Source organism: Phaethon aethereus, assembly GCF_964289735.1.
Source record: "Phaethon aethereus genome assembly, chromosome: 21".
Lineage (NCBI taxonomy): Eukaryota > Metazoa > Chordata > Aves > Phaethontiformes > Phaethontidae > Phaethon > Phaethon aethereus.
The window spans coordinates 7,531,319-7,675,497 of NC_138597.1; the positions used below are offsets into that span (position 1 = coordinate 7,531,319).

The 144,179-nt window shown below is 41.6% G+C and overlaps 1 protein-coding gene across 2 annotated transcripts; it reads left to right on the forward strand.

The window, feature by feature from the left end:
* Positions 1-4,290: 4,290 nt before the first annotated feature.
* On the forward strand, positions 4,291-121,290 carry SKI (SKI proto-oncogene; the record flags this gene model as incomplete). 2 transcript variants are annotated; one of them, XM_082009373.1, is made up of 8 exons in its annotated part: positions 4,291-5,230; positions 35,433-35,536; positions 110,639-110,764; positions 111,270-111,385; positions 113,124-113,398; positions 114,421-114,722; positions 117,311-117,541; positions 121,102-121,290. In XM_082009373.1, the coding sequence occupies 8 exons, from the start codon at positions 4,291-4,293 to the stop codon at positions 121,288-121,290; spliced, it is 2,283 nt and encodes a 760-aa protein (XP_081865499.1). The 2 variants fall into 2 exon arrangements, with proteins under 2 accessions (XP_081865499.1, XP_081865500.1); XM_082009374.1 differs by lacking the exon at positions 35,433-35,536 and having other exon boundaries at positions 4,291-5,202.
* Positions 121,291-144,179: the final 22,889 nt, after the last annotated feature.

Consider the following 144,179-nt stretch of genomic DNA (forward strand, 5'->3'; position numbering starts at 1 on the left):
GTCTAAAACCAGAGAGGGACTGGGGTGAATTCGTGTAGAATATACTTTTCGTATGCCTATATAAATGTATGCATAAACATGATACCCTCCACTTGAGGAATGTGTAAAAGGTGGGATGAGATACTTGTGAGAGGCACCGAGTTCTGCAAATGAAGGCGATGGGGAGGGAAATGAATTGCCTGTTAAATATGGAAAATGGAGTCTGCTTTTTGTTCTGGGCCTTTGGAATCTGTGGGTGGATTGGAACTGGCAGGCAGGGAGCAAACACCCACCCACCATAGGGCTGTGTGGTTCAGAAGTTTACAAGAGTGTTTGTGTTCCAGGAGCTGTTGGCCTTGAAGCCAATGAAGAGGGGGAGGAGAAGAGGGAGAGAGTGAGAAAAACACTGTGGTGTTAGGGCCCTTCCTCGGAGATATTTTTCCCCTCTCCTTTCTCCAGCTTAGAGGGCTTTGGAACTGGAGCAAGACAAACAGTTACTGGAGGAAAGATTAATATGGTTTTAAGATGCACAGCACTCATGGTCCGTCATCGGGAGAGGCAGAGACTTCAAAACCACTGCCGCCCAAATGACAGCTCTCATCACTCCCCCTTCTCCTGCCCTGCTCCTGTTTAATTCTGCAGTCTGTGGGATATAAAGAACTGGAAGTTTTACTGTATTGTTACTGCAGGAGTTGAAAATTGGTTTCTGTCCCATCATGAATTTAGGTTCAGAAGCTGCCGCTCTAATTGGTCACCATCTGGATACTGCAGATACAGAAACTGAGGCACAGAGAGACTAACCTCGCCCAAGGCAACAGGAAGTCTGTGGGAGATCTGGGAATAGACCCCAGATGTCCTGAGTTTTCTGTCTTAACCACAAGACCATCCTTCCTGCCTTGTTGGTAGTCCCCTCTGCTTCAGGAATTCCGTTTATGAATTCCACCCATGAACAATCTGTTGCACGATCCAGTGATTTACTTGCATAAAAGAGTCATCTGAAAGGGAAAATGGCACCTCTCAAAATGAACTGCAGTTACCATTGTCCGCCCTTTCTAAGGGGTAAAGGAGAGGGAGTGCAAAAAAAAAAAAAGCTTCCAGGGCTAAGCAGGTTCTCCATTGCTATCCAGACTTCCTGCAAGCATTAATCTTGTCCTTTAAAAAGAATCAGGAACTCCATATGTGATGTTTGAGTATATCTGGCCTTTTGTATTTTAGTGAGTTAAGAAAAATAATGACTGAAACTGGACTAAATCCATCTAGGGAATTATTCTGCTGCTGTTCACCATTGTATCTGAGTACCTACCATGACAGTTGGTTTGATTGCCATATTCCTAATGGACTTGATTGTATATCTGGTACTTCTCCCTTGTCATTGTCAGAACTTTTCTAAGAGGAGGCTGAATGGTGGGAAGGATTTTCTTTCAAATAAAGCACACCCTTTGGTCTGGAAATGATGTAATAGCTGGAACATCATAGATGTCCTTCATGTTATGAAAAGGTGCCATACATAGTTTCTGAAGAATATTATTGAAAATTATTCTTAAGTAAAAACTTTTAGATACCCCTGTTACTCAGTGAAGAATATTCCTAGCCCTGCTTTCTCTTAATGTGGTAACCTCTTTACCATCAGGAATCGACAAGGACTGTATGGCCTAGATTGTTAAATCACATCCTCAGGCCTTGGTATTGTGGTAATATCTAAAAATTCCACTTGTGGACCAGTAAATCCATGTGTGATGCATTGTTTAAACAGAAACTTAAAGGGTACTTCTTGCCACCAGTGGCTTTCTATAATAAGGCAATTTGGTAAAGATTGTCCGGGTGTCTTCTCTCAGCACATGAAGACACAACTGGTGACTTGGACCAATGTATTTGGTTCTTGCCTTTCTCTGAACTCCCCTTTAATACTTTCAAGCTTGATGTCCAAGTGGGATGTGTGGAGTGGGTTCCTCTCTGGAGAAACACTGACTTAGTTGCAAGATCAAAGCTCTTATGCAACTCTGTGACACCTCTTTCCCTTACTTTGAATGGATTTCAGAGTATAAAAATACAAATACAGAGAGCTTGCTGTGTTCCCTGGCCCATTACATTGACTATGAGTAAATCACAACCTCTTTCTTTTCTGCTTGCTCTTTCAAAAAATGTTTGGATATTTGTTTATTTGTTCCTCCTCTTTTGTCCAGATCTACCTGTTTTTTTCTGGTGTTATACTGTGACGGTAAACTCCTTCAAAGGAGACTATCTAAATACTCAATTTCTGCATCACCCAGTGTAGCAAGATTCTATACTATGAATAGTGCTTTAAGTCGTTGTTACATTGCAAATAATATTTTAACAATTGTATTGGTGTGAAGCTGTTCCTCAGCCCTTTTTTTGGCACACACAGTTGACAGAGTTCAGAAATAACGGGTGTAACCTCTTAAGCCTATTTCTTTGGTTTGTCCGTAGCACATGCAGCCCACGGAAGAAAGGGAGATGACGAGTTTTTTGCTTTGAAATTTGGTATTAGTAGAGACTAGCGAGCGCCTCACTCCCGATCAGCATTAACAAATCAATAACGAGCTTCACTTGCAGCCCTTGCCAGCCGCTTGGGGTTGCGCGGGGCCGGGAACGGGCCGGAGCCGCGCAGGGGCGGCCTGGGCTGCGCGCCGCCCGGCAGAGGGCGCTCGTCCCTGGGCCTGCGATGGCGCCGGCCTTGGCGCTCCCCCGTCGCCTTGCGTTGCAGTAGAGGTCTCGGCTCGCCTGCTTTTGCGGCAGGCGTGCTTCTTCCTGCCTGCCTCCGCGGTGCTACTGAGTGAGGGCTTGGGTAGCTCGCCTGCCTTCTGCACGCCCGCGTTGCGGTTGGGCCTCGCGCTCCTTCCACGCGTTAAACGCGCACAGGCGTGGCACCTGAGCTGGGCGTGCGACGTGTGTGTCGAGAGCAGGGAACGCATGTGCACGTAGCGCTGGGTAACCTGGGCGCGCGGCTCGCCGCGCCGCGCAGCCGAGGATGTGCTGTCGGGGCGTGCTGGCTGCGGCCGTGAATTGTCTTCCCGCGCGTGCGATTTCTGCTCGGAGAGAGGGGCGTGTGCTCGAAGTTGAACTTAGGCGTTGCAAGCGGGCTTTGAGGCGGGCAGGTTTTTTGTGGTGCGCTTGCGAGCGTGAGGCACACGCGTTTTCGCTCGCTGCCTTCTTACCGCTGTCCAGAAAGCAAGCGGCAAGAGGAAAGCGCCGTCGCCCTACCGCCCCTCCTTCGCCGCGCGGCGATCCGTGAACCCAGCAGTTTACCCTCGCTCCCCGGCGCTGCCGCCCGGGGCCGCGCTGCGCGCCTGCCTGCGCAGGAGCTCGGCGCAGAGCGGAGGGGGGAGGCGGCCGCTGTTCCTGGAAGAGCCCGGCCTGGGGAGTTGGTCACATTCTTGGCTGGGATTCAATGACTGAGGCAGACACCAACAAACAGAGGGGGGGAGGAGGAGGAGGAGTGAGGGAGGCTGAGCCAGCCTGCATTAGCTCAGCTCTCAGGCACTCTCAGTCTCTGCTGGAAAGAGGAGCTGGGAGGATGTGCGCTCTGTTACCGCGGCTCCCCACGGCACGCCGAGAGCACCGAGAGAAATAAGGGAAGAAAGGCGAACCGAGAGACGAGGAGTCCTCCCCGATCAAGCTGAGGGACCACGTGGGGGAAGGGAGCCTGCTTATCGCCCGTCCGAAGCCCCCGCGCCGTTTTGGAAGTGCCAGAGATTTGGGCCTTTTCCTTTTCTTCTGCGTTCTTCCACAGACCAAGCCTTCTTCCTCCTTCTGCTTTTACTTTCCTCCCCTGCGCCCTCCTTTCGGTGGATATGGACAGAAGGGTGATTACTGCAGAGAAGCAGCAGCCGCCAGAACATATTTGAGCCCCTGGTGCTCGGAGCGTGGCACAGACTTTTTGTATTTCTGTGGGTGGCGTGTGCGTGCGTGTGTGAGTGAGTGAGTGTGTGGTGGAGGTGTGGGAGGCGGGATTGGTTTGCCTGGGGGGTTGGCTGAGGGGGTGAGTGCTCGGATGAAGACCTCTTTTTGCTGTGACTCTGTGCTCCATCGGGGCAGCTTGGAGACTTGGAGGTTTTGAAATTGTAACGAACCAAGAGAAAAGAAAGAAGAGAGAGACACGCATACAAAAGGATTTATTTCCTATTCGTTAGTGGATTGTTAAACCTGAGTGGGAAGGAGAAAGAAACAAGGGTGGGTTGTTTTATTTTGTTCATAATTTTTTTCTTTTAAAAAATCCCTTAAGTGGATTTGTACCAGGGTGGAAGATAACTGGGGATTTTTGTTGTTTGTTTTGGGAATAGAAACTAAAAAATGGAGACTGTCAGTAGAAGCAGCTTCCAGCCTCATCCAGGACTGCAGAAGACCTTGGAACAGTTTCATCTGAGCTCTATGAGCTCCCTGGGTGGTCCTGCTGCTTTCTCAGCACGATGGGCACAGGAGATGTACAAGAAAGACAATGGCAAAGACCCAGCAGAACCTGTACTGCATTTGCCCCCTATTCAGCCTCCTCCGGTAATGCCTGGTCCCTTCTTCATGCCCTCGGACAGATCCACAGAGAGGTGCGAGACCATCCTGGAAGGGGAAACCATCTCCTGCTTCGTGGTGGGTGGAGAAAAGCGGCTTTGCCTGCCCCAGATCCTGAACTCGGTGCTCAGGGACTTTTCCCTGCAGCAAATTAATTCGGTGTGTGATGAGCTACATATTTACTGCTCCAGATGCACTGCTGACCAGCTGGAAATCCTCAAAGTCATGGGCATTCTGCCCTTTTCTGCTCCTTCCTGTGGGCTCATCACTAAAACTGATGCTGAGAGGCTTTGTAACGCCTTGCTTTATGGTGGCACCTATCCTCCCCACTGCAAGAAGGAATTCTCTAGCACAATTGAGCTGGAGCTTACAGAGAAGAGCTTCAAGGTGTATCATGAGTGCTTTGGGAAGTGTAAGGGACTCTTGGTGCCAGAGCTTTACAGTAACCCCAGCGCAGCCTGCATCCAGTGCTTGGACTGCAGGCTTATGTACCCACCTCACAAATTTGTGGTCCACTCTCACAAATCTCTGGAAAACAGGACTTGCCACTGGGGCTTTGACTCTGCAAACTGGAGATCCTATATCCTCCTCAGCCAGGATTACACTGGAAAAGAGGAGAAAGCTAGACTGGGCCAGCTCTTAGATGAAATGAAAGAAAAATTTGACTATAACAACAAATACAAGAGGAAAGCCCCCAGGGTAAGTGATGCGCTTAATTTTAAAAGGGGTGGGGGGAGAAAGAGAAATGGAATTTTCTGTAATTTCGGTAACATCCATTGATATACCCAGTTTGTCACCAGCTGCTTTTCCTTTGAGTCATTTAGCAGTCTAATCGTGTTCTTAATTCTCACCACGTGTGTGTTAATGCGAGCAGTGTTTGAGATGGCACCTTTTTTCCTCCGGTTGTGTTCTGAACACAGTAGTTGGAGTTTGTTTAAATTATATGTGTGTGTTTACATATCGTACTGTACATGGAACTTCATCTTTGAAACCCATCACACTACCCCAGATTTTAGCAGGAAGTATGTGATTTCGGGTCTTAAGAGCTTCAGTTAGGGGTCAAGACAACGAAGAAGCCAGAAAAAAATAACAGTTACTGATCGCTCCAGATGCAAATATATACATTTTTCCGCTCAACTGTATGCCGCCAGGGATGGGGGTTAAATTGTCTAAGTGCTTGTATTGGAATAAAATGTGGCTGCTAAGAAAAAATCCTGACAGTAATGCAGGTTACTGGTGTTCAGATGAAGTGTGCAGAACATGAATGGAGAAGTCCTTGGTTTTAGAGTATCCCCGTGGAGTCTGAATCTCCTCACCAGAAAGGCTTTTCTATATTGGATTACGTATATATTCAGTAAGTGAATCTGTCTAGGGCCAGCTGCAGCAGTTTCTTAAGGTATGCCATGCCGTGCCGAGTCAGCCAGCTAAAGCACTTTTTTTTTGTGTGTGTGTCTTTTTCTTTCAGTCTGAGCTGCCTTTAGATCCCGGAGTCCCTGGTGTGTGTGTGGGAGGCTGCCTTGGCACCTGGCACCAGCCCTGATCAATGGGCAGCAGTGCCACAAGGCCTTGAGGACTTGCTTACAGACACCAGGATGTCTGGCTAGCTGGAAATGATGCAGTTGGCTGTGGGATGAGCAGTTCGCTCACTCCCCCCCCCCCCCCCCCCAATATAAGGTTAAAGCGAAATCTTGCCTACTGAGTTTTACACTGCAGGTTTGTTGTTTGGGTTCTGCCTCATCTGCCAGAGATTTCTGAACTTTTCTCTGGTTTTATGTGTCTGGAGTGGAAGGGCCATGAGGCAAGCCTCAAAAAAAGAGAAGCAACATTTAAAGTCCATTGAGAATGGTCAGTGAAATTCTTAATTAACTTACCAAATACCTGTTTAAAGGTCAGACGCATACTCAGACTTAAATAGAGCTTTTATTTATAAAAAACGGAACAAAAATACCCAAACAAAACCTAGTTTTTTTTAAATATTCTGTGTAAACAATGCAGTAATTGCTACAGCTAGCCTAAGAGGCCTAGTTAACTTGATTGGCCTCCGCGTTTTTTGATGAGGGAGTAGGGTCTCACTCGTTCAAGTTCCAGTTTCTTTCCTGATCTTGTGCTTAGCCCCCGTTTCAATCCTTGTCCTCACCCCTCCTTTTCCTCCCGCTTGAGTGTCAGAACCGCTGTGACAAAGCTAGGCTGTAATGAGCCACATTATCTCCGTGGTTGGAGGTGGATGTGTTTTTAATGGCTTGTCTATTCTCCGTCAGTCATGTGCTAAGATGGAATGGTGGGATAGATGTATATGAATGTCTGAGAGGAGAATAGGGCTCTGAAAGTGGAGGCATTTCTCATGTTGGGAAATGAATTTTCTAGGGCATGCTTCGTTTGGGAAGCAAAATTAAAAAACCTCCATGTTCTTGCTCCAGGAAGGTACTATGTCCCTAGCTTGGTCATTTCCAGAGTTTTAAACTGAATGTTACTGGAGGTGTGCTTTCCTTTTCTTACAAGGCTTTTATAGCATTCTGTTCATTTGTATGATTTATCCAACACCCCAGGGGAGATTGCAGGTGGAGAACAAGAAAAGACCACTACATCTCGGCTTTGCCAGGCTTTTTTGATGACCTTTTAATAGGTCCCAGTTCAGAACATGGCAAGCACTCTTCCCCCACCCTCCAAAACCTGCATGCAGTGCAGCACTTCTTGCAGAGTGCATTCAAGATACCCAATAGTGGACGCCAAAAATTATGTAAGGATATCATGGCCATCTATTTGTCAGAAAATTATGCCAAAATTCTCGTCATAACATGTTAAGTCTCCTGCATAAGTTCATTTGGGAGGTGGCAAGGAATTTGATGGGAAAGAAGAGAGTGGTAAGTGTGTGCTCAGACAATGTGGTAGAGAAAAAAAGAACGCTTTATCATGCATCCTATGCAGAACTGGGCTTAAGTTTCAAGGCGTTTGAGCTGTCTTCAGGGCTTTCCTCTTAATGTGGTGCAGTCTTGACGAGACCCTGCAGTGCTGGCAAAGTTTTGTATGCTTATCCTTCCTTTTTCTGAAGTCTTTTTCCATTGGGCTTAGCCAACGGATATCATATGCTAAGGTCATTTGTGTTGTAGCAGTGTGTGCAGATAATTACAGAGAGATTTAATCAGGCTCTAAGATTGGTAGACTGTGGCCAGGGGCGAGTAACATTGGAGTAAAGTTTAGATGCGTAGTAAGGAAATGAAAGGATGGTCCCATGTCTGTGTGTTTGTGTTAATTACTGTCAGTCTGTGGGTTTTGTGTGTCTGTTGGGCTCCCTGTCTGTCTGTCTCTGTGGATGAAAGGCATATGTGTCTTTGTGGTGGTCTTCCTTTTTGATGTAGATCTCTGCATTGCTTTGTTCTATTTTACACAGAGGTGCTTGTGTGTGTTCTGTGCCATAATCTGCTGTGTCAGATACTCGGTCTTCTACTTTCAAGAGTGGGCTTTTTATCAGTTTCCCAATTTACTTATTTACGCATGTGCGTGTACCCATTGCTTTGTGTGTTGTGTTTTCCCTGGGGCTTTGTTAGTAGGTTGGTAGCGTGGGATACATATGACCATTTTTATGGCTGTTTAAGCAGCAGTGAGTTTTTTGACCCTTTTGTGTGTCTTCATGAGGTTTATGTGATGAAGTATGTAGTTTTCTGCCAGCACAGCTCTACCTTTTAAGGGTCTGAGTTAAATGGAGGAGCTAGGTTGGCACAAGCCCCCATTGCAGATTCAGCATACTGGCAAAACTGTCTTTTTTTCTTGTCTCTTACCCCCGCTCCTTCCCTTTTTTCCTTTGTGTGGTTTTAAAGCATTGCTACAAGGCATAGCTTTACCTAGATACTTCATTCCCAACACATATTTCTATACGCATCAAGTATCCTTGTGCGTACCGAACTGTCTATATTGAGAGGTGGATACATATGTGCAGATATATTGTTTCTTAGTCAGCCTGGTTGGCTGAACAAGTTGCATGTTGCCTGGTTTTGCCATTCGCAGAAGAAGCTTTCGTCTAGATCTGTATAAGGGTCCTTATCAAAAACAGGAGGGAGTTGTGACAGTTGGAGCCCCAACTAGAGCAGGAACCATAGAGGCCTCATTCACTTTCCCTACCCTCTTCTAAAATTTTGCTTTTTATATCCTCCCTGGATGAGTGATTGACCCATAAGCTTTTTTACCTTCCTGCCGCTTTCCAAAGCTCGCTGTTTTCTTGAGCCATATGATAACTTCTCCATTTTCCTTTGTATCCTTCCCTGGGTTTTCCACCTTCTCACATGCTCATGCAGGGTTTTTATCTGCTTTGTTTTCTCTCTGGTTTTTCAGAGTCTCCATGCACCAACATGGCTTTTACTTGAGTGAGTGTCCTGTTTCCCTACCTGCCTCTCATTTCATCCACCATTACTGGCATAGAGTACGACTATTACATTCTGGGGTATTTCTAGAAATTTAAAATGTGAATAATCTGACAGGGTTGCAAAACAGGGTCCTAGAAATCTATCATTGGTGCCAAAGCCTTTTTCTTGAGCTCAGAAGCTGGTGCATGTTGAGTGTTCACTTGCTGGTATAGATATGGCCTTGGTGTGTCTCATGTGCTCTCTCCACTTCTGTGACAGACAGCGCTCTGCTTTCTTAACATCAGTATGCCCTCACTATGATTGAATTAGTTAAAAAATCAGGCCTGAAGGCTTGGTTGGTTGCTATTTCCAATAAAGGAGGGTGGGTTCGACCCTGTCTCTTTTGAACCCCTTTTTTTCCCCCTTTTTAAATATTGAACTGAGCAACGTTTGACAGTGCTTTTGTATTTCCTACCTGTGTGCCAGACATCCATCCTTTTAGCAAAACTGTATGTGATCAGACACTAAGAGAATAAGAGAGCTTTCCTTGCACACGTGTGAACACACCCACACATGCTAGCACTGCAGTGTTCCCACGGTTCAAGTCCCAGCAGCGCTTCTATGAAGTAGCTGGAAGCTAGAAGCAGCATTCTGGGTACTGACACACAAATGAGCACATAAGGCCTCCCACTTTATTTCACAATGCCTACCAACCCAGTGCTGCCACAACATGCAGCTTTCTCAGCTGGAGTAAGGTTTAGCCGGGTCAAGTGTGCAGCCAAATCAAAGAACAAAAATTGCTGAAAGTGAAATAGTGTAGAACTGACTGAGTTGAAGGGTAGCTGTGGACTTTTAGGTGCTGTGCTGTGCTTTATGGCTGCCTGAAATGCTGCAGTAGTAGAGCTAGAATGTGTATCTTTCTGTATGCTAAAGTCCTGCCTCCTTGGCAGTAGCAATCCTTATTTGTTAAATAGTATATATCCTATGGTAGGTATAGCAGAGAGATTCTGATTTTATTCACAGGCAGTGGTGTTCAGACTGCTGGATGGATTTATTCTTTTTGATACAAACTGACTTGATAAATACTGTTGGAAAATTTTGCCTAAGAACTGAGGGTTCAGTTGTTTTTCCAAGGAGCAGTGAAGTAATTTGTTCTCTTACCTGATGTTCAAGAATTATATTAGAGAGTCTCCAGTAAAAATTTTGAAGTCCCTAAAACAAAAATGTTGAAGTCTTGAGGCAGTAGTTCAGTTCAGAATCCTTTTGCAGCTTAAAAGTTGAGCTTCAGAAATGATACCATGCTTAAAACAAAATGCGGTGTACTTGAGATGTCAGTGTTTAAGCAGACATCAGCATTTTTTTCCCAAGCATGCAAACAGTTTTACAGGTGTTGTAGATCGAGAACAAAGAAGCAGGTACGTGCATGTGTGTTAGACAAAGAATATGCTGCAAATAATGATCTAATGATGTTGAGTCAACTGTGTCTCTCTGTTGCCCCAGAATAGTTCCCAAGTTCCTGAATTCAGTCGTCTTGAATTAGGGAGGGAATTACATGCAGTCTCTTCTTTTGAAAATCACTGCATAAAATATTTAAGCATTTGCCTCTCCCTTCATTGTCTGAGCTGTCTCACTTGCTTCTCTATTTCTGTGGTTTCAGGCTTGGGCGTATGTTCTGCCCAAACAGTAGCATGCTTTGAAGATGCACGTTTATTTTTTGGATGCGTTAGGAGCCGAACACCTGGTGTCTCTGCCAGGATATGAACATGGTTATCACTAGCTTGAGCTGAGTGACCAATGAGGCTGTGTTTTCACTTGCTGAGAGGTGCGTTTAGATCAGTGTTGTAAAAGCATCTGGAGGCGTCTGTGTGAGGCTGCTCAGAGCATGTCTAGACAACACAGCGGTTAAAATTCTGGCAGCTGCTTGTACCTTATCTACACCTTGCTTGATTTTCAATGCTGCTACAACAGGGGGAACTTTGGGGCTACACCTAGGTGGTTGAGCCCAAGCAAGAGTTGGCTATCTAAAGAGATGCATTGTACATTCCTATTGAAAATTCATGTTATTTTTATCTATTAGCAAAGTTGTTTTGCCAAAGTTAAGGGGTTTGAATGGTACTGACTACAGTAAAGGAGTGGGCTGGCTGGCTGTTACTGGTGATAACTGATGATTGGGACTCACATTGCTGGCTTAGCTGGCCAGACTGCTTTGCCATCACACAAAGACTTGTATCTCAATGTGTACAGAACTTAGACACAGAAAATTTTTTAATTCTTGCATTTTATTTATGTTTTTTTAAAGCGAACTTTGAACTTGACACTGTAACTCTTATTTAGAGGGAACTGTCATGAACAGTTAACGCTAAATCCAGCAGGGTTCTTGGAAAGAAATTAGAGCTTGGACAAAAGTAACTTGTATTGGTTGTAGAGAATTTATTGATAGAATACTGTCAATTACTAGGCTAATCTATTTTAGCTGAGTGGCCATAGAGCACTTAATTCCAATTGATCTTCACATACAGCAAGCATTACTTTAAAATGTAGCATTATAGTGTGTTTTTGTTTTAAATTTGTCAATTATAGTATGTGTGTTAATGATGTATTTTATTAGATAACATCTAATTTGTTTGTGTGTTTTCTGAATCTGGGTAATATACACTAATAAATCTGTACCACTTTTTTTAATGCTGTTCCACTCTCTGTCTCTAATACAGTCAGTATGTGTTCTTGGAAAATAATTACAGAGAAGCAAGTTTGCTCTGAAAAGATGTGCTCTGGTCCTCATTTACACTTTGTGCAGTCTTGTATGTCTTTTACATTTCATTGTCAGCGTAGAGATTCAAACTCAGCTTATTACTAAAATCACCCGTTCCCGTATCTTCTGGAACATACAAGGTTAATTTGAAGGTTTGGGGCTTTGGGGCTAGTTCTGCAGTTCTCACTCAAGCGATCAGCCAGCAGAGTAATTGGAACCAGTTCACCCACAAACCACAGCAGACTTGTATGTGTATCAGACTTCTTCCTGTGTGTTGACTGGCAGTACTTGCCGTCACAGAATAGAGGGACAGGTTCCAAACCAGAATATACCAGCGTTGAGACAAAGTAGCTTTACTAAGTTTGTGGCCTTAACCTGGCATTTACAGGACTGTGCCAAAGCTGAGAGCAGAACCTGTAGTTCTGCTACTGCAGTATTTTCCTTTGCTCATTAACGATGTTTTGGTTTCATAGATGTTTGATGGTGCTCTGATCCTGACAGATCTTACTGAATGGGGCAATAGTTTCTGCAACTGGGAGCTGGCTTCAGACTGCAAGGATTTTGTCTGCTGGTCACCACATGCAAGGTTGGGTTTTAAAGTTGCGGTAGATATCCAACATGGTGGGATTTTTTTGTTCCTGTATTTAGGATTTGTCGATTTTTTTTTTTTTTTTTTTAAATTTTTTACTGTTGAGGAAATGTATCTAAAACTGGGATAAGGGCCAGTCTTTTTTTCTGATGCAAATTCAAGGACCATAAACTTGGCCTCGAAATTGTGTCAGGTGCAGTTCTTTGAATGTGCCAGTTTTGTTGGTATTGGGTAAGCCTGCTTGGCTGATAGAGATTGGCCCCTCTGCACTGAGCTAAATTATTTTGCTTTAACTTTTGGTTGGATGAGGTAACAAAAACACTGACACAAATTCAAGCTCTGATCCTGCCAGTGTTTCATGGACGGAGCTCTTCTGGAAGCCAATGGGAATTCCCATGTGTGGAGCTCTTATCATTGGCTCCATCTATGGTTTGGTTGCTATCACATAAAATTGGTCTGGAGATAAACAGCAAAGGAGCTAATCAATAACTTGGTTTCTGGCTTTGTTTATTGATTTATGTACAGTTACCTTTGCACATGCTTTGTAGAAAATGTGACTTTTATGTTTGGTTTTCTGGTTTGTTTGTTTGGGTTTTTTTTGTTTTTAAATTGAAGTTGTTTCTGTTTTGGTATGAGAATCAGTTGCACTGGAAGCACGAGAATTTCTTAGGCTTTAAGAATTAAGACAGCAGCACCATGAACTAAATAAGAAACAGCCTAGTGCTTGTCTTTTCCTTTGGAAGATGTCAGTGATATATTCAGAGGACATGTACCCCTGTGCTTTGTTCTTCATCCTCTGTTCAGTCAGTGGTATCATTTTGTAGAATAAGGTCATTGACTTGGATTGCTTCTTGGTTTCTCAACCCTTTTCACCAGCCAGTTTGTGTAATGTCTGTCTGAAACATTGAGTAAGGGCATTGAAATAGCAGACAGGATATCAAGTGTTAGGAAGTCTGGGTTAAATATAACAGACAGTTCTGGCTGGTGAAAGGGGAGCAGCCCCTTGAGCTTGGTTACAGATCAGTCTCTGTGGAAACAGCAGACTCTGGTCTTAGCATCCCTGTTGCAGCTTTCCCCCTCTGTTCCTTCCACACCCATATAATTAATTGTGTGTGGGTGCACCTCTTTTCTAGAGATGTGTCTTCCTTGTTTCTTAGTGGCACAGAATTGTATGTAATAATGTCTCTTTCTAAGGATTACATAAGTTGAGGATGATTTCTCCACTGGGAGAATTATGCAAGTTTAAACTGAAATGTATTTAGAAAGCTTTTATGTGTTTTCTGACTCGAAATGCAGAGGGTGATTTATTTGCATCCTTAATTGGACAACATCTGTTAAGGTTGGAAGAAAAAACATTTCATATCTTTTCACTGTCATATCCTGCATTTTTATGAAGTCTCCTGCCCCCTCCGCTTCCTACATTACCTGTGTTTACAGGCTGTGATTCTTCATGCCCAAGTAGAATCATCCAGGCAGTCTAGCTGAACACTCTACTGGGGAGGTGTCTGCAGAATTTTTAATGCATATCTGCATTAGTGTTATGTGCCAGTGGTACTGTTAAAACTGGGAATAATACCGCCTGTTTTCTTTCAATCTTTAGATTCTCTCCTTTTGTAAGAAGTTGTTGCCTTTGTTAAACAGAAGATAATGATGGTGAGGCTTCCCAATTCTTTCAGTGAAGAGAGAGAGTCTAAATTATTTCTCTAATGCTCTCTTGGTAATGTTTGACCATTTAGTAAAAACTTTCCTGCTGCTTTTCAGCAAAATTAAGCTGGTTTGTGTCACTTAATGCAGGAGAAGAAAACTACAGCAGTCAAGTGCGTTTATTGAACTTGAAGAGGCCAAAGTAACTTCTGGCTTAGATGTGAACTTCTGCATGAGGCTGTCTGACTGTATCCTGCAGCCTGAAATCTGGCAGCTGACCTATGCACACAACCCTTATCAATTTCAGCGGGGGAGCTGCGCAGATCTGAAGAGCTGTCCATGCAGTTCAGATGGCAGAAATGGGATCATGATAGTAATTTTCTTTCTATTGTTATGTAATACTGGAGTGCTGCATATCTTGGACTGCATACATAATGCTTGGAAGTGCTGTTTTCAGGATCTAGCTAAGAAAATTAATTCTGCCGAGTATTAAAAAAATACAGGTTGCGTGGGGATGCTGCTGCTTACTGAAACAGATTGTAGTAGTACCAATTAGAAGCAGTGAATTACTTTAAATAATTAAAACAACCCTCTGTAAGTATTAAATTTTTCTAGGTCCTGTTTCTTTTTTTTACAAGTATCTTTAAAAACAAAAAGAAACAAAAAACTCTCAAGATTGTTCAGGTTTACATATTGATAGCAATAAAATAAGTTTTATAGCTTTTATACAGAGTAATGGGCTAGAAAGGCAGAAAATGGACAATATTAAGGCTACAATGTGGTCTGATTTCAGTAACCTTCGTTGATGTAATGGATTTCAGATTTACACCTTTGTTATTAAGAATTTCTCATGAAATTGTATGTTAAACATGCTTTTCTAAAATACCATCATCCCACAGTTGAAAAACTAACCTGATTTAAAAGGTAATGGAGTGTCATGCAAGGGGGAAAAAAAAAAAAGAATTCGCCATTCTTAACTCCCTACTAGCAGTTTCAGTTTATTCAGTGTGTGTGAATTATCTCACCCATGCTGGTATGATTTAGAGTTGTTCCTTTGAAAAAAGTGTATTTAGAGGGGTGAAGAGCTGCTATGAGAAGTAAGTCAGATTCAAAAGAGTACAGGCTGCAGCATTAGGTCCATTATTGTTTTTTCTTTGTTCCCATTCATTCACTAATAAGAAACATGCCATACAATAAATCCGTGCACTAATATATCCAAAGGTTTAGTTTTGTGTGGCTTTTTGCCTTTTTCTGCTACAACAGTGTAGTTTTTTGCAAAACCAGTGAAGCCAAATAATCTTTGGACCATATTCAGCAGTAGATAGTGACGTAAGTGATGAAGTGGTGTAAAGTGCTCTATTATACTACTCAGTGGATACGCAGAACTACTGTTCAAAGACCGTGGCCCTCACAGCGTAGCAAATTAGGAATTCCTTTTCTAAAAAACTTAATTTCTGGAAACATATTTATGTGAAAAACTTTTTTTGTAATGCATTCGTTGGTCCTTCTTTAGCCCTGTTGATTCTAGAGCAAAGTGTGTGTGTAGTATTACTAAATTCTGAAGGAAAAAATTTAATTTTATTTTTATTATTACATAATTTTAGATTCTAAGTTTTAGACTTTCAATTATTAAATATAAAATTGTGTGAATACAAAGAAAAGAAAAATTGGGGGGGGAAAGGGGTACAGGGAGTTGGCAGTGCTGTAACTACTATTTGCTTGTATTTACCATATGACTTTCATCATTATTTATAGCATTGTTTAACTTACTCATGTGTCTTTTAAGTAAAGTTGGTATTTTTGCAGATTTTTTTAACAATTAAAATAGCTGTGATGAGGCTTGAATGAATATCATCTGCACACCTGTTTAATATTAAAGATCAGGCATTCAGTGCTTTGTGGCTTTAGCTTGAAATTCAAGTTGCTTTGAGTCATCCCTTTCGTCTTTTGTTTGGGTGGAAAAAAGGAGTGGCAGTAAACGGCCTGCAGCTAAGAAATGAAAGAGTTGAATTAGGTTTTAGAAATGTTAGTCTTGGCATTTGGGACATTTGCATTTGTACAGATCGTCATGCTTCCCTTTATTTTGGGTTTAGCAGTTCAGTGCTCAGGATGAAAAATGTTACGTATCTTTTTTTCCCCAGTTATGCGACACATGCATCCTACACTGGAAGAGTAGGAAGGAGCTCGAGTGTGAGCTGTGGTTTCGCATTTCGAGCAGATTACTAGTAATAGCAGCCTATGGATTATTGCCCTACCTGTAGCTTCCATGCTGTGGTACACAACTGACTTTGGTTTTTTTCTGATGGCAGCTTCTAATTCTATGAACCAGAGGACAGTCCACTCTTTAAAAACCAAAATGAGTCAGAGACAGAAATTGCTGCGAAAGAATTGCAGTGTTCTCTTTGTTTTACTTGATTTTGGTTTAGTTTGTAGAGCTTCGTCAGTTCAAGTGTAGCCGTAGGAGAAGCTATACTAACACAAACGAGGGGACAGTATGTGGGGAAGTTAATGGCAGGAATATCTTCCCCTGGTATCGTTGCTGAGTATTGTGTAAACAACCATAGCTTGTGTTACATTAATGAATAGCTTTAGTGTGGAGAGTTATATTTATGTCTTTGTAGATGAGGTTTAACTTTCACCATTGTAGAAAAGTGATAATTTAGACTAGAAAAGTGATAATCTAGACTCTGTGGTCTAGACCATGATGGTCTTCAATAAGTTTGTTTTGCGTGGTATGCAGTAAGAATAATCCACCTGACATCAGTATAGTTGTGCTGTCATGCAAACCATGCCAGGAACTGATTCAAGTAAATAGAAGAAATAGTACCTTCTTTGAAAAAGACCCTGAAGTATAGTCATAGATGGACCTAAAATGCCTTGATTTAATTCAGGGAAGATTGTTGAGGTAACGTTTTGCTCTGTGGTTTGACTCCAGTGAAGTCAATTGACTTGGTCCAAGTTTATCAAAATGTATCAGAGTGGAAATCACTTGTCATAGCTTCTGAATGTAGCCAGTTTTTCCTCACTGGTTATAGTTTGAGGATCAAATTTTGCTGGGATTTTACAAGTGAAAATTTGAGTAGTTCATGGGATTTCAGCAGAGGTTATCTTTTCAGAAATTTATTTCTGCATTTAAAATCTCTTACAAGTTTACATGCCAATCTATTATTTAGGTTTCTAAAAATTTATCAGATTTGCCCTTGTTAGCAGGACTAATTTATTGGTGCAGTTTTCTCTTACTATAACTTGAATTGATTTCGGTAGATTCACACTAAACTTCATATATTTTTTTGATTCATTCATGTTCTCTCTTAAAGAGCAGCTGGATCCTGTCTTGACAGATGTGAAAACCCATACACTGAAGTTGCTGTATTTTTTGTTTCTTTTTTTCCTTGAAAAAAACTCTTTAATTAGAGCTCCCTCCCTTTTGAACTTTTTTACTTCCTCAGTCAAAATCATAATTCCCTGTGACATCAGAATTAATTGCTGTAGGCAGTTGAGATGTCACAAAGTGAGCATTAGGTCTCAGGGAAGAGAAATATGGAGACACACAGATCCTGTTTCAAGCAAATTTCTTAGCTAAGAAAAGGTTCCTTGTTTTTTGTTTTCATGTTAAAAATACAACCCAATTTTGCTTTAGATTATAATTGCAACGCAACAATTGATTTGCTCCAAATTCACCCCACTAAATCACCACTACCTCAGTAACCATGTAAAAGAGTCTCCAAACTGGCTTTCTGTAATTTCTGTTTTGGCAGTGGAGAATTGCAGTTCTGTGGGCTGTATTACTGTAGGGCCAAAACTGAATCGGTACCCTGGAAAAACTTTTTAAATGACTGGCATGGCAGATCCATGTCCTAAAGTAGTAGCTTGCAGAAGTAAATTCATAATTACCAGCTGAGTTGCTCCTCTTCCTGCTGTTTTGGACACACTGGTAGCTCTTTTTTTTTTGGAGGGGGGAGCAGGGTAGGTGGGGTGCTTTTGTTTTTTTTGGTTTGTTGGTTTGTTTTGTTTTTTTTTTCCCCAAGCTCTTTCTGTGGGCTTCTTGCCCGAGTGCATCTTGGGATTTCCCTTTTGCTGAATGAGCTGCTTGTTTGAGAGGGAGGAAGTAAGGTCCCTTCTGGATTAGGAGGGAATGGGGGTGGAGGGTGGGGAAATGTCCTGTTTCATATGCAAAGCACACTGAACTGAAAGAAAAAAAAAAAGCCCACATGAAAACCTTTTAACAAAACCATCCATGTCACAGACTGGCAGAGCAGCTGCTGGCTTTGTTGGGGAGAATATTAATGTTTCAAAGACTTACAGAACCTTTTAAAAATGAGATAAAGGATGGAATTTTTTTTTTAAAGCCACAAGCCAAGGTAAAAAAACCCAAAAACTCCTTATCAATATCTGTGAATGGAATGTGCTATCAGCTGATGTAATACCCACTTCCACAACAGAGCCATGAGCTCAGTGAGATATGTTGTTACGATCTACTCTCTTCTTTCGGAGATTTGAATGTAAAAATTGCCTTGATTCTTTAGTTGCTCACATCAGTATTAGCTGTGTGTAGTTTGATTGCAGTTAAGTTTCTCTTGCTTGCCTAATAAGTGATGTAGCAAAAGAAAGAAGTAGCTTCAGCTGGGAGCAGTAAAATCTGTGCAACAAATGAGGAGTCCAGTGTTGAAAATTTTCCTTTTTTTTGTTTGCATCAGTGATTGTTCATCAAGAATCAGATGGGAAGGTTTCCGAAACACTCAAAAAGTATGGAGAGCAACTATACTTTACTCAGTTGACTGCAGTCCTCATTCCCCTTCCTGGTGAGGTCAGCAGGAGATCAATTAAAAAAAAAGTAAGGTGAAAAAACAACCAACCAAAAAAAGCAAACCCTTGATTGTATCTGTCTTATTGAAGATACCATAATAGTGATCTGTGTTAAATCTCATTTAATGTATAGTGCAGCTGCAAGGGGCCTCAGCTCTTACCATTTTATCACTCAGTCTTATTTGTGAAAACAAATACTGATGCAGAGCATTATATGGGCTTAAGGCTGCAGTGTCTCTGTTGTAGTTGATGATAGCGTGCAAGTGGTATCGGCATCATCTGTGTTCTTAGCACAAACAATATGAGGCTGACCCCGTGGTCATTCCTGTTGCTGTTTTTAAGTTTGTACGTATTATAAGACGTGATTGTTTCAATTTCTGGAATAAATGGGGGCTGCTATTAAATTAAAAATTTTGTTCTTTGGTTACTGGCATAAGAAGTTTCACTTGAAAAAGCAGGTTATTGAACGGAACAACTCATAGAACTGACCTTTTTCCCCCAGGATATTTTACAAGTAGTAAACTTGATGGTGTTCTCACATAATCCTATCTTAGTAATGGTGCAACTCTAGGCATCAGAAGTGTTCTGATGTTTTTATCACTGTCTGTGTATGAAATCCTTTTGACTCCAGATAAATAAGGTAAATGTCTTTTGTATTGTTTTTATGTTTCTAATTTAGAAGATCAGAAATGATAGAAGTTGATAATGTAATAATAATAACACTTCTCAACCGTGGAAGTATTTCTGTCACACAGTACAACATTTGGAGATAGAAGGAAGTGCTCTACTGCAGGCCTATCAGATTTCTGGTTTGTATGCTGAACTCATTTTCTTGCATAACATTTTCAAATGCTATAGAATTTCATCTTTTAAAAAGGGAAATGTGTTAGCATCACTTCTGCAGTGGTAACCTTCCAAATGGGAGCAGGTATTAACTTTTACTGTAGTGTCTGTTAACCAGACTGAAACAATGACTCCATTTTATGTTGTGGGGAGGTTGTGTTTTTGACTCTGAATTCTTACCTGCTTCAATAAAAAAATCATAATCTGACATTCCTGGAGCAGGGCTTCTGACAGACTAGTTTCATCCTGCACACTTTGGGTTATTTATGAACAATGTAGCTGGCAGATAATTGCATGTTTTCCTTGACTCTAGTTGATCTTAGAGTCAAAGGGGTTTTTTTCCTGCTACAGGTCTGAAAGTTTTCTCAAACCTTTCTTTAAATTCCCACTAAGTTGAGTGGCAGAAGAGCGGGAGACATTGATGCTTTTTATCCTACAGTTATTGAAATGAAGGCATTTATTTTCTTAAGCAGAAATGGATTCTCTTGGACATAAACCCATTTTTGAGAGTAACGGGTGAGCAGACAGTGCTGACCACAAGTTAATGTAGGGGAATAGTTAGCATGGATATAAAACATTTGCTGTAGTTCTGAGTATCACTATTGGAATAGTAACTGATTGGAATCAGTTGCATTCTAATGTTCTTAGCAAAAAAAAAGTTGAAAATCTCAGTTGAAAATTTCTGTTTCATTCAGAAGCTGTCATTGCTGTTCCTTATTACCCTTAGCTTATTTTACTTAGCTGCCTTCTGCACGAGGAAGTGCTTGTGTAATGCCCAAGCCATTCCCATTCCTCACTGAATGATATGCAAATCTAGTCAATTAAGCAGGGGGGATTTAATTAGCAGTTTAAGTTCATGTGTGAAGCGTCTTGCCTTAATTACTTAACAGTTTTGTTGCAAATTTGCTAAGGTTTTTTTTTCCCACAGAACTGTCAAAACTGTGGATTTTTTTTTTTGTAACATTTTCAAATACTGAATATTGCCCAGTGCATTTGACCTTTGTACTGCTGCTGTGTGCGCCCCTCTATTTATAAAGCGCTTTTCAAAGCTGTGGGGATGAAGAAAAACTATGTTTATTATGTCAGATTAGAACAATACATTAAAAAAAATAATCAAATTTAAGGATTTTTGTACTTAAAATTTGGAGTGAAAGGCCATTTATTTGTTGTTCTTCGTAGCTAGATGACACCAATATAGTAGTATCTGTGTAACTGCCTAATATGGTTGTTATGCATTACATTAAATGGTTGCTTTTATTTCACATTCTGTCTGGACAAGTTGCTTTTCTACACCACTGCAAAATGTCAGTGTGTTGCTGCGTCAGTGGGATTGCAGTGGTGCAAATAACTCAATATTAATACAAACAAGAATGCTTTTGTGCTGGTGCAAAATGTGGTATGTTTTTATTTCAGATCTTCTCATTTGGAATATCTGAGCACCATTTCATTCTGTAATACTCAGAAGGCCATCCCTGTGTTCTGATTTATGTATCAGGATGGTGCTGTCTTGTGGCCCTGTGGTTGGTTTCTTAAAACATTAAGGGTGGGAAAATGTGCTATGGAATGATGTGGTATCACCCATTACTGTATTACTACTCATCTGACATATATACATCAAGACTGTAAGACAGATTATTGTTTGCTGTAGCTTCATATTTTATTTATTTATATTGATGGTTGTTTTGTATTCTTGAACTGATAACCAAAGCGAGAGGACTATTTCTGAGAAAATACTTTGTTCAAAAGGCCCAGTATGTGTTTGAGATTGGGAAATCACAAGAAAAATACTTTGAGTTCAAATGGATCTCTCCATAGTCTGACCCAGGACCATCTGATTTAAAACATCTAGACTGCAGCTAGATTTGTTCTTCTTTTCTTCCCTTTCTCTCCTTAATTCCCCCCTCTCCCTGCCCCCAATGTGACAATCTCTGGGAATGGTAGAATTAAGGCAAAAAAAGGTAGGAGACAAAGGAAACAAGGTTAACTTCTATAAATTGCTCCCTTAATAGCCCCAAATCACATTTGAATGTATGCCAGGACAGATACGAGTATGTGACCCTCCCTTCCTCTGGCTCAGCACAGCAGATGGTCTAGCTGACTAGGATTCCCAGCGTATTGTGATTTTTAGTATAACTGGGTGCAGTTCTGCTGTTTTGATACCCATTTTCGCCAACAGGTAGTATTTATCCCTATGATACCAGATATATCAAAGGCAGATATGACTTGCAAAGCAAAGTTTATAATCTGTTTTCATTCAGGCATACTGGCTCTAGAGAAGAGCCTGGCTAACTTTCATGCACTTGGCCTGTAGGCATTTCTCTCTTCCTCACTCCCCACCTCTCCTGAAGTTGCCAAATACCAGGATGCCACTATAAATGCACATGAACAAGTAGAAGTTATAACTCATGAAAGGTCTGTAGGGTATTCAGCCATGAAGCACCATGCTATAATGCAGCATTTGGTTTGGAAGCTGCTGGTTTGGTTCAAAGATCTTCCCCTGATTACCCAGCTGCATTATTTTAAATGTTGCAGTTTATGTTCAAGTTCACAGAAACAGCTGCTGCCTCTTGTCTTTAAAAGTATCTCTAGGCAGTAGTCAGGTGGTAAGTGAAGGGGTTTAAGAGTTTGGATAGTCTGCTTACATTGTATGCTGATGTTACATATGCAAATATGCCATTATTAAGGGGAAGCGAAGTTTGCTCCTCGGAGCAACTGTAGTGTGCAGTCAGTGATCCCGTGGCTCGTTAAAGGACCCCATTCTCATTACGGTCAACCACTGCTCATTTCTGCAATTTGAAAATGACACAATAGAAATACTCAGGAAGTCAGGGAAGAAGAGTGTTGGGTGGCAGGATGCTGAGCAGGGTTTGCCTAAATGAACACTCAGGAGTACATCTGGTGCTATATAGCTTCACTAATAGTTTCTTAGGATGATAAATAGTATGTCTTTCATGGTAGAAGGGTGCTTATTGCAGACTGACTCCGTTGCTGTAGGACTAAGCCATCGTGAACTCATTGAAGAGCCTTTCTGTGATGAACTGAAAGTGTCCATCTGTGTGTGACTCATAGCAATATGCTGATGGTGATTCCTTTTACTGCTTGTTGGCTACAGTTTTGGATCAGTGCACATACATGCGTGGTGGGTTGACCCTGGCTGGATGCCAAGTGCCCGCCAAAGCTGACCTATCACTCCCCTTCTCAGCTGGGCAGGGGAGAGAAAATATAACGAAAGGCTCGTGGGTTGAAATAAGGACAAGGCGAGATCATTCAGCAATTAACATAATGGGCGAAACAGACTCAACTTGGGGAAAATTAATTTAATTTATTACCAATCAAATCAGAGTAGGATAATGAGAAATAAACCCAAATCTTAAGGCACCTTCCCCCTACCCCTTCCTTCCTCCTGGGCTCAACTTTACTCCCAATTTTCTCTACTTCCTTCCCCCTGAGTGGCGCGGGGGGACGGGCAGTGGGGGTTGTGGTCAGTTCGTCACAAGTCTCTGCTGCTTCTTCCTCCTCAGGGGAAGGACTCCTCACACTCTTCCCCTGTTCCAGCATGGGGTCCCTCCCACAGGAGACAGTCCTCCATGAACTTCTCCAGCATGGGTCCTTCCCATGGGCTGCAGTTCTTCAGGAACTGCTCCAGCCTGGGTCCCTTCCGCAGGGTGCAGTCCTTCAGGAACAGGCTGCTCCAGCCTGGGTCCCCCATGGAATCACAAGTCCTGCCACCAAACTTGCTCCAGCCTGGGCTCCTCTCTCCATGGGTCCACAGGGCCTGCCAGGAGCCTGCTCTAGTGCAGGCCTCCCACGGGGTCACAGCCTCTTTTGGGCATCCCTCTGCTCTGGCATGGGGTCCTCCCCAGGCTGCAGGTGGAGATCTGCTCCAGTGTGGAGCTCCATGGACTGCAGGGGGACAGCCTGCCTCCCCATGGTCTTCACCAGGGGCTGCAAGGGAATCTCTGCTCTAGTGCCTGGAGCACCTCCTGCCCCTCCTTCTTCACTGACCTGGGTGTCTTCAGAGTTGTGTCTCTCCCATATTCTTCTCACTCCTCTCTCCAGCTGCAATTGCTGTGCCATTTTATTCCCTCTTCTTAAATATGTTATCCCAGAGGCGCTACCACCATCGTTGCTTGGCATGGTCTTTGCCAACGTTGGGTCCATCTTAGAGCCAATGCTGGCCAGGTCCATTGGACATAGTAGAAGCTTTTAGTGCCTTCTCACAGAAACCACCCCTCTAGCCCCCCCACTGCCAAAACCTTGCTGCGCAACCCCAGTACAACATGTGTGGAGGAAAGGTTGAGGAGGAACAACATTTTCACTTACAGTCCACTGCACCACAGATTTACAGGTATACCCAGTGATTGTTTTAAAGGATCGGTTCTTTAGAATCTGACATAACTTTCATTTTCCGTCAGTACAGTTAGAAATTTTGCTCATTTGTCTTCCACAACACACAAACTGCCTTTAACTTCACTGTATAGTTGATGGTGTAGTAGTGACATCCTCAGTTTAAAACTTTTAGACTTGAAAATTGGGTTTCTACCAACCGTGAGTTTAAGACACATGGATAAGAAAGTACTGCATTAGTTCTAGTGGCTAGTTCTCACATCTTGCATCTTGTAGAATATAGATTTTTAATAATTTAACACACGGATTACAGTCTGCAGTTACGGTGTTGTTAGAATCACTTTAGTCAGCAGACATCCAGTCTGGGCAAAAGCCTAGGATGCTCATGTTTCCTTCAGGTCCTTTGATTAAAGGATCCTGCTTAAAGATTTACTGTAGCACCGTATGATGGGAAATTCACCTTATTAACAATTCTTTTTATGAAAACAGAAGAAACCTTTCTAAACCTCATTTCATAAAACTGCTTTTTGTGAATTGCTTTTGTGAAACAAAGCTGTGTTAAAAAGAAAAAGAAAAACAAACCCTACACTTCTTACAGCAAGGACTGAAATCCTAAGTATATCTCCACCACTGCAACCCCCAATATTAGTGGAAATGTCAAAGGATACTGTAATACAAAATACTTCTCCCTTTCCATAGGGTTGCCGTACATTTTATATACTCCTGTTGAGGTCTTGCTTCCTAATCGCAGTGTAAGGGGATCAAAAAAGCAAAAGTTAACAAAAAACATGGAGTTAACTGACCTGTTTGTTTTCCAAATAGAAGTGTAAATGCTGTGATTCAGAATTTTGATTTTAGTTTTAAATATCATACCACTTCTAAAAATGTAATAATAAATAACATCCACCTTTCAATTGTATGTGTTCATTCTTTCATGTTTTCTGTGCTTTTCCAAGGTAGGTTCTGGAGGCACTTTCTTCAAATTTATTATTGTTGTTAATCTTACTAACATCCTGCATTGGTGCCAGGATATTTTTAAGTTGAATTTCTTTCCAGTTCAGCCAGGGCAACCCCTTTGTTGAACCTTCTTTCGGATAGTGTTCCCATGTGCTGCGAAGGTGCTGACACATGACCTCGTTACACATAGAAAATCCTAAATGTCCTGCCCCTTGCCAAATGTATCACAAAACTACCCATCACCCCCTTTTCAGGATCCCAGATGGTAAATAGCAGCAGGAGGTGAAAGGGGAGCTTTGTCTCCATTCTGAGTCCTGTTTTAAGTATTCTGTGTCTGTCTGTATCCCTCTGCTTTTCCCACTCTGCCCATAAATTAACAAGCCAGCTTTTCTGACAAGGGAAGACAAAATGTCCATAAGCTGCAGTAACATCACCTACTCAAGATAACGTTTTTGAGCAGTTTCATTTTATCCGATTGTGATCGCTCTTCATTTGGGTAGAACTTCTGCCTGGCCTGCTCACTACAGTATTTAGGGAAATGTGGCTTTTACCAAATATCAGGACACAATTTATAATTTCTGTGGTACCTTCAAAAAAGAAGGTATCTTCACATTGAAGATTATCTATACCCTGGGTGGTTGAGCTCTGATTATTACAAACAAAACCCCAACCCTCAAACAAAAAAACCCCACCCTAACCTACAAAGATCTGCTTGTCTTGTTCAACTGTTTTTGAGAAGCCAAAGTTGCAAGAGGAGCAGCAGTTTCTGCTAGATGGGGTGCAGCTGGCTTTATGAGTGTATAAAGGGATTTATCAGACGGTGAAAGGAGCAGGGATATGGTCAGTGGACACAGGGACACAGAGAGAGTTGCCATGCAAATCTGTGACCATTTTTAGAAGCTGTACTTTGCTCCTAGGATCCACCAAGCAGGATATTGTCTCTGCACACTCTTCCCATGGAGTTCCCCTAAGTGGCAACAATTTCCTCTCACTTTGTGCAGCAAAGACGATGGGGGCTTTTGTGCAGGGGGGGGAAGTTCTGTGCTATGAGCTGTGCTAGTGCTGCTTCTGGAATAGTCTTGGCAGTAGCTATTTGTATTGAGATGATAGCTAGGTATTTGTGATTGGTTTTGGGTGGTAGGTGTGAAGGACATGTGAAATTTGTACACTGATCATCTCTCAAAATGAGGTATCAAATGCAAGTATGCATACAGGAATAGGAAACTTGGTCATTTTTTTTGCCATGCTATTTACGGTTTTCATATTGTGTGGATCTAGTGGCTTCTATTAAGAAACACTGATTTATGCTAGCTGAGTATATGTCCTTGTTTGTTGGGGACAGGTTGGTTGGTTTTCCTTGATTAAGATACCGCATTCCCCTTAGCCCCTTACAATTCCAAAGCCACCCTGCATTCATCCTGAACCTGGCAGCTCTGTGAGTGTGACACTAGTCTTTCCTCTGACCTGGGCTGCAGCTGTAGCAATGACTTTTCCAGTTTCAACTGATTGGAAATCGGTGACTGGTGAACTGAAGTACTGAAGACTTAATGAATTCCCTGGATTCCCTGGTATTTTTTTGGTACATCTTTATTTTAAACAGTTGAATATTAATGAGGAAAGGGGAGTGGGAGTGCGCGGCCTGTTTACTGTCTAGCGCTGGAAAGGGGTATTCGTGTTTGTTTGTTTGTTTCATTTTGTGTTGCAAATATTGTTGTAGAAATCCTGTGTGGTTGCCAAATTCTTACCTAGCCTTTGGATGCCAAGTGATTGTCAGCTGGGAAGCTTCTGGGAGGGATTAAAGCAATAATGCCTCTCCTGCAAATGTCGTGGCTCGCAAACCTAACATGAATCCACCTTTGACCATTTATTAATGACCCCTCATTTCTAAGTGATGAGAAGGATTATGAGGAAGAGAGAGAGAAGAGCTCATGTGTCTTCTGCGCTGGGTTCTGGGTAAGAATACCCTGCTTTCCACACTGCGAGTTAATTAGCAAAGGTTTTTTTCCTCCTCTGGGATCTCCTGTGTTTCTCCTGACCTGTAATTCTATGTATAGTCATCAAGTAAAATAGATCTGATGGGCTCGGTTCTGACATGTTGTGTTTTGACAGCACATTTTGTTCATACTGAGTCAATAGTTTTGAAGCCGTAGTTGCTTGGCCACTTTAATTTGACATATACCTAGTTGCTGCCAAAACTCCTTTTGGCTTCTGCCCTAACACCAGCCTACTGTTCCTGTCACCTTCTTTGACTGTCACTAGTGCTTTTATGGCTGCACGATGTGCAACAACTCACCAGGGAGTCAGTCTGCCTGAAAATTAGTCATTATATAAGGGAGAGTCACAAAAATTAACTGAATGACTGTGCTGTTGAGTGGAAAGAAAAAGCAGTTTGGGGTTGGCTGGTTTGTTCACTGGCAGCATGTATTGTTATTTGAGATTGCCAAAGGTATGAAAGTTTCCGTTAAAAGTATGGTTCACATGTTGATGCTTTACCTTTTATCCTAAAAACAAACAGTATAAGGAACAGACTAGCAATGGTGGAAGTGTGAATTAGATAGAATCAAATAGTACTTCTTCAACCCTAGCTTCTGTAATTTGTTAAACTTTTGTGTAGTAGATGTGGCTGCTAAAGATTAGGTCAGTATCTCTTCTTTAACACCTTATTAGGCTGTTGCTCTAAACCATGAGCTTCTGGGAATGCATTTTTCATTTTTTTTTTAGAAAGGCTTTTGATAGATGAAGCTGTAAAATGAATAGAAATAGTGTCTCTCTCTTCCTTTTTCCTCCTACTCAACGCTCACACACAGTCAGCCCTGGGGTCTTTTCTTTCTGTGTGGTTGGCAGAACAGAGAAAAAGAGAGAGAGAGAAGGAGACTGTCTGGGCCCCTAGTGCTGTCATGAGAAGAATAGTGGTGCTGTTACTGCTAAATCTAAAGGGACAAGCTTGTATATGCATGCTGCAGCAGCCAGCGGGCTGAATTAGTGGCATTTAGGCACTGCTAAGAGGCTAATTGAGTCACTGGTACTTGCTGATTAAACCAGCAAATCCAATAATGTATGGATGTGCATGTTTGTGTTTGGTTCTGTGCTCTCTGAAAAATAAGCATGCTAGGTTTTCTTTAACTCTTTCAATTTTGGTCAAGTTACTCAGTAGTTTAAGGAATATCCAAGCATCTAAATAAGTGTTTTGGGGAGATCTGTCTTACTTTATTCCATTCTTTTCCTCCTGCTCTGTGCAGTGGGATTGGATGAGAAAGCATTAAAACAGTTCCATTACTGATTTCTGAACTCTACCAGTTTTAAAAATGCCATCTTAAGTGAGCCTTTGGTTTAATATGGGATAATCCAAATTATGAGGTGACAGAAGGTAAAGAACTGAAGCCATCCATGATGGATGATACATCCATGCCATGTAGGTATGACAAACGAAGTCTGTGTTGGAATTTTGGTTGGCATCCATCTTGAACCACTCCACCTGCCTCAGAATTGTGTTAGTAATGCACAGGTGGTGGTTGCACCACTGCTTCTGAATATCTAATCCAGTAAATGCATAAACAACTCAACTGTCATATATAATGATGAGGATTATAGTTTAGGTAATGAAAATTCTAGTTTTAAGTGGGTTGCAAGGGGCGTACATAGAGAATCTGGAAAGCTGACCTAAACTTTAATACACCCTTGCAATACATTTTTCTAATCCATTGTCACTCCTGAAATCTGCCCACAGGCAGGCTCCGCTTTGCTTTTGCTCAACAGTGGTTGTTGTAATGATTGTGGCTTGATTGACTTCAGTAGAATTTTTCCTAATTTACAGCACTCTAACTGGAGAGCAGAATTAGATTCTTGTGTTTTTCTTTGAAGTGTGCAGTGCTCTCAGGGAGGCTGTTATGCCGAGGGCATATTGCTTTTAGTGATTCTTTTTAATTTTGTTTTTAACGTTTAAGAAGAATAGACGCCTCTCAATCTAAACCAGAAGGACATGTATGAAAAAATAGTAAGACTCATAGAGGCGAATGGTGGGTTCAGAACCTTGTGAGTCATTGCAGAGAGATTGACAGTTTGGGAACATGAACGCGGAGGAGTGAGGATGGGATGCTCAGGGGCTGATGAGATAAGGGATTCTATAGAATGTCAGCAGAGGGGTCAGCAGCAGCGTGCATCTCATTCCAGAGTTAAACTCAGGCATTGGGAAATGGCATTCCTTGATGGCAAACACAATCTGACAGTTCTCAGCTAGCTACAGTATTCACCACCTCCCCCCCCCAACTGCATATCAGTGGATGCTTTAGAGATCATGTCTGTTCTTGCCTTCAAAGCAGCAACAAGAAAATATTTAAAGCCACAAGCACGCCTTGGAGGCTTTGCAGGGTAGGCCAGGTTAGCAACAAATTTATGTGCTTTAAAAATTGTATCCCTATTCAGGCAGCTCGGTTCTTGGGGCAGTCGATCTGTTTTATCTCTTATTGAGAGATTATGAAGCTTTACTCTGTATGTAGCACTTTACTTTTGTCTTTCTCCCTCCTTTTCTCCCTCCTTTTCTCCCTCCTTTTCTCCCTCCTTTTCTCCCTCCTTTTCTCCCTCCTTTTCTCCCTCCTTTTCTCCCTCCTTTTCTCCCTCCTTTTCTCCCTCCTTTTCTCCCTCCTTTTCTCCCTCCTTTTCTCCCTCCTTTTCTCCCTCCTTTTCTCCCTCCTTTTCTCCCTCCTTTTCTCCCTCCTTTTCTCCCTCCTTTTCTCCCTCCTTTTCTCCCTCCTTTTCTCCCTCCTTTTCTCCCTCCTTTTCTCCCTCATCAGCATGTGTATGTGAAAGAATTTCTTTCGGTTCGTGGGCAGGCCTGGACTGGATCAGCTCCTGGAATTAACTACATAGGAGTTCGTTCATTCCTCCTCTGAAATTACTTGGTGTTTGCTAGGTATAACTTGTTCATGGGTGGTGGGGAAGGAGCTGTCCTCCCCTTGTTATTACCAGAGGTGCAGGGAGGTAATACTGCTTTAGTGGGTAGGGCAGAGTATTGAGTCAAGAGAAGTTTTTTATGGTCCCAGCTCTTGACACCATTTAACTGGGTGACCTTGGGCAAGTTACTTCACTTCTCTGTGAAACAAGACTAACAGTGTTTACCTCCCTGCCCAACAGGGGTGTTAAGGAGATTTTGTGAAGCATTTTACATAAATACAGGATTGTGTTAATGCTGAGTATTGTTGTTTCTTTACGAATATGTATGAAAGGTGCTAAGATGTTACTTCACCTTGGCCTTCACACGCAACTCATTACAGGCTTGCAGTTGTTCGGAATTTAGCTAATGGAAGAGACAAGGTCCTGTCCTCAGAAGTTGTTGACTTCCTCGGAAGTGGCAAACCCATTTTCTAATTCGCTAATCAGCACTGTGTTAAAAGAAAAATATATTTATTCTGAGTATGCAGTCCTTTTGGTAGCATTTTGGGGATGGGGCCTAGGATGGCTCCTGTCAGATTAAGTATGTATTTTTTTTCTGTAGGCCTTTTGGTGAGATCCTACAATACAGCTCTTATTGCTGAGTGAGAAGGGGAGAAATAATGATGAAACATTGTGCTATAGTTTTAATTTTGAATCCTGACAACTGAGCTTTGACAGGGGAATCAACAGCACAGACACCCATGGGAAGGTTGCGCAAGCACTGTCTCCAGCGTGTCACTCTTGTGATGTCCCGGAAAACTTCCTCTTTGAATCAATACGCTGTGCTGCTTTGAAAGAGTGGTCATAGCTGGGAGCGTTTCCGGTTTGCAAAGGGAAGAAGGATGAGATCCTTATCTCATTTAATCTTATACACAGAGTGGAAAAAGGGCAGGAACATTGTAAAGGAGGCCATAACAGACCTGTGTTGTTAAGGGTGAATTTTCTTTGGCAGAAACCAAAAAATATGGCCATAAGGTTGCCTTATATGCTCTTCTTGCAAACTACAATGTACTGAGGATGGAAATGTGGCTCCGAGTGACTGGATATGGCCATGACCTTAGTTTGAGCTACTGCACTGATTTGTAGTGGTGCTGGTGTCCATACAGCCCACTACAAATAACACTGGTTATTTTATCATAGATACGTATTCCCAAATGTCATGTGAAGAATTAGTGAAACTTAAGGATTTCTAGATACTGCTCTTGACTCCGCCAGTATTTCATTCTGTCTGTTGTCCTGTTGTCCTGGTTTCAGCCAGGATAGAGCTGGTTTTCCTCACAGAAGCTAGTGTGAGACTGTGTTTTGGATTTGGGATGAGGAACTGTTGATAATGTACTTACCTGGCAGGGGAGACACCATGATCAGGCAGGTGGTTTTCCCAGGGCGAGGCTCATCCCCTGCACTCCGGGTGTGCTGACCCCTGCGATTTCCCCAAATGCGGGAAACTCGACTGCATAATTTGTGGTAGTGGGGGACTGCGTTCGCGCTCTCTCCCGGGGAGGCAGAGTGCTCTGAAGCAGGGCCATCACAAGCACGGAAGAGGGAAGAGAGCGAGTCATCGCTTGAAGAGGAGGAAGAGGGAGAACTTATAAAAGAGACGGTAACTACCCGATCTCTATCCCTGAGTGAATTGCGAGATATGCGAAAGGATTTCAGCCGTCGTCCAGGTGAGCACATTGTCACCTGGCTGCTCCGATGCTGGGATAATGGGGCCAGTAGCCTGGAATTAGAGGGTAGGGAAGCCAAGCAGCTGGGATCCCTTTCTAGGGAAGGGGGCATTGACAAAGCAATTGGAAAAGGTGCACAAGTCCTCAGCCTCTGGAGACGACTCCTGTCGGGTGTGAAGGAAAGGTATCCCTTCAAGGAAGATGTTCTATGTCACCCAGGCAAGTGGACCAGTGCGAAAGTCTAATGGAGAGTGGAGACTGACAGTAGACTGTCGTGGCCTGAATGAAGTCACGCCGCCACTGAGCGCTGCTGTGCCGGACATGCTAGAACTTCAATATGAACTGGAGTCAAAGGCAGCCAAGTGGTACGCCACCATTGATATTGCTAACGCGTTTTTCTCGATCCCTTTGGCAGCAGAGTGCAGGCCACAGTTTGCTTTCACTTGGAGAGGTGTCCAATACACCTGGAATCGACTTCGCCCGGCCAACTCCAGTTTATGTACTGGGCATGACGTCGTATGGTAGGGAATATCTCTTTGGCCAGTCTGGGTCAGCTGTCCCGGCTGTGTCCCCTCCCAGCTCCCCGTGCACCCCCAGCCTGCTCGCTGGCAGGCCAGCACAAGAAGCTGGACTGTCCTTGACGGCTCAGCAACAACCCAAAACATCAGCACATTATCAACAGTTCCTCATCCCAAATCCAAAACACAGTCTCACACTAGCTTCTGTGAGGAAAACCAGCTCTATCCTGGCTGAAACCAGGACACCTGTGTGTTTATTAAAGAAAAGAAAGGGGGGGAAGCGCCTTTTTGCATTGAGTTGTCATAGGACTTCATGTCGTGGGTTGAAGACAGATGTATGCGAGTACTAAGTGCTTTATAATAAAATTTCCAGCCTTGTAGTTCGTAGGTCTTCTCAGGTGATATGAGTCAATCGTATAATGACATCTATCAGATAACATCTTCTGTCCCTGCTCAGAGCCAGTAGTCTTAGATTTTAGTCTACTGTGTTGGCAAGACAAGTTTAGGTCAGATGGAAACCTGTCAAAAGCTCTGATCTGAATAAAAAACTGTGCTTCCTCCTATTCTGATGTCTTCTAGCTTGTGCCTTTTGGCCAAGGTGTTAACACTCATTTCCAAAATCTCATTGTATTCACTGCACACATTGTGGGTATAATGATTTAAAATGGAACTTGTGACATGAAGAAACATAAACTAGTGTAGAACCAAGTAAGCGTCACTGTTCTTACCAGTTTGTTAGAAATTTCTGGAGTGATATAGCCCTGTCTCTTCTGCAAGTCCTATGCACAGTTGAATGGTTCAGGGGATGTATTGGATTTTCACACATTTTAGGGGCGTTCTGTGATAAAATAATTGCGTTTAATTACACTAGTAAAACATTTTGGTGCTCACTCTTCCCCTCCAAAAAATCTTGAAACCCCTACATGAGTGGATTTCTATGCTAGCTGAAAATACTCAGGCATGCATGGCTACCCATCTCCCTGTCCCTTTTCTGGGACTCATTCTTGCAACTGTTTTTCATCTCAAACTCAACTAAGATTTTCTAGAGGATTTCTGTGCGCTCAAGGTTCTTTAGTCCAGACTTACGATAAGGGGGGTTGTTCAGTTTGGTTATGGAAACACTTTTGTTTTCAACTTAATCACAGAAGCTGCAAACTAGAAATGCTTCATACAATCAGATAGTGTCCAGTCTTCAAATTAATCCCCTGAAACATTCCTAGCTAGCATCTCTGTGCAATGATTGCCTCATCTGCAGGGCCATCCATTGTGCACCTTGTGTCTTACGTTTCTTGATTTCCTTAAACCATATTTGTCTCATAGAAATCTTTGAAAGAAACAATGGTATTTTTACTCTACTCATGTGACTTCTAAGCAGATACATACCTTTATTCACAGAAGCATACTTAAAGATTTCACGTGGGGTTTCTCAGTTTTGTGTGTGTTAACATTTTCAGCTGTGGAGCTTTTGTAAGTGCGTGTGTTCTTATAAATTTGTGTATTTGTGTGGCTTAAAATGAATATTCTTTACCTTCCTAGTATCAACGGTATGTGAATTATAAAAAGTTTTTTATGTAGCTCATTTACGGTTGTGTCCCCATATTCAGATTATTGTTTGGAGAAAGGAAAGTTCGTTTCAGTGGTGGAAGATGCAATAAAATTAAAATGTTTTGTTAATTGTTTTGAGGGAAACAAAACAACCTCTTTCTTGGGTACAGAACATACCTTTCCCAGATTGCAAGCAATGCGCTACATACAAAAGAGAAAAGTCTGGTTGATTTTCACTAGAGGCAGAAGTTGCTGGCTGAATTCTCTTCACTTTAAGGTTTGGGAGGTTTTTGTTGTTTGTCATGGCTCTGTGTGCTCTTTTACCCCTTATGCAACCCTGATCCTGTAAGGGTCGTGTGATCACAGTGGGGTGACCTGTACTAAACAGCCAGATGTTACATAGCTGGTGGTGACTGTTTAAAGGAGTAAGAAATTTTGTTTAACCTGTTCCTTTGTGCTCCCCGCAACCCCGCAACTTGTTCTCTGCTTTGTATTGTAAGGATCAGCTTGAAAAGTCTTTATGTATCTAATTAATCTTAAAATTGCATCATCACTAGGCTTCAGGTTAAGGATTTGTGTAAATCAGAACTTTCCACAATAGTAAAAAAATTTCTCATAAAGCAAATACTTTGTTTCCTTGTTTTAAACACAAGTGCGATTAGCACTTCCTCTCTGTATTTGTGGCTGACTTTCCACGTTGTCCTATTCGTACCTGCAGTGCGATATGTATGTCACTCAGCACCTGATTCTCCTATGCAAAGGTCTTGTCAGACAGCTTTCACCAAAAGTGTCTTTTGGGAAGTACAAAAGATGCTTTCCAATACGCTTATATGCATTCCACGGCACTTTTCCATTACCTTTCTACTCAAGTGACAAAGGGAGTTTAGTGTAAATGAGAAATAGTTTGTACATTTCTTACTAGGAGTAATGTTGCCTTGAAAGCACCACTCATAACAGTGCAGACGGTTACAGGAAAGGTCTCATTCCAGTTTGAGGTTGGAATTCATACCTTTGAAAGCAAGAGGGGGATTTAAATATGGGCAATTATTCAATATTAAATGTGCTTTCTTAATTTGTAAAGCACTTGAAGATACAATGGTGTGAATGGTGCTATAAAAGGGTACGTCTATGGCAATTAAAAAGGAATTTTGCAATTTCTGTTCTGTGAGAGGGCTGCTTCTAATGGAGTTGAATTGCTTAGTTGAAACTGTTCTTCTTCAAGAAAATTAGAAGGGCTTCATTCCTGTCATAACAGAATTGGGTCAGTGTCCTTTTTAACTGGGTCATAGGAGTTTCCAGCATGGGAGGCCTCTTGCCATGTTTGATGAGGGTGAAGTATTAGAACAGCCCAGTCTTGTTAACTCTTACTGCAAGGCATGACGCTTGAGGAATGAAGAAACTACCTGCCCTCATAAATGAAAGGTACTGCCTGTTACAAATGTTTTCTGGTAGTTTAACCGGGAGCCGGGTCCAGGTGATCTTTACTGGTACGCATCTGACCTGGGCTGGAGGTGTGGAGGTCAAGCCTTTCCAAGTTAGCCCTCTGTTTTGGCTTCTGTTGTGGCCACAGGCTGCTGTGTATTTCACTGGAGGAGAGGGAAGAACAAATATGTGGAAGTGTGCCTTGAGTGCTGTGAGCTCTTTCAGTTCACTTACCTATTTCGGTGAATCCTGCTTTAAAGATACTGCGTTACTGTAACACTGTGTGAGGGTGGCTCCCACCCTCCAACCCCAGTCTGCAAAGGCTTTAAGAGTTATGGGGTAAACCCCCTCTCATTAGGGAAAGAGAGAGAGTCTCCCCTGTTTGTCTGCTTTGTGTGAAAAGAGGCAGTGTCTAAAAACCAAAACAAAAACCCCCGTAGCACAACAACTGGCCTCCTTCCATGAACCAGCCCTATTTCCAGCCTGTCCGCCACGGTACCAGGGGCACAGGCTGTTATTGAGAGGCTGCTCTTGTATGTACATAAAGCCTTGTGATTTGTGTTGAGCGCTGAGAGTCTCCTAGAGTTCAGCTCTGCTGGAACAAAATGTTCAAGACAATACTGTGGGATCCAGCTGGAGGTTTAGCATTAATGCAGTGTCAGCCAGATGGAAATGAGGTGGAGAGGGCTGCAGAGGGGCGGGGGATGGGGAATCTCTTCTCTTTAGAGGGGAAAAGAAAACAATAGTAACTCTAAAACACATATGCACATGTATCTGTAGCATTAAATGCTAGCTGTGATAGGCATGTTCTCATTCAGTTTGTTACCACTAAGATGTCAGTTGTGCTTTGTGTGGGGTTGATAAAGTAAATAGGACAGGGACTGCTCAGTGAAAAGCCTGCATAACTCCGCTGATTTTGGATGTACACTGACATAACTAGAGCATAATTTGCTCATTGCCTGTGGTTTTTCAAAAGACCCTAGTGGGTTTGTGTATACATCTGGACATGCCTGGTATTGGCCTGCTTTTCAGAAAGTACAAACACATACATTCTAAAATTATCCATATTGAAAGATACAAGTAACTTTTTCAAAACTTCAGAATTTTTTCTAGGTGCAACATGCAGCTGGTAAGCAGTGATAGCCCAGATTTATCGTTTCTGACACCTTTTATTGCTGCTGATGTAAATGGACGTGCTTCTAGATAACTGAGCGCAGCGCAAGGTCCATCAAGTTTTTCAGCCTCTTCTTACAGGATCACTTTGTTCTTTGAAATGGCTGTGATGGGCTAAAGCATCATCTGTTTGAATAAGATGATAGTGAAATGAAGCTTCCAACTTCTATTTGTGCATGTCAATGCAGTTGAAGTTTTTGATGCCAAAATTTGATATGATGAAAGTAATTTCACATTAGTAGTTCTTTTAAACAAAAATCTGTTCTGTTTCATCTCTTGCTTGCCATACAAGACTGGAAATTGTAAACTCCACCAAGGCTCTAGAAAATCTGTAGCCATGTGACCCTGGAGAAACGGAGCATTAAGTTCATGTTTTCTGTAGTTGAGTCATGGTGGTTCTGTCCAGGAGTGTTGAAAGAAAAGGGGGCAGGGGAAGCCAGTTGGAGAAGACAAGCTAACTTTCTTCTGTTCCACGTTTCTCAGACATACAGCCCTCTGCTTGCTCTCCTGAGATAAAGCAAAATATTCAGCAACCTACTGTCCTTTATATCTTGTAAAGGAGCCAAAATCCATGGTGTTCATCTAAGGATATTTGAAGGATCTTATATAGGTGGCTCTTCTGTGGAGCCACAGAGGATGTTCATATTGTTTGTCTCTCTTTTTCTATTGGTTTCCCATTTGAACTGAGCAAAAGCAGAACTACCTGAATGCAGAGTCAAAGAACCAGTTCTGCTTTTGCAGAAAAAGGATTTAGCGAGAAAGAATCTCTCCTCCCCCTCTTTTTATTGGCGTATTTTGCTCTTTCCTCCTAAAGAGGAGAGGTCAGCAGGTTCTAGTGAAATCCGCTTGAAAAGATTGAGAAATACATCATGGTCCATTTCTGTAAGCGGTCTTGATTCATCAATAACTTTTAGAACATCTCTGGAAGTACGGTGATGTTCTAAACCATGTTTCAGGGCCCCTCTGAATAACATCAAGTATTCATTTAACATCATAGAGCCTGGATGGCTGCAGCTGGATGGGCAGTGGTACAGTTGCTTTCAGTCCTCAGAGGAACATCTTTGGGGACAGAACACTTCATGTAATAAAGGAAAAACTTTTAATGTAAGAAGAATGAGGAGAAACAGCACAGTGGTATCCTGCTTAGTGACCTTGTCTAGGAACAAGCAAGAGGAGATGTATTCTCTCTTCTGGAATATTCATAGGTCATTCTCCAAAGGACTGAAGACTTGCAGTATCAGAGTTGGCTGCGGTCATGTGTTGGATGCTGAACTGTTAATTAAATTTCCCACAGCACACATCCTTGGCTAAAGCCTTTAGAAGTGTTTAGCACTCTTTCATCTGTGCCCTAGTATCTTCTGGGAGCAGCTTGCAATTAAAGTCAGATACTGATGAAAACTGTTGAGGCTCTCAAACAGGGCAATACTATTAGTAGCAAAAAGCCAGCAAACTCAGTGATTTACTGGTGGCAGGTCAGTGCTGGGAAAGCCTGTGCCCCTTCTTTAAAAGTCCCTTCTAAAGTTCCCCGAAACATGCAGTTCCCAGGCTACCGTTCACTACCATTTAGAGAATGATTTTGCCTCTCTTCTCCTCTTATGTATGTTCCTGTGGTCTGTGTGATCATAAGTTGCATTGCTGTGCTCCATTTTCCACTGCCTGTGGCTTCTAGGCTTTTGTGAGGCTTCTTTAGAATTTCACAAGTACATCACAAGATGCTATTTTGGGTCGCTACAGGATAAAGAGCATTTAAGATCTTCAGAATGCCCTTTGCCACTTTCCATTAAGACTGTGGAGATACTCAGGAAAAAAAAAGAATAAACCAAAACTCTTGGTAAATCTTAGTCCAGCCTCTTCACTCATCTATATGAGTTCAAAAGGTATTACTTTTTTTTTTTCTCAGATTTTATTTTGATCCTGGCATACAGTTTTTTCCAGGTAGATAGTTCTTTTACTCCCTGAGTCAGGAGTATGTGCTTGCTTAATCAGCCACAGAACTTAAGCATGTATTGCAGTCCCTCAGACAACCTTTCTTAACCGCTGTACTTAGGCAAAGGAGCTGGGTCAAGCAGGATTAAACATGCTGTAGGTATTTATTTTTTTTTCTGTCTGGGGGGCTTCCCGATGACTGTGAATGAGGGATACTTCTGATGTGTCTGGACATCTAGTGGGCTATATTTTGTTATGGCATAACTTCTTAGGTATAATATACAGGAGAGGCTGTACTTTACTTCTCTGTGAAATGTGTCTCTTCTTACATTTGTGGTGCCACTTCTTTGGAGTAGGGTGGCCAGTTGATAATTAGTGTTGCTTTTAAAGGGCAGGCCCATTGCATCAGAGTGTGTTGGAGAAGTCCCTGCCTGTAATCAGCTAAAAGGAACCTGTTGGCACGAGAGCTTTCTTGTTCTGTCGTGCCGCATTCCTGTCGGTTCCCACTCCTGCATGAAGCTTATGTAACGTCTCTGAAGCAGACGAGGGGTCACTTCAGGTGGCTGTTTTGATCCGGTAGTGTCTCCTCTCCTCTCTAATGCTGTCTGGAAGGATTTGTTAGATCCTTTCTTCAAAAGGAGAGGCCAGGCGTGCATGTGCTTTTGCACACACACGCAGTGCTGCCACACTGGGATTTAAGGGCAAATGGAAGCCAGCACTGTGACAGGAGGTGTGATTAGGAATACAATCCTTTCACAGTGCTTTTGCATTTAAAGAAACTTCTGTGTGCTCAGCATTCAGATTTGCTGCCCCTGTGACATCACACGCCATCAGGACTGCAGCTACAGCAATACCACCAGCAGTGGTTTGCCTTTCCTGCTTAGTTTGCCTGATACTATTAGAATCATTTACGTATGTTAAACAGCCATTGTGTGACCCTGTGACAAAGAGTTTTATTTTATCTGCTCCTTCGAGGAGTAGACTGAGATAGAGAACGACCCGATGGCTTGTCTGTGGCCACACAAGAAGTTATCTGGTGGACCTGCAATCAGAATCCTAGAGTCCAGGCTCAGCTGTGTTCTGATGACTTGATAAGCTCTTCCTCCTGGCATGCAGCCTAGGACCAGCGAGTCTTCACCTCCAGTGTGGTGTTCTGACCTCCTATTGTATCTCCAGACCTGAGAATAAAAGCTGGCTGTCATGACTACCAGTCTCTTGTTTTAAGCAGCAAGCTGCAGTAACGAGTGCCCAAAGGAAACGATGTAGTCAATGAGGAAGTTGACCTGCCAGCTTCCATTGAACTAGTACAGCCTTAGATTAGCTGAGTGTAGGCTTGGTAGCTGCCCTGCGACTTGATTCCCTTCCTAGACACTGCTAGAACTTTTTGGATTGCTTTGATCAGTCCCGCTCTAGATAAGTACAGTACAGATATTCTCTCCCCCTTCCACCACCCCCTTCAATTTTTGGGTTTTCAGCTTTGGGATACTTCCTTGGGGTCTGATTTTCAGAAGATATATGCCCTGCACTGTGAAAATAGAGTCCTACTAAAATATCTCAAGGAGAATATCCAAACATAGAGGCTTCCAGAATCACTCATCATTTCAGGAAATCTGGATTCTCTCTGAATTTATTTTACAACCACCCCACTTAGGTTTTCCTATCAGGCAATTTTTATGTGCTCTTTGTGTGTGTAGAAAATTATCAAATATATAGCATGTTGGTGGTATTGCATGGTCTTAGCACCCGTATTGAACGTCCCAGATGAGCCTTGATGAAGTGTGATAGCTGACTTGAGAAAGACTGCATAGTGAGGGGAATATCATTAAGGGTATGGGTTAGGACAGTCACTTATACAGCAGTCGTCACTGTGGTTAGGGTGATGACGAGATGCTTAAAAGGGATGTGAGAAAGAAACTTAATACCAGGCTTATGTCAAAAAGCTTTTCCTTTAAACTAACATCCATGCTTTTGATGGTATTCTGTGTTGAAGGCAGTGTTACTTTCAACTCATCTTCGTGTCTCTGTGCTGGTACTTTTGATAACTATCTAAATAATTTAAAATTATATCTTAATTTCTCTATGCTAACTTTGTATGGATTCTACAATTTTGTTAGAAAATGAAATACCCAAACACTTAAGAAAACCTGAGGTAACTCATACTATTTACATTGTTTTAGATAAATATATGCTTTATTGATATTTACAAGACTGAAGAAGAAAAAAACAGATATTTTTAAGAGGTGGTTTTAGTAGTGCACAACTAGATGCAATTTATCTAATCTCTCTTTCATCTTTGTTTCTTCCTTTCTTCCTCTCAGTCACTTCCCAGGGATAAAAATAGGTGTTATGCCATTTAACTTTGGAGATCCCAATTAATGAGGATATAAAGAAAGCTTTGTGTCTGAGATCTCATCTGTTGGGATGTAGGTTCTCCTCTTAATGGGCCACAAATTTTAAGTTACTGCTCTTCCTTAAAAGGCTATTGGGACTGGTCAAAAGTTAGGATAAAATACCATGCATATGTAATTTCAGGTTATACATGAACAGTATAAGAACTCTGCTCTGAAAGCTCTTTTATGATTTCTTGACATATAAATTGGCACATCAAAGTCCAGCTGATGTCAGTTGGAGTTATAAGTCAACTTTTGTGGGTTTTTTTTATAGCTGATACTATTAATATAACTCCAGGAAGACTTAGGCCACAGTTTAGGAAAGTTTAATCTTCAGACATGTATTGTTCCATGTGCTCCCTTAGCATGCCTTTGCATTGACTGATATGCAGCTATAACCATTAAACTATTAACCAGATAGCAAAATTCTCAAGAAATCCAGAATTTCATGAATGTCATGAACAAAAAATGATGAAAGGTTAATGTGTATCTGGTCAGTTCCAGGCAACATGTAGCTCTGTTTTTGCGTGAAGCTATCATTTATCTCCCTCTGTGGCACATTTGATGTCTGGCCTCTGAGCCTGCTTCAGTTTTGCCAGTAAGTGCCTGACCTATGTGCTGCTCTTGGTGGTGGTTTGCTTGTTTGTTTTTCGTCTACCCATTTGAATGGATGAATATGGACTTTGGCAATGTTGTACTGGCTTTACAGGCGAGATGGCAAATGTAATGTTTGGAATTTTCCTTTCCTTAACACCTCAGCAGATAGCTGGAACAAGGGGTTACGGTCTGCTTGAATGGAGCTTTTAGTAGCAGAAGAAAGGTGTACCTTAAAGAAAATCCATTTGCTGCCTTTGGCCTGGTGAGATCTTGGAAAGACTTATTGTTGCCTTTTGTACACACAAAAAAGTCAAGCAGAATCCTCTTTGGTAACATGGTGCCTCTTTGAAGAAGTAGAAAACCCAGAAACAAACCTCAGTGTAGGAGAAGCAAGGTAAAAGTTTGGATGACTATCAAAATGCCCTGAGCTGCATTCAAAGTAGAGTTCCTTATGGGAGGGGACGCATTAAACAGCACTAGATTGACACATCATAATACTCTTCCCACATACAGTGTTTCTTTGTAAAAAATTGTGTTTAGCTCTGATTTTTTCCCCAAACCGTATTCCACATTTGTATGGGAGAGGTATCTATATGACATTGCATGCAATGAGAGCTTTCTGCAGAAACATGCTTTGCAAACTAGTACTTATTTGAATAGAAGATGCTTATGATATGTTACTTTATAGAGAAGATGCTGAAGGAGACACTTAACTGTGTACCTGAACCTCTTAATTATAGCAAGAATTGACTGTAAACAAACAGAAACTTTATGTATCTTGCTTTATAGTAAGCCTTGAATTCACGTTCCTTTCCTCTACTTCAGCTGTACATAGTTTGACTGGCTAGTGTTCATTCTAGGTTGAACTGGTTCCTGGATGATCTGTCACTTTGTTAAAGAAACATTACGGGTGTATGTGTAAATTCCTAATTTTTTTAAGACAGTGAGTCCAGTTGTGTTCAGGCGCCACTATAAAAGGAATCTACATTCCACATACCCCTTTCTCAAAATGTTTCCCAGCACAGTGTTAATTAATAAAAAAACCCTCGGTTTTTTCCCCCCTAGTGTTAACTTCTTTATAGGCGAAATGCATGATAAATTCAGTAAATAACTTCCTGCATTTTTATAAGTATTTTAAAAGTATCAGACTCTTTGGCAGTGTTGGAAGGATTCATGCGGTCTTTGTTTAGTGTTAGGATGTAAGCTACATGCATGTAGTAAATGAGAGGGATGTATCAGCCCTTCTGCTGACCAGATGTTAGATGAAAAGAAAAACAAAATACAAAATCCTAAACCAAAAATGGCAGAAAAAAGGTGTGCTAAGAATTTACTGTTCAACTCTATGTAGGTTTTACAATGAATAGCAAGAGAACTTAGTATGGCCAGAATAATGTATCCTTTGTCATAGGAGTGAATAAGGAGAACTCCATTATAGGAACAGAATTATAAACCCTTCCGTTTTTCTGAAAGTAAGGAGAGGGGAAGAGCCAACAAAGATGAAGCTGAATTTCACGAAGAACGTGAGGCGAAGAAATTTTCCCTACCAGAACAATGTATACCTCTAAGAGAAGAGATTAGCAAAGTGTATTCATCCCCAAGTAGAACAGTGGGGAAGACATGTTCATATTCAGTGGTGACTAGAACCAAAGAATATTGGACTACATTGACCATTAAAGTAATTTCTTTTTGGGACTTATTCATGAGTTACAACAGAATTAAAACTGTAAATATCAAACCTATAGAAATTTGCTTGAAGTTGTGTAATCTAACATACTATGCACCTGTATGTGTTGCTTTGGTTTGGTTTGGTTTTGTTCTATGAAGGACTCTGATGTGTTATCTTGAGGATGCCTGCTAACATTTGGGCTTGTATTTAGCAAGAATAAGATGAGGATCACAAGGAAAAGAGAAGTAATGAGTATTGTGAAATCTTCTGGAACTGTGTCTTGTGTAGAAAATTATATCAGACCAGGATGAGTCCATACAAGAAAAAGAAAACTTAAGTGATGATTGAACCGGAACAAATCTGCCTGTAAATAAGAAATTCTACCTAAACCAACCATAGGTACTCGTTTTGCATGTGTGACTGTGTGGCTTCCTGCTAGCATTGATGAATCTGTGCTACTGTGTTACAATCATGTACTGTACTGCCCAGAATAAAGAGAACACCTCAGGGAGAAGAGAGAACAATAAAATCCAACTGAAATATGTGAAAAGAGAATCAATCCTCTAATTAAATCTAGGTGGTAAAAATTAAGATACCTTCTGAGCTCCTGTCTGTGCATTTCCTAGTAAAGTTCATGAGAAGTTAAAGATGTGCGTAATTGAGAGAAGCATGTTGTTGAGGCTTTCTCTGGTTTTGAAAGACTGAATTCTTTTCTTTTTCATTTTCTTTCTTTTTCCCCCTTCTCTGCTCGTTAAAAAGGTGCTATTTGTGGTCATTAGGAGGCACCCAGAGCAATTAGGTCCAACTGACCTTCGTGATAGCTATTCAAGACAGAAGCTGAAGCAGGATTTTATTGTAAACAACAACAGAAAGGGGGTCACACTAAACTTTATGGCTTGTTGGTATGTCGGGGAGGCAAGGGGAGATTAGAGGATGATGCAGTCAGCATCCCTGTAAATCTTATTTATCACTGATGTGGGGGAGGGTACCATATCTGAGGGGAATCTTAGGACAGTGAGGTTGTGAACTTTGGGGTTTTATCAGTTAAAATGGCAAAGGGATTAATAGAAGAAGAAGGGAATGAAATAACAGAATAATGCCAAGTCACTCAGCGCTAAGTGTGAACTGCTTGTGGGCTGGAGTTAGAATGAAAAAAAAAAAAAGTAACTTTATTAATTGCAGCATGCAACAGTGACCATTCTGCACATCCATCTAACCCAGTATCCTGTCTCAGAAAGTGGACAATAGTAAATGATGAAGGAAAGCGAAGAGATTAGGCTAAGCATGCAGAGATACTTTCCCCAATGTATACTCCAATCATGTGTGGCTTCAGGGCTTCCTGAGTTGGAAGTTACGTCTTTGTGTTTAACAGCCTTAAGAGACTTTCCTTCCTTGAGTTTGTCAGTACTCCATTTTATCAATGTTGTTGTCTCCAGTGAAATGCTAATTCTGATTGAGTACTGGAAAAGTCAAGTTATACAGTCAGTCACTGGCATTTGAATTGCCATACCTCATCATCAGCTGAGCTATGATAAGCAAGCAGGTATACGTAGTCCTAGCCTGTTATAAGTGGATCTTAAACAAAACATATTTGCTTGTATCACCCTCATGGCATTTGCAATGGGAGAGTGGCATACCCACCCGCTTCAATGCAGATTAGCTAGTGATAGTAGTTCCTTGAATTTCATAATCCTGTCTAATTTCATAATCCTGTAGGAAGAGCCTTTGGTGTCCATGCTTTTTTAGCAATAAAGATCTATGCAGCTGCATTAATTGAAAGAAGCTGTGTTCAAAAAACGAGTGGATGTGGCGCTTCAAGACATGGTTTAGGGAACATGGTGGTGCTGGATTAATGGTTGGACTTCATGATCTTCAAGGTCCTTTCCTTAGTGATTCTGTGATTTACAACAGCCCTTGAAGTAAAAGCGGCATATGACACTGTTTAGGCAAGGAAATGTCCAGAGGAACGTGGTTAGGATATATCAATAACCACATTTGTTAAAATGGAGTTACGGATGGATCCACTGCCTCCCTAGTGCAATTCCTACTTCTTTGGAAAATGAGTCCATGAGATTCTTGGGGTTTTGGTGGAAGGTTTTGAAATTTCTTTGGTGTTTGCTCGGGAGAGATTAAAATGATCTTTGTAGTGTATTCATGAGTTGAATGGTTATGGCAATGGGTTAGAGCAAGAGGAAAAAAGGGTTCAGGGAAAAGAATCTGGACAGTTATGGCAAAACAAGATACGGGAGTTGTAGGCAACTGAAGTACAAATAGGAGTATCTTCCCTCCCTGCCCTAGGCTCTAAAGTATTGCTTAGTCTTGGCACAAGCAGGTGTGGTTGGAAGTCTGGAGCCTGTCCATGCAGGGAAACTGAGTGCAATGGAAAGAAAAGAGCGAGTCCTGTGTATCATCCGCAACAGCTCCTTGCCTGGGCTTTCTGTTCTAGAATAAAAATTACTGTATTCCAGAGCTCTGCTGTGGAAGCATAGTAGTCACTATGGCATAAAATGCCTTTTATTCTAGAGTACTGTATCCACATGGGAGCCATTCTGCAATTTTTTTGTGTTTCCACAAGCCACTGTCTTAAAATCGTGGTTTTGCTTCACCTGTGGTTATTGTGTTCACTCATTGAACGGCAATTAAGAAAAATAGTTGCAAGATGCTCCCTGAGACAGAGTGTCTCTAGCCCTTGTTTACACGGCAGTATCAAACTTTAAATCCACTTCTCGGGGCAAGGAGAAGCTCATCTCGTGTTTGCCTCATAAACATGTTATGTACTTTCAGTATAATGTAAATGTTTTATGAATGGCCAAACTGCTGCTGATTCTGAATCCAGGTGTGAATTCCTTGTGCAGAATTGAAAACACATTGGTACAAGTGGGATCACCTTCTTTAAGGTTTGAAGGTCTCTGCTTCCTCCCGTGGTGGGATGGGTAGAAAAAGGTTCGGCCCCTGCCGGTTTTATGTGGGGTCAGGCAGTCACTGTGGATGGAAGAAGGTTCTCAGTAGAGTCCACCATCTGGCAATCATAAAACAAGTAATCAACATTTTTTTGCGGAGGATGGTGAGGAAACAAGCTGCAGACGATTGTCGTGAGATCACGGCCCTGCACAGACACCTTTATGACTCTTCTCTGTTCTGGTTGGGTGTCTGCGCTACAGGTCAAAAGTTCAGGCTGTCCTCTCCCCTTTCTTTTTTTCTTCCAAAGATGGGAATTAGGCAGGGGACTGGAATGCCGAGAGACTGTAAAATGGCTTGTCCTCGCTAGCCCCTCCTACCCCTTTCTTTCTTTCTTTCTCCCGTATGTTGCTGCCTGTGTCGTGGGTGGAGGCTGGGCGGCGCAGGCTCGGGTTGCTGGAGCTCTTGGAGAAGAGAAATTAAACACAGCCTGAACTTTGTAAAATGCTGTAGTTAGATGAAGCAGCCAGGCAGCCTCCCAAACAATGAACTGGCAAGTTCAGGCTTTTTGGTTACTTTCCTTTTTTTTCCCCAAACACAATTAGTAGTTTATAAAAGGTTGTTACGCTTGCTGTACCAGACCTTGGAGGAAAACAAGCAGATGAAGATATCAGAGACTGCTGTTTAGAGTAGCACGCAAAATCTTTTCAAAAGGGATAATGTCAGTAGAGCACTTCTGGGCAGTACTATCGCGGAAGCTGATGACAGTAAAGTGGAAAACAGAAAACAGGTCGATGATTCAGCAGATCGGATCCTTCTTTGAATTATACCATAGGGAAGCAAATGTTGGAATAACTATATAAGGTTTTCTGTTCTGCTGACTTGCATGTTGTATATGATTATAGCTCCTCCCACTCAGCTACTTACCCAGTGATGTAGCCACTCTCACTTGAAGGGTGAAAATTCCATTTCAGCAGATGTGACAGGAGTAACATCTGACAGATACGCTTTCTGCATTAAACGAACGCCATAACCATTCGGCCTGATTCTCCTTCTCATAATGAAAATCGGGAGCATGAGTAACTGCATCAATGCATGCAGCTACACCCACCATCCTGCAGTGGGTGTAGCTGCATGAGGGCAGGCAGAATGAGGCTTAAGGTATTATAAAAACAACAAAATTCAGAGAGAAATGCCTGAAACCAGGAGCAAGTATAAATACGAGGGAGGTTAAACTGTACATATGGAATGTTTTTAAGGTGATAGATGAGCTTTTTCTAAAGAAGACAACTTCATTAATTTATTTTTCTGAATAATAAAGACCATTTTAAACCAGCTATACCTGGTTAATGTGAGTAATTCTGTAAACTGTGGGCCCCACCCCCCCCACCCCCCTCCAGATTAACAAATACGCTGGAATGCAGAATGCACATCTGGTCTGCATTACTGTGGACCCGGCTGTAATCACATGGAGAAAGCTACCTTGGGTTTTTATGTAGAAATGTTTGTATTATACAAAACCCCTGTTGCCAAGCAATTTTTATTAAAACGGCCAGTTTATGCTCAATATAGCGTCCTGCTGAGAAGCTCAGAATACCGTGAAAATCTGTGCACAGCTTCACTCCTGTTGTTAAAGTTCCAGGGGCTGAGAGTAACCAGCGTACTAGGTGATGGGTGAAGGCTATTTGTGTTTTTGTCTACACTAACACTTCTCTTTTTTGAGTATCCAGTTGTTGCTACCATCTTGACAGCCTTGCCGATCGTAGTCACAGTGGTTTGCTAAGGAAGCTGGAATTATAACCACCATTTTGCCTGAATGCTGCAGCAGATCTGAATGATGCGGAAATTAAAATATCACTACGTAGACTAAGCTAGTAGTCCTGGTGGACCTCTAGTCTAAATGTGGGGAGTTAAACCAAAATGTATAGTAGCCAAGGGGAGCATGGCAGGGGTTAGTTTTGAGGGCTGGAGGGTTTCTAATGATGCATGGAAGATTAGAAATGCTTACTTCGAAATCCCAATTCTCAGGACATAATTTTAGAAGTTGCTTAGGATAATTCTCTTAGGGACTTAGAATGATTAAGATTTACCATGTGCTTTAAAGATGCTTCACATTAGAATACTGATCTGACCTGAGTAGCGATGCTTTCCAGAACTTGAGTCTAAAAGTGTTACTGTAAATCCAGAAGTTTGGCTCCGTGAAATTTGGGTTAATAAATATCTGTGAAACTTCTCACACACAATGCATATTCATCTAGACATACTGCGGAGGTGTTTAGTAGTAGAAAGTTGCAAATAAATACTAGCAAAACTCTATACTACTTCTAGTACCATCCTGCAAGAGTTGGTACTCTTAGTAGACTAGGAAAACTTCCACAGCGTTTTTCAAGAACTAAGTCTCTTGAGTTAAGGATGTTATTTTGCATTTCCAACTAAAAGCATGCTTCATAAATTCTTACATACAGTAAACCTTACAAGTGGCACTAAAGGTCATAAGACAGGAAGGGGAAGAAGGAGGGCTGATTTCTTAGTGTTGTGTCAGTCACAACTGTCTACCGGAAAACCACAGAAACCTACCTTAATCTATGTAGACGTCCACTCACAACATACTCAGGCCAAGTGGTTTTTTCCTCTGCAGCAATTCTGCATGTCCTCATACAAAGTACTTTCTTCTCTCACCGAGTGTGTCCAGTGAGAGGTCTAGGAGCTGTTACAGAATGAGTGCAAGTTTATATCCTGCTCTGGCATAAATTGTCTGGTTTTAGTTTGTTTTAAAATGCTGTTACATAGAGAAGCAAAGACTCTGCTGGATAGAGAGGCTACAGGTAGTTCATGGTAGTTCATCTTCTCCCAGTGCTGTTCCCTTCATTTCACAAGTGGCACATTTGCCTGCAGGTGAGTTCCTGCCCAGACTGGCTAGAAGAAATTGAATGATCTTTTGCAAATAGATGTGACAGTCCTTGATGGTTTTTTATCACCGTTGTGACTTGCGTGACTGTTTCCTTCAGATTCGGCGCACAAAGGTTTGCCCTACCCTGGAAATGGGTTTGATCCTCAGGTGCTCTGTCTGCTCGCTTGCAGAGGTGTGCATAGGTGGTGAAGCGGCGCAGAGCATGCGAGCTGTTACTGCGCATCTAGAAGCGCATGACTCGTGTGCTGATCACTCGTCAAAAGTATCCGTGGTTGAACAGCACTGGAATATGACATGTAAAGTATCTGGAGGGCGGCACTCGAGTATTGTGCCCACATCTTCAGGAAAACAAGCTTACTCTACTGTTATTCAGTTGTGCCTTAGGGGAAAATGCTTGCAGCGCTGTCTATGGCAATTTAGTAAGTCAGAGTTCTGCTCTAAATATGGAAACGCGTGCTTTGATACAGAAGCCATTTCAAAATTGCTGTATTCTTCTTGTTTCAGCGATAATGACCTAAGAACTGGCTTAGTAAACTAGATCTAAGTCATCTAGAGTGCTTAGGTAGATGCACCAGGTACAGTTACTACAAAGGCAAACATCCCAGTATACCTTCCACAGATGCTACATGCAAGTCCATGACTTCCTGGTCCTTTTTATTATGTCTCGATGGATTTTTCTTTCACAAATTCCTCTGATTGCTTTTGGAGCTTTTACCAGCTTTTGGCATTCACCATATCTTGTGGCAATGAACTCCCTGGTTGAATTTGAGATACGAAAAACATCTCCTTTCATTTTTTTTTCCCCTTCTTCCCAGATGTGTCAGAGAATCTAGGGGTAAGGGAATTTCTGGCATCTTCACCTTATAAAAGAAAAGCTGTCTTTTACACTGTATTTTCTTCAAAAAGTAGCATTTACAGGCCCTTGCTTATTGTGCTTAGCTGCTCTGTGATTAAAAAAAAATAAATATATATTTATGTATAGTTATATAATAAAAGAAAAATAAAAGATAAAGAGTGGTGGTTGAAATATTTCAACTTATTAATTTTAATGCTTGTGTGGAGTATAAGAAGTGCAAGCAAGGAAAAGAAAGTATATTGTGTGCTGTTCAACGTAACAGCTTGTGATAACAAGAACTCTCGTGAAGCCTACCGTAAATAAAGGAAGGCTTCAGATTTTTTTCTTTTTTTTTTTTTTTTACCCAAGAGGAGAAAATACAATTGTTAGGCATCCCAACTGACACTGGAGCTCAAAGAGGGCTCTGGATATACATAAAGTGGTGAGCAGTTTGTAGAATCAGGTCTTAAGATTTTACATGTCTGGGATCCACAACATGCTGTGTCCACATGGAAAATCTGCGTAATATTTAACCTAATGGGTGAGTTTAAGCTCATACAGCCAAGTCAGGGTAGCTGTACTTGGTATGTCTGCAACCAGACCTGGTAAGAATGGTCTTTTTGTTTAGATTTGTCAGGAACATCTTAAAGTTAAGTATAACCAACACAAAATATGAATCCATTGCTGTTGACACCAGTTTAGTTTGAAACCAGTGCAGCTTTTCAGCGTAGAAATGATATTGGTGTTGCTTTCCTCATGCACAGTTTAACTGTTCTCCTTTAAAGAGGAAGTTTAAATCTCTAGCCGAGCGTATGCCAGACTCCTGACATGCATGACAATTGAACTGTGTCTTTTTCTGCCGGCTATTTAACACCATTATTGGCATATAAAAATCACTTAAACTGAATGACTTGGCCTAGCGGAAAGTGATGTTAGGAGCAAAGATAAAAATAAGATAATATGAAGTTGCCTTGTTAGCATAAAACTGAATTTTGCCCTGATACTCTTATTACAGTGATGATTTAAAAAAAAAAACAAACCAAAACCAGCCCTGTCCTGTAACAGTAGTTTGTACAGCTTATTAAATCCATATACATATTACAGTGATGATTTAAAAAAAAAAAATACCCCTGTCCTGTAACTAGTTTGTACAACTTATTAAATCCATATACATCCCGGCAGTGAGGTGCTGCTTTCCTTTTATTTTTACTGATCTTGCTCTTTATATTTAATTTTCTTTTTCTTATTGCAGGAGCCTTGCTAGAGCTTTAGATGTACCACCTTTTTTCCCGGCAGTGAGGTGCTGCTTTCCTTTTATTTTTACTGATCTTGCTCTTTATATTTAATTTTCTTTTTCTTATTGCAGGAGCCTTGCTAGAGCTTTAGATGTACCACCTTTTTTGAACATGTTTTCTTGGCACAACGTGGTGTGTTTTGTTGGTCTGTCACATCAGGCAATATCCTTGTCAGTGCCAACTAATTGCTATCAATCAACTGCTGAGCATGAAAGGCTGGTCTGAATGTTTATTAAAGCATGTTAAAAAGCACAGGACACATGATATCTTGTAAAATATGAGGCTAGAAGGGTGATTCTGTAGGAAATAAGCTGACACATCGACATTTTGCATTTAGGAACTGCCTTGCAGGTGGGTAGATGAAGCAGGCGTGAGTGATTTATGTCAGGATTTAGTGCCTGTCACTTGGGAGTGAGTGTGAAAGTGGTCAGGAAGAAACCATTCTTCCTTGATTGCTGTAGGGACCGTCAGGGACCATCTGCTTGCTTACAGGCTGATGGCATAGTAGTTACTGATAGGATAATAGTATAGGGCAGCAGAGGAATGCAGGTGATACTTCACATAATACAGCTAAAATAATCCACTAGCATCCTACTTAGATAATTTAGGGGATAATTGACTTGAGTCTGAATTTTTCCCTCTTGTTAATTCATTTGTTTGCAGGCTGTTCATTTTAGTGTATGCCTGCCTCTGTGATTGTCTTGGCATCCAACTTGACATTTAAATTGCATATAATTTATTAAGGTAACTAGTTTGTAGCCTAGGCAGCAGGCAGGTCAGGGGTGTTATCTCTTTCTTTATGACTCTTGGATGGTTTTTTTTTTTAGGACAAGTAGTCATTCTTTCTCTTTCTCACAATCTAATTTGAAAGTTTTAGAAATAACATTGGCTATTAATGTTTGAAACAAGTTTATTCTTTAAGAAAGCTGAGTGTGTACCTTAATTTTAAAACAAGACAAAAATTTCAAAACCCAAAGCAATTGCAAGATTTCACAGCTATGTAGAATAACAGCTGAAGTGTAGGAGAAATAGCAGGGTCGGAAACAGGGGAGAAACAGCTATGCATCATTTTTGCCTCTTTCTTCTAACAACAGGAATCCTTCCTTTACCCAGTGAAGAACTTGTATACTACTACTTACTGATGCTGATGCCCAGTACATTCATAAACCATTTCAAGGGCCCTCGGGACTTTTTTTCCCCCCCTTGAAAATGTGAAACTTAATTCTGGGAAATGTGAGTTGCTATGGCAAGAGGCACAAAGAAAATACACCTAAATTCTGATGAGCTATGAACAGCTTTGGGGAGAAAAAGCAAGAATCTCCCCCCACCCCACCCCGCCTTTTGTTGCTCTGTCTGTGCTGGACGGTGGAGTAGGTAAGTAATGCATATTTTGCATCTTGTATTTTAATTTTGATGTTAGCTTTGGAAGATTCATTCCAGATAAATGTCTTGCTTGCTGACTGGAAGAGGTGTTTTGACCTTACCGTTGCCTTCAAAGAGTGGAGCATATCTGCTGCGGTTTCACAGGGGATTCCCTGTGGGTTTGGGACTTTTATTTTGTAATAGAAGTAGTTTAGTTCTGCCCCTCCCAATTTATTTAAAACAGGCAAACAAACAGAATGTGAACAAACAATCATTAAAGCACTTGAACACCAGAGCTATGTATTACTCCTTCTTGTTAGAAGGCATCTGTCTTACCATTCCTTTGTATTGTAATAAAATTGTATTTTAATTTCCTTGTAAACAGTCTAGGAAAATATTTTCCAAATGGATTCTTCTAGGGCTTTGTTGGTAAGAGACAGTAACAGGACATTTTTCTGCAAAAGTATGGCAAAGCTGCTGTTCTCTATTACAGAATTTGTATGTATCTTTATAGAAATATCTAAGAGCACTGATTACCCAGGTGGACTGTTTGAGAAGTGCACGCTCCTCAATTGCATATTGGCTTTCATAATTCACTGGTATCTTTTCTAATCCATCACAGTCACCTTCTGAGACAACCCCTGAAAAGTTAGTAGAAGGAGACCTGGTCTTCTGCTGAGGTAGCCTAGCAAAATACACAATGGAAAATAGCCTAAATTTGAAACAGGTCTTCAAATTTCATATGCTGTTTTAAAAACAGGCTAATGTTTTGGAATAGTGTTTTTTCCTTAAAAATGAAAAAAATACAAGACCCAAAAATAAACATTTTTGAAAAAAATAAGGCTATGAATAGGCAGAAAAATGAAGTGTTTAATTAAGATAAAGATCTCCATAGGAAAAGCAGAGGGATTATACTGTAGTTCCAGTTTTAATTTTTGCTTTCTCTGCCCATACTTCTAGGGAAACCTCAGTAGTCTTGATGAGAAATGTGGGCTTTCTTTTTCAGTAAAGTTGTGCTTTGCAGATGGCATTGAAATAAAAGGTTTTGCTGAGATGCTGTTTAAAAAGCAGTGTCCAAGCGAGGAGAGAAGCACATACTTTATTAGTTCATACAATGTTAGCATTGCGGTATTTTGTTTTTTCCTTGTAACCCCTTTTCTTGAGGAACATGGCTTCAAGTTGGTTGACTTCAGGCCACAGGGCTTGTAATATGGGCTTTTCTGGGGTTTACCACTTCCAGATGAAGCTTTGTTTTCTGCATGCTTGAAGTTCATCCTTTTCAAGACACTAATTCAGAAGTATTTAAAATATGCTTCTCCCCCTGCACCACCCCACCCCACCCCCCCACCCCCCCCCCCCCCCGAAAATAAGGCCAACTTAAAGTTTGTCAGATCTTGACTTTCTTCCTTAAGTCTTCCTTTTGTTTGTAGGCTTGATAGCCTGTTGGCCCAGCGCTGAGCTAGATCTATCCTAGAACTTCCAAGCTGCTACTTGGTAGTGTTTTACTGGACTGAGTTGCTTTCTTTGCTTAGCAGTTCACAATCAAAGTTCAGCATCTTGGCTGCTATTGAACTTTCCCCTTTTTGTCACAGTGTTGAAAGTGAGGAAGTGATTATTTATTTTTGGTTGTCCAAACCAAAACCACCTCAAAAGGGCCCACTTTCTGGGAAGCAATGAGCACTTTTGTGGGTTTGTAGGTATGTCATCCAGTGTTCCACAAAATGTTATTCAGTCATTGCATGTATTTTTAGTCATAGATTATTTGTATTATGGTAGAAATTGGGAATACTAAAGACAGAATAGATGTTCCCACTCCTAAGAAGTTTAATACGTAAACCCAAAGAAAACTAACTGGATGCAGTAGATCGGTGGAGGAAGAAAACCTAACTGCCCAATATGCAGTGGTGTATGTGCCATAAAACCAACCAAAAATACTAGGCAGTTTCCATTTGCTTGATTATCAGGCTAGAGCAATTTGCCAACTGCAAAAAGCAGAAATGCCATTGTGAACACCCTGGCATTGTGTCCAAGGAAATAATGATATTGCAACATTCAGAGCACATCAAATCCGCCTGTCACTTGTTTGAATATGAAATAGCTGTGATTCCCAGCTGCACTTTCAGAGGAAATCTGAAAGAGGAAGGGACGCAGTGTTGGCTTCATAACTAGTTACAAGATTGCTTGCTTTTTTGCTGTATCCAGTGACAAGTGTCTGATCTCTATTTGTATATAACTTGAAGGCAGAATGATTTGCAGTAGATAGCATAGACACGAAAATGGACATATGGATTGTTTTGAAGAAAGTGAAAATTGTTTTGTTTCTGCAAACTGGTGCATTTAAAAATACATAGTAAAGAAATTCCAAACCTGCTTTTCCTTCAAACAGTTCTGTGAAAGCTTGTTTAGGGGTCAGTATTACAGGCTTGAGTGATTTGAAGTTGTAAGAACCCTTGGAATGTCTGAAGAGGGGAAGGATTCCATAGATAAGGCTGAACTCTGAACTCAAGGCACAATCCAGTTTATATGTTAATCTCCACCAATAAAAGCAGCATCAGCTGTCTGAGTCAGGACACTCCTCCTGTTTAAGTTGTTCAACTAAAGAAAGTAGGCTATTACACCTGAGAAGAGGGCAAAGAAGGTATTGCGTGTATTGTGTCGTTCTTGAGCTTTGAGGCACATACAGCAGTAGTGTTTTAAAAAAAAAAAAAAAGAGGAAGCATTCTTCTGAGGTTGCATTAAGTCTATTCAGTCTCATGAAAACTAGTCCTCTTGCAGGGGATTTGTTTTTTGTTTGGTTGTTTTTTTCAATTAGACTATTGCTCTGATACCACCCCACCAGCCCCTGCCCATTTCTGTTCCTGTATATATCAGCATCTGCAGTGTTGCAGATGGATGAACAGTTGTGTCAAAAATTGCATGAAGAGAATCAGGTACGCTCCCTGCCCTCCTTAATGCTTGTTCTTACTGTGACTGGGGAATGCATTTTACTCTAGTCAGCACTAGTTTGTCAAAGGCAGCAAAACAGACTTCTGAAATAGCTAATCAATGGAAGATGTCCACAGAAGCATTTCTGATGTCATTGGGAACTCTTATCAGTGACTATTGTGCAGCTATGGAAGCAACAAACTAGGGTCTACCTGCTTCTGTGCAAGCAAGGAAGAGGGAGAAAGAGAGACCTTGATTGCCCCTGTGCTTTCATTTGGAAATACTCAATTTCAAAATGGTAAAAAGCTGGCTCGGACATGACTCCAAGTCCAGTATTTTATCAGTAGAGGCCTATTATTTGCATGTTAATGTGCATTCCTTTTCATGCTGTTATGGTTACCTCCTCCTAACTTCACCCCTTGGTGAAGTTCTGAAGAAGTTGGCCTTGTAGGAAAACACTGGAATGAGTAGGTTTGTGTGAGTCTTATTTTCTCAGACACAAACTTTGACTCTTTAAACATATGAACAAGACTGATTGCTAGTCTTAAGTATTTTATATGAGGATAACCTCTTTGAGGAGGTTCTGGAACATAGAAAGAATGGTTTGTGATTGTAACACGGAAGTAGGATGCGACTCATTGGGTCATAGTTATAATGGTCATAAAGTGAACCTGGGGGTATTTGAAATTTTGAAGTACCAGATATTTGAAAATCTGCAAGAAAAAATGAAATTACATAAACTTTAAATCCAGGAATTTACATTCTTTGCCAAAAGTTGCTTGTGAATTTAAGTGGACTGCCCAAAACAGCCTGTGAGCCTTGATTTTTTTTTTTTTTTTTTTTTTAAAGACTGTAATGACTGGGCAGCTGTTGAAAATTAGATTTCTTTATCTTGATTTTAGGACCTGATTTTAGTTGAACTTCGCTCTTGTCCCCCAGAAATGAAGGGATATAAAATCATAATTTGGTCTCAAAATTTTAAACCAATGTTACAGGCAGAACAAAGAGTTAGTTCGTCATTCTACTTGGAGCAACATCACATGACCTTACTAAAATCAGGAGGATGCTATGTCACTCTAATTCTCATTTACTCCGCATCTTTCCTTTTTACGTCATTCCAGCTCATTTTCTGACCTAGGACATAATTTATTTTCTTAGAGTCAGAGTATATTGTGAATTTAAGAATTGGGCACGGGCATGAAGGTCAGAAAAATTGGTTTCTGTTTCTGTCTGTTGCTGAGTGATGGACTCAAAATCCTTGCCTCTGTTAACCTATCTGCAAAAATGGGGATAATGCTGCTTACAGACTTACATGAAGCACTTAGAGGGTTATCTTTTTTGATAGGCTGCTTGTTAGGGAAGGATAAAGTGGCTTGAGTGTTTGTGCCAAAACTAGACTGCACTGAACATTTGGAGAAATGTATTTTAATTTAAATTTTCAGTCTTGCTGTTAGTGAAAGCCAGAAGGGAAGAAGTACTTCAAAAAGCAAGTCTCACTAGCTTTTTTTCTTTTAGGGCTCATGGAAAGCAGGAAGTGTGGCAGTTCCCATGAAAGAGATACAACCCATGTTTTTAATGAATAAGGTTGGAGGATCACTTACAAGACTGCACTCTTATTTAAACTAAGTTTCAAACCCTACTACTAGTGTTGAAGGACACAGTCATATGAGGTGCAAAAAATACTCTATTCAGCTGTTCCTTTTCAAATAGGGACTGCTCAGCACCCTGCTAATTTGAGCTAAGGTTCTTGCTTAGAAGATTCCTAATGAAAGGACTGGACTTTGAAATGGAGACAAGACCAGAAAAAACAGCCTTAGGACTCTGAACGATACAGTGCCTGTCAAGTGTATAAGGCAGTGATGGCAAATCTTTTTGTTGTCAGATGGAAAATTTATTGTTAAGAGATCATTATTAGTAGTACCAGCTTCTTTTTAGTGCCAGACTTCGGTGGTTGATGTCAAGGGTTCCCTATTCCCACTGTCAACAAACTACGTATTTCAGAGAAGACTCCTGTGCCGCACCAGGATCGCTGTGCGTAGTTACTGTGTTACGGGGGTGTGGGTAAAAAGTCTGCTTTACAAGGGGCTGTGATGCCCCAGTGGCTGTTTGGCCCTGCCTGCTTCCTGCTTTGCCCTTCACAGCTCTTGCAGACAGTTGAGGGTTAGAAAGGGGTAGCAGTCGAGGTAAGGGAGTGTCTGCTTGGTTGCATAGAAACCTGTCCCTTATCACCTGCCACTGCTTCTTTGAAAGGTTGCTCAAGGTTTAAAGTTCTGGGTTTGAGTAATCAGTCCAGCGTTAAGACCTTACAAAGGGAAACAATGGCTGAATACAGTGTTGTAAATGCTGTCACTAAGGAAGTGGCTTGGTTTGTCTGAATTTACAACCTTCCTGAGACAATCCAAAATGCACTGCTTGGATTCTGCCCTTAAGAGAAAAAAGTGTTCTCTTGGCTATATTTTTCAGCCCAGTTTCTGCCTTCTCCCCCCACATATTCTTTTAAGCCACCATTTTCTGCCTGTGCTTGTTCTCGGGGGGGGGGGGGGGTTGTCATTATAGCATGTTTCTCAGTGGAGATGTCTTTTTTTTTTTTCCCCCCCCCCCTCCTTCAAAAAAAAAAAAGAAAAGCAGCTTCTTGTCAGAGGAATGTGCAAGCAGAGTACATTTAAGAGCCACATTCTGTGCTGCCATGGCAACCAGAGTTTTAAAAATTATACTGTCGGTGTTCCAAAATGATGCAACCTACAATGCACATCAGGAATAATTAAGAAAAGTAGCGTGTGCTCTATGCTCAGGAGAAGAAATGATAAGGGGACCATTTCTCTATTGATTCGGTCGTGTGTTGTGTCTGTGTGTCGTAGTCCCCCCTCAGCGGGGGATTATTTTTGCGCTGGTAATTCTCTCACAGTGGTCAAAGGCAGGTTTGTTAGAGACTTTAACATTTTGTTCCTAAGTGGTTTTATAAGGTGGCCTGCTGGTGATACCACTGGATCTACTTATTTATTTACTTACTTATTTTAATAATGTCAGTGCTACCTCTGCTAGGTAATAAGGTCTTGACCCAAGGGCCCAATGCTAGCCTTCTTCCAGGGCCTTCCAGTCACTGACAGTATCAATAGCAAGGTATTCTTGTCACAACAGACAAGCTCTGTCATGATATAAAGGCCATGCATTTAGTACCCTCCCTTTTTATGCTTCGTTTCCATTTTTCATTATACTACCAGTAATGGAGAGGGAGCAGTAAAAAATGGAGGTCCCAGGGGTAGATGATGGTGCATGGAGCAGTCAAGAGGGCTTGAAAATGGCAAAGGTCACAGGTTAAGACCCGTTACTGGGAAGAACAGAAGCACGCTGAACTTGTTAATGAAATGACTGGGATTTTTAGTGCTGGGTAGAGAAAGTGAGGAGATTGGGAAAGAATAGCAGTCTAAGCTTTCTGTGAAGTCTCATGAAGCTTAATTGTGAATATTGCTGCTAATTCAGTGAACTGGATACCTTCTCCTAGCTCATTTTTTTCCAAAACAGAAATTAACTTTTTTCCAGATAAACTGTTCATTCTCTTTAGGAGAATAAGATTAAGTCCCGCTGTTTCCCGGGCACCTAAGAAGAAACCATATCTGCTAATTAAAATACTAAAATTCAGATAGCCATGAAACTTCCAAACAGGATTGCTTACTCTAGGGAAAAATAGTATATTTCCAGTTTGAGGACAAACATTCCTTTGAGAATGGACAATGACTGCTCTTTTGCTGGTACATCAGATCTTCATTACCAGGCGAACGAAGTATCTTAAACATAGGTTCATGCGTGAAGGTAGTGCAAAACAACGAAATTGCCCCTGACTTCAACTTCCTGAAAAGCTGTTAAGTTTTTCTTTCCTTTTCCTGCTCTGCATGTGTTCTACTTTCTGTGCCATAGCAGCTCAAGCATAGAGACACCGTGAGAAACAGATTCTGTGTTCTTTCAAGGTTTTTTAATGATATATCTTAAATAACAACGCTAATAATAATAAAAAACCCCCAGCAGCCAGAAGGGAAGAGTACAAGGACAGCTCACTCCCATACGTTACAGAGTTAGTGAGATTACACATCTCAGCAGTGTAATTGCCACCCACAGCTGTACCTCCACACCCCCATGCTCCCTTCCCCCTCCTTCCAGCATCCCCACCCGGAAAGTAAGAAAAGAAGCATCTTTGTGGTAATGTGGAGTTTCTTGTTCTTAACTGTTGGAGGTAAACCTGTAAAAGAACACTGAGTTCATGCCCCAACCACGTCCCAAGAGTCTGGTATTATAAGAATCTGATTTCTTTTCTCTTTTGCTGACGAGACAGATTGAAAGTGTATTTTACGGGCACACCCTTTCAGGTTTCTCTATCTCCTAGCTTGCATTAATTTTTAATCACTTCCTCCAGTTGACATGCAACAACGCCTCTAAGGACTGGCTGAATTTATTCTCAGGCAAGCAGTACTCAGCCTTTATCAAAAAATCTAAGGTGACATGACCTTAAAAACTCCAGAAAATTGATTCTAATTTCAGATATGCTGGTATGCATTGGCTTCAGGGGAGCAATACGAGCCTCACTGAGATCGGAATCTGTCTACAAAAAAGGCTCCTTGCATTGTAGAGCAAATTCAGGCTTCTGGATTTTCTGGGCTATCATGTGTGTCTGTTAGAGGATTTGTTGTGCAATTACGGAATTGCTGCCCAATTTTCAGGCAAGAGAGAAGGTCCTGCTCGTTCATTAACCCTGTTGAAGTTTTAAACTCGTATTTCAGTAAGCAAAGTGAATACTCAGGAGCATGCAAATGTATGTATATGGATACATATTCAAAAGATATATGAAATATTCTGTAGATGATTAAAGATACCATTTCATTCCCCAGCTGATGTGCCAAACTGATTCCAATTAAACCATGTAACTAGAAAGCTAACATGGAGGAAGGGGGATTTGTAGTCTATTGAGTGTGAGTAACCTTTCCACGTTAAGCATATGTCCATGGTGTTTTGAAAAGTGGCAAGCACTACGTTTACGGGATCCAAACACTCTTTTTAAATATTCTGTGCCCAGGCACTATGGTGGCAGTTTTTAGTGCTAGAGCCTTGCTATTGATTGTCTAAGAGGCTTTGCCACTAGTTTGTAGACTGAGAATTTGGGTCAGAAATCTGACAGAAGCTCAAGGTAATGTTTAGGGTGGAGCATGTGGACACATGCACTTGCATACACAGAAATACAGAAAGCAGCAAGCTTCTTCTGTGCAAATGCTTCTTTAAACCACTGGTAGGGGGTTGCCTGTCCTGGAGGCATAAGAGGAAGTCATGCGGTGCTGGTGAATGGATTTGCCTTGGACATAGTCCCAGCCAGGGAAATTGTGTGACAATTTTAGGGCAAAGGTTCCCCTTGGGTGACATTCGACAGTATTTCAAATACAGTGTGTGCGTTACTGAGCCTGTGTGTGTTACTCCTCTGCCTTGAGACAAATAAGGCTTCAGAGAATTAATGATCTGTTCGCTGGGGATGACCCTGCTTGTCTCTGAATGACAAGGGAGTGGCTTATGTCTGCAGACTGGGTAAGTGCATGCCGTCAGCACAGGACTGTGCTCTCAGATGCACAGTCAGGTTTGCAGATTTCTAAGCAGGCTTGCTGTCAGAGATGGCATTTATTTAAACATGTCTACAGGTACGCATACACAGAGCAATATTTGTGTCAACTGCATGTAGCACAAATGCCTAGTAAAGGACATGCGACATGCATCTTGCATACTGGTATGTCATGACGGAAAACAGCGTATGGATTTACCAGGCCATCAAGGGAAAACAGCCTCTCTTTCCCGGGCCTCCCTGCTGCGGCTTCGAGAATGCCTGCGAAATGCGTCAGTCCTGGCGCGGCGACGGCGAGCCGGGCAGACGGGGCGTGCGCTCGTGGGACGGAACAGCCGCAGTCTGGGCTCCCAGCCTCCTGGCTAGACTGGAGAAACTTATAATTGAGTTCCTGAGCCTCCCCTCCCCTCCCTGCAGCTCGGCTGAAAACACCCTGGCTCCCAGCCATGCCCTTTCACAGTGACCTTGCCTGCAAATAGCGCGCAGGAATTTTTACAGGCACTGTGCACTTGGAAAAAGGGCCGGGGGGGTGTCAGTAGGGAGCTGGGAAGGGGGCATGCTGGTCCTTTTGGGTTAAAAATCTAATCTCATCAGCTTCCCTTGTCAACCTCACCCCCCACATGAAAACCACTGGGGCCATGAATTGCAAATTTCGTCTCATTGTGCTTGCTCTTTTTTACAGTGCTATAGATTAATTTTCTCTTCTGATGACAAATTATAAGTCTCTAAAGACTGATGTAACTGGTTGGTTTAAAGGAAATTGTTTAACACAGTGGCAGGGTAATACCATATATGTTTAGGTTCCTTGCACATACAGTTATTCTTTGGCGTGTATGTAAAAAATACATAGGTAAAATATAGGGAGAGTGAGTGTGTGTATGTTTGTGTGTATATGAGTATATAAAAATATTCATACATCCAGTTATGCGTGAATGCAATGTAAAATGATACTGGTAATGGCTGTCTACTTAGTGTATATACATAAAAAGCAGCAGCAGCCACTGGCTAAAAATAACCCCAAATTCTTCTCTCAGATTACATCAATTAAGCTTAGAAGATTTGATGTAAAAAGTTGGGCTGTTAAATTCTGTTTAAGAATTACTGGTTCTTCTGGGACACTGTGATGCAGACTATAGAAATCACTGAGCTAGGGACACAGGAGCCACATGTAATTTTGCATCTGACCAGCTGTTTGGCGTTGAACAAGCCGACTTGACTCCACCACCTTCTATCAGCAATATTAAATCAAATTACATGCTTTTCTGGGAGGGATGAATATGACCGATGTCAGCACAGGCATCTCCTGAACCCTTGCTGGGGCCTTTGGAAGTGCTGCTGTAGCAGTATTACCACTCACGTGTTTTCAGCTAGAGCTTTGAAGTAATACGGAAATATTCTTGCTGCTCCATCTTTTGGTATCATAAGAGATATTGTTGCTATAGCTGCATGTGCAGTCTTCTGGACTGGAAGGTGTTCAGCACTTCGCAGGATCACGCTTTGCACACGTTGCCACCTTGCTCTCAATCACTGAATCAGCTCCTGTAACGTGTCAGTTGTATCACTCTGCAGACATGTATTAGAACTTCATGATATACAAAAGGGAGAATTGATTATCTAGAAGTGGCTTTAATTAAAACTTGTTTTTCTTGTCTGCTCTCCTGTGTTTATGGCTGTGGCAGCCCACTGCCTGTAGTCAGCAAGCTGCTTTTCACTGCTTTCAAAAGTTCAGCTGTTGCAATCAAAGGTAATTTTGTTTGTACAAGATACTCATCTCCAAAGGAAGGGCCAAGAATAGGGGTGAACGAGAGGACAGTAGGCAGATGACTTGAGTGTTTCTATTAGGCCTTTCTGACAATCCCAATAATTCTTTAATGGCTTCCTAATAAAGTGTAATATCATTATGTCTGAGAGGTTTTTTGGACCGCTTTTCTACTTAGTCACGAAAGGGTGTGAAAAAGCAGCAGTCAAAATCAGAAGACCTCTGTATGTGTCTCAACGCTGTGTTGATATGATGCTACGATGGTGTCCGAGTTATTTTTACCTTTTATACAGAAAAGGAGTAATGGACTAAATGTCGTTACACACAAATTCAACTGTAAGATACATCAATACATATTATGCTCCTGGCACCTTTTGCATAAGCAACCCAGTCTCCCCGGAGGGTCTTGATACCTGAGGGATCAAGAAAAAGAAAAAGGGATTCTTCTGTTGCAAGATAGAATTTGCTTAGTGTGACTTTCTCCAAGACATATGGTGCAGCAGCACCTGTTTTGTAAGTATGATCTCAGTGCAGAGAGAGCAGATCCTCGAGAATAGAGGAAATTTCATATCTCCTTCCCATAGTTCCACCTGGCTGCCACCTGCTCCCACATTTAATTGGCCCTAGTCCCTTGGCTCCCCACACCAACCGCAGCGTAAGCAGGAGGAAGCGGAGACAGAGCGCAAGTATGCAAAGTGTTGTGGGGAAACAAAAGGGACTTCGAAAGAGCAGCTTAGATAGAAGCCAGGCTGGTTCATGGCAGAATTCTCAGTCGTCAGGGGGTGGTGACTGGCCAAAGGACCGGCCTGGTGACTGGGCTGTCACTTCGTGTGGAGACACGGTACAGCTTCTTGTCCACCTGGGCCCAGTAATCTCAAGAAACGGGTGTAAAATGTGTGGCAATTCACACTTGAAGAAAGATCCATTGCCATTTGATCCTGGACTAGCGCTTCTGAAGTTTCCATCCTTCCAGTTGTGTAGCACAAAATGACGGTGATAACAACTGGGAGTATCCAAGTGTAGCTGGCAGTGGTATCCACGCACCAGGGATAAACATCCTGGCAAAACTGAAGCGTTTATGTGCATGTGTGTGTCACTGATTGGCAAATTCCAACACATCTGGTTATCACCACTGAGATTGGCCAATAAAAAGGAGGGTGTTTTGCCTCATTTTTCCCAGAACAAAGCGAGCATGGCTGCTCATGTAAAGAAGGTTTGAGAAGCTGATACTTAACAGATTTCATTCCTCCTTGTCTGTGTTCCCCCCCACTTCTAGTTCAACCACCTTTTTTCACTTACTTAGTGTGACCACAAATATTTAACCACGGTTTCTTAACTTAATCTAACCACACTGGTAGCCATGGTGAAGACTAGCAACTTCGGAAGGAAAAAGCTGTAGTAGTACAATGAACCTGTGCGGATCTGTTTTGCGAGTTGACCACTTGTTTGAAACACTTAGCTACGCTCACGTTGGGGTATGTTATGAACACTGCCGGTGTGCTTCATTACTCAAAAGTGACTTTGTAGATTGAGGAATATCAGACTCTGAAACCAGTTCAAAAATTGTTTGTAATAATTTTAAAGCCTTATATACTGCACAGATCGGTGTTTTATAATGGCAGGTCACTATTATCCCTGTTCCTCCTCTGGGAAAACTGAGGCAGAGATGGGAACAGCTCAAGGTCATTCACTGAATTGACATTCGGGGAAAACCCCCTCACTCCTAGTGCAGTGTGTGTAGAACAATCTGTTCCAGCAGTTTTACCCTTAAAGATCATTTTCCTCTCTCTCTTTTACACGTGTACACTGGACAGCAAGTTGGAGTTAAAGGCTCAGAGCACTTGAAGTTACGACTATTTATGCAGATGGGCCCTGAGTTACAGGCATAGCTGGTACAGCTCACATTAATTTTTGGTAAAGTCAAGATTCACATCAGCATTGCACTGTAAAGTCATCAAGCTTTCCAGTTCTGAGTGATACCTACAGTTCCTTACTGTCCCACAGCATCTTTTTGAAGTGTTCTCCATCCATTTCTGCCACTGAAAACATGCAGGTCTAAACTATTCTGAGTTCTTGAAGACCAGAATTTCACTGACACATGTTAGGAGGTGCTTCTCAGTTAGCTTGGGGGAGCCTTTTTCTATTGTAATGTTTTTCATTTGCTCTGCAGTGGAGCTCTGGATTTCATTACAGCACCTGGTTGTTCATTAGTGGATGGACACCTTCCCCCTCTCGACATGCATGAAAAGGGAGAAGAACATCCAGAGGAAAAAAAGTTGTTTACGTGGTCTTGGCGTGGCTGAGGCTGTCTGCAAAGAGTTTGCTTGATAATACCGCGTGCTGGGGCCACAAGAGACACCAGACAGTGTGGTGTAGCTCTTGCTGATTTGCAGCCTTAATTTAAGCTTCTTTCTAAGCTGCTGCATTTTCACTTCCTTTTCTAGAAAAATAGCAAAATGTAGATAAATGCAGTTCTTATTGCCTGCATGCCCTGTATGCATGCTTTTAGAGATGGAGCTATGCTGTAGCAGTGGGGAGAATCTGTGGAAGGGGGAGATAAGAAAACCACCTCAGTTTAATGAGAATTAATTGCTTTTGCTTTGGTTCCAGAACATTCTTTTCCTATTTATAAGGCTCTGTTGGTTACTTTGATACGAGGAGCAATATATGAAATTGTCTTTTACTGTATGCTCTGGGAGTCTTCGACTTTTCTTTAATGCATGGCTACATGAGATGTCAGAAAAATGCAGGAAGCAGGCCTTAACTGAGCTTTCCTGTACTTTGTACTACTTATATGAAGGAATACGTGCACTGTTTTTCGGGTGCAGTGCCCAGTTGCCAGTGTTTGGGAAACTGTTGGATTTAGTGGAAGAAGGAAGAGTCCAAGATGACCCTTGTTTAGCTCTCCTTCAGTAATCTGGCTTGGAGCTTTTGCCTTTCACCTCTCAGTTCTGAATTTATTTTAAAATGTTGTAAGTAGTCAGAAGATGATGGATGTAAGGGCTCAGATGTCCACATATGTGGAGAAGCGGACATCCACAAGCACTATCCCTAGTAGTCATTCCAAGGTAAGCTGTCTGTCTTGCTGTTTCTGGGTACAGACATATCCTTGAAGGGTACAAACACAGTGCATTGTTACACCTGTGGTTGGGCTGAAGCAGAACTTTCACCATTACAGAAACCATTTGTATAAAATCTGTTCTTACAGGGTCTTTCTGTTTACTTTGAGGCTCCTTTATGCCGCTATAAAGAGGTTTTAGTGCAATTTAGAACACACTGCACAGTCCGTCACCAGCTTCCAAGCACACAAATGGGAAAATTAGCAGCTGTTTTCAAGTGCAGCTGATTTCCTGAGGACCACCTCTCCCCCACTCTAATGGAACAGAGAGATGATAGTGAAATGCAGTAGCAGAATAGAATGGCAGGAGCTGACCCTCTAAATCATCTTGAAGTCAAACAGCATTAAACAGTTCCTGATGCAGCCTGCCAAGCACATATTATCATTGTGTCTCTGCGTAGTGCAGCCATTTACAGATAAGAAAAGGTTAGTGCCCTCGGAGGAGTGGGATAGCGTTTACAGAGGTGTTGGTATCAGTTCAGCAAGTCAATACAGTATCTGTTTATTTGCCTTTTTTTCATATTTAAGGGACAATCCAGCTCCAAGTAGAACATCTCTTATTCTGAACAGAGGCAGGCAGCCAGGCAGTGTGTCTTGAGTGTTGTAGGTGGCCCGTACACGGTGCTTGTGTCGTGTGTCTCTTGCTGGTATCTAGATACAGTTTTCAATGTGGTGCATGTGATACTAGAGTACAGTGAAGAGTCTTGCAGTGGCTCCTGTGGAAGCTGGAACTAAGGATCTGTAAATTTAATTCCTTTGCCACATAAATCCTGCATAAGCATGATCCAAATCATGTTACTCCAGCTGTGTAAAAAGGGGCCTTTCTTTTCCTCTTCTTTGGATTGTAAACTCTTTGGGGCCGGCATTGCTTGTATTTGCGTGTGTTTGTAGCACTGTGCTCTTGTTTGAGATACATGAAAAGTTCTGCAATGTTCATACCAGAAGAATAGGGTCAATTAAGAGTTTTTAGAGAGAGCAAGGTCTTGTCAGTGAACTGAGAATTCTTCCCCTCTGCCAAGGAGGAAGCGAGGGCATAGATAGCCTAGTACTGTTATTTGCAGAACAAAGGAGGAAGTAATTAGGCCACACCCTTTATGTGTTCCCTTCCTCTGCACGGATGTGAATTTCGGACTGAGACTTAAAAGAACCCTAAAGGTAGGGGTGTGCTTGTTACCTAGAAAGAAATAGGCTAAATGGTGCCGAGTCCATGCAAGCTGTTGTGCACCATCCTAATCTGGTTTTGCTTCCAGCTGAAACAAGAAGTTACGTATGATTCTGTTTTTCTCCTTTCCATATTTCTTTTTTCCATTAGCTTTAGAGTCAGTTAATGTTTATACAGACTGAGTCACCCATCCCTACCCAGCCACCAAAGAATGCATTTAATTCACAGCTCAAGAAGCAAGCTGAATGTTTAAATTGACTCAACCTTTGTGGAGGCTTTGATCCATTCTGGAGAAGAGTGACTAAGTGAAACCAGGGGAAGTCAGCTTGCAATACCCCAGCTTACAGCTTTTGCTGTAGGATCATTTTCACAAAGAACACACTGAATGTTACAAGCAGTTTGGGAGTGGCATCATGAATTCTGGAGATGGGACAATGGCTGCTTTCTGCAGTGCAAAATGACTGGGCAGCAGCCAGTGTCACAAAACATTTGGGGTTCTTCAGACTGTTTTTAGAAGTGCCAACCCCTTTGCTTGGATTTGGATACCTTAGAGGGATTTCATTTTCACAAAGTGCTGAATATGCATGTTCTGAAGAACAGGATGCTGGAAACTTGTCATATGAAAAGCTGTGGTTGTTGCCCTTTTCAAAGTGTGTGCTCTTTGGTCAGTTTTTCAAATGTCAAACCAATGATATTGAAAAAGTTGACTGAATATGGTCAAAGACCATAGTATTAAAAGAAGCTTTTTCCTGTGTCCGTCCCCCACCTCCCCCCTTATTTGTTATACTTCTGGAGCACTGAAGATTTTTAATGCAGCTGGATTTAAGGTGTAAATAACTAAGCTGCGTGTGGCTGGTTATGGGAAGCATCGTTGATCTCTCCTCTGGGAACTCTGCAGTATCTGGAAAGTATCCTTTCCAGCATGTAGTGCCACGCTCATGTCTCTGACCACTCTTCCATACTGAACCAAGTGCTTCAACTTAGTTTCAGAGCCTTGGCGAAAGGGGGTAAATTGCGTCTTTTGAGTCGTGCAATTCCTGTTGTACGTTTTCTGGTGAGCAGCCAGAAATCCCTGCACACTGCCTCTCTTTTCTCCCTCTTATGCACACTCTGTCTCTCTAGCTTTTCCCTTGCCTTTTGTGCCAAGAATGTGGTGGGGGAAGGGGGAGCCGCACAGGAAATGCCTCTTCTTTTCTCTAACGACATTTCCAGCTGCATTTGGATGGGAGAATTCGAGGAGGGGGAAAGCATCAAATCAGTGGAAAGTTGTTCCGCTGCCAAGTCAAACTGGTACATTTTAGCTCTGGAGACAGTAGAGCCTTTTCTCCTGAATTTTGGCCCATTTTTAAAGTTCCGTTTTTGGAGAAGCAGGGGGAGAAGTTGTTAGTGACAGCAGTGCTCCTAGGTTTTATTTATATGCGTATTTTTTTCAGCAAAAGTGAAGGTAAATTGTAGCTTTACTTTTAAAGGTTGAAAGTGCAGTCAGTTTAGGAAAGCTTAAGAAGGGTGATGCCTTTTTCTTTCATAGCAAGGAGCGTCTGCCTGCCTATCCATCTTTTGTTTATATATCTATCCATCCACCCACCCATGTGCAGTGCCACAGCCTCCTGCGTACTGCCTTCCATCCTTCTGCTCAGCGTTATTATGTAGTAACTTGCCTGTCGCACCTGGGGCATACATTAAAGCAATACATTGTAATGCAGGATCAGCCCTTTTTCAAGTAGCTGTGGATTGATCAGTACAAGGATAGCCTTACAATTTATGAGGTGCCAAGGAAGCAGAGGGGTTGGTTGCAAAGTAAAGAAATGGGAGAGATGTAGATAGGACAGGAGATGAAAGGTGTTCTAGCTAGATAGCATGATTTCTTTTCCTCATCTCAGTCCAAGAAAGAGGAGTTCTCCCCACATTGTCTAAGTGTTGCAGGAGGAGATGGGCTTTGCCTGTGGCATGCTAAATTTGGAGTTTCTCTCTCTGGTTGCTCCAGTGCCCAGCATCCTGAGATCCTTTGTTCAATTCATGTTCAAATAGTATTCTTTTTGTGGTTTGTGAGAGTAACGTTTGTGGTGGACCTAATAGAAGTGGTGAGCAAGCACTAGAATCTTTCGATAGTGAATGCTACAGTCTTAACAGTTCGAGCGCTGTGTATTTTGCAATTGTTTGCTGTATAAACTGTGTTCCTTTTAGTAAGGTGCAGTGAGACATCAAAGCTCTGCAGTGGCTTTACCTTGTGGAAAAAAAAAATTAAAAAGGAGGAGGAGAGAAGGGGGTGGGGAGAAGCTTGTTATTAGCAGCCTGGTTGTCTGCATTTAGAAAACCTATTAAAAATGCATCATGCTGAGGAGACAGTCTGCACAGTGTGTAAAAAAGATGGGTTGCAATAATTCTGTCTGGGTGTTTTGAACCACAGCCTCAGACAAAATACATAGGATGGGGAAGGGGGGTTGGGAATAAAATTCGGAGAAAAGTTGTTTATTGCTAGTGCAGTTGCATTTTGGACTCAAACCAAATGCGTGACTGCGAGTGTCACAGAGGAACTGCAGCAGGCAAGAGGAAAAACAGGAGCAGGAGGATGAGGATGCAGGAGGAGATTTCTCCTGTAATGCTGAGATGATGTGCTGGTGAAGTTACAGAATGAGAGCTGGAGTTTAGCTCCACTGGACTGATCCCAATCTCTCTTGAGCTAGGGTAAACCAAAGATGACTTTCTGTAAATCACATGGCAGTACATCGATGGGAATCTCCAGTATGTCTTAACTGAAACACAAGAGTTGTTTGCTGCGTCTTCTCTTTGCATTTGTTAAGGTTGAAAGGAGTGCACAGAGGTGGCAGAAGTGCATGGAGGAGAACAGAGAGTCCAGTCTTTTAATTCTCTGCTTTTGAGTGAGTCTGTATCTCTCTGTTTTACCCAGTGGATCACTGGCACAGAGTTTCAGGTCACCACAACTTCAGGGGAAGTTGAATCGGTCACCTGCATAAGCATCTTCTTCATGCATGTGAGCAATCTAACAGCCATCAGAAACACGCGTCATGTTTTCACTGTGTGCTGCAGGCCCAACTAAGGTCCAGGCATCATGCGTAGCATCTCACAGAATCCAGCTGTTAGTCCCAGGTCTTTTTCCTCCCAAATCTGCAGTTGCTGCATTTACCACATAACCGTATTCTCTCTCTGACAGCATGGAGGAGCAGATGGGGTCTAGTATAATGCCAGCTTCTCTGATGGTGTTCCACAGCCTTCTGTCTGTCTATCCTTAAAGAGAGGAGAGGGAAGGGAGTGTTGAAACTTCCTTCTTTCCAGGACTGAATCACCATTTGCCCTGAGGGACCCCACAAAAGCAGGAGTCACTGAACTTGTCCAGCCCATGCTGTTTTCACAGCCTACAGGGTGATGTAGTTTGCTGTGAGCAGTCTCTGCCATTTTTCTTCTCCTCTCCAAATAGCTGGATTCCTTTAGCTTTCCACTCGCAAGCTTTCGGTGGCCTGTTCTGTTGTCCCTTACTGCTTTCTGAGTGCACAGGGGAGGCCAATGAGTGCACAAGGGACGCTAGTGTTTCCTGCAGATTGTGAGGAAAACAGCAGCAAGGGAGCTTTGAGCTTGCCTCTTTTGATAACAAGAATTGTTTTCACTTGGCATTTCCATACTCTGTAGCTATGCTGTTTTTCTTAGCTAACATTGCAGAAAAATAATTCTAATAGTGCAAGGCTGGGAGTTCACTTACTCTGACCTTTTGGAAATCTTTTTCTTTAAAGCTTTGAGGCTTCTTCTGTTGAAAGGCAAAAAACCAACCCAAACCACTACAGAAACCCCTAAACTTAAAGATACATAATTTATTCTATTTATTACTTCTTCATTGTTCTCCTCTCTTGCGTCAGTTTGTTGTATGAAGATTTTTTGAGTGAAATGCTGTACAGTATTGAAGCCAATCAGTATCCACCAAGGTATTTTCTCAGTCTCTCCACTCACAACTTCATTTTAACGTTGGAAACAGTCTTCTGCTCTTGCAAATGTAAATCCTCGTTGCTTAGATAAAGGAGAACTGGCTAATAGCTACACACGGCTTTTGATGCATAGCAGAGCCGTTCTTATTCTGTATGGTGGGGTAGGGCACAGAACAGAATTTCAGAAGAATTGGGTTTTGTTATTCGTTGTACTGGCTTGTTGTGGCAAATTACTGTGTCTTCTTGCGTCTGTTTCTTCAACTGCAGAAAGTCAGTTAAATACGTCTCTCTTGTGTGTTTTGATGTCTGCGAAGTCATGTATGAATGATGTATGCTGCAGTATTGTAAACTGTCATGACAAATGGCTGCTTATTTAGTGTGATTCTGTGCACATTATTTTTTCTGCTGTGTTTGAATTTGTCCTTAAATGTCTGTGATAGGTACTGTTTCATAATACCATTATTTTATATATGCATGAGAACATGCGGGAGAGGCTCAAGGATCTGTCCATATACATCAGGGTGGAAAAAGAACTCCAGAGTCCTGATTCACAGTATTGTGTATTAGTCTGAAGATGGGGGACCATTTCATGTGTCCTTCTGGCCATCGTTGGTTTCTGCTCGTAACATTTTGTGTTTAAGGTATGAAGTCTCCTGTGTCCCCTCCTCCTATTATTATTTATTAGCTGCAACCATTGGCTTAAGAGAAGCTGTATTAGAAGGATGTGACCCGAATAAAACAACAATTTAAGGTCAGTTGGTGATTTACAGTGTCCTTTTTGATACATGACTTAGAGGTTTGTGAAAGGCTGGGGCAGCATGCATCATGCTGTGCATACAGGCTCTGACAGTGGTGTTTCAGAAATGCTTCAAAGGCATTGGAGTGCCGATGTCTAGTGGGATATGCTGTGAAATTCGCCATGGGGCAGTGAGCACCGAAGAGCTAAAATGGAGCAGCAGATAGGCAAAAAGACTTCGTTTTACTTTGTTTTCAGTTTTCTTCCATCAGGTCTCAGTTTTGGGGTGAGCTGTTATTTTTATTGGCACATGGAGATTGATGAAGCTAGACGAAGAATAGCAAAGGTATATGATTATGCAAATGATGATTAAACAATTTTTTTAATTACAAAACTGTTCTTAATCTCAAGATGACTTGAGGCAGTAAAAGTTCCAAAATAAGATACTGTGCTTGTGTCAGTGAAGTACAATACACATTAAAACCTTTGACCTATCTCATTAAATTCATCTCCATACTCCAAGGGAAAGTGAGAAAGGAAAAGATAATATTTACTGTAAGAGATAAATATTTACCATGTTTGGGTTGGCCACAGTGCTGTTGGAGTCCAGATAGCACCTTCAGAGCTGCGTAAGCATCTTCCAGAGCATGGTCAGTGCCAGTCAGCAGCAGACCTCTTTCATTGCTTGTTAGTACAAAAAACTCCAAAGAAACATCCCATTTGCAAGAGCAAGGCTGTCAAGAGTGTTACGTGAACATAACTAGATGAACAGCAGGTTTTTTACACAGTAGAGGCAGTCAGCCTGTTCTAGGGAAATCTCCAGGGCCATTTCGTTCAGACATCTCTGCCCTATCAGAGAGGAAGAACAAGTTAAAGTAGCTGTAATAGCTCACCGCTGTACGAAACAGCGTTCTGGAGCTGCTGGCATTGATAGTCTTTCTCCAGAAACGTGGACTTTTTTGCTGTAGATGGGAAGACACAGAAGTCCAAAGGACTGAAGACATGGCTCATGGATGAATGGATCTCTGTAGCTACTCCCCCGAGGCAGCGGTGGTCTTGGTTTGGTTGTGTTAGCAGTCATATCCAGGAAAGAGAACACCTGTGAATTACTGGTTACTCAAAAGGGTTGTCATGTGGAACGGAGTTTGGGAGAAGGAATGTTAATTCTTTTAGACCAGCTTTACACTGGAGATCTTCGCTGGTCTACCACTGCCACTAGTTTTATTTCTCTTTGGAAACCAGCATAACCTTTTTGAGAGTTGTCTTTGTATTTTTCCCGTGTCACAGATGTCTTTTTAACAGGGAACAGAACATAATTAGGTCAATTTTTTGTGCAAATATTATTTGCAAAGAAATGCGAACGAGCTGTTCAGTTTTTATTCAGGGGTTTTAGGATTATGCAGTCTGGTTAGTGTTCTAGAGGCCCTCTGAGCCTGCGTGTGGATACCTGATCCCTCTCCTTCTGTAAGTGTTCATTCTCCTGCTAGCTGTTGGAGAGAAAAAAAGGAGGCAGATAAAAAGGAAGAAGAAGTTAGCAAAACTCTGTTGCTGTAAAATTCTGTCTGTGGTGTGGGGTAGAGGGCACAACATTCTTTTGCTTTCCTGGATAGGCCTCACAGTACTAGATAGATGGGACTGTTGCCTTTATCCCGAGTAGTTTAGAACAATACCTTGAAGGATCAGATGTGCTTGGCAGCCTGTGGGTATCCTGGACATTTCTTTCCATGTCTCCGTGTTTCTCTTGAGCCTGCCTTGGGCCAGGCTGTGTTTGTGGAGCTGGAGGCTGGCTCGAACTAGCTGTTGTGTCGGTTTCTATGGAGGAAAAAAAAACATGCGGGTTGCCAGACCTGGAAGAGTATTAAAAAAGGAGAAGAAGGAGGGGGTGGTGGGGTGGTGAGGGGAGTTTGGGGTGGAGAAGAAATGTGATCCTCGTGTGCTCTGAAGGTGGAATCTTGATTTCACCCCTCTTCCCACATTTTTGAATTGTACGTAGTGGTTTTTGACTTCCCAGGCTTGCAAAGTCAGACTGAAATATATGTATCTTTTACAGAGGTGTGCTTTAAGCAGGGGTGGTTTCTGACTCTGAAGCCAATTTAGTTGATAGCTGAACCCAGCTGGTATGTCCAGTGGTGTGGGAAACAAATTAGGGTTCACCCATGGTAGATCACAGAGGTGCTTTAAGGCTGTATTTCTGTCAGAGCCTCTGGATGATCTGCAGAATTGGAGATTAATGGAGCCGGTGTTTCATGCGAGTGGTTCCAAACTCTCCCTTGCTTTTCTTAGATTTTTAAGTCGATCTCGGCAAGCTTTGTGCTCCACTCTTTTAGGAAAACTGCTACCCCTCTCTTTCCATCTACATTGTAAGTTACCATTCACTAGGTGCATTTCAAGTGTTTCAGTAGCAACCTCTGGCATCAGATAAAAGCCCCTGCAACTTTTCTGTTAATGGAAGTGAATGGATTTTATCATCTTGCTCTCCATCTGCCTGGTATAGAAGATGTCTCTTAAGATCTTGATCTAGGGAGTTCTTGTAGCTTCCTGTAAAGTGGCAGGGCATTATGTGTTCTGATCAAGATGCAGAAGGCACCAAAACAGATCAAGAAGAAATTATCTGCCCTCAGATTAATACTCTGGCTTCCATCCTCTTGAGAGATGTTGATTTTTAAATCTATCACTTCATAGTCGGTTTTTTTGGATGCTTTCTGAAATTGCTTGCATCTCTAGCCTTGGCAAGACAGAACAACTCCAGCCAGCCGTTGGTACTAACCTGTCCTTGTAAACCCTTTACCATGTTTTCTGTATTAAGCAGGAATCCTGCAGTCTTGCAGGATTTGATCCTCCATTCTGTAGCTTTGCGCTGCAATACAACTAGGGGTGAGACCCCCACCCTCATTTCATTCATGGCAGAAACTGAAGCAGTCCTAAACAAGAACTGGTGTTCTCTCTTTGCAGTGTCACAGACCTCAAACTAGAAGGAAATTCTAGGGTGTTTTTAGGTGTCATTGTAACTCAAACTTGGGCTGAGGTCGTTAAGATTTGGGAACTTGTTTTCTGACCACACCTGGAGCTGGGTTTCAGGGAAGCTGGGAGCAATTTATGTTTTTGTGTAGAAACCAGACAGAATTTCTGTGGTTTTTTCCCCCTGGGTTTTGGTTTTATTGACTTCAGAAATAGTCAAAGGACATATACAGGCATATACAGCTGAAGTAAAAAAAAAAACCCATCAGTGCAGTTTCTCACGGTAGAATATTCAGTTGTTCCTCATTATAAGGAATTTCCCTCTTTTTGAGACCTAATTGTACCTCTCTCAGAAATGCTGTGTCATAGAACTTTGGTATTTGAAAGAAATCATTAGTCCTGGCTTACGTGAACTTTCCTGTGCTGATAAAAGTGTGTCACATTTTGGGCTCTTCTTGCTTCCACATTTTACATTAGGAATCAAGACAAATCAAGGAACAAATTCTTTACTTTGTGGGCATAATTATTTGCACCTTAGGGCTCCGTATAATTGCTTTTACAGGTAGATAATATCCTCAGAAATACTCAAAAAGCGTGCTCTAGTTTAGATACTGCTTTCACAGAGAAAAGATTGTTTCAAAGAAGAGAAGAAACCCATCAGAATCTTGAACATTAAAGACAATCTCAGCATAAATGTATGCTTGCTTCAGGCAGTCCAGTGTATCTTTCCTTTTTTACTAAATAGAGATAATTTTCTTTTCAAACAATGTTGCATCTGCCTGTTGTATGCTGGTATTTTTACCTGGGGATAAGACAGGTGAAAGTACAGGGTAGAGACATACACAGAGGATCATCACCTCTCTGGCCGACAGTGGGAAGTAATTTTGTGGTAAGAAGATGGACTAGCTCACGTGGGATTTGGCTATTCTTAATGTTGTTTTGAATTGTCCATACACGTGTTGTTTAGAATCTGGCTATTCCTGTTGGATGTCCTGATGTCCTGACGTTTTTGAACAGTGTCAATTTGCAGGACATTTTAGCTGCAGATGAAAGGTCAGCACTGAAAAGTGCCTAGAAAATGAGGAATTTCTCCAAATAGTAGTTGGTTTTAGAACAAAACGTAGAAGACTTAGTAAACTTAACCACATTTGCCCTTTTATTTTGACAGTCCAGACACGTGACTGTAGGAAAGTCGGTTTCTTAATTGCAACATGGTCTGGAGGGTGAGACACTTCTGTTGTAATCCTCCTTATTTCGACAGCCTCGCCCTGGACTCGTCAATGGAAGGCGTCATGATCTTGTGCCGTTGCGCGCTGAAGGATATGCTTCGGTGGTGACGTGCTTGGGACTGAGATGTTGAATATGAATAGTGCCTAGCACACTAGGGAGGCTGTTAAGTTTACCCTTGTATATGACCACAATAAATCTGATTATTTGTAATAACACTGCTAATAACGTGTAGCTGAAAAAGTTTGATAAGGAGGCATGCATGTGCAGAGAAAAGCAGTAGTTGGGTCCAAGTTGCTTGCCTGGAAATTGTGTATGTGGTAGGGGGGCATAGGCCAGCAAGTCTGCTGGAACTTTTCCACCCTAAAATCTCCTTGGCTGCTAGCGCTCCCCTCAGTAAACATTGGCCTCAGCTGGCAGCTAAAGCAGGGCAAGAGTTTATTTTTATTTCTTGGAATTCGGTAGACCTGAAATCTCTGTTAAATGTTAACTTTCAAAAGACACATGCATCAGCATTCTGAGCCACCGCTGGTATGAAAAAAGAAGAGATTACAGGGAACATAAGTTGAGCTAGATTTTGTTCTTTCCCAGCCTTCTGTCTCTTCCTTCCTCTCCATGCATTTCTGTATGACCTGTAGAGGAACCTGCACACAACTGTTCACCATCTAGTAACTATGATTTTTTTACTTTTAATTTGATCATAGAAGAAACTGAGCTGGCAAAGATTTAACACACACCCCCCACCCCGCCGTTTTTCATTTAAGTGATTGTGGTGGTTGCCATAGAAAAAAACCAGCAATTTAGAGAGTCAGTTCCTGAAGTGTTGACTCATAGATTGAGTGCTAAATAGGTGATTTAAGTCTTTGCTTAACTGATATAAAAAATGGCACAAAATGTCTCCCTTGACTCAGTTTGTAAACTGCATATGCATATACAGTTAACAAAGAGAACTCATTAAATAGGCAGTTTTGACCTCAGAAAGGAAAAAACCACCCATAATTTTAGCTTAAGTTTAAGCGGTTTCTCATCCAGATTAAGCTTCATTCTGAAAAGACCGGAGAGAAGAAATGTCTTGCTATTGCATTAGTTAATTTACTACTTTTAAGAGTTTCAGCTAGTCATTTTAATTATTTTTTTTCTCTTTCTTCCCAGCAACAATTTGGAATTACTCCATGTTTATGTCGAACTGGGACATTGGATAGGCAATTGAAAGAATTGAATTTATGTTGAATCTTCTCCCACTTCTGAGTATTTGTGGCTAAGGACAATAATCTGTGCAAGTGAATGGTCTGAATTTTTCCCCCCAAGTTTCAGACTATTTTCTGTGACAGTTCTGTAAATCTGGAATAGCTCCATTGACATCATCTTGGCCTTCATTTGTTGACATTTGTTTCTTTCTATGCTAATAGTAGTATGGCTCTTTCTGATCTTACGTTGTGATTATAGGCTCCATTTCACAGTAATACCAAGGCCAGATTCATTATTATTCGTACTGTAGTAGAGGCTGGAAACCAGAATCATGACCTGTGCTTAGTGCTCTATAAATGCATAGAGAGGCATTTACTTCCTTACTTCTTGAAACCTAATTTAGCAGAAAATGAAGCAAATGAATAAGACTGTTCAGAGGATGACAAAGATAATGAGTAGGTGTAGCAGTAGTCAAGATAGCTGTTATGCAACCTGATTGTTTTCTCACAACACTAAATAGACGTATATAAATGTAAATGATATCAACTCCCTTCACCCAGTACTGTCTTTCAGTTTACCTGAAATCATATTAGGTATGAGAGCAGAAAAGCGTTCTAAAAGAGAGGAATATGGAGGTTTCATGGATAAATTCAAGCAGCAGAATTCCATCCAGTGAATGCTCTTGCATGCAAAGATGGCATTTCCATGCAGCCTCAGTATGCACATACCAGTCCTGTCATCTTCTGCAAAGATTCTTTGCAGGTTGGAGGATTGTGCCCCAAATGTTTTCTGTAAAGGATACTTTGTGAAATAAAATTGTTGTATTTGGGAAGGAACAGAAGTGATGGGAGAATCAGAGTTTTTGGAGTTTGGATTTTTGCTGTTGTTTGTTTTAAAGATTAATTCCAAAGCACCTCAACTATGTAGTAAAAATAGTAATACCTACTTTGCCCTCTTTCACTTCCCATGTTATCTGTGCATTCCATCATTCCAGCTGTTTGTATTGACTTTAGGCAAAAACACATGCTTCTCAAAAAGATTGTTTATACTAAAGCATTTGCTACCTTACTGTAAGTCTGAATAGGAACGGCAAACTATATTGACAAAATATAAATGCGTAACAGCTGTCTCCAAGTTAGCACAAACTATAGGAGTAGGGCTTTGAGTGTTTATAGTGCACCCTGAAATCTCAAGTAAGGCTCCTCCGGCTGTAAGTATCCTTATAATTTACACAGATGTTTCTTCATCATCTATTCTTTTTAGGCTGTTGGAATGATCAACAATTTAGTCTAATTGTGCTGGATGTTTGGGTTGTAAAGCTGTTTATTTTGTCTGTATGTCTGGAATATTCACTCTTTCAAGGACTTGACTGGACTCCACAGACCGCACATGATTTAGAGAGGAATTGATTCTGTGTTTGTTAAAACCTTGAAGATGATGTTACCAAGCTTGGTTTCATGCACTATTCTTGTATGACGTGGTTCTGCCACGTGGCAGGTTGTTTCATCTGTATGCAGTGTGTGTAAAATGGTAGTGATGACAATAATTACCTGTTAGTATAATGGCTTGAGATCTATAGATAAGAAAGTGCTCACAGAGAATAATTTCCCTTTTCGGGAGACTAAGATGCCTGTAGTAAATTCCTACATTACTATGTCTTCTGGGTCTGATTTTCTTAAGTAAAGCCCAAATTTGGCAAAATAATGAACTGAGCATGCTTTGCCAAGCTATGATCATCTTTGTAATTGAACAAATAAACTATGGTGCAAATAATGGAGGAGCTCGGGCATTTTACTGAGCACTTAAAACATGGGTTTCGGAGTTCAAAGTTCATGATGACAGATCTTGCATAGGAAAGCTGTGAAGTCTTTTCTTGAAGACTGTCACGGGATGATTTTTCCTATTGCTTGATGAGTTTATACTGGGTTAACTCTCTACGAACAGGATTCATAGGGTATTTTGCCTGCTCCGTTTGAATTTATTTTCCACATTAATTTAGCTTGCTTTCATGCTAATAAATAGATTCTGTATACAGTGCAAATACCAAGAAGTGCTTACAGAGGACAGAGGTAAATATTTGACTTTTGTACTGTTCTTGAATCCTTTACCCACAGTACATGTGGGAAATTATTTTAGCATCTAGAATCTATGTATGTCTTTGCTGGAACAGGACTTGCAAAAGTTATTTATCAGACCAGACAGTAGAAGTATCCCCAGTTTTTGTGTTACCCTTGACTTCATGCCTGTTACATTTCAGGGAGATTCTTTTGTGAGTGCATTAGCTGCCGTTTCTCAGTTGAGTTTGTATTGCCTGATAATAAGAAGTGGGGTTTATTGTGGTTTGTTTTTTAGAAAAATAAAACTTACATTATCAGTAGTATGGGTTTTGTTTCATAATTAACATATTGATTGTACGTAAACATTTATGATAGCTGTAAAATGGTAGTGATGACAAAGCAACCGGCTTGGTAGGAGTGGGGTGGTTGTTCTTGGAGAATTCAGTTTGGCACACCTCAGTCAGTGAAGTAAGCGGCAGGAGATCCCAGCTTGTGGCTGTGATCCCTGATGCAAATGGACTTTCTTATAACCAAGGAAGGGAGAGTGAAGAGAAACTAAAAAAGCAATGGAGTAATTATTCCCTTTTTAACAAATCCCATGGATCTTTAATAGCTGTAGTCAAACAACCCTTCTTCACCTCCCTTGATCATGATAGATAATCAATTGTCTAGGACAACTGATGTGTAATAAAATACCAGCTAGTGCAAGAAAACCCAATGCATGGAGAAGCAAAGAGCCTTTAATGACTCTAAGACTATTATTTAATCCCAGTATGTTCCTTGGAGAGTTTGTGAGTCTATAGAAGTGTCTCAGTCTACAATACATTAGGTTTGCAATTAATAGGTGGTTTTCACTGATTAAAAGTATTTATAAAGTGACTCAAGAAGTGCTTTTTAACACAACTAGTAAATTTAGATGTGTGTGTGGCATCTTGTGTTTATAAATAAGGGTAGTGTTTTTGCCGTGGAGTTATTGGTGTCCGTAGTGTACACACAGTTGCATTGGTGGAAATGGGGCACAGGTGAGCAAAACATACTTTCTTTTTTTAGGGGTGCAGTCTTGAAATTCTCCCCTAGACACTATGACTTCATTTGGTAAAAGTGTTAGTTTTCCTTATTACCAAGAATAATAACTTGAAAGACTGCAGACCGCCTGATACAGGCTGTTTATTAAGTAACACTTGAGATTAGTGGGTTGGTTTGTTACTTACTGAATTTTTCCAGTCAGCTGTGGGACTTTGGGAGCTTTTGGGAAGATTACATAACTGTGTGTGCGGGGTGTGTGTGTGTGCTTTCCACCACAAAGCTGATCAGTTGCTTGCATGTTTTCCTAGTTATTTTCAGCATAAATGCATTATTACCTTGATTTGTTCTTTATTTCTGACAAGTACTTAGACCAAATTTTCTTAGTAATATTGTGGTAGTGATTGATGGTTCTGCAGGCTGCAGTTAGGTCTGATTACTGGAGCGCAAGGAGAGTTGTATACTACATATTTACTGTCGGGACTTGGGGCTCTCTGAGCCAATGTAAGCAGTGAACATAAAGAGCAATCAGGAATGAGACTTGACCTTTTCAAGACTAGGGCAGTCATGAAGCATCGTTATAGCCAAATATTCTAAGTCATGCAACAGGGGGCTGTGGGTAATGAATAACGAAAATGTGTGTACATGTTTCTGTGCAAGAATAGTAGCCAATAATAATAGCGTAAGCAATGCTTTTCTAGTATTTCAGTGACACAGCCCCACCTCCCCGTAATTGTCAGTTGTAGATCTTGTGAACTGACAGCTAGTATTAGCTTTTCTCATTACATAAACTATTACATGAATTGATCTGTTTTTTAGGTAAAACTCCATTTGTACAAAAGCACTAAACCATTTTGAAGACAACCTGTAAAAACGACGTTTCCTCTTTACTGCTGTATTTTTTCCTCTTTTCCGGGGGTAAAGTAGACAAGACAGTGCTTTGTTGGAATATCACAGAGAGCCGCATTACCTTCTTGAGAAGTTTCTCTAATTGTGTGTGCTGTCTGTGGCTTATGATATGTAACATTTTGGAAAATGAAGTAGTTAAAGCCTGGCAGCTAAGCAGTAGATGTGTGAAGGGGTATCTTTGTATGAGATGTTTGTGGGAGGAAAAAATCAACCGCCCTGCGCACTCCCCGTGCCCTGGGTAATTGGTGTAGTGGCAATTATGTCATACAGTAGCCATGTTGAGAAGAACAGTCAGTGCCATAATGACTGTAGTGGCATTACTGAGTGTTTCTTAATCTCTTCCTGCACGGATAGATCAAAACTTTTATAGTTCAGGCACAAGCCTTTCGTTTCAATGGCCTTTTACAGCAGTTACTGTGGAAAAGGAAATAATGGAATACTATAATTGGGATTTTCATCTCCCACTGCAGATAACTTATATTTGCAAATTGTGGTTTGGTCACAAAGTTACCATAGTTACTTCCCTAGGGGATGCACATGCTCCTAAATGAACTGGACCGGATTTCTCCCTGTCAAGTGTTCAGTAACCTGTGGGGTGAGCAAGGCTCTGGATGCATTTTGGTGTCTACCTGAGGGCTAGTATTGTATATCTTTGAAGTCTTTCATTCCCTATTCTGTTTTGTTTGGCTTTTCTTCTAAAATTGTGAGCAGTAGCACGTCCTGCCCTTTCTTGGCTTTCCAAAAGCTCCTTGAATTCCCTTTCTTTTCTTCTTACTTTACTTAATGTTCTCTTCCTTTGTTCCTTTTACCCCCGCCCCAATTTTGATCCCTCCTTAGCATATTTCATCATAATTAAACTATAATGTGTGTCATCATTCCATGCCAAACCATGAATCCTTTGGGGGAGGCGCGAGGAGAGAGAAATTTGAACCAATAAAAGGTTTTACTTTGCATGGAAACTTGGCAAGCTTTCATGTGCCAGCTCCCAGACACAACTGATACTGGGCTTATTTTGCGCAGGGAGGTGATTTGAAGAAATACACCTCTTACTGGAAATACTACAATTTATTTTCTTCTGGTTACTTCTTCACCTCTACCACCTTCAAAGTTGTGTATTTTGCAACAGATTACTTCTACAGACATTCCTCTTGTATAATAATCTTGATAATAGCCAGTGGAAAGAGCTCTTTCCTGTTGCGCTTTTTTCTGTGTGTGCCAATAGTGATAGTGCTTTGCAATTCTAGCTGTGGATCAGAGAACACTTTGCAAATATGTGTTAATTGCAGACTCCTGATAGGTGATCTTAAAATGTTACTGCAATGAAGAGAAAAATAATGGTAATGCCATCCAGTGCATGACTCTACTCTTGTTTTTAAGCCCTGTTCATAGTACAGACCCAGAAGTTGTCGTCTTACTCTGGTGAATAGCTTCTTAAGACAGAAATGTTAGTCCTATCACAGTTGGATGCGGTACATCTGTATATACTCTGCAGCCTGTCAGTATTAGCATTCCATCAAAATGTGGCCAGCTGTCCTGAAGCATAGTAATATCAGATCTCAGGAGGAATTGTATTTTAAAATACATAATGTTACTTTTCCCATTCTTAAGGTACTGCAGTATGAAGTACAATATATTGTGGCTTCAGATCTTTCTGGTTTTCTCTGTTGGTCTCCCATAAGTCTGAAATGGCTTGGTTCAAAAATGTTTTGCAGGCCCCGTATGTGTTTCATTTCATTGAAGGTGGGAAAATGTCCAGCCAATGATTGATGGTTTTTTGGAACTTGTTCAGACATTTTACTTAGCTGGGATGGAGAGGGTTCTTACATTTGAATCTGGTCCAGCATTCCCTGTGCTGCAGAGCTCCTGCTGGGTTCTTGCTGACTTGTTGCTCTTAAATTTGTAATTAAAAAAGCAGCAAAAAGTACAGCAGACCTGAAATATTTCAGTTGATTCTGTGTTGAAGCTGAAATTTAAAACTTCAGAACAGGTAGGTGTTCACTTCCTTTTTCCCATTGTCTTGTTGCACTGCCTGGATTCCGGTGCCTTGCCTGGGGTTTTCTTCTGCAGTGCGATGCTAGCTGATCGGGTGATGTAAATAGGAGCCGTCAATGTTAGTGGACAATTCCTTTTATGAAGTTTTCAGTGAAAGTTAGAAAACTTCCCAAGTTAAGGATTTCTGAGGACCCTGTTAAGCCATATTCTGTAGCTTCTGTTAAATGCTACAAGCCTGAATTGGGACCTCATTCCATGAAAAATACACGTGAAAATCCGTGAGGGAGTTTGGGACAGGTGTGTCCCAGAAGAAGCAGATTTTCAACAGCGTAGCAAAAATGACGGCAGAAACCCTCCTGGTATGTTTGCAGAATGGGACTTGGAAAAATGACTTAGAATGCAGGCCTGGTTGCATCCTTAATGCTGGAGCAGCTTTCAAGCAGCGCTATAATTTGGAATGTGAGTGACGTCAGTTCTTCTGGCCATCTGGTTAGAAAATCTAGTTGTAACTGAAAATATCCAGCCCTTTTTTCTCCATTGCTAGGTGGTGACTACACACTTACGTAATTTAACAGCTCAAATTCTTTTCCATTCTGGTGATCTCCTCACGAAGTCATAACACAGTGGATGCTACTGAAAGGATATCATCAACCTATTCAACATTAGCAGTTTGTTGGCTAAAGGGTAACCTCTTCAGAGGAAAGTAGAAGGCTGTGGGTTAGAAGATACGTTCTGTTTGTTCTGCTACTAGTTTGGTATGTGACCTTGGACAAGTACATTCCCATTTTTCTACCTCAGTTTCCCCCACTTATTAAATAGTGATAATGACACTTCCTATCTTACAGGCATTGTTAGGATCTAATGAGTCATGCTATGAAACACTTAGAAAGGCAGCAAGGTATTGTTATAATTACTGCCGGCGGCATTCTGCTCATTCCCGACTTTCTTCTTTTCTTTTATTTCTGCTCAGCACATCCAAACATCCCATTTTAATGCTGTTCTTTAAATACTTTTAGAGCGTCACCGGTCCTTCTGCAGAGGCTGTAGACTGGATTATAAAATTGTATTGATGAAAAATATGCGTGAAAATGCTCTCTCTGATAGCGTATGAAAAATAAAGGGATGCAAAACTGTCAGCCATTTCGTAAAGCCTTTTTAATGGCAAAACTCACAAGAGCCCAAGAACAAGTTGTAAACTAAGAAACTGTAAACATAGCCATACAAATGTAGTATTTATAGAAAACATTCCTTTTTGATTTACTCAGATTCCTAGTAAATAAATTTTCCAAGCAGAATAACCACAACACCCTGTGTTTCATTTTGATGTTTAGTGCTTCCTCTAATTCTTGATGGAAAAGTTAAATCTTTTTACATTATTGATCCCTAATGCCAGCAGAGTCCTGAACCAAGCATCCCTTTAGTTCCCCCTGCTACACCAGCTCAACCCAGTCGTCTAGCTGAAATGCCAGATATTGTTAGCGACTATGAGACGAGAACTGATACCACTAGGGAAAAGTACAATACAAAGTTTGCCAGGGAGGAGCTGAAGTTTTAGGATGTAGGGAAAAAAAGGACTTTTTGCATATTCTTTTTAGATTCTCATGTCATGCATATTTAAATTTAACTTGGAACAGAAGGAACTACTCCATTTTATTATTCCAAAGGAGTGTATGAAGGGGACAGCATTAAAAAACTTACAAATGAAATAGAAAAGGACTTCCTCAATGGAAGTAAGAAATGATCACGTTATTCTGCCCCTCCACGTTTTTTTAAGGCAAACAAACTCTTTCTTGAGGTAGAGGGATTTAGGAATGAAGAATAGCATGTAAAATCAGTCAGCAGATCTAATCAGTCAGCAGATCGACTGAAGGAGTAACAGACACGCAAACACATTACTGCAGGTAAGGTGCGATTTGAACTTGCCATACACCAGCTACTTTGATAAAAAGACTTTCAGCTTCTGTAAATACATGGTAGCTCGCCCTGTAGTGGTGAAGGGAAAGCTGTTATCACTGAATGGAAAGCTACCCAAGGTTTACTCTGGCTTTACAGGAATATATGTCTGTTGCTGTAAAGGAGGTCAAGTACTGTATATTTGCTCTCTGACATACTTGCTTATGTGCCACTCGTGTGCTCTTAAGAAATAAATTAGGAGGATCAGTTGTCTGAATAAATAACGAAGAGAAAAACTCCCAGTCTTGAAGGTTGTGGTAGGCAGGAAATGTCCTCATTTGTATAATATAAAAAACATTCACTCTACAATAATCTTTTTTTTTCCTTCCCTGGAAGCTTTTCCACCTGTCATACATAGATTAAAACTTCAAATGACCATTCAGCTGGCCATAGCACCCACCACTGTTGAACAATAAATTTTTGTATTGCATCTCTTGTTCTAATGCGCCATTTTGGTACATTAATACTGAGTTGGAGCTCTAGAACTTACATTTATTTTCCGAAAGCACTAGAGAGAATGATTTCATGTTAGGGGGAAAAAAGGAGTGGGAATTACTCAGTGGTTGGGTTTAATTGTTCTGAATCCTTACAGTGTTTCACGAAAAATGTACTGAGGAGATGTACGGTATATAGTGGGAAATGTGATGGAAAGGTATAATTTGACCACCTACCACTAGCAGCTGAAAAGTAATTCTAAGGGCTGCATGCCTATCAGGATTAATCACTTTTTCATTATTGAAATTACCTTCTTTTTCACTCCTGTGATCCTTCATGATGGGCTCCAGGCATCAGAAGGTGTTAGCTTGAGGTAAATAGGAGTTACAGTCCAACTCTGCCTGTGAGGTGCACAAGAGCACCTTTTGTTTAGTACAATTTTGGAGTCTTTTGCTGTGGAAATTGCCTTGGTAGAAGGAGGAGGAAAAGGGCTGGAGGGGCAGGCCTCACCCGTGGCAGAACAGCATCACATCTCCAGACAGTTTACGGCCCCCCTGTCTAGTCATTTACCTCCGACTGAACTCTGGCGATGGACGTGGCCAAGTGTTTCATTTGGACAAGAAAAAAAGAGCATTATTGAAAGTGACTGACCTTTCTGTCACCCTGATCTGTCGTCATGGTGCTTTTATAGCATTTCTCTCGACCAACCCCTTCCCTTTTCTAAACCACAATAATTCCCCTCCTCCTCTCAGCCCGTCCTCCCAGGAGACCTAGTCGTTTCTCTTTATTTTCACAGACACCTGCACTGCTGCCCTCATCCCCTAAAATCCTGTGAGCTTCTGGCAGAAGCTGCAAAAATCAGCTTTGGTCCATCAGCAAAGCTCCGATACGCTGGGTTTCCCTCTCTCTGGGTACACACGCAGCGCCTTGCTGAGCAGGCTTCGGAGAGAGACCAAGACCAAATAAGCCTTGGAAATCGATTTCCTCTTTTGCTCTGAAGAAGGGTAGCTGAGGGCATTTTGCATGGCACTTGCGCTACTGGAGCATTTGTTTTATAGCTAGAGTGGTTTTAGTTTATAGAGCAGGGAGTCTAGTGCCTTTCCTCTGATCTAAAATCCATTTTGGTAGTGGGAAATAATCCTGTTGAGCCCAGCAGTCTTTTTCAAAATTGACTGCTAACTGTATTAAAGCAGAAGGCTGTCAGCACTGAGGTAATAATTCAGGCAGGGCAGATCTGTTCTGGACACCTAGTCTAGGTAAGCGATGGATAGAGGATGTGTGGCCACGGTACATGCGTTTGTTATTGAGTGAAAAGTCGAGATTACTTATTTTCATTAAGCATGTAGTAAACGTATTTTTGTCAGTGCAGTGGTAACAATGAAAATTTCCATTTATTATATTTCATTTTAATTTTCTTTACAGAAATTCCTATCCAATCTTGAAGTTGCATAGCTTTCGTTTAAAATAACAGATTTACAAAATATTTGGAAAGGCGGTGTGTTTTTCTGAACTTGTATTGATGTACACAAAGTACGCAAACCGCGCAAAATAGCACATTAGCCATTTTCAGGGGAAACTGAGGTGCATTGGGCATGGCAGTTGCATTAAAGAGCTTTGGTTGTTACTGGATTCCAGGGATTATTCTATCCTGCGTGCAACAATTTTACCTGTCCTGCTTCAGTATATTTTGTACAATTGGGACCTTGTGTGTATATTTGTTGTGACTGTTATGGTCACCTAGACGGTACCTACTGTACCTCCTGGGTTTCGGTGTGCATGATTCCAGGTCATCCTTTGTATTGTTGTTCTTATTATTGTACATTCAGTGTTTACAATACTAGAAGACACTGCCAGCACAACTTCTGGAGACCTAGTCTTGTAGATACAAAACCTTTCTCAGTTGCACTGATTCCTCCTACATACCTGACATTAATGATGTCCATTCTGAGCAAGCAGAGTGGTGGGAGAGCTCCGGATTCAAACTCCCTGTGACCTTGCTATGGCTGAGTGGTACTAGCACTGTGGGAGTTTTCTGCTGGAGTCTCGCATAAATTTAGGGTGGAATTGAAACTTTACAGTTCACACAAGATTCAAGTCAAGACACTGGCTCAGAGAGGTGGGTGTTTAAATCCTGATCAAAAATTTCTGCGTAAGAACTGGGCATACCGGTGGTAAAGCAAAGTGCAATGAAAGCATCATGCTTGTGCGTTCCTTAATCAAAGATTTGTCTCTGCATGCATGGAGATGTAAAATCTGGATTTTGCTCAAACTTCTGATGAACATCAGAATTCAGTAGTACACAGCTGACATTGTATTTGCTCTGGAATACTCAGCTGACAGTTCCGTACAATGCCTATTTGACCATTTGAAACATATTTTATTTAAAATCAAGTATGATGCTGGAATCATAAGGGGTTAATTTTGTTCGGTCACTCAGGTGAAACCTGGACCGGTAAGACAGCTATGTCCTTGCCCAGGTTGTGTGTCTGCTATTTTTATTTTGCACCTCTGCAAATTTTAATCTTTGTAGTAATCATACTTACTAGGCATGAGGCTTGAATATAAGCCAATAAAAAGAAGAAAGACGACAAACTGCTGCCAGGTTATTCCGCCAGGCATGTAGCTGGCTTATTGATGAACCATGGGCTGTCAGCCAAGTTTCTCTAGCTCTGAAAGATCTGGGGTGGGTGAAGGGGATAGAAGAGTGGTGGTGCTTGCACTTGCGGGAAAGAGCCAGACAGAAAAATTGATTGTTACTTTAATGTCATCTGACATAAGAAAAAGTGGAAGTAGAGGGCAGAGAAAAACTGCAACCTCAGCACTACATTAGAAGCGCTGTGACTTATAGGATATATTGGTGTCCTCTTTCTCTCCTAGAGACGAACTTGCAGAATCCTTTCTAGGGAAAAAGAAAACAAGGGAGTGAGCATGTGTAGTTCAGTTGCACAGTGTCCTGCTAGGACTGTATGTACAAAGGTGACGTTAGACAGACTGTTGATGATTCCTGCAGAATTGTAACTTTCTCCTAATAATGCTGTAAATAAACCCATCAGAATGGGTAAAATCATAGATATAGCAGGTAAAATGATTCAAGCATGTGGCTGGAGTGGTAAAAACCTTCAAAACTGTGTAACCTGTGTATGATGGCTAAACCATGTGTTTACACAAGGATAACAGTTTATTTGTGATCTGCATTTTGGGTGCAGTTTCTGGCATTTACAGGTAAAACATCTTTGCCAACAGGAAGGACTTGCCTGTCACTATCTGATTACTACCAGGTTACTACCGCAAGGGCTTTCTGTATATTGGGGGTAATGTACATTGGTTTCTTTGCTGTTCTGAACCGGAAAATTATTTTTGTCCTACTGAAAATGTAATCATTAAAAGAGAGCCATTCATTAAAATAATTCTTTAGCCTCATTGTTTCATGTGGAGGAGAAAACACCGTGAAAATAAATTTGACTTATGCATGAGGCATAAAAATGTTGTCTAAGATGTTAACAAAACTTGATCAGCTGACATAAGTGAGCTGCGAGAAAAGATGCTTAAACATTGCCCCTTTAAACAGGGATCAGTCTCGTAGAGGGTTTTTCAAGGATATTTAGACACTTACTTCTCTCTGTGGAAGTCTCGTCCACGAACCTGAATAAACTTAAGAAAGTTACTGGTTGCCGACGCTGTAAGGGAATCTAGGCATCTGTCTCAAATGTAGACGACACCATTGTAAACATGTAAATGCAGATGATCTCTCATCTATGGTGAACCCAATTTTAAATAGCCATATTCCACGAATAGGTAGTCAGGTTAGAACTTGGCACATAAACTTACTGTTTGAGAACACACTGAAAAGATCTGTCATACTGGATCAGGCTACAGATATGTTTGGTACACCATCTTATGGTGAGAACTGTCAGGAAAAGGAGCAAAAAAAGAGCAACTCCTGTGGAAGGTCCAACTTTGGAGAACATTATTGTAGACTAACTTAAATCTTTTGACTTAAACTGCATGCTCTTGTTCAGAATGATAAACTGAGATGTTTGGAGTTGTTGGGAGTTTCCACAACTATGTCCTACAATAGTTTTCTGCAACTATTTGGAAGTTGCAGAAAAAGGCTTGAAAACAGTGCTCAACATGTAGAAGACAAAACTCATGAGCTCCATCTTGAATTGTTTCCCAGCTGGAATTAATGGTGCTTAACCCTATTAAAGAATTAGGAAAATTAGATTCTTTAGTTTTTGTTTTCTATGAAAACATTAGTCTCGTTTCTGTAGTGCCTTTTATTTGAAAATCTCAAACTCCTTTAGAAATTCTGAGACTGTTTACACTAATGTAGTCTAATGAAACATATGCATTATTTGATTTACCTAAAGCCGTTCAAATAACATCAGTAGCAGAGCCAGGAATAAAATACAATAATCCTGACCTTCAGGCCTTTGTAACTATTACTGTTGCCCTAAAGCAGATAAACAGATCATTCTCCAAACGTCAGAAGGGGGAGGAGGGAGGGTGTTCTCTTCTTCTGTTTTAGTGTATTTTCTGTGAAAACAAGAAACAGTTATTGGAAATATCCACGAGAATGGCATGTGCCCTTCACATCAGCTAGAGTGAGATGAAAATAGGTAGAACCAGTGAATTTTGCAGAAAACCTAGGTCTGTGACCCTAGATTTAAAAAACAAGTGTGCCTGGTTTAATTCACTTGATCTTAAAATTAGGCTATTGGCATTTATTTATCCAGTGTCCCTATTTATTCCTAGCAGTGCTTGAAGACTACTTCATCCCCCCTTGTTAGGAATTACGGTTTCAGACTGATACGCAAACTAAAGGAATAGACTATAAAAAGAGTGAAGTTGAGGTTTAGGGTTTTGGGTGGGATTTTTGTCCAACTTTAATATTAATTATAATTAAAAAGGTGAAGAAAGAACACGTTAACATGAATGCTTTCCCACCCATCTGAAAGCTACCCCAACTTGCATTCCACGTGGGTCCTGTTAGCTCTGCAATGACTACTGCTAACAACACATGATTTTCGTATCTAATCCTATTAGTCATGACCCAAATCAGCATCAAAATGGTTAAATGCATAGAAGAGGAGTAGGAGTAGAGTGTCAAGAATAGCTTGGAAGAAGATGTTATCCCACATACCAAGGAGCTGGTATCTCAAAGGTGTCACAGTGATGGAAGTGAGGAGAGGACGAAACTGCCAAGTAGGCTTACCAAATAAATGTTGACTTCCAATGAAACATGCACTTTTACGAAAACTGGAAATATCCCTTGGTGCTCATGATGCAGAGCTTCCATGAAGTTCAGGAGAAGCTGTTCTTGTTCTATTTTCTATCTATTTTCTTTGAAAATAATATCCATCAAAACTGCCAGTGATTTCTCATATTTAGAGAATAGGATCAGGAGCCAGAATCCAGCAGCCTTCATCCTTAGCTCTGGCGTTCGCGGGAGTGAGTCACTTGGCCTGCTTTTGTTGTGCAGTCTGAAGATGGGAACAGGGCTCTTGCATGATGGCGTAGCTTGTTGGCTCTTCATACGGGTCATGATTGAAGTTGCTGTAAAACTAGTACTAATTTCTGAAATTAATTGTCACTAAAAAAGCTTTTTTAGCATTTTTTGGCCTTTTTTTGGCCTTTGTTTCACTCTGTGTAGAGCTGTGGAAATGCTGCTCCATTTACATTTTTATACTCCTGTTTTTCACCACTCTAAACATGCTATCGTGCTGTCTTTGGACGGATGAAAAGAACCACAGACCTACACAGTAGCAAGTAGAAAACTGTAAGAAAGAACGTCAAGAGCACTGACAGGGTCTGAGGTAGCTGTGCTGGAAATTTACAGTGTATGTGTTGGAGTAAAGCGAGTGTCAGAAAACCCACCTTCAAGGATGTCTTGATGGTGTTAATGCATTCACATGCGTTAAGTGCAGCCCTTAATTCAGTTGCATATCTTAGTTTCTTGGTACTTACCAGTAGCTTTGCACCCTATCTAGAGGAAGGGTGACCCAGAAGGTAGCAAATTTTCAAGATATTTTTGACGTGTACATATGCCAGAATTAGATGGTGCTTCACTTCTGGTTTTAAAGGGGAATGGGGGAGGGATTAATGCTGCAGCTATCCCTTTAAGGATTGTGGTTATAGTCCATGTTTTAATCGCTATTTTGATCTGATTAAATCCTCAGCCGCAGAGAAATCAGCTTAGAGAAACATGTCTTCTGTTGAACCTGAGAGCAACAGCAGTTCAGAAAACCAAGCCAAGCCAAATACCATTAGAAAAAAATAAAAGCTTTAGCTCTCACAAATAGTATGGTGATGTTGTAAATCACATAGCACTACTTTACAACAGGATATTTCAAGTCCTACTGATGGTGGATATCCAAAATGAAAATCATCTCACTATATTGTGGTTTCATCTCCTGTGCAAACACAGCAAACCTGTCCCAAACATAAAATGAAACTTTCTGGATTTTGTTGGGGTTTTATTCTTGTGCCTTCTGCCTCCTAATGTGGTGTCAGGAATCAGGAATGTGTAGGGTGGAGAAAAGGGAGGAGATACCATGCTTTGCCTGGGAGTTGGGGATCAAATGAGGTTTTAATCTTCAATCTGTCTGCCGCCTTATTACGCTCAGTCTCCTTTCAAGATGTTATTCAAATCCATACATGGGTCTCTTTACCAAGATTATAACACAAGAAATATCCCATTAAACAATTCTGATGGCACCCAACAAAATTCCTTAATCTGTGGGTCAATATTAAAGCTGTATGGAGAAAAAAATGGGGGGGGAAACCCCATTTATTTAAAATGAGAAATGTTTTTTCTCTGATCGTAGATTTACCCTAATATTACTTGCAGTGTAGCTTTCAGCAGGCTCTGTGTTCATCCTTACTACTATGGAACAGTAGTAAGGATGAACAGGGAAGGGAAGGGAACATCTACCACTGACTGCTAGTCCTAAATTAAAGTTACTACATTTTTTATAGTATGTAGTTTTTGTTTGAGCAAAGTTACTACATTTTTTACGTTGTTTCACCTGATCTTTTGAGTCAGCAGGACTACAACAGTTCCATCCTAGAGTGAAAATTAAGACTTGTTTTCTCTCCAAACCCACATGAGGTAGGAGTCAGGATATGTGAGTCTTGGTTATAAAAATTGTGCAAGAAAAGCCAGTCTTTTCTGTCTTTATCTGAAATTCTAAGGAAGTTGTGTTTTGCAGTTAAGTCCTTGTTTACACTCTTGCTTTAGCTCTACTAAGCCAGAACAGTTAGACTATACCATTATGTAAGTATTGCCATTTTAAAGCTCTTCAGCAAATTAATCAGTTTCCCAGCATTCTGGGGTGATGTAAGCATTAGTTTGATCAGGGTTAAGTGACTTGCCCAAGGTCATGCAGGTCTGCAGTGTGAGGTGCAGGAGAAGAACCATGTTTTACCACAGTGTCCAAAATCTTAACAAACCAAATTTTTGGCCATTTTTGTTTACGAAACTTTGTGAATGGTTAACAAGCCCCATTAGCCCTCAAGATGCTTCAAGCTCTGTTATACTGAATACAAATAGAACAAGTGTCTCCACTAACCTTTTCCCCTCTTTGTAAAGTTTCTCGGTGACACTGGAGCAGCAGCAGTATTCCTGCCTGCAGGGAAAGCAATGATTTTGACAAGTTTGTTAGTAATGTCTCCTAGGCATTGGCTTTGCCCTAGGAGAGAAACTCAACAGAGGAGAGGGATCTATAAAAACTAAATTTCAAGGGACTGTCTCTGTTTTGAGCTGAGTTATACTACCCCTTGGGGAAGAACCTAAAGCCTCCAACTGCCTTCTTGGTCAACTGAAGGTAATTGGAAGAGGTGCATGCGAGTCAGACACATAAATATGGGGGAGATGGAGGGGTCAACTTTTTTTTTTTTTTTTTTTAAATTATGAAGCTGCAGGGGAGAAAATGCATGTACAAAACCAAACCCAGATCTGCCTAGAATACAGCCAGCCAGCTATTCTGGGAAGGCAACAGCTAACAAAAGACATGAGAAAGGCAAGAAGACAGAGGGCCCCAACCTATTGTTTCCCCTCTTCATTCTAAATAATCATGACTTCCATGACCTCCTGGCTTGTTCCCTCCAATGAGGATTTCAGGACAGCTGCTACCCTGAACAGCTGAGCCAGGCATTATTTGCCTGGTTTCCCACAGTTCCTTCCTCCCACTTCAGCAGCAGTTGAAATGATAAACACAAAATTAATCTATGTTTTTTAATAAAGGCTTGGGATTCTATTTCGTATTTCAAATAATTTTTCATTCCCTCTTCCTGAAATTTGCTGCTTTACCTCCATTCCCTGTTCCATTTGCAGAATTTTGTTTCTGTACAATAACGGCTCAGCCTGTTTCTTATGGAAGTTGACTAAACTTGGCCTTGTTGAGTACAGGATTGCAAGTTTGTCGGAAAGAGTTTAGCAGAGGTGAGGAATTTGCAGCATAGTTCCGTTCTTTTCCCTCTTAAGCAAAAGTCTTGCTATCGTGATTGGGACATCCTGCCCAGATTTCTTGGAAAATAATCCTCAAGCCTGTATGGGAGAGCTTAGATGACTGCAAAGGATTTTTGCCTTAATGTGTTCAAGGCTTTTGGCTGTTGCACCAGGTAAATTTAGTTTTATATCTACCTAAAGGTGATAATTTTTGTTCCCATTGTTGGCTGGCAAGATTCTCCTCAAGATGAAATTTTATTTTTCTCAGCCTCGGTAGTGTTTCTTCAGGTGAAATGTCAACTTCCCTCTGATTCATGCTTTCTAAGCTAAATTTACACCATAGACTGTATGGTGCATTTATACCAGCAAGCTGTTATTTTTTTTTTTCCTTGAGGAGACAAAAACCTACCCTGTCTGGAGTCATCCCTCCACCAAACCCACCCTGTCCACTTTTGCGTGATTTCGGTATGGTACATTACCTTCTCAGGACTCCTCCCAGGTTGGTGCCTTCTACAGAGAGATGAATGATTTTCAGCCAGCTACACACATTGTCCTTCTGGGGTAGTGACCAGTGTAATATTTCATTGCTCTATTTCCAGTGCAGGTCTTGGACTTCAACTGCCATAGGTATATTCCATTAAACCTTCAAGTTAACATTTTTTTTTCTTTTTTTATGTTCAATCTCAGAAAAATGGAACAGAGACATCCTTAATATGAGATAAGTAAAGATCCAGGGACTGGAGTTGGTGACACACAGTCTCATGGTTAAGCAGGGAATAAAATAAATAAAAAACATTAGTTGGAACATCTCTTCACCCCTAACACCACCTTTATAACAGTAACATCTGAACCATGACTTTGTCTATTTTATGTTGGGTTGCACAAGTGAATGCATGTCAGTCTAATTTCGGATTTTTCTTTCATGTTTGACTTGAGCATTTTTTTTTCTTTTGGTGTTTCAGTGCAGCAGGAGACTTCAGTGTATGGTGGTTTGCAGATATGTGAAGTCCAGTTTATTCTCGTGGTTTTGTGTTTCTTTTATACACCCTTTAAACCAAGTAAAGCTCTGGCAATGTAAGATTGGTTAAATTATTCTTATGGGGAACTTCAAAGATCAAAGCAAACCATAGGACTACCCATCTTCCAGTACTGGAGGACTGCATTGTTGTTTGATTCCTCATATCAGATGTGACTGATTGTGCTGGTACAATGAGTGACACTGCAAGAGATTGTTTGCCTGGATTTTCATTATTAGTCTGTTACCTGCTGCATTTAAGTCAGATTTGTGAAGGTAACACAGCAAGTAGTCTTTTATGGACCTGTTGGGGGGGGGCGGGGTGTGCACGGGAGGGGTGTTCATGGCAACATTGTGGAGAGAGAATAAGGAAAATTGTCTTCCAGAGCTACAGAAGAGAAGGAATTTCTCTTTGCAAGAAGCAAAATTGTTTTGGTCATTTTAGGAAGGTGTCAGGCCATTTTTCCGCACAGTCGTCTTCCTGGTCATCGTCCTTGTCTCTCTGTAGAAACAATAAATGTGTATGCAAGTGCACACATCAACTCAATGCCTTAGTCTGGTATATGTGGTGCACATACATATTGAATTGTCCAGGAATACACAGTAGCACTGCAAAGACCAGCAGCATAGGACCTCGTGCCCAAATCTGTCCTCTTGAAAATGACCGGTAGTTCTCCTCTTCCTTCCTTCCTTTCAGAAGCAAGGGAGCATGTGTCTGAATGCAGATGTTTGACATTTCTCATGCCACCCCACAGATCTAAGCCCTTCATCTATGTTATCACAATTTCCTGTACAGGACTCAGCCTATGGTTATTAAGTTCCCTTCTGTGCATGATCCACCCTCGCTTCAGCTTCTGTCATTAGACAGAGATTTCCTGTCCCTGTTCTAGATGGATACGCATCATCTCTTTCCTTGATTGTTTTTTTTAATTTGTTGCATACTGGATGTATGAAAACAGCATTGAAATGCAGACCCCGTGAAACTACTTGTGTTACCGAGCAGTTACGTTCCTTCTGCACAGGTCTGATCATCCTCCTGCTCATACTGATGTTACGGTGTTTGCCTCCTTGGAGAGAGGGCCTGATTCAGTCTTTTCCTAGTCCCAAGACTTTTGGGTCAGGCATTTATTGCTAATTTATACCACAGTTTAGGCAAAAGTACAGCACAGTTCTAGTCTGCCCAAAATATGGAAGGCCACAAACCTATGCTTATGTAAGGTTTTGCTTGCTTTTTTTTGGCTAAGCTGCTCACGATGGTTTTTAACGTACAACAGTTCTAGTCCTGTGTGTTTCAATTACTGCATTTATAGGCTTCATTACAAAAGTTCAACTCGCAACTGGTTTGAGGCTTCAACGTCTCAGACAAAAGAAGAAAATAAAATACGAGACTTGGAAGCCATCACAATACCAGCGCCGAATTTCAATTCTGTGTTGCTTCCCATGATGCGTTTGATGCAGTGTCAGTGTTGTGATAGCATAATTCCACGAGAAGAAAGGCAGGCAGGCTTAGACTGCTACCTTGGAAATCGTGCTTGCTTTGCAGTTTCTAAGTCAGTTGTGTTGACAATAAGAAGAAAAAAACCCATCCCAAGGCTTAAGAAAAGGAAAGTGGGGGAAGGGAAATTAGTGTTTATAGTTCCAAACTTTCTCTCAACTCCTTTCTTTGTATTTCTGATCTCAGGCTGTAGTCCAGACTCCATGGTGGTTTGTAATTAAACCCAAATTTTGAAGGTTTTGTGGAGTTCTCATTGCCTACCAGGTCAAGATGAATCTGGTTTCTATCATGGAATATTTCAGTTCAGTTACCCCTTCAGGAAGTATGGAAACAGACAGTCCATTCATATTGAACAGATGACCGAGGCTTAAAAAAACCCTTTTTGTCTGCTAAGCTTATGCCTAAGATATTATGAAAGCGGCTTAATAATGTGCCCTAACATTTATACCACACTATTTTCTTACTTTCATTTTCCAGGCAATTAAAAATAATTGAAAGTTACTGCCAAACCCCCTGAAGATAGACTTTTTCTTTCAAATAAGGTTATTTTCATACTTATGAGGTCACCAGATATTTATTTGACCATCTTTATAGGGGTCAGGCACATTACACACACAGAATGGGGATGTGGAATAGAACTTGCATTGTAACAAGAAAGTGAGAAGTAAGAGCAAAAGCCCAGTATGTGTCATGCGTGGTGGGTGTTCGTATTTGTTATTGGGGCACAACAAACATGACTCGTTATACATATACCAACTGAGGCCTAAATTCTGCAATTCACTTAAGTACTAAAAGTTAAATCTGTGTTTAAAAACATATTAATTTTGAATAGATGTAAACAAAAGCTTGAATGCTGTGATGAATTGGGGCCAGCAAATACCTCAAGAGGGTTACTCAACTGAGTAAGGTCCAGTCTGGTGTGGCAGTTGCTCCGGCGGGCCGTTTTGGGGTGCTGTTCACATTCTAACATCCCTAGGAGTGTCTGTGGCGATGAGAAGAAATGCAGCGGGGAGAGAAAGCAGGGATTACATTGGTAGGTATAGACTGTTCATAGTCAGACCTCTCTAATCTGCTCTCCTATTATTAGAGTTGTAGCAGACACAACCCATGTGGCTGCGCAGTCACGCTGCACTGTAATATTGCTTAGCCAGTTCCCCCACTAAAGGCTTAAAATCTATCACGTTATACAAGAACTGAAAGCCTTCTTGTAGCGTCCCAGATTTCCCCCTCCTGTCCACCCCATTCCCCTTCCACTTTTCCCTTCAGATTATCTTTTGCTGCCTCATTTGATGTTACACAAAATAGGTTTTTTTGAAATACGTTGTGTATTTCTCTCTCTACATATTCACGTACGTTCTGTGGGCATTTCCTGATGTCAAAAGGTGAGTTTATGTTGGGAAAAAAGAAAAAAGGGTGGGCTTTTTGGTCAAAATTTTGTATATTGAAGGAGACGATTTGCTCAAGGCTTCTTCTTTAGTACTGGTGTTCATGTTGATGGTCCCAGTGTAGGGGTTACTATTTTGCTCGGTTATTTTAATTTTTTTGTAACTGTTGCAAATGTATCTCTTTTCTCAGTGTTACTAGCCCTTTTGAAGGACAAAAGTCCTTTTCTGAGTGTATCACTCCTGCATGGTAAATGACCTACCTAAAATTAGTTCTATTTAGACAAGTCACTCACTGGCACGTAAAAAGTTCTTCCAAAGCAAACCCTTTCTGACAAGAGGAGGACTGATGTGCTGCATGGGTTTGCCGGCAAGATTTGTAAAGGGCCCTTTCCTCTTCTTCATTCCTCTCCCTCCCTCCCTGCTTCCCCTCCCACCCCCCAACTCAGCATCTGGTGGAAAGAGCATGTGATGCTTATTTCTAAAGGCAGCAAAATAAGCTTTGAAAGTCTAAGACTGTAATTGGTTGTCTGCCTTTATCCTTGGAGCTCTGGGGAGGTTTCAGAAGTAATAACCTGTTACTTAAAGTAGATGAGCTTCTTGTGGCTTTCTTAGAATTGTAGAGCACAGTAGTTGTTGGGTGCTTAAGGAAGCATCTGCCTGTCTGTAGGTTTCAAAACATTTTGTAAGCAAAGAATTTAGTTTTTTCCTGTCTTCTATACGTGGATGGTGAGAAGTTACTCCTGAAAAAGTATTCTTACAGAAATGGCCTACCTTGACTGAAAAGGTGTGAAGGAAAACCAAGTCCCTTTTAATGATATTAAATTTGCTCCGTGTCTTATTTAAAGCTATTGGCACCTTATCTTTAACTGTATGGTTGCTACTCTTCAGTCAAAAATGTAGTCACCTTTTGATAAAAAGACTGAAGGTGGTAGTTTCCACGAGAGCAGGATAGATAACTGAGGCCTTGCACCATTTGGTTTCACTAGGACGAGGGGTTTTCCATTGCACTGTTTTGTAATAGGATTTGTAACTATTAATCCACAATCAGTGTATTGACAGTATACTTTCACCAATATATATTTAAAGCAGTCTTGGGTTTAAAAAATGCACTGTCTGTTGGTTAGAACAGAAAATTCAGACTCGCTGGTGATGCTTTATACTCAGTCGGTGACTTTGTAAGTATGTTTGAGGTAGTTGCAATTGTTTCCCTATACCTTGTTGTACTTGGGCTTCAAAGCAAAGAGCCTGACTCCCAGTCCTGTCGTGAGACGTGTAGACTGTATCTTCCAGAACGGTCTCAAGCTTTCCTGTAGTCATCTCAAGTAAATTAAATGCCTATGAAAAACAAATGTACTGCAGCCGTAGGGTATTGTCGCCTTTCTGCAGCCTTGAGGATCCCAATTGTTTCATTCTAGTTTTATTCTAGTATTGTTGATTACCAAGATGACACTACAACCAAACTACTGATAAAATGCATTTTCATTAAGTAGAAGGGTGGGGATGCAGAGCAGGTTGTCAGAAAGAGCCCTATAAATGAATTCAGGTAAGTATGGATCGCGGTGTAGACAAGGGGGGTTGTATTTGCTACGCTCCACTGACTCTTCAGACTTTGAAGTAATTCGTCATGGTGTCCTTAGATTGTTGTCCCTGGCTTAGGCTGACAAAAGACGCTCCATTGCCCTCATGCCTCAGTGTCACATGCTTATGCACATGTGCCAGATCTTTGGCAGAGGTCTTGAAAGAAAATCAACCTGCCACAAATACCAGATGAAGTGTTGAGAGGAAGAGTGGGATGAGGACTGAACGCCTTATTTTTCAGCTTTATTATGAGAGATTGTTAAATATACACTGCTTATTGACTTTGCTATTTTATATGTGATTTTCTTGTCCTCCCATAATTACGCTGATTTAAAACTAAACACAGACCTTTGAGCTTTGTCTTCAAAAATATACAGCCAATTAAATATACAAAATTATTCAAGAAACCATAGATCTGGTAGCTATCAATACAGTTGATCCGTATGATCTTGATCGTATTTTTGCCTGATATGCACTGCTGTAAGAGTGGTAGGGTTTTGGATTAACATCAAGGTCTAATGAAGTTTTGGCTCAGAAGACTGTAGATGGGAGGCAGTTGCTCTGACAGCCTAGCATTGTGATTGTTAACTGCACTGGAGGTGTCGTGGCTTCAGACATGCGTAGTTCTTGGACCTGTCTGGGAGAGACCAAGACACCAGATTCTAGCAGGATGGGACTTTGTAACTGCACTGGTAAAATAATGTGTTACCCTAATAGTCATGAAACCTGTGAGTATGGCTTGTGCTTGGGAAAGATACCAAAGTAAGATAGGGGAAAGTCAGATGAATCCAAGAGGAAGAGGTTCTGAAGGGCAAAAAGGTCTCTGTTAAGAAATGCCTGTCCTCTTAATTAAAAATTAAAAACAAAAGCAAAAAAGCTAGCTTTGTAGTAGCCTCACCATGTTGAATCAGGGGCAGATTCTGTGCCCTAGGGAGCTCTGCAGGCACAAGAGAGGTTGGGGAAGAACCCAAATCAGGGCAGTCAGGAGCTTGGCAGCTGCCTGCCCAGGTACGGCAGGAGAGTTTGAGAAACAGAGCCAAAAGCCCAGCTGTGTTCCGTCGATTTAGAGCCCCCTCTCCCCTTTCCTGGCTTCATAAACTGCCTGGGTGCTGAAGTTCATTATGCGTTAGTTGGTACTTCTGGAAGAACGCTATGCCTGGTTGAGAGCCGGCAGTAGTGGAAATCACAAGGGGAATTGCTTGTCCTTTTATGTAACATCTGAAACTAAAATGAGATTCTTGGCTGGCAGAGTGGACGTGTCTCCACAATACAGGAACTGATGCCTTGGAGAGAGTTTGAAGCTGGAACTTACATGCAGTTACAGCAAGAGAAGCCTGGTTTGATTTCAAAGAAAATGCGAGGACAAAATTTTGTCCACGAATGGCTTTCTAATTACCAGAACCGTGACCCCACAAACAATTCAGAAGAGATTGGGCAAAGCAAATCTGTTCCTAGAGGAAAATCTGATTTTCCTTGATGAATCTGATGGCGTAACATCCCTCAGCTTCAGTTACAACAGGAGTGGAGCCCTTAGTTCATTCCAACTGCCAGACCTGCTTTCTGTTTTCCTGGAACACCCGTGCATGTGTGTGTGCAGGCGCATACGCCTGCTTCATTTGTTTTCCTCAGTCGGTCGCACTCTCCTTCCTCTCATATTGACAGGGCATCAGAGAGTTCCCAGGCAACCGCTGCCAATAAAAACGACCAGAGGAAAAGGGGCCATTCTTTCTTCTTAGCCCCTCTGACCTGGTTTATACTAGTCTCGATCACTGGCTCTACTCAACCACTGGGAAGTGAGAGTTGAACTTTTTTGTTTTGTTTTGTTTTAAACCACAGAGCAGGGAATTCTTTTCAAGCTGTAACTTCTAGTTTCCACTGGAAGGGCAAAACAGACTCTTAGCCAATGGAAAAGAGGCTTCCAGTTGCATCAGCCAAGAACCAAAACGCAAGTACATCCTGTAACAAATAATCAGCCGTCTTTTCAGATGTTTCTTTACAAGAAAAATAAAAAAAAAAATCAGGGTGGTACTTTATCTGAGGGATTTAACACTGACATTGAGATAGCTGACAGCCACATTCATACATGGCTTTTACTTTGTTTCTGGCAGTGGGTATCATACTATGATGGTTTTTGCTTCTTATTCTTGCCCATAGCAGAGGGATTTCAGAATCGGAGAAGCAGAATCACTTCGAATGCGAAATACTGATTTTGTTGAGCAGCTACTAAAGGTTGGTAGAATTTTGAGACTGGAAGAATGACTATTACAAAGTCAATGCTTGTAGAAGATTTGGAGAGTTTTAAGGACTTACAGGATGAGATCTATATGAAAGAGTAATTTTATATGATAGATCTATGAGCAGAACAATGAAATAAAAGAGTAATTGTGGAGATCAGGGATTAAACAGCTAGTTGAACTGGCTGAACATTTTTTCTCTATGCAAGTTGCCAGGTAGCAGTTGCTGCATCTTTATCTAACCAAGCTTCACTAATACTGAACTCAGGAAAAAGTTAGCAAGTTTCAGTAAAGTCTCCAGTGTCCCAGAAGACTCCTGGAAGGCTTACCAATCTTTGTGAAACAGAAAAGTGGTGACATTGTTTGCGTTTCCTCCCTCCATTTGGAAATCAGGTTTCTGGATCTGGGGTTTACCTGGGAGGTTGTTGCTGGTTTTGCTATACCACAACTTACTAGAAATGCCTTACTGTTTGCCCTTTAGGATAAGTGCAATCATCAGAAGTCATCTGGCCTAATTTTTGTACTGAAAGAATAAAAGGAAAGAAACGTTGAGACAGGAGAGAAAACGTTTTTTCTTTTATACCTTTTAAAGCCAAGAAGCTTTAAAAATTGGAGACCACTTAGGCCAGGGGCTATGTAGAGTGTTCCAGAAAATAACTTCAATTTGCCTTTACAAAATGAATTCAAGAAAAGGTACTCTGTAGGAATTTGCTTTAAACCGAGATCGTGTCTGAATAAAATAGTCCAGTCTCTTTTCACTTCTGTTATAAATTTTGGATTTGAAATTAAAGATTTTTTTGCACAGGTGTGTGAAAAACTTCTTGCAGTTTTTCAAGATGAGCTTCCTATACTACCGTATGACTAAGATATTGCCTCTTTACATAGCATTCTTTTAGACTAGCTGGGAAGTTGCATTTACATTGCTATCAGTGAAGTAAGTTAAGGCTTTATACAACCAGAAGATCCCCTCTCGGGAAGAGACGAAGTGAGTCCTTGTAGGCTCATCAATAGGAAGGGAGAGCAGGTTAGTTCCAGCGAGGTTTTTTTTCACAGCTCCTTTTTATGCCTGTGTATAACAGGCGCTCTCCAAAGCGCTCGCGACTGTGGTTTGTGAAGATTCCCCACAGGTCAGACTTGGGGGACACACTGGCAGCCAGCATGTGTGCTGTGAAGGCAAGAATAGAAAGCAAATACTTCCCGTAATCACACGTCCCAAAATGACAGGGTAAAATGAGTGCTTATGCTTCCACCAGAGCAGTGAAAAATGGGAAGATGGAAAGTCTGGACTCCTGCCCAATGAAACCAAAATTGTAAAAAAGAGAAAGAAAACAAACGCTACATACACTCCCTAGAACAGACTCTGCAATGTGGTAGGTTTTTTCTCTTTTAAATATATACAGTAGACAAGCAGTAAATCTTCTTACAGCTCCATAGAACGGCATTATTTTTAGCTCTTTTTATTATCAAGACAATCCTTCATAGCTTTCAATCTGTAGCTGAATATATTTATTTTTTTAATCCACGTGAAAGTGCAGTCCTTATAAAGACCTCTAATACCTTATTAATCATTTCTGGACCACGTCACAAAGAGGCTTTAGGAAGCAAGTGTTCTATCCATCAGTTGACGTGCTTGTGAAGGCTTAAAGGATGCAGATAAAGGGCCCTTTTCCCCACATTGAAGAGACCTCTCATTTTGCATTTTTTAATTTGATTTTAACTAGAAATCTGAAGTCTTAAGACAACCAGAGAAGCACAGAGCGCACTCCATTCTCATGTGGCTCATCCTGTTCTTAGATAGACTCAGGCCTGCAGTTCATAAAAGCACCACGTGGAGAATTCTCAGTTCAGTTTCCAAGTTCAGGAATTGTGGTCTCGGTAACCTCCAGACGTAGCTTTGAATACTCATCACTGGTAAAGGTACATTTCATCTGAAAAGCCATTTTACAAGGCTGTGCAACATAGTACCGTCATTGTGCCAGCAGGAGCCTGAACCAGTCTCAGGGCTCTGAAGAAAGAAATTACATGGGTACTGCTAAAAGAAGAGCTTCCACACAGTGCCATAACTTCATTGTGCTTGAAGTAAGACTTTGCATCTTTTTCTTCCAAGTAAAAGTAGAAGATAAAGCTCATAGCATCCTTTAAAAATGAGTAAGTAGTATTACCCGTTTTGTATCTACAGGTCAGCTGACTTTAAGTAACTGGTCCATGGTAATACAAGTGAACAAGTAAAGTCATTTAGAATAGAACCTAAAAGTTCTGTCTTTCAGTTCCCACTTGTCTTACTCAATGTGCTCTTCATGGAGTAGGAACAGAACTCTCATACTCTGATTTCTCAGCAACGGTCTATGCAAATATTTTCTGGAGACTTTCCTAGGGCTCTTCAGGCACTAGTAGTAGCATGAAATACAGAGACTGGGGTAGTTGCTTAGATTTGCTTTTCATCACTGAGTAAGAAAAGCCATTAATTCCTGTAGAAAGACGCTTTCAGACTTTCTCATACTTGGTTTATTTTATTAAATACTTGTGCAGATAATGAGAGTAATAATCTCTGCAATTTTTTATTCCCTTGCTGCGCTTCGACTCCCAACATTTCACTTTTTGTAGTGCTTTTCCTGCAAGGAAACATTAATAAAGTATTAAAAGCTTTGTCCCAGTAATGACTAACAGCTAAGTTGCCAAGTCAAATGAGAAGCACTAGCAACATTCTCATACGCTTCACTTGCAGATGCCTTAACTGAATGCAGTGCAGTTGCCTGGAAAGGTAGTTTCAATCCATCTTTTTTATTGTGTATAGGGTTTCTTTGGCTATTGGAGAAGTTTATTCTTAAGAGCAAGCTAGTGTTGGTGAAATAAGCTTGGAAAAACCTGGAGAATAAACAGAGCATCTCAGTAGCATGACTCCTCTTGGCTTTTAATGTGCTTTTGCTCTGGTACAGCTTCTGAGCTTTTGAAAATGCCGTCCGCCCTGCCTAAATTCTGACATAAAGGAACACCTCATAAGGGCGAGAAGGATTGTTGACTAAACTCCCACTTGGTCCTTGACTTCCCCGAGTATGTTAAAATGATGCTGAGCTTTCCCAGTAAGATGTATAGCTGTTCCTTGTAACCCAGCAAGGACCTAACAGATGGATCTGTATAAAGTAGCTAAGAAAAACAAGCTTTTGCTGGCTGGCATGAACTTGCTGAAGATGGCTCTTCACTGCTCTGGAAAACATTTGGTATCCATAAATTGAAATAGGTGAAAATCTTTTTAACATTTTTACTGCTATATCTGTAGTGTCATAGAGTTTTATTCTTGACACATCTTTTGAAACAGAACAGAATTGGTGTTAGTTTCCTAGAGGAGGGTAGTAGAAATTATTTTCTTAGGATCTCCTAAATCAATCTGTAGCAAAACTTGGAGTCACAAGCTTTTTCTGTTTGTGCGTTCCACCCCTGTGTCCTCTACAATATCATTTTTCCTATCCAGTTTACCTAGGGAGGAAAGTTTTATTGAGAATGGGTGTTAGGCTGGTCTCTCAGAATTTCCGTGGCCTGCGGTACAGATGTGTTCATTGCCAACAGCATCTTGCACCTTTGCCGCTCTCTGTAGGACAGTTGCTGGTTTAGGTGTTTGCCTAAATTCCAGATTCCCTTGGAGTAAATGAGTAAATGTGAGCCGAAATGGTCAGATGGTAGTTTTTAACAGGAAAAATACATTAAATAACAAGCAGATAATTTTTCATCAAAGGCCCACTAAGTTACTGGGACGCCCCTGCTCACCCAGTGGACCCTCAAGTACAGACCAGTTGAGCCTGTGGTGCTGTACGACTGCAGCACAGACTGGATGGCAGCTTTAGCACTGAACGCCAACACCGGCGTTTGATGCTAGCGGTAAAATGTGCTTGCTATCAGCTTTTTGCTCTTCCAGGGTATTTTTATCTTCTGATGTCTGACACGTTTTGAACCCAAGTAGTCTCTCTCTGGGGTTTCTCCATGCTTATATCAGACCGGCGTCTGGTCTTGTGGTTTGTGCCCCTAATGAGAAAGCTGCTTAATTTTCACACCCAGAGTATCAGATGAGACAGGAAGCCTCACCCTTTCTCATGGTATAACCGAACTCCACTCTTTGCATGAACTAGCATCAGAAGCAATAGCTTGAACAAAATGATAGTATGCTATCTATAGATTTACAGCCCATTCTTTTTTTATTTTGGCTACTGCGGTTATACATGCTTTTCTAGCTGCAGAGTTTTCAGTGGAGATGTTTCTGATTTACACCCGAGCTAGGAATATAAAATTGAATTCTTCAGCCTCCCAGTACTTTCCCAATTAATTTTTTTAAGAGACTGAAATACAAATTTCTGTGTGTTGGGGTAGCTTGATGGCTTTTGGGGACATTAAATCTTTAATTTCTAAAAATGCCACATAGGATGCCTTGATTTCTGCTGGTATGGTAGCCACATTTCCGATCCATCTTTAAAAGGAGGGGACTGGGCCACGGGACAGATTCGCCAGCCTCATGGAAGTATCTGCACAGAGCATGCTCTGTCCCTTTGATGTCTAGCTTCTACGCAGAGATGCATCCGCAGCCCCGTGCAGCGTGGGTCACTGCCCCTGCTCCCAGCCAGTCAGATGTTCTAGGCTGCAGTAGTAGCTTCTGCAGCACCAGGCTGGCACTTCATCACTGAATTTGAAGAGCAGAGAAGCCTGGAGTTTTTATTCTTTCACTCGTATCCTTCACCACACAGAGTGGCAATGCGTTCATACCTAGCCTGGGAAAGGTTACAAACACAGATAAGCATATAGTGCTGTTACCCTATTTTAACAGAGATCTGTGTTTTCAATTAGGTTTTGGAATTTGATGCCAAACGTAGACCCAGTTATGGGGAGATTTTATCAGCAGAGAATAGATCCGAATTTGGAGCATGGGCTGCTTTTCTGAAGCTACATTGCTAAGCTAAAAGCTCCACAGGCAAGGAGGCCTCCTAAATATTTTCAACTCCTTCCACCTGATATTTTCCATTCTTAACAAGGCAAAAGAAGCCCATTTTTCGCTGCCACATGCATCACTACACATTAGCTGAGCAACACAGCAAAACCTGGGTTGACATAGAGCATACTGAAGTTTGAAGGGTTTTAACAGGGTCCTTGGTGTTTTGTGAACATGGGGTTGCACTTGAGTTTTAGCCTGTTCAATAGTGCTGGTTCGTTTTTTACACAAGATGGAAGAGTATGAATTTGGCAATACACGCCTTTATGTAGGCTTAGGTTGTCAAATGTGTAGGACTAGTTGCAGTTCCATTGACTTGCCCATTTTGCAGGATTTGGCCTGTACTAGTGTTCTGTCCTTCCAAAAGGGAGTGCTCTCCTGCTTGTAGTGGTCTTAGCTTATCCCCTAGTGGATAGCTGCTCACATCACAGAGTGTCGTAAAGAGAGCAGGGAGCGCTTGGTGTAACAGAGCAAAGAATGAGGAGAGCACAAGAGTCATCTACTCAGCCCCGTTACATAGTGTTGGAAATAAGGTAGAGAAGAAACAGGGAATTGCTTCAGGAAATCTATTTTGGTAGATCCTCAGGCACAAAGACTCATATCCATGAGCACTCCCAAATGTTAAAATTTAAGAATTTTTTTCTGGGCTCATTTTCCATTCTACGCTGTAACAAGAAGCAACCTTCAGGTATCATGCTGACCTGGTACTACTTGGTCTGCTGGTTCTGTTCATGGTACTGAGCACTGGGGAAGACTTCTCTTTTTGAGAAATAGAGGGTCAAAAATTCTTTCTACTGGTCTTATGGTTTGTTACTGTAATACTTTGCTGAAGTAGAAAATTTGATCTGACATGTCAAATGTGGCCCTGGTTGGCTAGAGGCCAAATTGGGCTGCTTAATTTCAGTTTGCCTTAAAATGGCTGACATTAAAGTTCACATGCCCAAATTTCCCTTTGGAGTGTATTTTTACAGTCTTTTTTAGTAACTTTATAAATCTGTCTGTATCAGTTTTTCCTCAAAAATCAATTGCTTAAGAAGATAACAGTTCAAAAGCTTAAGTAAATGTTTCACATAGCATTTCTGGGCCCACTTTGTTTCTTACGTCTGTGGATTGGAGAAGATGTACGTTAACAAGTCGCTTTGCCCAGTGCAAAGCCCATTTGACAACAAATTATTAAATTGCCTGCAGTGGAAGAAAAACTGCATAGGAAATAAGGAAATACTTATTTCAATCTTCCAGGGTTTGGGTTCAAGTTTTTCCTAAGTCATTTATGAAGATGGTAAAAAAGTTACATCAGATTTTCAGTATTTCTTTTGCAACTTTGTATGTTTCATTATTTGGCAAAGAGAGAAAATGAAATAAAATCATCCATATTTGAGCCAATACCAAGGTTTGCTGGCTGCTGTGGCTGGGTTGGAAGTGTCAGAGTGGGGTATATTGTTGCCTGGAATCTGTCCTAGAGTGGGATGTAATCGGTGAGTCATATGAAGAGGAGATTTGCTGTTCAGTATCTAGTCATATAGTCTTATCTAGTCTTATATCTAGTCCTATAGTTGTGAGCTAATTTGCTTCTGCCTCTTTCAGTGTCAAAAGGCTGCACAAAGCAAGAGAAGTGCGGTACAGTACTGACCTGCTGTGGATATTTATAGGTGGAATTTTCGATGAGTCCATGACACAGCCACAGCATTTCTGCGGAGGGGGACAAAAGTGTTTCCCGTGGGATGTCCGAGCAGGCAGAAATACACACGAGTAAAAATTTAATCAAATGACTACAGGCTGTAGTCGGAAGCCTTCTGTTTCATGAGTTTCGGAGATGAACCTCCATTTCTTAATTAATAACAACATGTAGCGCCTCAATATTTCACGGACCAGGTGGGAAGCTATCAGAATCACTGTTTTTACACCGTTAAAATGGAACGTAAATACATGGCGGGTTTTTTCAAGCGTGTACTGAGAGGAAATTCCTACCTCAACCAGCAGGTGATCTGTGTAAACAAAATGGGATGGTGGATAGAAAGTAAGAGGTGGAGGCCATCGCAGCAGTTCAGAAATTGTGTTGGCAGCAGTGCTTTTCTGAGTCCAGCTGAAGCGCTTTGCCACTTTAGCCAGCACTCGTTCGTTAGGAAGAGTGTCCTGTGGTGGGAGATGACTTGAAGTTAGAAAAACCTACACACCCCGTTTAGCACCTGGTTTTCTCTCCCCCTTTTTCCACCCCATTTTCGTCTCTTTGTGGGGACGGCAAACCTATTTTTCCCCCATGCACACGCCATGTTTACTGCTGTTTTATCGAGCAGCAGCTCATGTTTTCAGATCAATACTGGCTCCTGGCAACAAAAGGTTAAGCATCATTTCCCAGGACTACTGAAATGTTTTGTGCCCAGAGCCTTCCTGATCGTTGGTGTCGGCCTTGATTTAAAGGGCAAAGAAGGGGGACAGTGGAGAAAGCTGGAGACAAGATTTCTTTAAATTTTTTCTTCTATTCCAATATCTCCCCTCCGACTGTTCTCAAACCTGACACTTGCCCCCCTTTTCCCAAAGCTGCCAGTTTTAACGCATGCCCCGTGGTACTGATCCCACTCTGGCTGTGTGAAGGCGGTGGCAGGGGGGTACCGGGCCCAGGGTGGCCATCTCCACGCCTGCCTGAACAGAATGTTCTGCAGACAGCAGAGCACGGATGGTCGGGGGGAGGAACGGGTTTCCATGCTGAGTCTTGCCACCTGTTGCCTTTTTCATTCCAAGCCCCCCTTCCTCCCCACCCTCCGCCCCAAGTTCCCCTCCCCACACAGCTCACCATCCCCAGTGGATAGGGTTGGGATCAGTAGTCACTTGCCAAATACCTTTCTAATGCTGTCACTAATTCTGCACAGACAGCATCTCTGAAAGCAAAAACAAATCTTTTCCAATGCATTGTCCTGCGTTTTCTACAAAAAGCATTTAGAAATGCCTTTTCTTAGTTCAGTCAGATGGGAGGGACCATGCCGTAGCCACTACAAGAATCGCCGCTAGGGAAGCCTGAAGCTGTGCCGAAAGCATCCTCTGCAAATCATTGAAGCTGGCATTTGGCACTGGCTCGGGCTAATTTTGGGCTTGGGGTTACACATATACACACCCATGTCATTCGTCTTCATCTCCTACATATGGAAAGCTGCCCCAAGCTCCAGAGTGCCAGGGAATGTTTTACTAAAACCTCCAGACTCGGTTTGATGATGTTACTGTGCACACTGGGCTGTAGAAGTGGAAGAGTGGTGTGTGCTGCCAAGTCATCGGCTTGAGCCGTAGTTCCACACTACTGCCCTGCTTCCATGACAGCAGTAGACTGTTCATGGACATGAGGTCATAATTTCCTTCTAACTACGGTGTGCAAAAAAGATGGCATCGCTCTAGTTACAGAGCTGTTGGGTTTGCCTGGAAGTCAGTTGGGAGTCTGGAGAAGTGCATTTTAACAATATTGCTTTCAGTTCCTCCTGTACTCTCCAGGTAAAGTCAGTTAGATCACAATTTTCAGGAGCGAAGAATCATTTGGAGAAGCAGTCTCTGAGTTCCCAATTTAAGATGCCTCGAAGGGGACTGATTTTCAGAACACAAGACATGGGCAAATAAGACCCTTTCTTTCCTTGGCAAATAGACCTGGCTTTGAAGCATTTCCGGCTCTCCAAGGGTTGCCGTGCCTATGTTTTACAGACACACCTGTATAAATACTAGTTTGCCCACAAAAATCACAGTAAGGTATAAGGATGCAAAAAATTAATGCAAATACGAGAGATGCCTGGTTCTGCCACCTTCCTTAGAACCGGGGTAAATGGGAACATGGAAAGGTAGAGTTCAGAATTGCAAAAAGAAAGAAAAGAAAGGAAAAGGAAGGGAAACTGAGGTGGTATGTTTCTCTTATTAGTTCTAGTTGTGATGCAGCGTAAGGTCCAGAACCTTCTCCCTCCCTGCTGATAGACGTGTTTGTGCTGGCAAGGCTTCAAGCTGGTATCCCCACTGCACCGGTTAAACCAGTAGTTACCAATTTTTTTGCAAGCCACGATGGGACTATAGGAATTTTATTCCTTCACAGTGTTGAAGGAAAGGGGTTTTGCTTGCCAAAGGGCTTTCTTATGCTTGAGGATGATTTATGGGCCAAGCTGAGCCACTTGTGGAAAAGGCAAAGCAGCTCTTGGCAGCACCCCCAGAATCTACTGCAGCTGTGGGGTAGTGAAGTCATCGGCATAACAACCACTGCAAACAGAATAACAAAGTCTGTTCTGTTCTCGTTTAAAATAATCTTTCCAGCTCAGCAACCACATTAAACCTTACCTTTCTGCATACAAAAATAATAAAAGGCAGATAGATCTTTGCAACATGGTGTGAATGTCTCACTTATATTACTGCCTATCATTCCTGCACCATCTACACTTTGTCGAAGTATTTTAAATGAAGGAATGAAGCCGCGCTATGTCACAGTTTGTGTCTGTCCCTCATTTTCACTCCTTTGTTTTTCCTTAGCTTTATAAAGGCGGAAAAAAACGCCAGTGTTTCTTTCTTTTAAATGCAAAATTTGCTTTTGCCTTGCAACTTGTTTCTAAGCTGATAGCAAAATGAGTAATTCTGTCTTTGATTTTTCCTGCCTGTCTTTGTTTCAGGTCCCTTCAGATCCTCCTGCTTCCAAAAAGCCCAAAATAGATGACTCTGCTTCCCAATCTCCAGCTTCTACTGAGAAGGAAAAACAGTCCAGTTGGTTACGGTCCTTATCCAGTTCATCTAATAAGGTGATTGCTGAATATTTTGTAATCAAAAGAGAGATCTAATTAGCATGTAGCATCCCTCTACTGAAGCCAGAAGAGACAATGAGAGAAAGAACTTGCCCAGGTTTTCTAAATTAATAACATTTCAACCTTTTTCTTAGTAAATATTGAGCTGTCTAGTCCTCCCGTTCCCTTGCCATCTTCCAGTGTTCGCTGACCTTGATTGTGACAATGCAGTAAGCAATTCCTTCATGCCTTTGAGGTACAGGAATCCTGAAAGACTCTGGAGTCTTTTGTGGTCTCTGCAAACTACATATAACTTATTGGCAAAGAAAAAACACGCGAGGTTTTACATTAGTACAGTTCATCTCTTCCAGTGGAATCTAGTAAGTAAGTAGGTCCTAGCCAGTGGGGGAATGGTTTTAGAGATAACAGAATGTGTACTGAACAGCATCGCTAGTACTCCCTTGTGATTTATAGTTTAAAAGGTTGTTTGTGTTTACTTACTGTTCTTTCCCCTCCTTCCCAGAGTATTGGCTGTGTCCATCCCCGTCAGCGTCTCTCAGCTTTCCGGCCCTGGTCCCCTGCTGTATCAGCAAATGAGAAAGAGCTCTCAACCCACCTTCCCGCATTGATCCGAGACAGGTAAGGAGGCATGGGCTGAAGGGAGAATGGGGATAGCAGCTGTGGAGACTTACTTGACAGCAAGTTGCTTTATGTTTGTCCCCTTGCACCGTTAGCTGGTAGCTTTGTAATTCATTCAGTCAGTCCACTTGTATCAGATTAAAAAGCATTTGCAGGTGCAGTGTTTTAATTTGCAGAAAGGAAACAAAGAAAAGTACCAACATTTTGTGCACTCGTTAAGTAGATTTTCTTAGGTGAAACATGCCATGGAAGTCTGAAATGATGGTGGCTGCTTCTATGAAGTGATGATCATTTGGGGGTACAGCCATCAGAAGTTCTCGGGCTTTGCTGTTTAAAGGAAGATTGAGTTACTCTCTTAGGGCAGGTGGTCCGGGACCAGCCAGCTATTTCCAGGCAACTGCCAGTGGGTAACTGCAGCAGCTCTGTCACACTGGCAGGTCAGCGTGTTGCCCACACAGCTGCTTGCTACCTCCTGTATTGACAATACCATAGGAAGACGACGGACTGAATGGACAGCCCAGGCTACCCCATTCCTCTGGATGGCCAGGGGTCCTGGCGGGTCATGGCAGAGCACCCTGGACACGAGAGTCTGCGGAGGACTCCTCAGCTTGTAAGACCCATCAGAAAGCTGATGCTATAGGCCAGATGCTGCCCTTGGATAGCAACGTAATTAAACTGGTACAAGAATGAGTCACCACCCGTAATAGGTGGGACTGCTGGTGTCACAGTTAGAACGGGAAGTGTCAGGGCAGTTATACGTTCTTTCGCCAGACTTGAACCGTTCAGTCTGAAAAATCTTTGTGCCAGAGTTCTGCCTAAGGGTAGTGGTTTCTTTGGAAAGTTTGACTGAAGTGGCCAGGTGTTTTTGGGGAGCGTTATGGAGAATGCATTTTGCTGCCCTTAGGAACAAGTTTCTGAGAAGCTGTGGGGCTTGATTTTTAAAAAAAAAAAAAAAAAAAAAAAAGGGAAAAGAAAGCCTACCAGCATATGCTTGCTTTTAAACAGACTTTTCAGTTAGGTAGAGAGAGAAGTGTAAGAGTATGCCCTTGGTATCCCTGTGAGAAATTTGGCCAATTTCAGTCTTGGAACAAAACCCACCTTCAACACGTTCAGGAGAAATTTTAATATATGACTGAAGATACATCATGCAGTAGATGCTGAACTGAAGTTGCAAGGACAGTCTTTGCTATGTTTTTTGCAAAAGTCTGTGTATTTGACAGTACTATATTACTGTCCTTTATCATAAGTTTGTTGGGTTTTTTTAACTGGTTTTACACACATGCACTCAGATGCATGCTGTGTCAAAAAATCAAATGCTTTTTGCACTCCCGTGGCCTTTCTTAAGGAAGTGCCGTTTACAAAACATTTGGATAGACAGAAGTAAAACTGCGCAGTTAGGTAAAAAAATAATGCATGAAAGATCATGACGGAACATTGTTATAATCTTTAGGCTCTGGGAGATCTCATCTCTTTGGTGCTCTTAGAATATGTGGCACTTCAAATATGATCCCTTGTGAACTGGATGGAGATCAGCTGTATAAATCATCTCCGTGTTTAAATGAGTGCAAAACGCTGCACAAATAGATAGGCAGATTCTTAGCTGGTGTACATCAGTGGGACTTCACTGTCATTCCAGTAAGTGTCTTGTGGTTTCAGTGTAACACATGGTATTGGGAAGCATTTTAAAGCCAAGAGTATGACTGTTTTCTCCTTCCTTTTGCCTCCCCCTCTAAAACAGTTTTTACTCCTACAAAAGCTTTGAGAATGCTGTGGCCCCCAATGTGGCACTTGCCCCTCCAGCCCAACAGAAAATTGTCAGCAACCCTCCCTGTGCCACAGTAGTATCACGGAGCAGTGAGCCACTGAGCAGCACTGTCCAGCCGCGGAAAAGAAAACTTGCTGCAGAGAACACAGCTATCCCAGAAGCAGCAGCCACTGTTGCGGCCACTGTTACTGCCACTGAAGAGGATAAGGAATCAGAAGCAGAAATTGAAGTGGAAACCAGGGAAGAATGTAGGTGACAGTTATATATGCCTTTATTTTGTTTCACTTGTGCTGGATTTTTTTAATTTTGTTTGTTTCAGTTGTGCTGGATTTTCCTCAGTAAGCCACAGGAGTTAGCTGTTCAACTTCTGTTGCGATTGAATAGAATTCTGGAAGCCTAATACCTCAACGGGATGTAAATACATAGCCTTAAGTAACAATGAAAACCAAGAATGGAACATAAGCTGGAGGGGACGGGGGGTTTCTGGGAGAGGAACATGCGTTGACAAAAAGAAGCACCTGAACCACAGGTGTCCACCGACCTAGAGTCTTTTATTAAAACAGGTTAAGCGTTGTGCAGAGGATGAAACGTACATGGTGTTCACGTAAAAACTGATGGTTTCCTGTCTGATCGAGAGCCTTCTATAAAAGCCTTTGTGGGATACACACAAATAGCCTGTGATAATTCCAGAGCGCACACAGGTGCAAGTGTGGAATTTTGTGTCAGGCAAAGAATGTGGTCACATGGTTTCAGTACTGCATCCATGGAGTTGAATACACAAAGCAGAGATCAAGGGCCAGTACATTCTTAAATAGTATTCCCATACTGGGCCTCTCAGCAAAAGGTGAAGACCGACACTGGTATCACCTCATTAATGTCACTTAGATAATTCTGCTGCTGCCCTCAGTATGTTCAGTCTTTATTCAGTGCATCCCGTTTACGCAAAAAGAAGAAATTCCACCCGCTGAAACCAGCAGGATCATGTAGGTTTCTCTGAAGAACTCATTTTCTTCACACCCATGGAGGAAAGACTGTTTGTGACATAAATTCCAAAGTCATGAGTCAAGCAAATTGTAAGTTGGTCCTTTAATCAAGTCAGGTTTGCATTTTCATCACATTTGAAGTGTCAAAGTGTAAAATTAGTATTTTCTTTCTTCCATTTTTTCATAGAACATCGAGTATCTCCTCTGTACAAGACAGCCTCAGCATATTTTGAGTTATATTTGGTTTAGATTTTTTTAAATTAATTTTTGGTATTTCTGTTTTTCAGTCACCTCCTCCTTATCCTCGCTCTCCTCCCCATCCTTTACTTCATCCAGCTCTGCAAAGGACATGAGCTCACCTGGGATGCAAGCCCCAGTCACAGTCAACAGTTCATATGAGGTTGCAACACATTCTGACTCTCACAGCAGTGGGTTGGAAGCTGAGCTGGAGCACCTAAGGCAGGCCCTGGACAGTGGCCTAGATACAAAAGAAGCCAAAGAAAAATTCCTCCATGAAGTTGTTAAAATGAGAGTGAAGCAGGAAGAGAAGCTGAATGCTGCCTTGCAAGCCAAACGCAGTCTACATCAGGTAATGTTGAAAAATAGCTTTCTCTTACTGCTGTCTGCAGATACTCTTCCAGGTAGAAACTGTCAGGTAGCCTCATCTGAAAAAGAATTCCCTCATTTTTCCCCGAGTCACACCAGCCTTTACTGGCGGACTGTTTGTAAATTTGGCTGGGAAACCAACATAGACAGAAACCATTCCTACATTTTTAAGCTTGCCACCTGTTTTTGCCTTAGGGTGTAAATCCATGGTTACCAAAATCAATGTCTTTTCATTGCTGAAAAAATCCTCTAGCCCAGCATAGTTTATTTTGTCTTCCTTTCACTGAACTAGAAACATTTCTGTCCTTACAGAGGCTTTCTCTGTAGTTTTAGATTTGTAAAAATCCTGCCATTGCCCAGCTGAGGGAGGGTATTCCTGGGACAGAGAGACACTGGCTGAAGCCGATGGAGAGCTGAACCACAAGTCTTTGTTAAGCTTTCATCCTTCACTGTTTCTTGCTTCATTCAGTGAAGCAGCTCCTTATTTCTGGAAGTCCTTGATACATCGAAAGAGTGGTCAGCCGAAAAAAGCTGCAGAGAGGTACTGGCTGTTAGCCAGTCACGGGGGCTGAACAGAATGGCGGTGAACTTTTTTTAGTTTGAGCCGGGGCAATAGTAGTACATAGAAATGGAAGATAGAGCCAACATAGAAGATTTGCGTGTCCTCTTTGAACATTGTATGTGGAGCAGTAACCAAGCTAGAAATGTAATCCATTAGATGCCTCTGGGGTCCCAACTGTAAAATAAGGGCCTTGTTTCATCTAGCACGGGAGATAGAAAACCACTACTTGTACTGTTGGTCAAAAGCAAGTATACAGTCTTGTTAGCAGGCACCATGCATTTTGTTTCTTTAGGGAATGAAACAAAGGATAAGATGTGATTTGTGTGTAATACGACTGCTGTGTTTAAAAAAAAAACCAAACACCCCAAAACCCCAGTCCTTAAAACCTCAGTGTAGCAGATCTGAGTGCTCTGTGAGCAGGCAGGAGGAGGTGAGCGAGAGACTGTATTAAGTGTGTAGATATGATCACAGTTAGAATTTTAACAAAAGTTTGCCAACTCCAATTTCTGCAAGAGGTACGGTAGAGCAAGCCCGTTTCTGTGCTGCATACCTCTCATGTGAAGATGGCTTGCAGATCCAGGACCCAGAGAAGGGAGGCCGAGAGCTGTCTTTTCAATGGAACTGCTTGTTTGTTGTAACTGAGCAAATGACTTCATACCCTTGTGTTTCAGTAAATAGATGTTTTATGTATTTAAAAGTAAATGTTTACAAGTAATATATATTTAAAGCTAATTTTTAAATACTTAAACGGAGTACACAGCGTGTACTTACAGCAGGAATTACATGAAGCAGAATTGAGTGTTGATGCATTAAATCAAGCAACACGTGAGAGGGAATATGGTATCTGGCCATCGTTCTCCATTTGGGCAGCTGTGGGTTTCCAGTTCCACATACAGAGAAAGTACGTGTGTGCATGCTTCCAAAGGCAAGGCTGAGCTAACAATGGCCTGGCTGGGAAGTGAGATTGTCAAACGAGTGAATTTCCCATGACCTGACTGCAGTGTTACTTAACAGAAACATGTTGCTGTGAGGGTTTGACTCTGTCAGAGAGGAAATGCTGCTTCAGGGGGAAAAAAAAAATGAACTTTAGTTTCTAATTTAACCATTTAGGAGACAGCAACATTTTTGTGCTTATGATGAACGTGTCTTCAATAGCAGCTTTTTATCGTCTTAGGAGTTTCTTCCTTCGTACCTTTAGGTTCCTTATCATTATCACTTCAGTTAATGGCTCTCTCCTGGATTTGAGACTGCAGGGTAGCAGCTCCTATTAAGAACCTGGACAGTGAGAGTAGCAATTTCCAGAGCAAAGCATGGTTTCAATTTAGTTTAAGGTGTTAGCCTGGAGTTTTCCAGATGTTGTGACAGAGGGGTCCATTGGCTGGTTACCAAGAGACTTAGGGCTACACACCAGTTACCTATAGGAAAACAAAATTGCCTAGAGATAGAAAGATGCACTATTTGTTTTTTCTCATACTTGCCTTTAGGTGGATTTTTCAGGGGCTTGATAAAACGGAACCGCTTACCGATTTCTTCAACAAGCAGTAAACCTTCTTGTTCAGCTTTTCTGTACACAAAGGGCACTCACAAATTGCACTTACCATAATGCTGTGTACCTTCAGTGTCTTCAATTAAAGTGCAGGCATTACAGTTGGTTTGTTTGAAACTTCGAGCTGGTGTAGAGCACATTGCTAGTAGCTCTCTCCAACTGCAGTTCATCTTTATTCAGTCACAGATGGTCACAGCTATTTTGCTTGACAAAGCAAAATGTGGCTGTAGCATATAGCTTTTTATTATCCAAGAATCCCGGGTATCTTGAGTGTAAGAAGCTCATGTTGATTTAAAGGAGAAGAGCTTGTACAAAGTTCAGAGTGAGGCTTAGACATGAGCCTTCTCGGTCATAACAGAAGGTGGGAATTTAGTTTGGATCACTTCCTTTACAGTTCTGTTTCCTTGCACGAATTTAGCCTCTGCTCCTCAGATCCCATAAGTTAACTGCTTTTGTATTGTAGGAGCTGGAGTTCCTAAGAGTGGCTAAGAAGGAGAAACTGAGAGAAGCAACAGAGGCGAAGCGCAACTTAAGGAAAGAGATTGAACGTCTGAGAGCTGAGAACGAGAAGAAAATGAAGGAAGCCAATGAGTCTCGGATACGACTGAAGAGGGAACTAGAGCAAGCCAGGCAGGTCCGGGTGTGCGACAAGGGCTGTGAAGCAGGCAGGCTCCGGGCCAAGTACTCAGCCCAGGTAAGATCTGACTGCTGAAAGCGGTATTAGCAAGTAAGCTTACTATCTCTGCAGTTTCCAGGGTCTGCCCTCTGATGCCAGTGGCCTTGTTTTGTCTGATTTGGTACAAGTTCAGCTCCTATTTATATAATGTCTGTGCCCCCATCATGTCAGCTTACAACCCTAGTCCTAATGCAAGGGGTTATCAACTTGCCTGCGCTCTGGCCACCTAGGTCAGTCCTGCAGTTCTGCCTGGAACTTTGCACATTTGTCAGTTGAGAATCACCATTTACAGAGAAGTAAGACAAGTGCTAGACATTCAGTTCCACCAGTACTCTTTTGGCACTGCCAATGCAGAGGGATCCATTTCAATACTGCAAATATTAGGTAGAGCCACTTTATCTAATAGTATTTTTCCTTGAAGATCAGCCTAGACCTACAGGAACTAAGACAAGAGAAGATACCAAGGCCCATCAATAAGTGAACAGCAGTGCTGGGAAGGAGTGATGTTTACAGTTGTAAAGCACAAAAGGAGCAAACTAACTGTCAGGTCTAAGAAAAGACTTCCAGTTTGATCTTTGGAAGGTCTAGGAATGCAGGAACATGTTGTTACAAGCAACATGTGTGCTTTAGGGTTTCGACCTAAAAATCCCTCCCCGCCCTCTGCACATCAAATTCTCTTGTAATACAAGATTCTGGAGTTTATTTAAACCATCCAAAGCCAAAGCGAACCAAGAGCTCAGGCTGCACATCCTTAAGTCGCCTTGTTGTGTCTTGGTGTTGCAGGGCATGTGGAATGCAAGGCCATCCACTGTTCCAAGCCCCCTGAAATGACCCAGCATAACAGGCTGAGCTGAGAGCCGAATGGCAGCCTCCTGGATTTCCGTGAGAAACAGCCCTGAAGAGGAATCCATTGCATGCCCTGCCTTCCCCTGCCTCCAGTAAAAAAATCCCAGTTGCCCAGTAATGCATTTTCTGTAAAAGGGCATGGTCCTGCGCCCGTTGTTAACCCCCTCACGCCCCGCATAGAGAGGGGCTCCCAAACAGCCCCTCTCCTTAAGGCTAACTCCTTTCCTTGTGGTAGCTGCCTCCCCTGTAGTCTTGCTCTGACCTGTTCCCACCTAAATCTCCCTCTGACAAACTCCTGTCCCGGTGCCCAAGCTAAAAGCCTGGCTGAGAAATGCATAAATAAAAGGCCAGGGTCAGCAATAGAAGGTCTCTGAAAAATGGGGCACGCTTTGCTTAAATTTAAATGCCTACAGCAGAGCTATGTCACTCACATGCAAACGCCACACAGGTGTCATATTTGCAAGATTAACTTGCATGTTGTAACATACCTGAATTAATGTTAAGGGGAACTCTTCTAGACCATGTTTGCTATAGCAACTTTTCTGCCGTGCATGTTGTTAAACACACATGCTTCATGAACATGTTGTTAGGCCTATTGCAGGAGCTGCAGATACTTGGTGTGGTTACTTTAAGGGCGGGCAGGGGGGAGAAAAAGCAGCAGCAATCAGAAGTTCTTCTAACCCCAGGCTCTCAAGAACAGGAAGGGGAGGGGTCCACTCGTACCACTATGAGACATGCCTAACCAGGCAACCAGAAGCAGGAAATGATGTGGGCTTCCTCTCCAGCATCACAGGATGTCTCACTGATAAGAGGTGTCCAGACTAAACATAACCAGATTGAGGGCTGCTGCACTGGGCGTTGCCAGCAGTTGACTTCCACTTGAGCAAAAAAACCCAAGGCGACAGCAAGTGCAGATAAAAGTAAACGCCATGCGTACCAAGCAGAGCCTTGCAGATATGCAGGCGCGTCCTGCCGCACTTTGGGATATGCGTGAAGGGTTTTGACAATGTCGCTTTTCCTCTTTGGGAGGGGATAAATGAGGTTTCCTAATACGAAAGGCTAAAATCACCTCAAAAAGAATTCAAGTAGCTGAATAGTCTGCAGGTTGGTCTTTTCTAAAGTCACTAATAACACATTTGCAGTATCAACTGCACCATCCTATTGTATGTACTTAGGCTTGTCACAGCTCCAGAAGTGCAGTGCAGCAGCATGAGGACGCTCATTAAGGCCCAACGCAGTAATGTCTCAGTGTGGAATAGCTGCTTTATTTAGCAACTACCTCAGGGATTTCTGCATGGCACTTACTTAAGGTATTTTTCTATTAAGTTTAACTTCAAAGTCTGAATTTTACAAGACATCAATATGATTTAAGTTCTTAAGTCATATAAGAAATTTTAAAATAAAACTTTATACATCCCTTTAATTTATTTGGAGTGCACATAGGGAATTTGTCACTTACGTTACATTCATCACTTCGTATTTTTGAGGAGACCACAATTCTCTAGACAGGCTTAGTCTGAGAGAAATAGCATCAGGCAAGCATGAGAGGAAATAAGATGACAAATTCAGGAGTGTGAATGTCTTTGTATAAGCTTAAAGTATTAGGTGCTTAATACCTGTTCAATATCGGTGTGGTTGATGCCTTTTGTTTTTCTTACCTTGATAGTGAGGTCCAGCCTTCATTTTAGCCCAAGACATGAGAGTTCTCCTTTCCTTTGTTAAGTATGTAATCTTTGATAACTGCTAGCTACTCTTATCTCTTTGTGGCCTAAAATCGTGTATTTCAAACCAGTGTGTTTTTTCTAATATTTACACCCTGGAATACTGTGGCTTTTCTCTGCCTTGGGGGAGGCTGACGCCATCTGCGTGTCTTATTGCAAGTTGGAAGACAAATGTTAGGTCTCGGCAAGTGACCTCTTTTAAGGCTATTTGGAACATGTATTTCTTTAAGTCTATTTCTGTGTGCAGAGTTACTAACATGGACCTGTTCAGTCCCATTCCTGCCCTCCAAAGTTCAGCTTCTTATTTGAAATTGTGTTAATTTTCACACAAAGGGTTTCTGCTCCTTCAGAGGCCTCCCTGTGTCACAACTTTCTCACATCCGTATTCACAATCCCTCTACCATCTACACTGTACCTCCACTTGCCTCCTTACAGTTCCTTACCTTGAATAATAAGGATATAATGGTTCTTATATATGAGACGATGATGCTACAACTGCTTTTGTTGGACATTAACCTATAGCTGAGACATGGGCCTTTTACCTAGGCAACCGAGTATAGTTCTGGTCACTCGTGTCAATATGCGTTGTAAAAGATCTGAAAGTACATTACCCGCACAAACTTGGCTTGTAGCTTCCTTTTGCTGAATTGCTCTCTGCCTAAAGAAATAATAGTAATGGTTTAAGAAGTACAGTGACCGGAGTTCTGCCACACTAAGGCACTCTTAACTATTCTGGTTTTCAGCCCTCTTTCTGGAACTACTTAAAAATGTTACAGCTAAACAGTTCAGGCAGTGCACTTGCATAATTGTACAGTAGGGTATGGAAAAAAACTAGGGAAAAGGGAATTCCTTCCTCACCTCAACTTTGATAATCTTATGTCGGGAAGTACATGGATTTATTGCTCTTCTCACTTTGTGCTAAGGTGCTGCTCTGTGTTAAAGTCGACAAAAGCACAACAGAACTGCAATATTAAAATAGTTGATTATGTTTCTTAATATGCTTTTCTCTAGATTGAGGACCTACAGGTTAAGCTTCAGCATGCAGAGGCTGACAGGGAGCAGCTCCGAGCTGACCTGATGCATGAAAGGGAGGCTCGAGAACACTTGGAAAAAGTAGTCAAGGAACTTCAGGAACAACTGTGGCCTAAATCAAGCAGTCAACCCAGCAGTGAAAACACAACGAGCAACATTGAGAACTAAACAAACACCACATCATCTAATACACATATGGAACGACATATATGCACAGTAAGGGAGGATGTGTGGGGTACGCGTGTAAGTGCATGTGTGAGTAGTTGTGTCTTGGCACACAGATCTATGAATATGGAATCTTATTAGTTGGAAGGCAAATGTTACTCTTTATAACAGAAGCACTGAATTACACCTCTTTTTTTTCCAATCCATACAGCACAACATCTTACTGTGCCTATAAAACACAAAGTGTTTATAAACAAAATACTTTTCAGTCCATAGCAAATTTTCTACTGTCAGACTCCAAGCAAGCAGCATCATCCAACTAGAATCAGAGTAAAAGTCAAGCATGGCAGTGTTTTTATGTTGCCCTTCTGCCTGTTGGAACATTTTGGAATTTAAAAACAAACAAACTTTTCTTATAAGCTATTTAAAATAATTCATTACATAGACTTGGTATTAAAAAAATAACAAGATTTTTATAGTGAACCTTTAAAAGTAAAACAAAAAAAAACCCCAACAAACCTTCGATGCACAATTTTTAATGACTTGTTAGAGGCTTTGGGATTCTTAACGTAGAAGCCCTCTGGTGATGATGCCATTTCATTAGCAGTTTTCCAGCCATCTAGGAAGCCATCATAGTTTTCATCCCGTCACGTGGTTGTATGAGAATTTCAGAGTGCTTTTCAAAGTTGATTGTTTCTTCAGAAAGAATTATCTTCATTTCCTGTCCTGAACACAAGAAGAAGAGAAGATGCAGGATTGTAAAGGGGTGGGTGGGACTGGGGATGGGAAGAGAAGATGTATGCTTTGGAATGATAAACCCAGCCTTACAGACTTCAGTGTTTGCAAATCATGCCGTCTTTTCTAAAGACATCTTCATTAAGTAAGTGTGTGTTCAAAAGACTCGCTTCATCCAAGAGCACTTCAGCTTTAGGAAAAGAAAGAAGGAAATGGATGCTCTGTTAAGTCGGTTGAGAAATAAAGCAGAAGACATATGCGTTTTGAAGTCATTCTGGAATCTTTACTTCAGCCTTCAGTTTTCTGGAAAACTCATCTTTGTTGCACCATCTTACCATAAATTCAGTATTTACCTGCTTTTATTATGAACTTTCAGTCAGGATTTCTGTGCCCAAGGAAAGTGCAACATCGCATTATCGGATACTACAGAAAAACAACATTTTTGCTGCTGTGAATAAGCCTATATCTTTTTAAAAAAAAAACTTTTTTGTTTTTAAAAAAAGAACTTACTTTAATTTTGGGATCCAAGCCGCAGCCCCGGAATAAAAATGCAGCAGGCCATCACTTTGTCTTATTGTTGGTGGTGGTGTTGATTTTTTTTTTTTTAACTGCACTTTGTCAGAATCTTACTCTGCATTTTATTCCATATTTCTAAAGTTTACAAGTTGAGCATTCTAGATTCTACCCTGCCTAACAGACATGAAAAATCATCAACCTAATTTTCCACCATGTGACACTTCGCCTCATCATTTACATGTATGCAAAATGAGGATTCAGCAGGTACAGAATGCTACCAAATATGAATTCACCAGACTAGTGCACTACTGGTTGAGTTTTAAACCTGTTGTGCGTGGCTTTGTATCTATCTTTGTATCTTTGGGAAGCAGTAGAGATGCTCCCAGAAGTGCTCACAAACAAAGCTGGTGCTTTACTGAACAAGAGAGAAGTTATTTTTACCCATAAACAAACACTCACCTCTTACACACTCAAGCTTATCAGCACGAAGCGAAAATTTGACCTGGGGCTGCAGATGTGCCTTCCAGCTCATTTTTCCTCTCAGCATCGTATATAGGTAATGTTGACACTTTTTTACCTTAAAGAATAATAAAAAAACAAAAAAAACCCAAAAAAACACCAAAAAAAACCCCACACCAACAAACTGAGAAAACCCTGTGCATCATCATACACAGAAGCTATTCTAAACAAAGAAACGTATTTCCAGTCATCTGTATTTGCTTTTGGATGTTAATGCAAACTATGTAAGCTTAGAAATTATTTCCCAGTAGAGAGAAAGCGGCTTCCAATCCTAAAATTATAGTATTTACTTACAGTACATTAGAGAGAGGTTTGTTTTTTTTTTTAAACAAGAGCTGTTTGCTTGAAACCATTATAATAAACATAATAACTGTGAGCATTAACAAAGAAGTTCATATATGATGTTTTAGGTACAAAAAGAAGAAATACGAAAGCAGTAGAATTACTGGGACAATGTAAAACTGTTGGGAGCAAGAAACAGTTATACCAAGTAAATTACATGAAACTGTCCGTTTACACAGGGGTTTGCCCTTGTGTGTTTGGGATGCTGGAGACTGAGTCTAGATGCAGATCTCCTCTTCTAAAGTGCAATGCAAAAGGAATTTTGATTATGCTTAAGCAGGTTTTTTTTAATGTGGGGTTTGTTTGGTTTTTTTGCTTCTTTGTATGTTTTTTTTCTGCAATTATTAAATCATATGCATGGAATTAAAATCTCTGCCATACGTATATTCATTAATGGGCATTATTACTGTCTTATGTAAAGGGTTTATTTTGTTATGCAGTATGCATAAAAATGTTCTCGGCCTTAGGATTTCCAGATCTGTATTATTCACTTATTTCTTCAAGGGAAACTAAATAAGTTTAGTTTTAGTTGATCACTGTGCATTTCAAGAGTCTGATATGCTGTGCTTTACTGCCATGTTAAGAAATTACACATAGAACCAATGTATTCCCACCCCCAACCGTCAGCTTCTTTGAAGCCTTACTTTTTAAATTTTGTTCGTTTGGGTTTTTTCCCCCGATCACTGATCATACCTCTCCCCTTGTGACGCAACAAAAAATGGCAATATGTCCATCTCGCTCTGGTTTTTTTCCATAGGAAAAGCGGCCCCCTTACCTGCAGCACATGACATAGTTTCTCTTTCTTGTACGTCTAGTGAGGCATACTGATCCACCGGCACAATTTCTTCTGTGCATATGATGCTTTTATCCTCCAAAATTAATGAAATCTGCATTTTTTCCAAAGGAAAAGATAGAACAGTAAACAGTCTTATCAATAGTAAATAGTCTTGACAAACCACCACCATCACCTGTGCTGCACACATAAATGGGGTAAGATTTGCGAGAAAGAAGTCTCCAAAATGAACTTACAACTACTGTTACGAAACCATGGTTTCTTCTTTCGCCGTGCATTCCGGTAATTCTACAAAGCATAATACGTGACAAGTGAACCTGGCAAGGTGTGAGGTTAAGACGCAGCAGTATTTGATCCTTGGCAGTGAAAACTTCCTAGTAAAAACTTTTCTATAAATGAAGATTTAAAAATCAGTAAGATTAAATAAGCTGGAAGAAGAATGGGAACAAGCCTTCTACACCAGCAGTTAATCAACAGGAGAGGTTTACAGGATAGGAGTTGATCTTAAATAATTTTGTCTTTCCTAAATACATTTTAACAATAAAAAAAATCTTAATTATTTCTGCAGAATATATAATTCATTTCTGAATTCCTGTGCATGTAATTTATTTTAAGATTGTCAAAAGACAGCCACAGAGACACTAATTCTAGAAAAGGGCTGTCAAAACAGTGGGAATCTTCAGAAAAAAAACAAATTGTGAAGGTGCTTGAGGTGAGGGAGTTCTGTGTGTAATTTCTGTGTCTGCAACACTTCAGTAAAACAATTGTTAGCCCGTTCAGATGGAATTGCTTTTCTTCTGACTTACTGTTGAGTCCCTGCTGCATTCCATTTGCACTCCAACCTGTGAGTGTAGGAATTACAGCGTCGCATCTTCTCATTTCATCTGCTCTTTAGTTTCCTTTAAGAAGTTAAAAGGGAGAAGAGGTGTTTCATACAGGCTGTTGACTCTCCCTGTACTTAAAAATGTATTACTTAATACTTGTATATTCACTTTAATTACTCATTGTTTCTATTACTGAAAGAAGACTTAACGAAGGGAAAAAAAAAAACCAACAGCAATAACATTCATATCTATGGAGCAGCTAACTAGTATACATAATATTCTGCTTTTCAAACAGAACTAGCCAATGTAAAAAAAAACCTAGTTAAAAGTAAATTCAACATGTAAATACTTTTTTTCATTTTACACTGTTGTATTATAAGTGTATATGGTGTTTACTTTTTCAAAAGCTCTTTCTTACCTGGTAGTTGTCTTGTTTTATGAGTTGTGTTTTTAACGAAGAAGAACCTTTGCTGTCTGTTAGGAAAAACAACACAAAAATCTTTTTGCAAGTTTTAAATGTGGGTTGACCTTTCTCCATCATTTGCATTTTATTTGTCCTTATTTTCACTGTAAAGTACTTTATTACCAAAAGGTTGATTTTTCTTTCCATTCTGCCCTCTCATCAATCCATGTGTTTTAGAGAGAAGTTTTTTGTTGGTTCAGTTGTTGTTGTGTTGTTTTATTTTTTTTTTTAATCAAAAGAACTCACAGAAATGACATTTTTTCAATTGAAGAAAAATAAATCTTTACATTTATAATAGCCAATAGCATTTCAGCACATGTTTGTTATCCTGGTCTCTCCTATGCTGCTGCTAATGACAATATTATGACTTACTCTACTATTCTAGAACTATTTTTATGTAAGTAATGTATGCTTTCTTGTTTATAAATGCCTGATTTAAAAAAAATAAGAAAAAAGCTTGGCATATTTATCTATTTCGCTGTGTACCTTGATAGTCCTTCTCCACCCCTTTTTCCACATCCCCTCCCCTTGAAGCAGATAATATTGTAAAATAAAGGACTTTATGAGATTATGTATGAAAATAGCTATGCTTATATACCACAGTGACTGAATGTACAGTGTATAGACGCATTACCTAAAATAAAATTGTTTGTCCAGAAAAAAAAGGTGGATCGCTACGGAATGTTTTTTGAGTTTTCTGTGCTTGCAAGCTGTGGCCTAACTGTTCCAGACAGGCAAACTTCAGAGACCGTCCAGGCATCTGAAAAAGTGCTAGGTACTTCTGTTTGAAAAGAGTTCTTAATTTTAAGTTAAACAAACACCACAAACTTCTAGAGAAATTCTGCTATACTCATGCACACACATAATTGCACGACTAATACTGTCATTTACATATTAATTTCCCAAGTTGCACACGTGCACGTATCCAAAGCACCAACAGAGGTAGGAGCAATAGTAACAGAAACCACTGCCTTACGTCAGTGCTCAAAGGAAATCCAGTGCCAGCTGCACTTTTCTTCCAAGAAGGTCTTCAACCCAGCAGACTGCAGAGATGCGCCTGGGCAAGAGCCACGTTAAGTGCACAGAAGGTTGGGGGCCGGCAGCACTGGGACGCTGTCGAGCCACCTTGGGGAGAGGCTTTCAAGACGGGGGCTCGGCGCAGCCTGCTGCAGCCTGGCCGTTGCGGATGAGTGGGCACTTCCACAGACACACGGAGACACACAGACGGAAACCTTAAGGCTAGCATTGATCAGATTGATGATGTGTGCCACGTCAGAAGTTCGGTAACAGAAAAACTCAATATATGCTAATACTACTATATGTATGTTTACTGCATGCATGTATATACGAGTCCTATTTCACAGCGTCTAACCCATTTTAGCTTGCAAGCCAATTTCCAGTTTTGAGATCATGACACTTACCCAGATATTCATCCTCCAGCAAATACACACACAACCCGCCACTAACAACAACGACATTTTGTCTATAGGTGGAAGTGGCATTAAACTCACTTAGATGTTGGAGGGAAGCTCAGATTTCCTGCCATGTTTTATCTTTTCTGGCGTACCAAAAAACAAACTCCCCAAATCTGCCTTACCACCTTAAATGGGCTGAGGCACGTTAACAACCTGTGCGTGAGAGTTAAAGCAGCACCTTGTTTCCTGGGCAGCCTAGTAATAAGCCTCTCTAAGGCATCATTTAAACAGACAAACGTTTTCGGCTCTGCACATGACAATACTGTAAAGAGAACGGAATTTAATTGGAAACGACGCATACCACTTCGTGCAGAAATTCTAACAACGAAGTGAAATTTCTTTTGAACAGTGAGAACTGTAAGCATATAAAAGTTTGTACCAGGTCAGAGAAAAAGAAATACAAGAGGGGAAAAAATGCATAAAGCAGGAGATGGAAACACATGTTAAAGTAATTCTCTCATGGTTTTCTGAGAAATTCTGCAGAATTTCCACAGCTCTAGTACATTTCTTAACATGCCCTTGTAAAACAGTGGAAAAGCCAGAGAATGATTGAACAGCTTAAAAAAAATCTTTTTTTAAATCATATTTCTGACTCATTGCAGCCTTGCTTTCTAAGGGGTTGGTTTGTTTCCTGTTTCTACCACCTGGATATTAACAGTGGGCAAAGCCAGGCGGAACTGCTGACACTTTCCCTGCGGAAGGTGAATTTTGTTAAACGTTCCTGACCAGTCACACCGGTACAAAGCTACAGCTGCATTCTTCAACATCCCTCAGAACGTCACTTGCCTACTGGCTTTTTCTTCTCCCCCTGGCCCCTTGTTCACAAAATGAGCACAAGCATGAAAAGCTGTAAGCTGTTTTTTTTGTAAGTACTAGAGACTCAAAAGTGATGCAACCATTCTTGCTATCTTCTGCATGGAGAAGATCTAGGTGAACTTTGCTCACAAGTGATAAATAGATTTTTTTCAAAAAATCTTTCTATTTGCTGGAAAGGAAGAAGAAATGTGTACAAGTCACAACAGCCCAGGAATTGTTGTGAGGGCAGATTTGGTTTTGGAGCAAAGGGTTCCGATAGCTTGATGACAAAAACGTACCTTGACAAAGACAGTAATAGGATAATGGCAAAGTATTACCGGTTGCTTTCACACACATTGCGTATCATGTCTTCTGACACAATTAATTTGAACGTATACAAAGAACTCTGTCTGAAGGGACATTTATTGACCCATAAATGTTTCCAAAAATCCAGCACCAATCTAGATTCAGTTCCTGGAGGCCATAAGTGAACAGAGATTAAGGCTGGAATCTGCAAACACTAACCGATGTGTCCAAGCGAGTGCACAGAAGCTGCTCACCTCCTTCAACTTACGCCTGTACGTTTGGCATGTCTGAAGCCTTATACAATGGGATGCAACTGTATTAGTAATTCCTGGTAAGACAAAAGCCCAACAAATGACTAGTAGCAAAATGGTGTTTTCACCCATTTTTGGTACCAAGAGGAATCAGTAAGGTTTTAAGTCTAAACACAGGTCTGTATCCTTCACTTGTAAAAAGATCATACAAGATTCATATACATGTCCTTTTGTCTGTTGCTATGATTTTAGTTTCTAAAATTAAAAACAAAAGTTCAAGTAACTTTCCTCTATTGACAATTATCTTCTGTAGTTAAAGTATAAAGCTGACAAATCTTTTAAGTTTTCCAATATACTTAAATGATACACTTCAGTAACTTTGTTCCACAGATTTTGTACACAAAAAAATAGGTCTGAAGAGACCAGATTGCCTGTGACTTTCAGGAAGACCAGCTGTGTTTCCGTCAGCACATCACACTGATGTTTTCTTTGAACTTTTTAGTATCTTTGGAAATAACCTACTTGAAGCAAAATGGCTTTAAAGAAAGGAAGATGTTCTCATATCACAAAGGGCAGGAGAGTCACACTCCTAGCTCTTTAAAGAATTCACCAGTTCATTTTCTTAACTTGAAATAGCAGAATTCCTTCAGTTAGGAACATGGAGAAAAACTTCATTTACCATCCTACTGCAAATCAGTGAATTAACTCAAATTCACATAGATACAGAGCCTACTGCCCCTACGCTGATAAAAGAACACTTCAATATTATTATGCAAGGAGGGGAAGACAAGGTACAAATTCCTCCAGACCACAAAAATGGCTTCAAGCTTACTTGACACCCAGTGCTAAAACAGTACTGTTGTTGGCCAAGGTCTTGTACAACAGCCGCCCTTCCTGGTAGGAGAATGACGATTCCCCCATGAGAATGGGTCGTATTTCACAGAATCACAGAATCACTAGGTTGGAAAGGACCTTTAAGATCATCAAGTCCAACCATTAATCCAGAACCACCATGTCCCCTAAACCATGTCCTGAAGCGCCACATCCACACGTTTTTTGAACACTTCCAGGGATGGCGACTCCACCACCTCCCTGGGCAGCCTGTTCCAATGCCTAACCACCCTCTCAGTGAAGAAATTTTTCCTAATATCCAATCTAAACCTCCCCTGGCGCAACTTGAGGCCATTTCCTCTTGTCCTATCACTAGTTACTTGGGAGAAGAGACCAACACCCTCGTCGCCACAACCCCCTTTCAGGTAGTTGTAGAGAGCGATAAGGTCTCCCCTCAGCCTCCTCTTCTCCAGACTAAACAACCCCAGTTCCCTCAGCCGCTCCTCATAAGACATGTGCTCCAGACCCCTCACCAGCTTCGTTGCCCTTCTCTGGACACGCTCCAGCACCTCAACATCCTTCTTGTAGTGAGGGGCCCAAAACTGAACACAGTATTCAAGGTGCGGCCTCACCAGTGCCGAGTACAGGGGCACAATCACTTCCCTGCTCCTGCTGGCCACACTATTCCTGATACAGGCCAGGACGCTGTTGGCCTTCTTGGCCACCTGGGCACACTGCCGGCTCATATTCAGCCGGCTGTCAACCAGCACCCCCAGGTCCCTTTCCGCCGGGCTGCTCTCCAGCCACTCCTCCCCAAGCCTGTAGCATTGCATGGGGTTGTTGTGGCCAAAGTGCAGGACCCTGCACTTGGCCTTATTAAACCTCATACAGTTGGCCTCTGCCCATCGATCCAGCCTGTCCAGATCCCTCTGCAGAGCCCTCCTACCCTCCAGCAGATCAACACTCCCACTCAGCTTGGTGTCATCTGCAAACTTACTGAGGGAGCACTCGATTCCCTCATCCAGATCATCTATAAAGATATTGAACAAGACTGGTCCCAGAACCGAGCCCTGGGGAACACCACTCGTGACCGGCCGCCAGCCGGATTTAACGCCATTCACCACAACTCTCTGGGCTCGGCCATCCAGCCAGTTCCTCACCCAGCGAAGAGTAAACCCGTCTAAGCCTCGAGCCGCCAGTTTCTCCAGGAGAATGCTGTGGGAGACGCTGTCAAAGGCTTTACTAAAGTCCAGGTAGACAACGTCCACAGCCTTTCCCTCATCCACTAGGCGGGTCACCTGGTCATAGAAGGAGATCAGGTTGGTCAAGCAGGACCTGCCTTTCATGAACCCATGCTGGCTGGGCCTGATCCTTTGGCTGTTCTGCAGATGCCCTGTGAGCACTCTCAAAACCAACCGCTCCATAATCTTCCCTGGAACAGAGGTCAGGCTGACAGGCCTGTAATTCCCAGGATCCTCCTTCCGGCCTTTCTTGTAGACGGGTGTCACATTGGCAAGCCTCCAGTCTTCTGGGACCTCCCCTGTTAACCAGGACTGCTGATAAACGATGGAGAGTGGCTTGGCAAGCTCCTCCGCCAGCTCTCTCAGTACTCTCGGGTGGATCCCATCAGGCCCCATAGACTTGTGGATGTCCAGGTGGCTTAGCATGTCCTTGACTGCTTCCTCCTGGATTATGAGGAGTACATTGTGCTCTCCATCCCCGTCTTCCAGCTCAGGGGGCTGAATATCCTGTGGATACCTGGAGTGGCTATTAAAGACTGAGGCGAAGGCGGCATTAAGTACCTCAGCCTTGTCCTCATCCTTGGAGACAATGTTCCCCGCCATATCCAGTAGGGGATGGAGATTCTCCTTGCCTCTCTTCTTGTTGTTAATATATTTGTAAAAACATTTTTTATTATCCTTTACGACTGTGGCCAGACTGAGCTCTAGCTGGGCTTTTGCCTTTCTAATTTTGTCCCTGCTTGACCTAACGAGATCTTTGTACTCTTCATGAGTTGCCTGTCCCTTCTTCCAGAGGTGATAAACTCTCCTCTTTTCCCTGAGTCCCAGCAAAATCTCCCTGTTCAGCCAGGCCGGTCGCCTTCCCCGCCAGCTCTTCTTACAGCACATGGGGACCGCCTGCTCCTGCGCCTTTAAGATTTCCTTCTTGAAGACTGTCCAGCCTTCCTGGACCCCTTTGTCCTTCAGGACTGTCTCCCAAGGGACTCTCTCAACCAGTGACCTGAACAGGCCAAAGTCTGCCCTCCGGAAGTCCATGATAGCAGTTTTGCTGAGTCGTCTCCTTACTTCACTCACAACTGAGAATTCTATCATGTCGTGGTCGCTAAGCCCAAGACGGCCTCCGACCACCACATCTCTCACCAGTCCTTCTCTGTTTGTAAACAGCAGGTCCAGCAAGGCACCTCCCCTGGTGGGCTCACTCACCAGCTGTGTCAGGAAGTTATCCTCCACACACTCCAGGAACCTCCTAGACCGTTTCCTCTCTGCCGTGTTATACTTCCAGCAGATGTCCGGTAGGTTGAAGTCCCCACAAGAACAAGGGCCAGCGAATGCGAGACCTCCGCCAGTCGCTTATAGAATGTCTCATCCGTCTCTTCATCCTGGTTGGTTGGCCTGTAACAGACTCCCAGCAGGATGTCTGCCTCATTGGCCTTCCCCCTCATCCTTACCCACAAGCACTCTACTTGGTCTTCACAATCTTCAATTTCTATGCAATCAAAACACTCCCTAACATACAGAGCCACCCCACCGCCTCTCCTTCCCATTCTATCCCTTCGGAAGAGCTTATAGCCATCCATTGCAGCACTCCAGTCATGAGAAGCATCCCACCATGTTTCTGTGATGGCAACTACGTCATAGCTGTCCCGCTGCACAATGGCTTCCAGCTCCTCCTGTTTGGTGCCCATGCTGCGTGCATTGGTGTAGATGCACCTGAGCCGGGCTATAGATTTCAACTCTGGCACGTTGAACCTACCCCTAGGTTCAACTCTAGTGAGCCCGGTTTTAGCCCCTCCCCCCTCCAATTCTAGTTTAAAGCCCTCTCAATGAGGCCTGCCAGCTCATGAGCAAGAATCCTTTTTCCCCTCGGCGTCAGTTGCACTCCATCATTTGCGAGGAGACCTGGTGCCGTGTAAACCGCCCCGTGGTCAAAAAACCCAAAATTCTGACGACGGCACCAGCCCCTGAGCCATGTGTTGATCAGGTGTGCTTTCCTGTTCCTTTCAGCGTTCTTCCCCATCACTGAAGGGATTGACGAAAACACTACCTGTGCTCCCGCTCCATTGACCAGTCGCCCCAGTGCTCTCAAGTCCTTTTTGACTGCCTTCGGGCTTCTTAGCGCAACCTCATCGTTGCCAACCTGCATGACCAACAGCGGGTAGTAATCAGTGGGCCGAACCAGACCAGGGAGTTTTCTGGTGATGTCTTTCACCCAGGCCCCAGGGAGGCAGCAGACTTCCCTGTGAGTTGGGTCTGGTCGACATATTGGGCCCTCTGTACCCCTTAGGAGGGAGTCACCTACAACAATCACCCTCCTCTTTTTCTTAACTAAGGACGTCTTGATGCGTGGGGCTGGTTGACACACCCTAGGCACCCCCTCGGATGGACCTTCGTCAGGGTCCTCATGTTCCTGTCCCTCATGTTCCAGAGCCCCATACCTGTTGTGTAAGGGCAGCTGGGACGGTGAGGGAGGCCGGGAGGGAATTCGCCGACCTCTCCGAGGAGGGACCTGCTTCCATTTCCCCTCATCTCTTAGGTCCTCTCCTTCTGCCTGGCAGCAAGAGGACAGGGGATCTCCTGCTGCTTGTGGAGCCTCCACCAGCTGCCCCTGCCTCAGGGCCGCCAGGGAGTGGCTCCACCAATCTATCTCCCTCTCACACTCCCTAATGCTCCTCAGCCTCTCCACTTCCTCTTTCAGCTCTGCCACCATTTTTGCCATTCTAGACAATTGCATCTGTACCAGCGCGGGGTTAGTGCCAGTTGCCAACTCAGGTAAGAAGGACATAGCACTTTCAGAGTTTTCAAAAGAATTTAGGAGTAAACCTTGTTTGGTTTAGTTTCTTTCTAAAGTTAGCTGAGGCTAACTTGGAAATAAAGCTTGGCCTCACATATGGAAATCTCTGATGTCTCTGCTATTCAGTCCTATTGGACACCTTCCTTATTCTTGGACTATTCTCTTTCAGCTATCCCAAATTTATCTGGCTACTCCGTTATTCTAGGAGCTTTAATTTAACTGACCTAGATTACAAGCACAAACACACCAAGCAAAAAAATGTATATTTAATTTCCCTCCACTGCCCTGAACTGAAGTCTTTCAGATGGCAGATGTATACTTGAAATGACTGTCACAGATCCGCACGGAGCTATGGGTAAATTTTGGCAAAACTTGAATAGATGTACAAAATTACTATCACGCGCGCACGCATGTGTGTCCCCCCTTTATATATGGCTCATATATAAAACCAAAAATCATACCAAAAAAATTCAGACCTTCTAATTTTGCCAGCTACAGCTGTGTATCAAGGATGCCCTTTTAATTTGACATCCTAAATCAGGTGTTCAGAAGTGTTTTTGGAGTCTAAACAGAGAGCTGGGGATATACTGAGAAGAGCCATATTTTCCAAAGGCATTAAGTCAAGTGCCTGTCAGAGAGTTTCTTACTGGGCAGCACTCGTGGTCACTCGTGAAACGCTTTGCTTTTACTCCATTTTCCTCACCTTTTCTGGATTTTTATAGTCTTTCTTTTGGCAACATGCCTGTCCTGATGCAGCTACAGTTCATGCAAAGGTCATCACCACCTCTTAACTTCATCAACGTATCACCTGAAACGCCCATTTGCACAGAAGAACCAGAGCGAGAAGACTGCTTTTTAAAATACAGGGCAAATTACAGATCGTGAAAATGGGAAAATGAAGCAAATTCCTTGGCATTGGTTGTTCAATGATTAAACAAGAGTTAATGAAGAATTGTTCAGTCTGTTTTGAGGATGAAGTTCCACAGAAATTCTTATTGCCTAACACGTTATATTAAATCACACAGCACTTTGACCATTTGAGGAACCCGGCTAGGTCTAGAGCAGAACTATGCGTTGAAGAGATGACCCCGCTCTCCTAGTGTTACTTCTCAGAATGACTGACTTTTCATGCTATACCTGTTACAGAAGCAAAATATAAAACCAGACTTGTTTTGATAAGTCTTAATAGCAGAGGCTGAAAACATTATTATATACTCTGTCAGTAAGGAACTCTTGAGTGCGATGACACGCATTGGTAAAAAGGCCAGTCAAGCTGTCTTGTGCTTATGGTTAAGGGAGTAACTGAGTTTTGAAAACTCTAGTTACTCTGCGAGAATAACTTTAATTTACTTAATATAAGAACCAAAATACTAGGAATTAGACAGGAGCCTTCTCAGTTAAACACTGTTGAGTACCTCCAAAACCAAAAATGCACTCACATTGTCACTGACTGTCACTGATTCATTGAGTATCAACACAGTATTTTCTCTCTTTACACTCTCAGTGTAAGCTGTGTGAAGGGGACAGCACTGGAGGAAACATTTTTGCATATACGGGCTGCCAAGTTGTTGGTATAATTAAAATGTATTTTTATGTTGCAAGAAGTCTTAGACTAGATATTAGGAAAAATTTCTTTACTGAGAGAGTGGTCAAACATTGGAACAGGCTGCCCAGGGAGGTGGTAGAGTCACCATCACTGGAAGCGTTCAAAAAAAACATGTACACATGGCACTTTGGGACATGGTTTAGTGGGCTTGGTGGTGTTGGGATGATGGTTGGACTCGATAATCTTAAAGGTCTTTTCCAACCTTAATGATTCTGTGAAGTCCTACAGGTATGTACACTATTGGTCAATTGATTAGTTGTAACCTATTTTCACATCCCAGCCCACCTGCCACCATCCCTGTTCACATGGAAGTGAAAACTCACTAAGCTTGCTTACGGGCTCCTCAGAACTCCAGGCATTCTCATGTGGGAAGCTTTGAGTATGCTGAGCACCTCAGGCAAGCTCCTACAGGGAATCTGAACGGCTTACGGATAAGCATGGCTCTGTAAGCTCAGTAAGCCCAGTCCACAACCAAAAATCCAGGTATCTGTTCCTCCCAAGCACAATAAAAATACTTTGAGACCTATTAATACTCTGAGTTCAGCTAAAGCTGGCAATGTGCACAGAAACCTGACTCATAGAACTTGGTATGCTTCAGTACCCCTTGAGTTCAACTTAATTTCACAAAGTAGAAATAGTTAAAAAGTCTAACAGAGGCCCTGGCCCTCTTCGTGCTCAGTTCTCTACAAATGCTTAGTAAGCTACAGTCCCCACCCCAAAGAGCTTTCATTCAAACAGGAACAACAAAGAATGAGAGCCGGGGGGGCGGGGGCAGAAATCAATAGCAAAGTGAGATGAACTGACCCAAGCTCAAACTAGCTGCGGGAGATCAGAAATAAAAATCAAATTTCCTGAGGCCTGAAGTAAAAAGTCTTCATGTCTTATTCAATAGCTGATGTTATTCAGCCACCAGGGAAAAAAACAAAACCAGTCCCCGCCCCCCCTTAGAGCAGCTCCTTCTGAACATGATATATACGTAGTAAATTAAAATGCTTGTATTGAGCACAACTGAAAGAAATGGCTACAACATATCAAAGCTAGGATTAAATAACAGCTCAGCACTGCACCTCAGTCATTTCCATTTTACTGTAAGCAGCACCCCTTATTTATACCTAACATTATTTATACCTAACAGATGGAGCAAAGGGGAAACTTAACACATACGTAGCAGAGCAGAGGTTTGGTAAGGATTTTCGGTAGAAATGATGAGAGCCCTTGTTACTGCCCAGGGTATCCACAAACGTGTTCCAACCTTCGTTTGCTGAAAAGATATTAAAGAAATGCATCTTGGCACATCTTCAAGGAAGGGATAAAACTTGCAGAAGATGACAGGAACCAGAGAAGCAGTAAAAACCAGGAGTGTCAGAGTTAATGATGATATGTGAGTAATCCAGTTATAAAGGCACTGTCAGTAGGAAGAGAGCACAAATATAATAAAACACAGCTGTATGACGTACACTCCAGTGGAATTTTTATTAGATGGCTTATGTGCACTTTAAGTATACCTGACTGCAGTGCAAATTCCCACACATTTTTATTTAGGAGGGAAAAAAGTTTCCACAGATCTCTGTGCTAAACTGATTTAGTTGAATTGTTCTGTAGAGTATCTGTGGGTTTTCTGGCTCATCTTTTTGGATTTAGTTTGGTATCTGTTTTCTGCTTAGTCAGCTCCTTCATCTGGAACCTTGAAGGATTTCACGCTTTTAAGTACTTCCCCTGAGCCTATTCTGGCCCAGCTATCCTAGTCCTCTGGCCCTTCTACCACTTAGCCCAAATGACTACTCTTCTCTCTCCCATATGTATGAACTGTAAGAGAAAACCACTGCAGGACAAGAGGAAACCTACATGGGTCAAAGGAAAATCAGGTTTTACTGCTTCAAAGGAGGTCAAATTTCTTCCAAAATCTGCTCATTTCTGTAAACACCAGAAAGACTATGAGCTTGAGTGATCACCGTTACCTTGTGAAGAAAGCTTACAGACAGAAATTTATAAGCCCAGTTTACCTACATCCTGTTTGGAGTTCATGAAACAATTTCAAGACCTGTAACACTAGATATTCTTGAGGGGCAGAAACTCCGTTGTTGGCTAGTCGTCAAAAAATGTTATTAAACCCCTACCTTTATGTGGCCAAGGTATAAAACCAGGTACTATGCGATGCATTCACAAAGCTCTTGGCCACGCAGCCCACAGATGAAACTGATTCAACCAGTACAAATGGATTCTTTTTGTAGTATCCCAAGTGACAATCTCCCTGTTGTTGTCTACATGGATCTACAATCGTATTTGTTTATATACCAAGTAGGAAGCACCTACCAAACATCTCCATAGGTGTACTGCTGGCCTTTGCAACGTCAGTTACAGGCTCAGCAGGGGAAAGTGTCGTTTTACAGATGGTAATACTGTTAGGCACTCCTAAATCTAGCTCCTCGATTTCGACATTGCTTTGCAAAAGAAGTAACCAGTTAGACATACGGAAGTCAAATTTACTTACCTTTCTAACCCGTAAGGTAAGTGAAGTGAGAAGCACATATACTAATGAAAGCCCAACACCAAAACCCGCAACAAGATGCTACATTTCCTTGCGTGTTAAGAAACCCCACCTAAGACCTTGAACTCCAGACCCATTGACTTTCAGTACATCTCAGTACCAGATTACAGCACGACTGGATTGCCGAAAGATTCAACATATGCATCATTCTTAAGCAATGGTTTTACTAGTACTGCCTCCGAAGTACGCAATTATTGTATCTTTGCTTATCTCATCGTAGTTGCTTTCTCTATGATCCTTTGTATGTAGAAGTTGGGATGTGGTGAGCAACGACATAACGTTCAGCTACACCAAAAAAAGAAAAAGAACATGGCACAACACGTTAAGACTACAAGCAGACACAAAATTCACAACTGGAACTGGTGCCGTTAGGTTAGAGGTTCTGTATGTTGTTAACTTCTGAACTCCGTTTGCACACACGAGTCCCACTGACTTTAGCGGATGCCCAAGAAATCGCAAGCGAGGTAAAGAGTAGCTCCCCAGCCTGCCTTGCCCATGAACTGAGCTTACTATAAATAGATTCTTTAAGCTCTGACTCTCACAGTGTGCAAAGCAGGGATCCCATGCTGCTTAATTCAATTTGGCAGATAACATTGGTGAAAGGCATTGATTTCCCCTACTCCCCCTTTACTCTTCCATCAATTTTCCCAGATAAGAAGCCTGTGGCTCAGACCCTGCTGGTGACGGATGCCTTGTAATTGCTTTGAATGGATTATCACCAGACATCTAGCAAGCATTTACAGTGCTACAGCTGTAATCAGAAACAGTCTCACACAGCAGAAGGACTCTGAGGAAGAGACAGCTGTTTTTGTTGCCTCTGCCCTGTCTCTCTGTTCTTCTATTAAGTCTACTTTTATTTATTTATATTTTTATTATAGTAATATCTAGGACATCCAACCGAAATCAGGGTCCAGATGGGCGAGGTGCCATTCAAACCCGAAGAACCTGCTTCTGACAATGCATAGTACAACTCAGGCTACAAAAGGATTGTCCTTCCATACTGCTGAAATCCTGCATTTGGCTAAATAAGTATTCACTCATTTCAATGGGTAACATCAGCAAATAATTGGGAAATTAAAAAATATACATTCTGTTCAAGCAATTACTGGGTAAGACACATTGGATAAGCCAACTCTCCTCTCGCCTCAGCTTACTGCTCCTTCTCTCACTCTGCCTAGACTAAATTGTAAGTAGTTTGTTTATAAAGATCACAATTACATTCTAACTTGATATCTGGAATTCAATTTGTATGGCTGGGGGCAAGCAAAACGTCCGTAAATAAGCGTGAGACAGACTGTTACATAGGAACAAAGTTAAGCAATTTAATCTACTGTATTTTATATTAATTCTGTACAGTTATATGATCCATGTCCATGATGCTTAAACAGAAAATTTTGTTTATCAACATCAAAGTTTTTTGCCCAGCAAAGTTTCACTAGGGATAACGTAAAGAATAAGCCTCAAAATGCATATCCGATTGTTCAAAAACTAAACATTTATGGTATCTGCCTATGATCATAAGTACACATCCATCCTGCACGACAAATACGCCTTTAAAACTCGGCACAAAGATACTTGCACATGGCCCTCTTTCCAGGAGTTTCTTCAGAGAGGGAATTACCACAAGGAAGGATCCCATGCTTCTCCCTGCCACCACCTCCCTTTCCTTTAGCAGACTTTCTCCCTTGATCAGAGAAACGCCCTGATAGGACTCAAAAGGGCAAAACTAATCCCATTCTACATTTTCTGTCACTATTTGGAAAGTCTCATTCACCAGGCTTTCTTCCTCCAACATGAGTTTTACTTTAGGATTCCTACACCATACAACAGAAACCATGCATTCTCCTCCTCAAAGCAAACGTACTCAGTCACTTTACTCCCCTTCGTTTTCTTGACATGTCATTTTTCAGTGCTTGTGCCACACTGTCAGCCCTGGTTTTAATTCAGTCACTCATGCAGCATTGCAGTTTGTTCAGTCCATATAGGACATTTACATGGGCAATGGTACCTTGATAGGAAAGGTTTTGATGTTTAGTGCAAACGGTACGAGCTTCATGCTTCCAATCTTTAATTCTAGCCAAAAATCAATTCTACTTTGAAGCAGGTATCATCTAAGACTATGTTCCAGTTCAAAGCTCCCTCTGCTATTTTTGAAAACAACGTGAAATCTTTCCTGGACCAAATGAAGAGTTGCTGTCAGTTTAGTGCTTGGATCAGCAGTGAGAATCCTTCCCTGCATACTCCATACCTACTTGTCTAACAAAATACTGAAGGGCCTCATTTTAAGCAATGCCAATTTCCCAGAACTCCAGTGAATGATAACTTAGGATGTTTCATACTGGCTTATTACATGGGCCGAAGTTCACTAATATGAAAAGGGAGCTTTTTTTAAAAATCCTATGACATAACCAGGAGTATGAAAATCCTTTACAATTTTTGCACCTTGAAAAGCAGAATGAAGGCGGGGGAAGAGGGGACGGTGGATTTGCTACCACACATGTACAAACTAACTCTGTAGGGCTTGTGCAGCTGGGAGATAATGTGCTTTGCAGGTCATTGGCTCTTAAGCACTGTGTTATCTCTCTGTAACATACACCTTGTTGTGTCTTACTGCTTAATTACAGCTGATATGCAGGCCATAATATTGCTTATCATTAGCCAGAGGATGACAATTACAATTTAAGATTAAACTGTTTTCTTTTTTTCTTCAGCCAAGTCTCCGTATGACACTTCCTTAGCCCAAGAAAAGATTTGCACATGCAGAACAAATCCATATACTAATTGGTTATGTGCCCCTCATAATGATGTACAATTTAGGAAGCATGCACTGCAGGATGAACATCAGGAACAGTGCTCAATATCACATAGACACTATATCTGAACTTGGAGGGTCAGCTAGTCAGCTACACATGCCTGAAAAATCTCAGGACAGTAATAAAGACAATTAAATACTGCGATCTTCTACATGGGACAGGTTCCAGCCTGGCAACCGTCAAGAGCAGTGCCTCAACTTGCAGTACGCTCAGTCCTTCTCTTTAGCCATCACTTTTCGACTCACCTTCCACCCCACCAGCTTTAGCCTCTCTTCTTTCATTCCTCTCCTCCCTGTTTTCTAAAAGGGCTTGACAACATTTTACATGACATCTGTCACACAGGCAGAGGAGCAGCTGCATGCGTCCAGCCTCCCCGTGTTACTCTCTTGCGTTGTGATGCACTGCAGAAACGTGGGGCTTAGTTCAGCAGAACACTGAAGTATATACTTGATTTGAAAACAGTGTTTCACACATCCCAAAGTCTTTTTGCTTTATCAGGGTTTTTGTTTCACAAATAGACACAGTTAACAGACATCCTAGAGTTGGGAAGTAGTTTGAAAGACTGGACTATTAGAGGAACAGCAAAAAAGGATGAGTCTGCTCAAGCTGAACTATTAAGTAGCTACACCCTTTTCAAGAAACAGAGATGTGTTATTCTGCACAAACAACCTGAAGGCTTTAAGATTGCTTGCAGATATTCTGCACCAAAATCCACAACGGGCTGAGATGACGTTTAACTACTGATCACCAACAATAAAGCTTAAAGACTGAATAAGAACTGTGCTTCTGTACCTCTGCTAAGCATTTATGAGATTCCCTCAGAGCAAAGCCTTTAACTCCTGAACATAAATGTGGTAACATACAGTTGTGATGACTCTTAATGTCAGAGGTCAGTGGTTCAAATCTCATGTCCTGCAGTTTGTCAACTCCCATTTATCCTATCCAGCACAGCACAAGGGTACAACACATATATCTTCCAAAAATGTGTTCTGATCTTTCACCTACAGTAGATTAAAAATAGCCCGAAGCAAGAACTTTTAGCATTTTGTCGTGGCAATTTCTCCATCAAATATGATAGATAGCCAGCTACATCGAAAAAGAATGAACCAACCCAGAGATCAGATAATGAAAAAGTCTGAATTACACCTCCAAGAAGCAGGAGTTTTACACATGATGGAAATCCCCACTTAGCTCACCCTGCTGAACCTATGTGTTGCAGCACAGAACATGTCACAAAACTCATCCAGCAAGGCATTTTTTCCTCCCTGCATATCTTTCATTTAAACCTCATACCAGCTCTGGGAGCTCAAGCAAGAATTGCAAGTTCTGTTTTGGATTTTGCAATCTTCTAGCAGGAACTTGGGCAGAATGCCCATTTCATAATTATTTTTTAATTTTGGTGCTAATATTGCCTATCCAACATAATAAGAGCTTCAGCCACTCTTATTTTCTGAAAACGATCTGCCTAAAGTGTCTCAAGTCAAAAGCCAGAAAGTGAGTACCCTAAACAAAACACCTTCCTCTAATAATCTTGATGAATTACTCTTGTTGTTAAGCCTTGCAACTCTTACTTCTAGGTATCTTCTGGTGATCTTGCAGCAGTGGGTTCACCACAGTGTATCACCACTATTAAAGCATGCAGCACCTCTCCATTACCAGTAAAAAGAGAATCTTGACAGCAAACTATCCTTATCTATTACTGCTAGGTACTAATGGTCTCCTTCCAAAAAGGAAAATGAGATTGAGATTTATACACGTTCATTTTCACTAACCTCATTTCAGACAGTTTTGACAATGTGTTAAATACTGATTTTAGCGTAAGTTTCTGGATTTTGTATCACCAACACTTTTATAAAATCTTCCCAAGACGACTTCTACTCTTGTTTATCATAATGGTTTTTAAAAGGAGCTGAATTAGTAAGAGAATGCCACAAAATATACTCAATGTCAGAAGCCTACAATAGCGAAGAGTCCCTCTGCATTATGTACATTCATTAGCTAGGTGCAACAGTTGAAGAAGTGTTAATAAATCCAAACAAAGACTTGACTGCCTGAAAGTGAATCTATTTTTCTAATGTTATCAGTCGGTTTGATAAAAGATATTGTCTATTATTGTAAATTATGCTTCAATTGTATCTTTAGATCACCACAGCCACAATTGCCAAAGTGGAACAGATGTCCAAAGCATTTATTCGGGAATCTAAAGCTTCCAAAGCTGCAGCTGCTTCCATATTTATTCAGAATGATGCACACTTTCCCAGCAGCTTATAAAGACTGGAACATCTGTTTACCAGACACCTTTACCAGACACTACCTCTCCAAGTAGTGTGCTGAGATCTAAAGAGTTATCATGTTAAATCTTGCAGAGTTGCTAAATAAACTGCACCCCAAAAAAAGTACAGAATTGCTCATAACCCTTCCCTCCTTCCTGGTCTCCACTCTCCAAAGACTCAGCAGCACAATAATCCAAGTATTTATCAAATGTAAACCAACCAGTAAAAATGGATACTAAATCATTTTGGCAGCTCTCTGCTTCTCATAGATTCTACTGTGCATATGATGCAGCACAAAACATCTATGTGAGCTCCCAGAAGTTACTTAGACTGAAAGATAGAGAAGGTGGCCTGTGGGGGATGACACACAGAAGAACAAACCAAACTAAAGCCAACAATGCTTTGTTCCCAAGAACTCTATAAATGCTTGAGAAGCTAAGAATTTGTATGCTCTCTCCAACAATTCAGGTCCTAACCTTCAAGTTTTCCAGCCCTTCTACTTCAAGACTAATCTCAGATTCCATTTTGTTGGAATGTAAGTAGACACAATATTGTTTATTATATATGTTAACAGAAAACCAATTTGGGAAGCCTTCAAAACAGCATCTGTAACATACAGCATAGGTCTTACTCACAGAAGTTATCAATAGCAGTCCTTCTTTTCAGAATCATGTGAGAGTAACTGTAAAACTGGAGCTTCCTCTACGAATCAGAACTGAGTGAAGACTACCAAATTTTACCCATTATTTCCAGTTAGCTTCACTTTTTCATTTTGATCAGATTTTACCTTTGGACAAGGGAGCTAGAGTCTGTCTGCTTTGTCTTCCACCATCACAACTATAACAACCTGCAACATCAGAAATCTCCACACATTTCTAACAGGATGCTCATCAAAAAAAGGAGATTTCACCTTGCTCTCTCAAGTCCACAGACTAGCCCTTGGATTAGGGCAGAAAACATGAGGAAAAATATATTTAGGGTTTGCGTGAGATGATCTTTAAAGGTCCCTTCCAACCCAAACCATTCTGTGATATTTCCAGTATTTGTCTTTATGTTTTTCCATGGACTTTTTTTATATGCTTCAGGGAGTAATTTGCAGGGCCGAACTAATGCGGCCTTCACACGATTGTATAAAATATTCATCTAGTTTTTGAAGCCTAGATCAAGAGACGAGATCCTATGTTATTTTTATGCCTATGTTATGTTATTTTAGTCCCATGATGGGCTTGTGGAAGGAAAAGAGCACATGAAAAACACACACAAATGCCAGGACACTCGAAGTAATTCAGATTTAACCAACCACTACAGTATCGTTCGAACTCCCTTAGAGCTTTGGGTTTTGGAGGGAGTGGGCAGGGGTAGCATAGGCTCTTCTAGTCACAGATAATAACAGTAGACATTTCTGTCTATTTGATATTGCAGTGTTTTCTGTCTAACATAGTCACGTAAGAAACTGTCTGTCATACAGAAAGCTGCAATTTCACATACTGCAGCAGTGAGAGAGAACACATTAAAAAAAAAAAAGGTACAGCTGCTAAACTTCACACCAGAAGCCAATCCAAATGGAGGAAACGTGGGTGATTCAAGCCAGACACAAAAGCATCATTAAATGAAAGATGAAAGAGAAAATAAAGGAAAATATGTTTATCACAATTATACTGAAAGATATTTGTGATTTTTATTACTCGTATTTTGGTATACTCTTGATGATTCACATTTGGGTAGAATTTGGAGGATTGGACTGAGCATGAGATTCAGACCCAGCCTCAA